We start from the raw sequence: 144,179 nt of genomic DNA on the forward strand, positions 1-144,179 counted from the left end.
AATCGTTTAGCCCTCACACACACACACATAGTGCACGATTTCTTGAGCTATGGGATTCTTTTATATGGTGGCTATTAGGGTTACACCATGTAACTCATGACTTTACCCATTCCTTATGCTCCATGGATTTTAACCTCCATGGAGCATCCATGGGTCACCCCATGGACTTAGTCCAACATAAGGAATCTGGGATCACAAGCCCACATATATAAGAATGGATGATTTACACAATCAACCCATATATTTAATTAGTCTCCTTTTGATCACTTAATTAATTCCAAATTAATTCTTTATCAATACTAATTAAATAACCTTATTAATATATTAGAACTTATAATATATTAATAAATCTTAAGTGTTATTTCTCTTATTTTAGTCTATCCAAATGCATGATGCCATGCAACCCAAATGGACCATGCCGGGTCAGGTCAAGTCTTACCAATTATAGTTATGGACTTAGATATTATTCCAACAAATCCAACATAAGTTTGGTCTAAAATTTTCAAAACTTTTTTTTTAAACAGATTTGGCCTAAGTATTTTTCATTTTTCCTTTTTTTAATTACTTTACCAATTTTCTATTATGTTTTTTTTATTATTTTTTGATTACAGAAAAAAAACAAGCCCCCCCCACTCCCTCCGCTCTTTTCTACCTATCTTCATCTGATTTTCACATAGAGATAATGTTACCACCTCCACCATCGGTCGGAGTTAAGAACACCACCATCACCACTTATCAGTACCACCACTTGTGGCTGAAATATTTGACAGAGCACCACCATCCTGCTGCCATTTGTTTTCATATGTAACACATTCTCGTCAGATCTGGAAAGATGAAGAAGAGTTCATAAATAGGAGGTTGGTGACGACAGAGGTCTATCGTCGAGATACGTTCGAAACTCATTGTTGCTATTATCTTTGTTCAACAAACATACACCGGTGTCGCCCACTTCATTGTCGCCGCCACATATAAGAAACTCTAGCTCAAGATTTTGCTTTTTAAAAAACCATAGCTTTGTCTTCTTCTATCATCATATCTATCCTTCTCCAACGGCGGCTACGAGCTATGAGATACTAAAACCCTAATGTTGTTGCTCCAATCGGTCGTTTAGGTTTTCCCTACTTTGTTTAGGTTTGTCGTGGAGTGGAAGGCATCCGTTGTAGGGTTGAGCTTTCCATGCGGACGTTCGACTCTGAAAGGATGCTAGCGGGCGCGAGACATCGTTAGGAAGGCTATGCAGGGAGTAGCTTGGTCTAGTAGCCTTCCTTGAAGCGCCTTTAGCGCGGTTGAGCACAAATCCTAGCCTGTGATAGGAGGTACGTTATCAAGTCCCCCAGTCCAGTAGTTATAGCATTTGTTAGGCTAGCTATAATCTTCTGGACTTAACTGCCTCACGTCAAGATGGGGTTCGAGAGACTTTTCGATTTTTCTGGCGATGTGACTGACCATTATGCTAGCCAGTTATGTCATCTGTCAGAGATATTGATATCCCGCCTTCCCTTATTCCTTATAAACGAAGATCTTTCCCATATTCTACTTATGCTTTTTATCTTGTTCCTTCTTTCTCTTTTCTTTGACCTTCCTCTTCTTCTTTCTCTTTGAACTTTCATGGCGAACCAACCTGGCACCTCCCTATCTCTTGTATAGTTTGAACTCTTGCGAGATACTTATGGCTATTCTCCGGCGGACGGAGTGGAGTTTCCTGTCACCGATTCGATCATCTTGTCACCTCCTCCTGGGAAGGTTGGAATTTATCTAAGAACCTTCAATGTTGGGCTTCGTATTTCCTTAAATGTCTTTTAGGAAAAGTTGCTTCAGAAAAATGGCTGCAACATTCAGATGCCCACTCCGAATGTCGTCAACAAGATGTTGGCATTTGAGATGATTTGTCGGGCTAATAACATTCTTCCCGATTTCTTTGTCTTCAAGTTCTTCTTCCGATTCAGTGCCACTGACGACAAGTTCACATTCTCCGCTCGTCGTGGTGGCCACTTCGTGGTTCCCAATGGTAAAACTCCCAAGAATTCGCAAGAAAAATGGTTATGGATTAATCGGGAACGAGTTGGTCAAGGGCACTATCGGGTGAATAACATCTCAGATGTTATCCCTAAGTTGTTTCCGCATAACCAGGCTATTACTAACTTTCTGAAAACGATCCAGGTCATTCCCGAAGGAAGATGCCAATCTTCAGAGGTCCTCTTGTCAGTGTTAGAATGAGTCATGCCTGGCGTGCACGAAGGAAGATGCCAATCTTCCATACCGTTGTTGACGGTAAGTGCTTTTAATCTTGCTCTCTTCTCCTCCCTCCTTTGTTTTACATACTTATTGACTAGCAAGTACTTTTATTGCTTTGGCAGGTGTCGAGTCTCCAGTGTCAATGGACAATGCTCTACGTCAACAATATCGGGGGAAGTTTGAGCATCGCGACGTTAATCTCCATGATATTCTTCCACGGTCGCAGGGGGTACGTGCCATGAAACTCCTTCATTTCAGGTTGGAATCTTTGCAACGAATCCAGGTTGTGAGTTCGTACCAACGCTTTAGAGTTTGACCGCCATGCTCTTTCATCGACTGTTGTTGCTTATATGGATGTTATGGCTAGTTCTGCCCTGTCTCATAATTACGCATATGAGGATGCTCAAGCCATGTCTTATTTGGTGGTTGGGTCCCGGCGCATACAACGCCTCAGTGATTTGGAGCGAGCTCATGCTGGTTTTGTTGCAAATGAGGTGGAACACAAGCGTCGGATCGCAGAGCTGAAGAAAGAAACCCTTAGCTTTGGCCTGGAGTATGATCTCCTAATGTCGAAGAAAATGGCTATGGAGCAGGTGTGGTCAACATTGGAAGTGAACGTGGATTCTCTCACTAAGTCTAATGAAGGTTTGATGATACATAATGAAAGCTTGAGCACGATGTTGTTGACCGGGATAGGCTTGTTGAAGAGGCCTGGGCTGAAGCTGAGGCATTGCGCCGGGACCATGATTGGCTTCTGCAGGTTGGGGTTGTACGCATTATGGATAAGTTGATTGAGCACCCAAAATTAACTTTTGGGGTTAGCCGGATTCACCATGCCTCTTTTGTAGTTGCGGAGGAGTCCGGTCGCGCAGGACTGAAGGCAGAAATTGACTTTGGGACTTATGACCCTGAAGCAAGTGATTCCCGATCTAGCCATACCATGGGGTGTGATGGTGCACTTCTTAGCTTTGCGGCTCTTAATGATGCTACTCTGCTTGGTTTGGGTCAGCTTGATATGGTTGCGATAAGTCAACTCTGCGTTCTTGAGGATATTGACGAGCCTATAATTGATCCTGTAGGTGGGGATGACGCTGGTGGTAATGGGGCGGGTGCTAGTGGTGGCATTGTGCAGAATATTGAAGAGGGTGTTGGTGGTGGTGTTGGACAGAATGTTGAGGAGGGTGTTGGTGGTGGTGCTGAGGTTGAGGTACTTGTACCGTTGTGCTACCCTTTGGGGTGAAAAAACCTTATGAAGCTGTTTCTTTCTTTTTGTTGTTTTTGAATGTTATGGGCCCTTCGTGGCATGACCTATTTGGGCCCTGTGTGGTCGTAGATGTAATAGTTAGTTGGGTGTATTCCATTTTCAGGATGGATATTAATTCGTCTTTTTGTATCTTATTTGACATGTTTTCTGAATGCATGAATTCCTTTGTTTGTGTATGCATAGTCGTGTGTGTGTGTTTGCTTTATTGACCAACTCTCTTGGCATCTTCCCCTGATTGAATGTGTTCTTCTTGCATGAGGGATGCTAAGTGTCTTGTTGTGGAAAACATCCTAACTTCGTAAAGACCATATCCAACCTTGCAGGGTGCATTTAGCGCTGAGCTTCTATTAGGAGTGTCATAAGCCTTTTTCTACTCACTGGGAGTTGGACGCATTGAGCTTCTATTATGTGTAGAGTGTTTAAATTTGGAGAATGATGCACTAAGCCTTTGTGTGAGATGCACTAAGAGTATTTTAGGCTTTTTGAAGTGGAATGCACTAAGCCTCTTATAATACACCAAAGTGTTTAAATTTATTAAGGAATACTCTGAGCCTTTTAAATTGGAATATACTAAGTATTTAAATATGTAAGGAATACTCTAAGGGGCTGTTTTTTTTTTTTCAGAAGATTTGCGCAACCACTTAACTCTGCACCACGTAGACAACGCAGAGTGTTTGTTTCTCGGAAGTGCGCAGATATAAAAATGTCTGCACGAGGTCTTCTTGGAATAGATTTGGCCCAATGACTTTTAAGATCTGCAAACTCACTTTAACCTAAACAAAAAAAGATGCCTCTTTTTTCTTTTCTATCAATGTCGCCGACATCATTCCACTTCTCCTCGCAATCGACTCTCCTCCACCTTCGATCATCTCCAACCTCGTCTCCTCGTCCTGGTGCCATCGTCCATACTAGATGCACCACCAGACGGTCGTAATTTCCGCTGAAAACGAAAACAGGTTTGCACCTCCTATTTCTATTTTTTTCTTGTTCTAATATGAAATTGAAGGTTACTTTGCTCAAAGAAAATCTCTATTTTACTTAAATTATGCTCTTTAATCTTGCTGAAAATACTTTTTATAGCTCAAATATGTTGAATGTGCTAAAAATCATATTTTGTTTTTGGATGTTGCTGGATATCCGAAAATCTTGCTGAAAATAACCTTACTTGCTTAATTTCTTGTTGAATGTAACTGAAAAATAATATTTATTGATATATGCTACTCGAAATATGAAATAATGTCGTTTATGTGCTATTTTTTTTTTGCTGAAATAATGACGTTTATGTGTTGTTTTTTGCTGAAAATGAGAAATAATTTACGTTTGTGTTTTGTTTTTTTTTTGCTAAAAATGTGATATAATGATGTGTATATATTTTTTTTGCTGAAAATATGAATTCATGGTGTTTATATTGGTGTTTTGGATGCTGAAAGTGTGAAATAATGATGTATATATGTTTTTTTTTGCTGAAATCAAGTTCCTTATTTGCTGAAAATCAATATTTGTTGAAACGCGTGTTCGGTAAAAATAACTGATAGCGGGTAACTAGTACCAAGTAGCAGATAACTTATAGCTGGTAGCGTTTTGTTAAACGCTACATGAAGTAGCATGTTGATTTGGAGCGTTTTGTTTAAACTAAACGTTAGAAGCTTGTAGTGCCAAACAACTCTCTCTCTCTCTCTCTCTCTCTGGAACAAAGCATTTTGTCAAACGCTAGAAGCTCTCAAACGCTTCAGAAATGTGTATATTTGGTCAAATTTTGTAAGGTTATGCCTGCTTTAAAATCTGATTTGTATATTTTTTTGGTTATTAGAAATGTGAGAGAAACAACAATGGACAAAATGACAATCTAAAAGGATTGATTTGGCACAAAGATTCATGGATCAAACTAAAAAGAATTCTTCAGTTTATTTCAGTAGTCTGAAGATGTTAAAAAACAAACAAACTTCTTATTGCAGACTGTAGACGTTTGGTTCACCTCTTCAGTTGTAGAGGCTTGCAGATATGGTTCGCAATCTACAAATGTTTTGGCTTCGAAAAAACAAACAACACCTAAGCCTTTTTAACTTAAATACACTAAGTATTTGAATATTTAAGGAATTCTCTAAGCCTTTTTTACTGAAATACACTAAGTATTTGAATTTATAAGGGATACACTAAGCCTTTTTTTTAACTGAAATACACTAAGTATTTGAATTTGTAAGAAATACATTAAGCCTTTTTAACTGATATACACTAATTATCGTTCATCAGTTCGGCTAGTAAGTCATCACAAGGTCATCGTTGTTCCTCCTGGATTGGGATCTTTCTACGTTCTTCCATTCAAGGTAGGGGCATTTCAAATTGCTTCTTTTGGGTGGGTGCTGGCCCGCAACGATTTCTTCCGGGTGGGGATTCTTAAAAATGGAACTTCTTGAGGTTCCTAGCGTTCCATGATCTTGGAATCGACCTTCCTTCAATTGTATCGAGTGTTTAGGACCCATTTCGGTGTGCTTGGGTTACATTTTATGGTCCTTCCCACGTGGGGCCGAGCTTCCCTCATAGCTGAGCATGACTCGCCTCGTTCTTTCTCAAGACATAGTCTCCCACTTTGAAATCTTTCTCCTTTACTCTCTGATTGTAGTATCCTTCTATGATATTCTTGTAGGCCACTTGAAAGATGTTCGACCTCTCACACCAATCTTCAAAGAGATCTAGTTTCTTTCTTAGACCCTCATCATTGATTTTTTCTTGGAAGTGTATCATGTGCGGTGAGCCGATCATCAACTCCACTGGAAGCATCGCTTTTGTTCCATAGGCCAAACTGAATGACGTCTCTTTCATTCTTGTCCTTGGGGTCGTCATGTATGACCAGAGGACCTAGGGGTGTACTACCAACGTGAATCATTGGTCCATCCCTTGTAACGCCCGCAAATCCGGGCTAGTCAAATTAGAGGCAATAGGAGTCGAAAACGACTTCTCAACAAAAGATTATTTAGAATAAATAATCTTAACCAAGTTGTAGTATATTTCACAAGATTTCCGTACATATAAAGAACGCCGAAATCCGAGTTATAACGAAGAAGTTATGACCCGTCGAAGTTTCGCGACAAAACCGACACGACACCGGGAAGCGTAAATAGTGAATTTACGATAGAGCGAGATTTAGCCTTAGAGATCTAAACAAAAGTCGTAGAATATGTTAAACTAAGAACATCGATAAAAAGAACGCCCAAATCTGACTTCGTATGAACAAGTTATGATTTTTCGAAGTTTCAGACTAGCAATGTACAGCCCGAAATTCGAATATTAGATCAAGCGGTTTTTAGCCGACGCGAACTAAACGAGAATCGAAGATCTCGTTGAAAGTAGCGTAATGAGAAAAAAGATGGGCGAAAACGGATGTCGGATGAAAAAGTTATGAGGATTTAACGGACCAATCGTGTCCCGGCCCGTTAATAATACAAAATTTAAAATCGAGCCAAAATTAGCAGACGAAGTCTAAACGAAAGTTGTAGAGTACGTTCCCACCTTCGCGTGGATATAAAGAACGTTGAAAACGGAGGTCGTACGCGAAAGTTACGAATTTTTAAATTTGAGGGTGCAAATTGCGAAATCTGATGCGAGACTGGTGACGTGGCGCGTTGTGGGCCGTCCGATGAAGGTCTCAGATCTCGCTTCGGATCATGCCACGAAGCCTCGCCCTATGCCCCGCGTACGAGATCCGGAACGCCCCGCATAACCTTGGTCTTATCCGGTCCGAAGTGGCTAACAGCTGGAGTCGGTGTGGCACTCTTATCCGATGACTACGCCCCGCGTAGGTCCGAGGTACGCCCAGCGTACCGAGGCCTCGCAGGGCTATAAAAGGGGGCCGATTATCCTTCATTTTTCACACCTTTCTTCACTCTCTCTCTAACTTCTTTCTCTCTCTAAGTGTTCTAAACACCCCCAAACCCTAGGGAACCTCCCTAGCACCCTAAGGAATCCCCGAGGCTCCCGGAGTCCCGAGAAAAAGAAGTTTTTCGGTTTCGAAACGCTGCTCCAATTAGGTCCCGGTTTTCGATAAAATTCGCTGTAAGTGTGCTACGCTTACGCAATTTTTAATATAGCTTTCATATAATTATAGGAATGTTATTAGGTCCTTAAAATAATTATTTGGGCTATTAAAATGAGTTATATCGAGTATTATTAACACTTAATAATACTCGGAGTAATTAATTTGTCGCGGTTATCGTTAAACTAAACCCTAGTGATATTGGTACTAGGTTTTATCGAAGGAATAACGTTTTGAGAGTATCGAAGCGCTGTCCGAGTACTGAGTCACCACCTAATCAAGTGAGTGCATAGTCCCTTTCATCTTACACATAGATATGAAGTATTTTATATAAACTACGTGCTATGTGTGCATATTATCTGAATACTTGTTGTCTATGCTGGTTGAACGTTTTATACATGTTTTAAAGGACTTAAACTGTATACGTATTTTATATATACGAAAATGTTGGGTATGAGATGGGTAGATGAATGATGAGAGATAGAAGATGACGTGAGTATACCTTGGCAGCTATAGACTTAGTGCCTATGGGACAAACACTGGTAGCTATGGACTTAGTACCTTTTAGACGTTGGTAGCTATGGATTTAGTACCTGTTGGAAATTGGTAGCTATGGACTTAGTACCTATTAGTTAGACGCTGGTAGCTAAGGATTTAGTACCTGTAGGAATTGGTAGTTATGGACTTAGTACCTGTTGAACATTGGTAGCTATGGACTTAGTACCTATTAGATAAAGACCGGTAGCAATGGATTTAGTACCCGATGAATAGACTATAGCAGCTATGGAATTAGTGCTTTATGAACGAACATTGGCAGCTATGGATTTAGTGCCAGTCCTATAACCCTGGAAGTAAGGGACTTCGGAATAAACGAATGCAGGATAGATGACTCTTAGGTTAAATCCTTAAAGAGTAAAGAAGATAATGGGGATGGGTAATTGGGTTGATTGTTTGATTGAACATAATAATTATATTATTGTGGGTTGAAAACCCTATGTACTCACCAGGTTTCCCAACCTGACCCACTCAGTTTATGTATATCACAGGTGACGAAGTGAAGTGACATTACACTGAGAGATTTAAAAGAGATGTAGATCACTAGTGTAAATCATTGTAAGTTCTGTTTATGCTTATGTTTCGGTATTAACAATGACATCCCAAACATTTTAAAATGAAATAAATACGTTTCTTCGAAAATATTTTAATAACGTATTTACCATGTTTTTCTGGGAACAAATTCCGCAACCTTTTTATAAAATGAAGTACTCTGATTTTTATAAAGTATAAACAAAATCGGTCTTTTCTGGCCGTGATTTTGGGGATGTCACATCCCTCATTCTATACACCAACTCTTGAATGGATTTTCTACAAATTGCAATCCATTATCACTAATCATCACTTTGGGTGTTTTGAATCTTGTTATGATTTTCTTCCATAAAAACTTAATCATCTTCCTTCTTGCTATGCACGCTAATGGCTCGGTTTCGACCCACTTGGTGATGTAGTCCACTGCGACCACTAAGAACTTTACCCTTCCGGGGGCCTCTAGGAATGGCCCAACCATGTTTATTCCCCACTAGTAAAAGGGCGAAGGTCTGGTAATGCTTGTTAGCGGTGCCACGAGAACTCCTTGTACTGGTGAGTAGGTTTGGAATTTCACACATGTTTGTTTCAGTGTCGTTGTGTCTCGATGGATATCAGGACACTAAATCCCCATTTAGAGTATCTTTCCTGTGAGAGACCTTGCTCCCTCGTGTGCGTTGGCCGGCCCATCGCGCGTCTCGTGGAGCGCCTTATTACCGATGGCCTCGTCAATGCATCTTAGCCATGGGGTCATGAATACTTTTCGGTACAGGATTCCCCTGACAATCGTATATTGTGGATCTTTTATCCTTATTTTCCTAACTTCCTTTTGATTATCTGGAAAGATGCCATGTTGCAAGTAATTGACAATTGGTATCATCCAGTTGGGTTGTGCCGACGACAGGGTATGTATATGGTGTTCCTTTATGCTTTTTTATTTTAGCACTTTGACCAAGACTTTTTTGGAAATATGGTCAAAGCATGTCGACATGAGTTTGATGAGAGCGTCCACCCTTCTACTCTCACCCCATGGAATTTGTTAGGATTAGACCCGCCTTCACCTTTACAATCCTCAAAAATACTTGAAACCACAAAAAAAAACTATGAACCAAAGCTTATTGAGTTCGCCGAAAGTACCACCATACAAACATATAATTAAGCAGATATCGGGTCTACAACCTCCTGGTTGGATTACCCTTGGCGCACAACCCTACGGTTGGATTGCCCCGACCCTCAAACATACAGTTGGCATGCCTAATAAATAACAGGTCTACAACCTCCTGGTTGGATTACCCCGACCCTCAACCATACGGTTAGGATGCCCAATACATAACGGGTCCACAACCTCCTGGTTGGATTACCCCCAGCCCACAACCTTACAGTGTGCATGCTCAGTCTGTTAACTTACAACACAAAGCAGTACAATCTCAACCCCCACCATACCATGTCGGCATGCACATAAAAAATAACATATATCCAACAACATATAATCATATGAACAATTGACAATGTAGCAGGAAGAACCACAGTCACTATTGCATAGCAAAATCCTAAATACCAAGATACAGATCAAACAGGACAATACATCATAGCAACATACGATAAACCAGGATATTAATCAAATGGGCCAACCTTGGTGCCTTCGACCATAAGTACACTGAGGAAAACTCACCTCATAGCCCGACGAATAGCTAAACAATACACTGATTCGAATACCAGCTCTATAGGTCACCTATTAAATAGATAGAGACCAAGGCTTATATATAGCACAAAACACCCAAAATAAACTTAAGTCAAACTTGGTCAACCCTGGTCAAAGTTAAAGTCAACGGTCAAGGTCCAAAAGTCAATATTTCTTCCCAACGGAGTATGCCCTGCGTACCAAGAGAGTACGCCCAACGTACTCTGACGTTGACCAAAAACGGGGCGTTGACCGTGTATGTGCACCGTACCACCAAGTACGCAGCCCAACCCCAAAACTCCATTAAGAGCTTATTCCATTAAGCCATTACGCCTAAAACTCAGATCCAAGCCCAAAATGATGTCCTAAGTCATAAAGTTTCCAACTTTATGATTTCTCATTGCTATAAAGTGTCCAATACCAAAAAATCTAACTAATTAACCCATTAAGACTTCCTAGTTCATGCATGAAAGGATAATAACGACCAGGAATCCATTTTTATGACTCAAGCTACTCAAAAACCTCTGAAAGGACAACTCATGAAGTCTAGAGTAGACCATACTCAATAACACCAAGCAAAAGGGACCAAAATACATGAAACTTAACCACAACAAGAACTAAGAGCATTATCCATCAACGTCAGAGCTTTTTACCTCCAAATGATGTCTAAGGGGGAGGTACTTCTTGATCTAATCTCCCATTTGAGTCCCCAAGATGATTCCACCACCATCCCTTCCTTCAAGGTCCTCAAAAACACCTACACAAGGTCAAAATTTCTACACAAGAGATTAGGGTTTGCTAAGGTTGAGATGAGTGATGAGGCTGGTTTTAGGAAAGGTTTTGAGGCTATAGAAGGGATTAAATAGTGCACAACTCCAAACATTAGGGTTTTCATCTAAACCGAGTACGCCCAGCATACACTAGGAGTACGTCTAGCGTACTCCAAAACGACGACGTTTTTTTTTTCATGGACCTTACGCCCAGCGTACTCTGAGAGTACGCCCAACATACCCTGAGAGTATGCCCAACGTACTTATGCACGACGTTTTTCCTCCTTAAGTGCCACATGGGACCAATTTGCAAACAAAACTCATTCCAATGATCAGAATGCAAAGAATTCCCATACTAAGGGGCTAAAAGGTAAATAGTTGAAAATCAAGATGTTACAATATACTTTGATGTTCCTTCCAGTCTGTTTTGCGAAGAGCGAGTCGACCAACCTTTGATAGGTTGCTCCTTCATTCTTTAGACCAAACACCATTTTCTGGTAGTAGAAAGTGCCATGGTTCGTGTAGAAGGCAATTTTCTCTTCATCCTCATTGCTCATCAAGATTTTATGGTACCCCTTGTATGCGTCCAAGAAACATTTTAGCCTAAACCCTTGAAAGTACTCCACCTTTTGGTCAATTTCTGGTAGGGGATATCAGTCATTGGGACATATCATGTTTAGATCGGAATAGTCGATGCACATACGCCACGTGCCATCGTGCATATTAACCATAACTAGGTTTGCGATCCATGTTGGAAAGATTGCTTCGCGGAGTATCCCCACCTTGGTTAACTTGGATAATTTAGCATTGATCGTTATGTTTCTGTCCCCTCCTTGGACATGCTTCTTCTTCTTAACCTCACTGGTCCCTGGCTTTATCATTAGCTTGTGCTTTATGACCTTCATGTCTACCCCTACCATATCTGTGGGTGTACAGGCAAATACATGTTTGTATTTCTTTAGGAGTTCAATCAATGTCTGTATTATTTCTGGAGGAATGTTGAATCCTATGCTGAATGGTCGGTATGAGTGTTTTGCATTGATGATCTACTTTCGCAGGACAACTCCGATCACTGCTTCTTGGTCTCTTTTGTGACGTCCTTTGGCTGTGTAATCATGTAGAATCTTAATTCATTTAGTGGAGTGGCCAATATTGTCCTTAGTCCTTCTGTCGTGCCAAATTTCACTACTCCATGTATGGTGGATGGTATTGCTCCGAACCTGAACATAGTTGTTCATCCCAACATGATGTTGTGTTCTACTAGGTGTCGTATTACGACAAAATCGATGAGAACTATCTTTCGCGTCATTTTGTCATGGATGGTTAGTGTGAACGGTAGGTGTACGTACCCAGGAGTCACAGGTTGAGCCTCGTAAATCCTGTTAGCTGCCCCATTGCGGGCTTGAGGCATTCCTTCCATCTGTTCGGAAGGAGGTGAAAACAATGTTCATAGATGATGTCCGTTGATCTGCTAGTTTCTATATATACGCGATGGATGATGATGTCTCTTATGGAGCCTTGGATTATCAACGAGTTGTCCCCCCGCCATCATGCAGGGCGTAGGTCCGTCATCCATAAGGTTAGACCTTGCATGGATCTTGTGATGTTATACATTCTATTGTTGTCTCTTGCCTTCCTCTCGTGGCATGTATGGCCAGGATTTCCTGGGGTCGACCATTCTCTTTCGTGTCGTCTTTGTCATTCTCGGTGTCGAATTTGGTGCGAAGGCTTAGTTCGATCTCTATCAAGTTCCTTTTTAGTTGTTTATCCTCCATTTCCCATTTTAGCACTGAGCAGTTAGTAGTATCATGATTCTTGCTTTTATGGTATTCACAATAGCGTCCTTTCGCCCCCTTCCCCGCTTGTCTGTCGGCGACAACGTAGATGTATGGCCATCGTCCTCTTCTTTCATATCTTGAGAATAGGTTGAAGCACCCTTATGGGCGTCTTCCGTGTCCGAAGTGTCTACTTCCTCCCAGATTCTCTTGGTGGTAGGTAGGCTGGTGATGTAGTTTTTTGGCTGGGGTGGACATGGTGTTGAGGTATGCCTGCTTTGTTGCCTCTCCTTCCTACAGTATCAAGTAGCGTTCTAACTTCTCTTTCAACTCGGATCGCATTTGGGGTTTCTTTCCCATGAGCTTCTGAGATAGGGGTCCGGGAAGAACGCCCCACATGAAGGCTCCCGCTATTAACCCTTCATCGTTCCCTGGAACATCCAGGGTGGCCTTAGTGAATCTGGTGAAGTATTCTCTCACCGTCTATCCCTCCTTTTGTTTGCAACCAATAATGGACTGTGAGTATGCTTTGTACTTTCGCAGTTGCATGAAGTTTTTCAAGAAAAGATACTTCAGCTAGCAAAAGTTATAGATGCTTCCTACACGAAGCGTCTTAAACCACGTTCCTACATTTGTAACACTGTGATTTTTCACCTAATTTAAAAAAAAAATCAAACACTTTTTAATAGATTATGTTGCGGAAGAATTATTATGATTATTTCAAAAACATCACCAATGTTACTTTCATGTCAAATCAAACACTTTTTAATACATATGTTTGTAGTATCATATGTGAGACAACTATCGAGAGTACTTATGTGCGGACGAAAACCATAAATGTTATATCAACCCAACCATTTTCCATTTGCAAGTTCTGTGCCATATGCTGGAGATGGGGTAGATTTGTCTTTTGGTATTTTTTTCATCAATGGAGTCTCCATGAGCTACTACCCTTTTATTGTATATGAGTCTCTTGGTGAATCGGATTCAATGAGTAACAGAAAATTGAAAACATTTTATAGGCGAATAAGTTTGGTGGGATATTTATTTATTTACCCTTATGGTTATTTTTCCTTCTAGATAAATAGGAACATGCTTACAATTATGTATCCATAATAGCACACACACATTACACAGCATACAGACACACATGCACACCAAACATAAGAAAATTAGCAATGTACTTTGGATTATATGCCCATTTATAGCACTCTACTTTCATTTTTCTATATTTGACAAAATAGAAAATGAAAGCATGATGTTATATTTGACAAAAAAATGAGTACATTGCTATGGAAAAACATAAAATGGAAGTAGGTTCCTATATTTGACAAAAAAAAAAAAGTATATTGCTATGAAAATAAAATTCTCTAAAGTACATTACATTTCGATTTTTTGCTTTCAAATCATAAAACTTATGCATAAAAGATAAAACTTCCTAAAAGAAAAAGTAATGGCAGTGATCACAGTGATCAGACTCATACATAATTACATGTAGCTAGATTTGAAAAAAAAAATGAGTACATTGACTCTATGGAAGCCCAATGGTTAAAGCCTTTTTGTAGCAAGGTGGACTACCTCAAGACCTGTTGAATAAGAAGAGTTAAAAAAAATTAGAATGTACATAGGTTAAGAATAAATTAGCACATAAGAAACTAAAAAGAGAGTTAAAAGTTAAATATAAAAGACTAAATTACAACAAATATATGCAAAAAAAAAAAAAAAACAAACAAACAAACAGGGTTTCCACTTTTGTGCAAATTTCTCGGATTTATAATGCTTGACTTGGAAATTACTGAGATTTAAGAAAAGTATTAACCACCATCAAGGCTTTTGTATGTTGTCCAAGTTAGAATCATAAACTATATTCCCTCAATGTAGATTAAACCTCTGTTTGAACCATTAACCAAACAATGATGTAAATGTGACAAAACGAACAGAAACGGAGGTTGGATGCTTTACAAAGAAAATAAAATCCAATGTTATTTTAACATTTAAGCATTTTTCATATTAAAACATTATATTTTTAAAATCAAATTGGTCTTTCCAGAGGATAACTTCAAACAATCCATTGAGAGAGAAAAGAATAGATTAAAATCAAATCTTAATAGTTTTCTTTAATCTTGGTGATTCGAAAACTCAACGTTCAGGGTTAGATTTAAGATTAGTAAAATGAGAAAAAGAACCTGGAGAGTTGAGCAATCTGAGAGTTCTGTTAGACTCAATATTTGTTTGTGATTCCCATTTTCATCAAAGATTCGATTTTTTTTTTCTGGATGTTTCCACCCATGGTTTAAGTTTTAAGATATTATAGCATTAAAAACACAATAATTCCCTTTTCAACTTTTTTTTTCTAAAAGCATGAATCAAGGTGACTTTCAATTCAAGTTGTCACCTACAAATTAAATATTACCAAATGTTAATTATTAATGAACAACAATGCAACCATGAGATTACTACTTTAGAGAAAAAAAAGTGTTTCAACTTGTTTTGTTCTTAAGTTACAGTTTGTTGGCAACACAAAGTTGCACTTCATCTAGAGTAACCTGCATAAATTATAAAATAATTGAGTCAAATGAGACTAAAATACACTTGACATTTACCTATAAAAGATATAGAACAACATGATCAACTCAAGCTTGAAAATATATTCTTATTGTAAATAAATTATAAATACTTGTTTGCCAAAGCATAAAAGTGAGTGCATTCTTTTTTTCTTATTTAAGATTTTTTTCTTACTAAAGCATAATAGTGACTGCAAATGTACTTTATTTTCGTATATAAAAATTTATTTTTTCATACCAAAAAATTTAATTCAAATTTATCTTTCTTATAAACACACATATATACAAATTCAAATTCAATTATAGTTTAGGCATCTGAAAAGTGCAGAGTATATCTCATACCTAGGTTGTTTAAACGTGAAGCACTTATTGAATGAGTTCCACTGGCTAATTCCATTCACCCTTGCATATTAGATAATCATCACAAACACATGATCCTGTGATGGACAAATATCTATAAAATTTAGAAATTTAAGAGAGTTAATCAATTATAACAGTTGTTTGTTTTACTTTTGTGACAAACAGATAAATCATTTTTGTGATGATTTTCCATGGTGGAGGAGTACAGGGGCCAACCAATAGACCTGTAATATCAAAACACACACTCACACACACATGTATATCAGGGGGTTTGTGTGGTAACTTAAAGAGAGATGGACCTGCAAATTAAATCAACTTCTTCTTCAGAAAGAGATACTTGCAAATCGACTTCTTCTTCAAAATCGAACAAATTGGTGAAGAAATTATTTCCCTCCAGTTTCCAATAAATACCAAATTAAAATATAAAATATGAAATTGGTTCTTGATATATGTTTGAGTTTGCAGTGGTTGTGAGAGTATACAAATGAGAGGGGTAGTGGTTGGGTTTTTGCACCATGAAAGCAATATCACGTTCATTAAATAACAATTAAAAAATAATGATGAAAGCAATTGAAAGGTAAGGAAAGAGGTATAAACTTACCTTTACTCCCACTGATTTGCACCAAGAATAGATGAAGTATAATAAACCAACTGAGATTGATAGGTAAGATAGAAAGAAATCATCTACCCATAGCATATATTGGCTTTGAAGAAAGCATGATGTGTCCACATCTGAATATGACTGAAATTAATGATGTGTTACAAGTAAGTTCACAAAACAAATCGTATGTTCGTAACCTTATTTGAATTGGGAATCTATTTCTGCAAAGGGCTCAAATTCTCGTTTATCCTTCTTCATGGAAATAACAACAAAATCCATTCCTAATAAAAAAAATTAAAAAAAAACCATGTGAGGTGCAGTATTTTAACAGGGAACGAAAGAAAACATGTTGTTTAGGACACTCACTGATGGGCTTGGTTATGTACGTCCAAAATTGAAAACATTATCTCCAACTCTAAGTAATCGATTACAAACCCAGATCAATCCCGAGGTGGAGGAAGCACTTCAAACAAAGCGGGGGATGCTTCACCTGAAAATTAAGATTCACGAAAAATTAGGGTTCGAGACGCACAGGTAATCGAACAAAAAAAAACAAATACCTTCAAATCTTCTCAGCATATGTCAACCTAAAGTTTTTAGTTGTTTCTTCCCATATCTTTAAAACAGTCAATAGCATAATCTGGCAGTGGAGAATGCCTTCTTCGGCTATAATAGCAATCTAAACCATCAAAAAAATAACAAAAAAATTAATAAGTAACTTCGCAGAGAGAGAGAGAGAGAGAGAGAGAGACAACAGATCGAACTTTGTGTAAAGATTGACCGATAATCCAGCAAACGAAAACAGCAAAACAGAAAATCCCTAATCATATAGCTTCGATTTGAGGACGAAATCACTCGCCCAAAGTAGTCTTGAGAGAGGTAGCAAAAAAATCGAAGAGAAAGAGAAGAAGGAGAAAGTCTGTATATAATGAAATGAATATAAAAAGATTACCTTTAAAAACACAGCAGGAGGTGGCAACCAGAGCTGTTAATAGAGGGTGACTCGGCAAAGCGTCACGATGAGGTAAGTATGAAGGAAGGTTGAAGTAGACAGGCAGCTTACCAGCAATTAACTCAAGCGTGAGGTCTGTAACGCCCGGGTTTCAGGGCTAAGCATTTTTGTCAATGTAATAGTCTAGGTCAACTCTTGTAACTCTTTTTGAAGTAATAAAGATGAAATATTTGAGTATTATGTGAATTATATGTGTTTATGTGCTTATAATTTAATTATAAATGTATAATTAATAAATAATAATAATAAGCGTCAAAATTAAAGTGTGAGATAAGCCCGATATCTCTACATAAAGTTGTAGAATATGTCTCAAGGTTTCCGTGCATATAAGGAACGCCGAAATCCGAGTTATAACGAAGAAGTTATGACCCGTCGAAGTTTCGCGACAGAACCGACACGATACCGGGAAGCGTGAATAGTGAATTTACGATAGAGCGAGATTTAGCCTTAGCGATCTAAACGAAAGTCGTAGAATATGTTAAACTAAGAACATCGATAAAAAGAACGCCCAAATCTGACTTCGTATGAAGAAGTTATGATTTTTCGAAGTTTCAGAATAGCAGTGTACAGCCCGAAATTCGAATATTAGATCGAGCAGTTTTTAGCCGACACAACCTGAACGAGAATCGAAGATGTCGTTAAGAGTAGCGTAACGAGAAAAAGATGGGCGAAAACGGATGTCGGATGAAGAAGTTATGAGGATTTAACGGACCAATCGTGTCCCGACCCGTTAATAATATAAAATTTAAAATCGAGCCAAAATTAGCCGACGAAGTCTTAACGAAAGTTGTAGAGTACGTTCCCACCTTCGCGTGGATATAAAGAACGTCAAAAACGGAGGTCGTACGCGAAAGTTACGAATTTTTGAAGTTGTAACTCGAAATTGCGAAATCTGATGCTAGAACGATGACGTGGCAAGATCCTGACCGTCGCTTGCTGAACACGGTCCTCGCTTCGGATTGCGACACGCCACCCCTCGCTTACGCCCCGCGTCCGAAGTCTGTACGCCCAGCGTACCTTCGCTCCTATCCTTCTGAGTCTGAGTGCGAGCCAACTGGTGCGAGCTGGCAACCTTATCCGAGCTACGCCCAGCGTAGCGCTGCTGGACGCCCCGCGTAGACCGAGGCTTCGCGCCTATAAAAGGGGTCCGAAGGCAGCACCATTTTTCACACAAAAACTCACTCTCTCTCTAAATTACTTTCTCTCTCTAGCCCATTTAAACCCCCTAAACCCTAGGAAGAACCCCCTAGCACCCTAGGGAAGCCCCGAGGCTCCTGGAGTCCCGAGAAAAATGAGTTTTTCGGTTTCGAAACGCCGCTCCAATTAAGTCCCGGTTCTCGATAAAATTCGTTGTAAGTGTGCTACGCTTACGCAATTTTTAATATAGCTTTCAAATAATTATAGGAATGTTATTAGGTCCTTAAAATAATTATTTTGGCTATTATTACGAGTTATATCGAGTATTATTAACGCTTAATAATATTCGGACTAATTAATTTGTCGCGGTTATCGTTAAACTAAACCCTAGTGGTATCGATACTAGGTTTTATCAAAGGAATATCGGTTTGAGAGTATCGAAGCGTTGTCCGAGTGCTGAGTCACCACCTAATCAGGTGAGTGCATAGTTACTTTCAGCTTACACATAGATATGAAGTATTTTATAAATTACGTGTTATGTGTGCATATTATCTGATTACTTGCTATCTATGCTGGATGAACATTGTTATACATGTTTTCAATGATTTAAACTGTATATGTATTTTATATCTACGAAAATGTTTGGGTAAAACATGGGTAGATGTAATAGGTGATGTGTGATAAAATGATGAGAGGCCTCAATGTTGATGTTGTTGTTTCTGTCATATAGCGGAGTATGGATGACGACCACAGACTCTTCTAGACAGTCCAGTGGAACACTAGCAGGCTCGCAACCTGTAGGTGTTTGTGAACGATGTGTTCACCGGTGTACTCCATCCCCCACATGGTTGCCTTTAGGACATCTATTGCCGAGGAATCCCCTTAGCAGTAGTGTCCGTCCCGATGATGATCCTTAGGCTAGGTCCCTTATGATAGGTGTTTAGGGACGTAAAGTGAGGATAACGGGAACGGGTAATCGGGTTATTGTTGATTGATAAAATTAATAAACTTATTTATTGTGGGTTGAAAACCCTATGTGCTCACCAGGCTCCCAAGCCTGACCCACTCAGTTTTATGTATTACAGGTAGTGGCGCATGAGCATAGGTGTGATGTTTTGGACGAGGGATTACGGATATAAGCTTGTAGATATGAAATAATGTAGTAAGGCTTATATTGTACTGTTTATGCTTTTGATCTGTACGAACATGACATCCCGAGTCTTTTAATGAAATACATTTCTATGGAAATGCTTTTGATAAATCTTTATCATATTTTTGTTTTGGGACAAATTCCACAACACTTTCATTTAAAATGTAACTCTGATTTTTAAACAAAGCATAAACAAACCGGTCTTTTCTGGCCGTGATTTTGGGGATGTCACAGGTCGGTGAGGAAGCGTCGACGTAGACACCCTGGTTATGCAGAAGAGGGTTTCACATATAGGTGCAAATTTGGATCGATAAGGAGATGGGGGCTAAATATTTGGGAATTTTGGGGTTCAGTACGATTTTTGCCGAGATATTTGGATTCTAGAGGATTCAATACGACTCATCTAGGGCTAGGTCAAAAGCTTTAGTGAAATAAGGGAACTTATGCAGTGAGTAGTTGTATTATATGCTTAATCATTTGAACGACTTAAATTATAATATTATTATATTGATGGTAAGTTGTACATAAAGCTTAACAATTTGGACGTCTTAAAAAAATAATATTATTATATTTAAATTATTTTTAGAAATAATAGGATTTCTTTTATAAGATAGTAAATATATATATATATATATTGTTAAACATATTGCCCTCTTTCTTAAAAATTTAAAAGGTACAGTATTAACTCATTTACAATAATCTTAAGCATATAACACTACACGGATCATATACACACGGATCATATACGTATTACACTACGACCTTACCCTAATCTCCTAAACCACAACAGCCTCCATCAAACCTATTCTCATCCGTCTCCATGGCTGCCGACCTCCCCCACCGAAGACGTCCCATCATCAAACCAAAGAAGATCGAAAAATCTTTAAGAGCTGGCCTGAAAGGAAACTCCTACAAATTCCTCTTCGGAGACCTGAAAGAGATGACACAGATGTCTCAGCGCCTATGGGTTTACTTCTCCCTCTATCTCCCTCTCGCCTCTCTTTCTCTCTTTCAGTCGCCATCAGCAGGAAATGGAAGCCCTCTTCTTTCCGTCTCCTTCCTAATCAACTTGACAAGCATTTCTACTCATGCCTTTCTGTTGATCCCATCCATTTCGGGGAGCCGGATTGAGAGGGCTCTACCGAAATCCTAATTTCAAATTATCAGCAATGGCTAAGCGTGAATTGTCAAGCACATTGAAAAACTTGAAGGTAATTATAAGTCGATTCTTGATTTTTTCAATACTTTTCAGTCTTTACTATGCATAACTTTTTTCTCAATCCCCGATTTTTGAGTTAGGGATAATAATCCTGGTAGGCCTATTCCTTCTACCAAGGTAATCATCATTGATTTTCAAACATTTACTTTGTTTCAAGTAATTATTTGGTTTGAGTTATTCTGTTTAGAGAGCGTCACTACAACTCTGGCATTTTTATATTCGGTTATGTTTACATATATGAAGTTATATCTCAAATTCTGTAGTGTTTACCTTACAGGCAATGTCTATGATGGACCTTTATGACACGACTTATTGGTTATCATGGCTTACTCGGCACTCACCATCTCCACAACCTGTGGTCTCCCATCATGGTAGTAAAGTTTACATGTTTCCAATTTTTCGCTTAGGTTATAAGTTTACATCTTTTATGTTTGGCAAAAGGTATACCAAAACACAGGTACAGTATATTTTAAATCTTTCATGACAAAAAATGAAATGTGATATGATATAATGGAAATGGTGTGATGTTGTAGTATGTTGAAGTGGTCCCTGTGTTGACATGTCTTATTGGTCATAATTTCAGGGCATCAGTCGTTTGTGGTGACATGTCTCATCAAGATAGATATTGGGTTCTGAATCAATTCCTTCCAGTAAAGTCACTGTTATTTGTTCCCACAGATGTTGATACACAAGACCTTGACATCAAGGATGTAAGGTTAAGCTTCATGAAAAACAGAAATAAAACAAGAGTTCTGAATATTTATGAATGAGGTGATGATGACATTGTTTCTTTGCAGGGTGGTGAATAATTATGATTTTCTGAATGGTATTGAGGATTATGTCCACCGAATCAGAATAACTAGGAGGCAGGGTATTGGAATAGTTTGGGTTTTGTTGTGAAAAAGTTTGATTTTCAAGGGCATATTTGTCCAAAAATATTAGTATTAGAAATAATAGTAATGATTAATCTGGAGTATGGAAGAGTTTTTTAAATGAAGGGGTATTTTTGGAATAAAATAAAAGTGCAGGAAAAACATGAATACTTTGAGAAAAAATGATTTATTAAAAATTCAATTTTATTCTGCATTATATTATAATTGATTATAAACTTTCATCCCATGGTGGGGATTTTGAATGCATTTGTTAATCCGAGCCAACGATTAATATAAATGATTCAAAAATTAACCATCAGGGCTCAAGTACATTTAAGACATCGAGAAAGTACAATGACAATATATGATATCTTTAAGCCGATAATCCATGGTTCATAATTTAAATTGAGCCAAGTTCTTAATTTTTCATGTATTCAAAATCTAAACCATAAATTTGAAGCGTCGGACATATATTTTTTTATTTTTAATTTCAATATTTAAGTTTTATGAACCTACATCCTACATCCTGAAAATGTAGATATTCTCAATAGGATCTTGTGGGGCCACTCACCCTTTAGTTTATTTTGGTTTTAATTTTGGTATCAAAGCATTAATTTTCATTTTGCCAAGCTTTGATTTTGGTTATGGCTTGTTTTAGTTTTTGGTCTAGACGTAAGTTTGTGTTTTTTCTCTTTTTTAACAAAACCAATAAAATGTTGAAGTTGACCGTTCAGGAACCTCAAAATGAGAATCAATATTGTACAGATTTTTTTGTGATCCATATTTGATAATACATGTTTATTAGCTCTGATTATCTAAGTAATCGTTTCCAACTTTTACAAAATTGAATTAGTTCTATTCAACAAACAAATATACAACACATTTCACACAACAAGTAGTTTATATGTATCAAAGCAATAACTAATTTTAGATTAAAAGATAAAAATTTATAAAAAATAATATTTCTCATAGATTAAAAGAACCATTGCATCAAACAATTTAACAACCGACACACTCTAATTAAAAATGAAATGATGACCGTTAATGCAAAACATTGATGAAATTTTATTTCCAAGCCAGAATAAAGTAATTTTACATTTAACCCAAAACAATATTTTGTACTTAATATAATATTAACCTAAAACAATAACATTTTTTAATTTTCAACCGAAAACATCATATTTTTACTTTTAATAAAGAAAAAACAGTGTAATTTAATTTTTAATCGAAATCAGTAACCAACTTTAAATCATGAACTTTCATTGATTGATTTGGATTAGTGTAGGCTTTCATCGATTTGGATTAATGCACCCGTCGCTTAGCGTGGGTAAACGGCTACTATATATATATATATATATATATATATATATATATATATATATATATATATATATATATATATATAGATAGATGTTGAGTAATGTCCATGACTTTTTGTAAATAAGAAACTTTAGAATCAACACCTATCGGGTACAAACTACAAAATATTATAAATTATAGATTTATGAAAAATAATGTGCTTCGTAGAAATCAAGACCTATTGGTCCGACCACAAAAAAGTATAAATTAAAGATTTATGAAAAATAATGTGTTTCGAAGGAATCAAGAGCTATTGGTCACATTAATGTTCTTTTACTTTGTTAATATTAAATGGTTTTATAAATAATATTCAAGAATTCTATTTTTTAAGAATTTTATTCATTTTTGATGATATTCTATTAGAATATGTATAATTATATTAAAATGTATAAGACTATTAATCTGTAAAAATATGTATGAATTTTTATTTAATTTCGGATATATATTAACAAATAAAATCATAGACCCTCACTCGAACTTGGATGAATGAATAATAATAGAAGTAGAATTCTTAAATCAGATTAATTATCAAAAAAATCGGCATTGGAAATATATTCTGCAAGAATAAAATCGAAAACATTTTACTAGTTTATGGTTGGCATTTTGTCATTCTGACAGAATAAAATCGGACTTTTAAATTTGAATTAATTTAAAATATTTACATTTTTAAAATTAAGCGAATTAATTATCCCTTAAATTCCAAAAATTTCATTTTTTAATATAGGTTAGTTGACTAATATGCTGAAATTTGTGTCATTATATGATATATGTTACTTTATTATGATATTATAGAACTTCAGATCATGACCATTAATTATATTCCATCCGTTGGTCTAGATTTGTGTTTATGAGTACACAATAAATGTTAGGAACAATTGAACATAACCTTTTATATATATATATATATATATATATATATATATATATATATATATATATATATATATATATATATATATATATATATATATATATATATATAAAATGTAGCATCTCTATTATTCTAAGTTCTAACGCACGATGATTGATTGAACCTTATACTATTTAACTTTGCCATTATTAATTCATTGTATGATTTTTTTTGAAGTATCAAGATTTTTTGACTAATGTAGTTTATGTATTTGTATTGTGGATTTTGCTATTTTGGTCACATGACATATACATAAATAATAATATAATTATTTTACACTTATTATTATGGTAATAGAAAAACGAATTTTAGGCAAAAAACGAAGCATAAGGTGGGAACGGTCAACCGTTTGATAGCAGCTTACTTAAATACCGGTGATTGATTCAGAAAGGTTTTAAAAACAATTGAGAAAAGGACAAATAAGGAAATTAAATAAATTATAAATAATCTTAGAGGATTCACAAAAGAAAACAAGCGAACGTTAATTAGGTTTTGTTTTTATAAATCTTTTTACCCAATTAAATAGCGAAACGTATAACATTTATTTCGCATTTAATGATATTTTAGTATAATAACATGACACATGTCATCATTTATTTTGTTTTTAGTAAGTATTGTGTGCCAGAATGCACAGATTTGGACCATCGGATGGAATATAATCAAATGTCATGATCTGAGGGTCTATGATATTAGAATATGATAACATATACCATATAATCACAGAAATTTCAGCATATGGGGATTTTAGTCAATTATCCTATTTTAAAAAAGGAAATTTTCGGATTTTTAGGGATAATTAATTCCTTTATTTTTAAAAATCTAAATATTTTAAATTAATTCAAATTTAAAAATCCGATTTTATTCTGTCAGAATGATAGAATGACAACCATAAACTAGTAAATATATTTTTCGATTTTATTCTGTCAGAATGACAGAATGCCAACCATAAACTAGTAAATACTTTCTGAAAGAATACACAAAATCAATTCTTGAACTAATAATATACCAAATAATTACATATGATTGTGATTCATTGAATAATAACAACATTCTGAAAGAAAGAAAAAACATCAAAATCTAACAAAAACACTAAATTCTAACAGAATACATTACAAAATTCAAGGCCTATGATTGAATCATCAACACATATCTGCATTCATTCCCAGTCATGAATTCAAGAAACAAACACACATGGATTCCCCTATCAAATACTGAAACCCAAACAACCATGAGTTATATCCCATCCATTATCATAATTTTTTTCAGGAAAACCTGAACATCCGAATTTCCATGGATTCAAATCAAAATAAGATGAAGAAGAAGATCATCTGTTGGCCATGGATGCTTTCGTTAACTTCCTCTTCCTTCAATTAGTCAAGAATCGAGACGCTTGTCCCCCTCAAACTTGTTGTTTTGCTGCTTCCTTTCTCCTTTCTGTGTCAATGGCCAAAAACCCCATTTTCATGTTTTTCCTATCCTGACAAACAAAGAAAAACAAACACTTCCCAATTTTAGTCTTTTGTTGCCATTCTCTCCCCCTAGTTGTTGGATTACCAGACCAGAGGAAGAAGAACAGGAGGCTGCCGGAGCTTACCTCCGTCCACATACTTGCAATCGCCGGGAGTGATGCCCTCCTCTGTCTCTTCCCCATCAAAAGACATCGCTAAACACCGGCCATCACAAACACCACCGTATTCCCTCCCTGTTCGCTCCTCGCTTCTTACTCGCGTTCATGGACCCCATAACAGCGTCACTGCTCCTTCGCATCGCCTTCTTCAGCCTCATCGAACTCCAAAGTCCATCATCGATTATGAGACGAGAGTCAGTCCTCCCTTTTGGATCCGTCGACTGTAGAAGAAGAAGCAGAAGCGGTGGATCAGATTTAGGGCTAATGTTCTAAATTTATCATCATCCCTTGCGTGATATCAGGAATATTAATTATCCACCATAATTAATTATACAAAGATTACTATAATACCCTTTTTGATTTAATTAATTATTTCATTATTTGCTAAATTGTGATTGGTGCATTTAGGAACACAATAGTTGCTAGAAATATTTGAACCTAGCTCTCTCTCTCTCTCTCTCTCTCTATATATATATATATATATATATATATATATATATATATATATATATATATATATATGTGTGTGTGTGTGTGTATGTATATATATATATATATATATATATATATATACATTTTTTCAAAGTCGGTAAATTATCTGTTAAACTACAAAAAGTCAACTATCATTATGCACGTCTTGTTCATATTTATCTATGTGCAATGGAGAAAAAATCTATCTTATAATATAAAATCTATCTAATCTCTTCTCTCTATAATAAAATAATAGTTCTTGATGCCACATGTCATTCAGTTGGTGCCACATGTCATTCATTCCACATCCCAAGAAAATGTTTTCCTACTCAATGGTTCATCCTAATATCTATCTCGCGATCCCATAAACTCAGTTAAAATTAAATCTGTTGGGTTTCATTGTGTTGCGTCATTGGGCTCGGTCCTTAGCCCAGTTTTGTCATCCGGTTTAGGCCTGTCCAACCGTGATTGTTTTATTAGGGTTTAGTATTTAAGGTGCATGCATGCATCCTTAGAAGACATCATTTTTATTTATTATTTTGATTATTGTACTACAAACCCTAGCTTGCCTCTACAGTGGAAGTTCTTCATCAAGCTCTGCTGAGGCGTGACTACTTTGAATCATTAAGCATTACTTGATTCTATAATTTGTTTACTGTGTTCATTTGCTTTTGCTGTTTAACCTGTTAAAGATTTAATTGATCTAAGAGTTTTTCAACTCAACAATTGGTATCAGGCCGGAGACTGTGTAATTCATACACATCTCTTCTGTTGAAGAAGATCTTAGGGTTGTTCCGCTTTGATTGATATTGTTAGAGCCGTCATTTGCTGTTGACGCTGCTATTTAATTTTTCAATCTTACCCTAACGTTATTTACAAGTCTGATCTTAAGCAGGTTTTTGAACAAAAATCGTCATGTCAATGGATGATTCTCAGTCAAACCCAATCAATATCTCCAACAACATTGGATCGACGACAAGGATTCCTATTTTGTACACTCAAGATTATGAGGTCTAGAAGCATCACTTTGAAGACTACGTGATTCGTTCAGAAGACAATGGATACTTGATCTGGGAAGTGATAACAGTTGGTCCATTCGCTCATTCAAGCACTTCAAGAATTGTCAAAACTCAGAAGGAGTACAATAAACTCGTTAATGATGTGAAAGACATACCCCAAGATGAGAAAGAGAAGTTTCAGTGCAACATCAAAGCCTTAAGGATGATTAGGTTTGCTTTACAATCAGACGCGTTTCGATTGGTGATTTCATGCACAACAACAAAGGAGATATGGGACAGGTTGAAGGAACTATATTCCACAGATGAAGATCTTGAGCATTCCATCCAAACTTTCTTACTCTCGGAATTTGGTGACTTTAAGCAGAAGCCTGAAGAGAAGCTTATTCAAGCTTTCGATCGCTTTAATCATCTCCTTAGTAAGATGATAAAGCATGGGATAGAAAGGAAAGTCATTGAACAAAAGGTCACATTTATGAATGGCCTCAGAACCGAATGGATGGTTGTGGTGTCCACTGTGACGACACATGAACAATTCAAGGCTTACTCTCTAGCAAAGCTACTGGGAATATTAAGGTCACATGAGAGCGCAGTGTCTAAAGAAACAAACGTGGTTTCTAGCATGGGGTCATTAGCTCTAATCTCCAAAGGAAAGAATGCTGCTGAAGAAGAAGAAGATTTAGATCTTTCTGAGTATGATCTAACAAGTGAAGATTTTGCTTTGATGGTGTCCAATCCCAAGAAGTTCGTCAAAAGAAGATTCCCAACCAACAAGAACCGAAACTGGCAGGGAAGCTACAGTGTTGAGAAGGTAAAGGAGGAACCGAAGAGTGTTCCCCAGTCTGAAGAACCAAAGAAGGAAACAAAACTTGGTGGTGACTCAGGCTTTAACTGTCACTATTATGGAGGCAAAAATCATTTTGCCAAAGATTGTATGTTAAGAAAGCAGTCTGAAAAGAATGACGATGATGACGAGGAAGTGAACCTCTTACGGCGATTGGAGGAAATCAAGAAAAAGAAAGCTAGATTTCATAACACTATGAATGCTTTAATTATGCATGGAAATACTGTTGACGATGAATTTGGCGGTGTTGAAGTTTGGTCGACTGATTCCGAAGTTGAAGAAGTGAGGAAGCCTACTCATGGCAGGGCTTTGTTGGTGAAAGAAGAAAACATTGTTGGAAAGTGTCTGATGGTGACTTCTGAGGTGTCACAAATGAGACGTTATACCACTGATGGGGGACGAGACGAAGCGAAAGAGCGATAAGATAGGTGTTTTGCAGCGAAACCTGTCAGTGTGCAGATCAATGAATGCGATGAGTTGATCAAGAAGGTACAATCTATTCTTGTTTCTTTAAATATCCCAATCACAAACTATGAAAAAGAACTAATTGGATTAAAATCTATATTTTCTAGTATAAGTGGTAGTTTAACTCAAACATGTGTCTCAAACTCTAACCTAACTGATCAAATAAGCAGGGTATCATCGAAAAACGAGGAGAGGCGTATATGGATAGAGCAAAAGGAGAAGGAGTTGATTAGGTCTAGGGATGAAACAATTTATTTGCAACAAGATAATTTAAAGCTTTTGAAGCAACAAAATGTTTTTTGTTTGATTGCTAAAAGATTATATTCCAACATATATTACTCAATTGCATATTAATTGTGATATAGGAAAGAAGATACATCGTATGATTTTACCCTTCCTTGAGTTTAAGGAGGATGAAATCGATGCCGATGCATACAATTGTGAAACCGAAAGGGTGGTTTCGGTCCTAAATCAAATATTAAGAGAAACCAAAGGGAAAGCAGTTTCGACCCTCAACTAAACAAGGGCATTGATCGAAAGCTTAACACTGCACCTAAGTCTCATCTTTTTCCCTCAAAGAATGATCGAAAGGGAAAAGAAAAGCTCTTTCCAGGAGATCAAAAGAAGAAGATGTATGAACCTAAATTGGAGACCCAAAAGATTGCTAATGTCAAAAATCAAAACTGATTCTAAAATACACAAATATGATAAAATCAAAGTTTTCACCATAAAAAGAAAAGATGAAACAACACTAATGAAAAGAACCTTTCTTGTTGATGTTCCTCTTACAATTCCCTGTTATGTAAAAGCTCACAAGGACCCAAGAAACTTTGGGTTCCTAAACATGCTTAATTTTTGTAGGTTATGCGTGACGAGCAGTTTGATGATGAATGGTACATAGATAGTGGTTGCTCGCGTCACATGACAAGAAGGAAGGAGGAGCTGAGGGAATTTCGGTCCCTTCAAAATGGTGGATGTTTCAAGTATGGTAATAATTATTTTGGCACAATCAAAGGCTATGGCATGATTACCAATGGTGATTTCTTAATACAAAAAGTGGCGAATGTTGAAGGTCTACAACAAAACCTCACCAGTGTTTCTCAACCAGTGGTTGGTACCGAGTTAAAGGTTTCATTCGATGATGATGGCTTTGAGATTATTGAAAAGAAGACGAACAATATTTTGCTGAAATCAAAGCGAAAATGAGAGATGTATCCTTTGAATCTCAATCCCATACGAGGAAAACCAACAGTTTGCTTGCTAACAAAGGCTCATTCAGACGAAAGCTTGCTTTGGCACCGAAGACTCTCCCATCTTAATTTTAAAGACATCAACAAACTGGTGCTTGGGGATCATGTTCGAGGTCTTCCTGTTCTGAAGTTTGATAAAGAACACATGTATGCTGCATGTGAAATGGGAAAGCAAAGTTGGCAGAGTCATCCCTCTCGAATCAACACAAAAGTTATTGAACCACTCGAATTACTGCATATTGATTTATGCGGTCCTTCTTCAATCGAAAGCATTGGCGGTAACAAGTACATACTTGTCATTGTGGATGACTTCTCTCGGTTTACTTGGGTGTTCTTTTTAAAGAAGAAATCATAGGCCACTCCCAAACTTAAACTTTTTATCAAACAGATAGAAGTTCTACTACGAAAGGTAGTTCGCAACATAAGAAGCGACAACAAGTTGGAGTTCAAGAACAAAGACTTTGAAGATTTACTTGCAGAGAAGGGAACAACTCACAACTTCTTGGCTCCATATACTCCACAACAGAATGGGATTGTCGAAAGACGAAACCGATGTCTATGTGAAGCAGCCCGAACCATGCTGAGCTTCTCTTCTCTACCTCTATACTTCTGGGCTGACGTCATTGCTACTGCGTGTTTTACACAGAACAGATCTTATCTCAACAAATGTTTCTCAATCACTCCCTATGAGATCTTGAACAACCGAAAGCCCAATGTAAAGGTTTTCCACGTGTTCGGTTCAAGATGCTTTATCTTCAATTCAAAGGAGCACCGAAACAAGTTTGATGTCAAAGCAGACGAATGAATCTTTCTGGGTTATTCCTTAACCTCCAAAGCATATAGAGTTCTCAACAAGCGTTCAAAGAAAATAGAGGAGACCTATTACGTTACCTTCGATGACAACTACGTCAAGAAACTGAAGACAATCGAAGGCTCTTTGGAGGAAATATTTCCTATTTCTGGTCAAGTTACGATACCCATTTCAAATCTATTTGAGCAGTACATGCTATTATTTGATGAACCAGAAAAAGCCATTCACTCTGAATCTGAAGCTACAGATAACAAGGTAGATCACCTGAAGAAGACAATCAATGACGCTGCACAGAAAATGGCAGATGAACAACCACAGGCAACCGAACAGTCTAACTCAAGCGAACCTCCCAGAGATAGTTCTTATATTCAGGGTGAGGGTTCATCTCCTCCAAATAACCAAGATTCATCATTCCAGGGGAGACTCCATCATCATCAACACCAACCAAAAGCCAACTCCAGGGAAAGAATTCTGAACCTGAACTGGAGGAAGTATCTGATGGGTTTTAGCCATATGAACATCCCTATGTGCACATGCAACCCTAATGCTTGGATCTAGGTTTATCTAATTGATCATACATTGAATCCAAGACTTCTAATGGCTAATATACAATAATAACAATATGAAATCAGAGATTAGAAGTTTACCTTGAATCACTTGCTTGATCTTGTTGTCCTTGAGGCTTTAGAGTCACAATTGTTACTCCTCTAAGGGCTTACAAACACCAACTAGCAAGAAGATGATTTAGAAGAGAGGAGAGGGGAGGAAGAATTCGGCCAGGGTTTCCTTAGAGACAAGAATGTTGAATTCCCTCAACCCATAGGGTCTATTTATACTAGTAAGGCTCCTAGGGTTTCACCCTTAAACCCTAATTGGATAACTTAAGCCGTAAGAAATCCAAATCCTTTCCATGATAAGCCTTGGACGATTTTATGGCTATCCTTAGCCCTAGAAATCGTCCACACCTTATCCATAAAGGATATATAGGCCAAAGTGCAACTATCAAACAATTGACAGTTTATACCCCTTTATTTAATTAATCTCTTTAAGTTACCAAATTAATTCCAAATTAATTTATGACTTATATTAGTCAAATAACAATATTATTATTCCTTATATTATTCTTATAATATACTAATAATATTCCTTCTCTCATTATAAATCATCCTGTCAAGTTGATATGGTGAAGGCAACCCAAAAGGACCATGCTCAACCGGGTCAAATACTTGCCTAATATAGTTGTAGCCTTAGACACTATTCCAACAGTATCATCGTCCGAGGGGGAAAATACAAATTCAAACGATGATGATATTCAATCAGAACTCGAAGAAGAAGTGGATGCTGAAGTGGATCCCTCTTATGATCCTAATTACCCACCACCCACCAAATATACCAAAGATCATGCTCAAACACAAATTATTGGTAAACCATCAGAAAAAGTTCTCACACGTTCTCAACTGAAAGCGAAGCAAACTGCACTATTCTCTAAAGTGGAATTTTGCATGTTTAATTCGTTCGTCTCCAAGGTTGGACCGAAGACGATCAACACTTCACTCGATCATTCTGATTGGGTACAAGCCATGCAGGACGAACTCAATGAGTTCGAGCGAAACAAAGTGGGGAGACTGATTCCAACTCCAAAGGATGCTTCTATGGTTGGACTTAAGTGGGTTTTCAGGAACAAGATGGATAAGGAAGGAAACGTAATTCGCAACAAGGCAATATTGGTTGTGAAAGGTTATTGTCAAGAAGAAGGCATTGATTACGAAGAGACCTTCGCTCCCATAGCTAGGCTAGAGTCAGTTCATATTTTTCTTGCCTATGTCGCACACAAGAACTTTGAAGTATACCAAATGGATGTGAAGTGTGCCTTCTTTAATGGAGAACTAGAAGAGACGGTGTATGTAGAGCAACCACCGAGTTTCGTCAACGAGAAGTATCCAGGTCATTGCTACATTCTGGAAAAGGCAGTCTATGGTCTCAAGCAAGCACCAAGGGCATGGTATGAAACTCTAACTATATTTCTTAAAATGTCCAAGTTTAAACAAGGTTCGGTTGACCCAACCTTCTTTCGAAATAAAGAAGGTGACCACCTTATGATAGTTCAAATTTACGTTGATGACATCACCTTCGGCTCCACAAATCCTAGCTTAACAGTTGAATTTAGGAAGTTGATGGAGACTAAATTTGAAATGAGCTCAATGGATCCGATTAACTTTTTCCTTGGCATATTAATCAAGAGGCTTACACGAAGACGTTGCTAGCCAAGTTTGGAATGTTGGGAGATTCAAAAGTCAAGGTTCCTATGGCATTTGGCACAAAGTTAACACCTTCTCTGGACAAACCGGCTGCTGACATGACCCTCTATCATCAAATGATAGGGTCGCTAATGTATCTAACAACCAGTCGACCAGACACAATGTTTTCTGTTTGCTATTGTGCTAGGTTTCAAGCTAATCCACGCGATCCTCACCTGCTAGCTGTGAAGAATATCTTTCGATACCTGAAGCAAACTTCTTCGCTCGGTCTATGGTACCCAGCCAAGCCAGGGTTCTTTGTCCAAGCATTCTTAGATGCTGATCTTGGAGGATGTGGACTAGACCAAAAGAGTACCACAGGAGGATTCCAATTTTTGGATGGAAAACTGGTTAGCTAGCAGTCAAAGAAACAAACATGTGTCTCACTTTTAACTGTCGAAGCAAAATACATAGCTGCAACATCGTGCACCTCTCAAGTCATATGGATACAAAGTCAACTTCGAGACTATGGCCTGAACATGAAGAAAATCCCACTATATTGTGACCCAGAGAGCGCAATTAGGATTTGTCATAACCCAATTCAACACTCAAAGATGAAACACATAGCACTGAGGTATCACTTCATCAAAGATCATGTGGAAGACGGTAATGTGGAAATTCATTTTGTTAGGACCACTGATCAATTGGCAGACATCTTTACTAAAGCCTTTCCTGAAACCAATTTTAATAAAATCCTACAAGGCTTAGGAATGATGGAAGCTGAATCTGTACCAAAGTCACTTTTGCCTTAATAAAAGTTGGAAGCAAAATAGAGCCAACGCTCGGTCCATTTCGGGTTCGGTTCTTTTGGGAACCGAAATGAACCGAACGCTTGGTCCATTTCGGGTTCGGTCTTATTAGACTCGGTTCGTTTCTCTATTTTCAAGTGACGGTTTCAGTTGTATAGTATGTATACACTCTTTTCTTATAATTTATTTTATGTTTTTCCTTTATTCTCATAAAATCCAAAATATTTTTCATTTCTATTTTTATTTCTTTTCAGAAAATGCAAACCATAACTCAAAAATATTTTTCTTTATTTTAAATTATTCAGTTTTTATCATATCAATGTTTAAGGAACATTCCTAATGATGGAGCTAGGACAGGTATGATTCTTTATCTTTATATTAGCTAAGTGTCCCTAGAAGCATGTTGCTGTATGTTGACCCAAGCCTCTAAAGATTTTGAGTGAAGCCTTAATGACTTGATTTACACCAATCATGTCTTCCCAATTAGGCTGACAAATTCACTCTCATCATGAGCTACCTAACTCTACTTTAACATGAGTTAAGAGCTTTTTTGCTTGGTCCAATTTTATAGCAGAGGTACATTCGTTTTTTAACTCACTTAATCTTATTCTCCATTAATCCTTCAATTCATAATTGTAACCCTTGAGACTCTCAACACTACCACTAAGGTTTATGGTTACACAACTTCTGTGTTTATGATCTTAGTTTCATGTCACTACGTGCTAAGTGAAACCCAAAATTCAATACCTATAATGCATTGACGGTGAACAAATAAATGTTCTAGCTTTCACCTTGAATTGATGAAACCACTTTTTTGGATGTATCCTGAAATCTCCTTTTATTTTTAAGAGATCCTTATGAAAATGTCTTTTACCAAGATTTTTCTTCCCAAATGATCCATTTTTTTGAGATTTTCAATTACTACATATCAACAAGTCACTGAATATGTCACTCACTTACTTGTTTAACAGACCAAACCGGTCTCACAAGTACTTTGTTCTATTTTGGTCTTATGTCAAGTATCAAAATCTAGAATTGAAGCGAAAGCCACCCTTAATAGCCTTATATATAAAAGATGCCTTTCAATACTTCTCAACAAGTACTTGATCATAATTCAACAGGAATCCACACAAGCACTTTGAAGTCTCTCTTGATTTTGAAGGAAGTTATTCATGCCCAGGATCCACTGCTTTATGTCTTAAATGAAATCACAAAAACCCACAAATAGTTTGATTTATTTCTTTATCTTTGACACTATCTTGCACGAAAATCTTGTATTTTCCAAAAAGTATTGGTTGGTTATTCACAAGCTATTCATAAATATACAACTTCAGTTGCTAACGATATAATGCAGTTATTTTCAAATGAAGGGTTGTGTCAATATAACACCTTTGGTACTTATGGCGATAAAGATTCCATTAAAGGTTCAAAGGGTGAGTCAGCATGAAGTCTACACGATTGGGGATTTAAAAAGAAGATATGTATGGAAAGGCGTGTGCTTCTGAACCGTTACCCACTCTTGCGTCATCTGCTGCTTTATCGGGGTTGCTAGTTGTCAAATCACGCCTTTTTCGGCGACGTTTCCCAATTTGGTGGAATCATTACTTTAGATTTCTCTCTCCACAAAATTATATATAAGGGTTTTGCTAATTGGGATTTTACTCTTTACACTTCTTTAACTCTCTCAAGCAAAAATACGATCACTGTTCGTCTTCTTCTTCTTCAAGCTCCACCAATGGCAGAATCTTCCTCTGTTCAAGAAACCACTGGACGCCTCACTCTTCTCGCAATCAAGGACAACAAGAACCTGTTGATCGATCTTTCACCGTTCCTCTACGATACTTACATGTATCAAGCGGTGGAATGTCTAAAATATTCCCCACTCTTCAAGGCTCTCTCAACTGTGGAAGTCATACCAATGGCGTGTCTCTCCCAAATTTATTCCACCGCTACGTACGACAAAGGTGCATAGAAGATCTACTTCGACATTCTCAACCAAAAAGCTTCGATCTCCAAGAATCAATTTTGCTCATTGCTAGGGCTTCCTTATGACGAATCCATGGTGAACCCTGATTCCATCTCCATCGGTCAGCTTTTCTCTATGTTCTACAACATGGGGTACATTGCAACCCTAACTACTGTCACCAAGTTCATGAAATCATGCCTTCCTCCTCAATGGAATGGCCTCTTCACCCTTCTTTTTAAAGGGGTTTCTGAACGCAGTGTTGGATCTGATGGTGCTATCAAGTCTTTCATGACTTTACTTTATGGATTGTACACTGGTATCAACCTCGATTATGGTATGGTTCTATGGCTTCAACTTGTCCAGAGTTTGTCATCTGCTTCTCGCCACACCGAAGTTTCCTGTGCCCGCTTTTGGACCATTATCACTCAATGGACTATGGAGCGTTATCATGTTCCTATCATGGCAGACTCACTTCTCTCCTCCATTGCTACCTTTCACACCACTTACATCATTTTCACTCATACGTCGAAGTTTTACTTCGTTGGCTCAATTCCTGAGGCAATGTATGCCTGTGTGTCCCTTGCGAGCAAGATTATTCAGGAGTACAAGAAGCTCCCCTCTTCTGGTCCAAGGGAACTTTCTCCTGAAATGATTAAATCTGGGAAGCAGACAAACCTACTAAGCGGGGGCAAGAAGCGAAAAAGGGGGATAAAGGAGGTCTCATATCAAAGGTTCAGACTCTAAGGAAGAGAAAGTCTGAGAAGGCAACACCTTCCTAGACCAAGCAGAAGAAGACCAAGAAACCTGCTCGGAAGCTTATCCTTCAATCATCAAGCGACTTAGACTCCGAGTACATTCCTACTGGTCATAAACAACCCATTCCTAGTGAATCTAATAGCAAAAGCTCAGATGATGAAGGTTTGGCCCGTGGTGATACCCCACCTCGTTCGTCTACACAAGAGGTACATGTTCTCTCCAAAGCACCTTCTCCTCCACCTGTTTCCATTCCTATTTCCTTACCTCCCATTTTCCCTATCATCACATCACAACCTTCATCTACCATTCCCATTCCTACACCTATTTTCTCTGAAGCTACAACTACAACCACAACTGGAGTTCAAGCCAACGTATCTGATACGAGGGTTCGTTCTTCACCACCTGAAACCCCTGTTACCACCAAACCTATATCACCTACCAAATCAACAGAAACCAATACCGCTCTTGGAGGTGAGGACTTGGAGTTTGATTCTACTTACTTCAGTCCTTATCGTGTCCAAAGCGATGATGATGAAGACGCTCCTCTTACCAAGCGACATCTCAAGGTTGTGACTGATAAGCTTGATCAGTTACTTTCTTCATCCACTGCTGGTACTTATTCAGAAGCTGCTCTCAAAGCTTTGTTCTCTTCTGTAGTCAAAGATCATGATTCCTCCCTCTCCAATGCTGCAAAGGCTATTGATGCTAGGGATGAGATTTAGAACCAGAAAACCGGACCGGAACCGTTAGAACCAGAATATATAGAACTGGTTCCGGTTTCAGGTTTAAAAATTGGTTTTATCTGGGTTTGGTTCCATCGGGTCCGGGTAAACCGAGTCGAAAAACCGGAACCGGAACCACTTTTAGGGCTGGAACCGGTTTTTTTTGAAACGTTTAAAAGATGCATATCTCATTCGTTTCAACTCCGATTGACATGTGTTTTTTTTCCAACATGTAGTTTAGAGTTTATACATGATTTTACACTATAAATTTTCCATTTTTAGTTTTATATTCATTGACTTACAGTCCCCCAAAGTCAAGATATCAAAGCTGGAAGTTTTTAGTTTTTCAGTTTTTTTTTGTATTCGGTGAAAGTTTTAAAACAGGCATATCTAATTCGTTTGAAGTCGGATTGACATGTGGTTTTTTTCCAACTTGTAGCTTACAATTTGTACATGAGTTTAGAGTACAATTTTGTCATTTTTGTTTTAATATTCAATGATTTACAGTCCTCCGAAGTCGGGATATCAAAATTGAAAATTTTCAACTTTTCAGTTATTTGTTTTTGTATTTTGTATTCTGTGACAATCTTAACACATGCATATCTCATTCGTTTAAAGTCGGATTGACATGCGGTTTTTTCCAGAGTGTATTTTAGAATTTTTACATGGTTTTAGACTATCATTTTGTTAATTTTGGTTTCATATTAAATGAGTTACAGTCCCCCAAAGTCGGGATATCAATATGAAAATTTTCAAAGTTCAACCCACTAAGTAGTAATTAATTACCAAAAAATTCCGGTTTTTCCGGGTCTAAACCCACTTTAACCGGTTCCAACATACCCACTTTGATGTTTCCCGGTTTTCTGGTTCTAGACCCACTTTACCCGATACCGTACCCGAAACCGAACCGGAACTGGTTTCTATATACCGGTCCGGTTTCTGATTCTACAAAATTCCGTTAACTGGTTCCGAGTTTTCCGGGTCCAGGACCATCCGGTCCGGGTTTGGACCTACTTTCATCCCTAATTGACGCCTCTACCTCCCAATGCCAGAAGGCTTCGCTTTCTGTTGAAGCCTAGACAAAAGACTGCAAGGAAGCGACCACAAAAGTCGAAAAACTAATATCAGAGGCTCAAATATTTTTGAATTCTTTGCAAGCAGCTGCTCAGAAAAACGCACAAACAGTGAACGCATCTGTTGACACTCTCGCACGTTCACTAGAGGAAGAGATGACACAACTTGAAGTGGCTCGAAAAGCAATTGAAGCTGCTAACGAAGAGCTTCATACTAATGTTGATACTCGCTTAACTCAGCTTGAGGCTGAGCTTGCAGTCGGAAAAAAATAATGGATGAGCTGGACAAGCGAACTTTTCAGCTCAAACTTCAAAATTTAAAGCTCCGGACAACAATTAAAGAGCTTGAAGATTTAAAGTCTGAACGAGAGGTGATTCGAAGCTCCATGGGTGATGTCCATTCCATCTTGTTGCATCTCCTGGACGCCCATGACTCCATTTTGACTATCTCCATTCGACGTCACTTGGCTGAGAAGCTATGTCTTGCTTTGGATATTTTAAGTAGGATTGAGGGTGTTCTAGAGACTGGTGTTCTTCTGAAACAAGGGGGAGAAAAGGTTCCTCAAGGCAAGGCTGAAAAGGCTCAACCTCAACCTCCTCCAGAACCAAAAGCTACTGCTGGATCGAAGGATAATGCAACTTCGGTCAATAAGAGGGAAAAGAAATAGAAGAAGATTGGAGAAGACAATGAAGATGAAGATGATGATATTGAAGACATCATGAAAGGGAGTCCTTTTAAAACTAATAAGAAATTCAAGCCTTCTGATCAAGAGATTCGGGAGAAGATGAATCTTTTGGAGAAAGAGATGAAAGAAAAGGAACTCTTAGAGAAAAAGAAGTCCATGTTTCTGGAATGGACCATTGAATCGCTCTATAGGGAAGTCACTGATGAATCGAGTACTCACTGGCTTGAACCTGTTATGTCGTTTGGTCTTGAGAACTCAAAGGATACTCAATTCGATATGCCAATCAACTGAAAGGCGTTTATCTTCCATTGCTTTGCCTCAACGACTGTTGTTCCCTCTCCAGACCCGAAGGTAGATCGGGACTTATTAGAGTTTTATCTGGAGTTTGCTCAGCCACAATACTTGACATGGAGCCTAAAGAAGAGTACAACGGTAAAGGTATTGAATCCTTCTTCGGTTGGGAGATTTGTTAATGTTAAATTCAAAGTAACCCGAGGCTCAATTAGCTCAGTCCATACTTTTTCCCAGGCTAATCTACCGAGCTTAAACCCGCACAATTGGATACTCCTCAACAATATTTTGTTATCCAACCCTCAGGAGTATCAACCGATTATTGATCACGTCAAGCAAATGCTTGTTTGTTACATTTACGAAGTAGCAAAGATGGATCAAGAAGTCGCATCTGCCATTCACAAGTGAACCACGATGAAACCAATTGGAAGAACTGGCAATGTGAATGCAATGATCAAGGGCAAGATTGATCCTAAGTTTCATACTGTGATGTTCATTAGGGGCAAAGGTCAAAAGTTCCTGTTCGCTCTTATTGATAAGCACTTGTTCTCTACTGATTGCTTGGAGCACATTTTGGAGATCATACATAGATGTAATCAGAACAGTGAAGTTGACAAGAAGTTGTTCACCGATATGCTTCGTTGGTACATGCAGTTTCAGCAGACACTTCTTGCGATTATCCCTCGGCTGTTCAAGGTTGTGAAGCAGGTCAAGGTCACTCAACCGAAGTAGACTCTCACCTTATTTGACGCAAAGGGGGAGATTGTTGGGTCTCATTGTGTTGCGTCATTAGGCTCGGTCCTTAGCCCAATTTTGTCATCCGGTTTGGGCCTGTCCAACCGTGATTGTTTTATTAGGGTTTAGTATTTAAGGTGCATGCATGCATCCTTAGAAGACATCGTTTTTATTTATTATTTTGATTATTGTACTACAAACCCTAGTTCGCCTCTACAGTGGAAGTTCTTCATTGAGCTCTGCTGAGGCGTGACTACTTTGAATCATTAGGCATTACTTGATTCTATATTTTGTTTACTGTGTTCGTTTGCTTTTGCTGTTTAACCTGTTAAAGATCTAATCGATCTTAGAGTTTTTCAACTCAACAAAATCTCTTTCCTCATAAATTGCAACAAATTAGCAACTAAATCATATCTTCCATATTAACTATTACATTTTTCCTTTTCTTCTTCTCTCCATTTCTTCCATTTTTCATTTTTTTCCTTGAACAAGTGCAAATCACAATCATAGTTAACTTAATAAAAAAAATAAGAACGTCATCTTATTCTAAATTTATCTTATACGGTTTTCTGGGCTTATGTATACATGAAATCGAAGTTGGTGTTGTTACGAAGATTTAAAGTGAGGCGATTGGATTTTAGGATTTCAGATCAAGGATTTCATAGTAATAAATAATAAACTGAAATCCTTGATCTGAAATCGTGAAATGCAATCACCTCACTATAAATCTTTGTAGCAACACCAACTTCGTTGAATTAGAATTTGTAATCCATTATATAGTGTAACGAATTTGAATTTGTAATCCATTTTCAATTCCATGTATACATAAGCCCAGAAAATCGTATAACATTAAATTTAGAATAAGATGACATTCTTATTTTTTATGATTAGGTTAACTATAATTGTGATTTGCACTTGTTCAAGGGAAAAAAATGAAAAATGGAAGAATTGGAAAGAAGAAGAAAAGAAAAAAATGTAATAGTTAATATGGAAGATATGATTTACTTGCTATTTTTTTTGCGATTTATAAGGAAAGAGATTTAATTTTAAATGATTTTATGGGATCATGATATAGTTTTTAGGATGAACCATTGAGCAGGAAAACAAATTTTTGGGACGCAGAATGAATGACATGTGGCACCAACTTTACATAATGAATGACATGTGGCATCAATAACTATTCTTTTATTATATTAGAGAGATTACTATGAATTTGTTTTCCATTCCATCTTGGAAAATCAACCATAAGTGTCGTTTTCTCTAAAACCCTATGTTGTGATTTCTTTTCATTCATGATTCTTCTTTTTAATTAATTCAATCACCACCAGTATGACGATGTTGCTTCCAACCCTACTACAATCTATAAGTTTGATTTTTTTTATCTACATGTTTGATTTGATTAATGCACAGTGTAACGTGTCATGAAAGTTTGTTCTCGCCCTGATCTAAACCCTGCTTCAAATAGGGAATTTCTATACGTACCTCCCCCCTCCAAATAAATGCTTGTTGTACCCCCCATGTGAGTTTAATAGTGCTTGTGAACTCCTATGATGTGAAGATTTATGTGAGTGAGGAGGGTACATATAGTAACACCCCTTCAAATGTAGTATCTTCTTAATTTATATTTTTTTTCTTCTTCACTCACCATCTTCCTCTCTCACTTAGTCATCATTACTGATAACATATTGTATATATTTTGTCGAATTTAGCTATAACTTCTACTATTCAAGATGTGGTTTACATATTTCTTCGTTAGAAACCACTCAAGGATCCAATAGAATGATTTGATTAAATATTTACAAATCACGATATATATATATATATATATATATATATATATATCATGTTGATTACTTCATGTAAATTATTAATCTGTTTTTATTTTCTTATGCTTGATTAAGTCTAATTACGTAACACCCCAGTTTTCAAGTAATTTCAAATTCATCCGTTGGTTTTAAAGTATAAGTCAATTTGATTCTTAAGTCCAAGAACTATGCCTTGAAGCCTTAATGACATTTTTGTAATATAAGCTGGAGGAGTACGCTAAGCGTACATGTGTGTACGCTGAGCGTACTAGGGCGCGCCCTAATACGTTGGGCGTACACTTACGTATGCTGGACGTACTCACGCCAGGAGGAAACCCTAAATTTTAGGGTTTGAAGGGTATTGAAGCATCATATTAGCTCATGTGCTTTCCACCTTTCAGCCTCCACTCCGTGAGATTTTTTGCAAACCTTAATCTTTGAGTGTGCATTTTGGATCTCAAGTGTGTGCTTTTTGGTGTGTTAGAGGAAGAAGAAGATTCTTGGAGAAGACTTGGTGAGGGATCAACTTGTGGATATAGGATTCTTACCTTCTTGAGAAGCTCTAGAAGGTATAATCCATCAATCTTGCCTTGTTTTTATTTTAGATCTTTCCATGTGGAAATTATGTGTTCTTAGTCCCTTTTCTTGGTGTTAATGAGTATGTGTTACTCTAAGACCAAAGGATCCATCCTTTGTGAAGAGATAAGGTGCTATAAGTCATAAAAATGATATATTGGCTCTTGTGGTGCATGCATGAGGTCTTTAGTGGTTAAGACAAGCTAGAATCTTGGTGTTGGGCCTTATTAAGACATGCATAACCATAAAGTTGGAAACATTACGGTTTTGAACACCTCTTTGGACCTGGATCTGAAAGGTGGATGTTGGACTGAATGGGATAAGCTCTTAATCAAAGTCTTGCATGGCTACCACGTACTCTGGCATACCAAGACGTACGCTGGGCGTAGGTGGTTAATAACGCGATTCCGGGTCAATGTAGAGTATGCAAGGCACACAGTTGAGTATGCCCCACATACTCAGCCTGTTGGGTTTTCAAGTTTGGGCTTCAAGATTTGGGCCACCTTTTGGGCTTGGACGGTTGGGCCCTTATTGGTCCATCTAATTATGGGTGTTTTTGGGCTAAGTTAAGTGTTGGACCTTGGAGTAAGGCCCAAATAGGAGTTGGGCCTAATTGGGAAGATTAGGCCAAATATGGGCTTTGAGTGATTATTTATTTTTGGGCCTTTTTGGATCAAGATTTGGGCCTGGGTCTTAGCCATCTAGGGAAAAGGTAAAGTGGCCATTTACTCTAAGTATGGATTATTAGTCAAGGATTATAATCCAATTATTAATTGGATGATTATTTTATTGTGCTAGTGTGGGGATTTTAGTGAGCTAGAGGTCGAAGGCTTTCAGTGTGATTCAGCAGTGTGAGGTGAGTCTTCCTCACTGTACTTATAGGTCGAAGGCACCAAGGCCGGCCCTTTGGATTGTTATCGTAGTTATTGTGTGATTGAGTATTGTAGTGATCTGTTAGATATCTATCATAGTAGATATGATGATGTTATGCTTAGTGATCTATAAGATCTGTTTGCTTGTTATTGGTTGGTTAATTGTATGCCTATCTATTATATATATATATATATATATATATATATATATGTGTGTGTGTGTGTGTGTGTGTGTCGACACAATGTATGTGTGGTTAGCTTGAGGCGGTCCTGCTTTGTGCTGAAGGCCAAAAGACCTAGAGTGTCCCGGATAGAATGGAGGCCAGTGGGGCGTACCAGTCAGGATGAAGGCCTAGAGAACGGTCCTGATGGGATGAAGGTCCGATGTGGCGTACCAGTCATGCTAAAGGTTTTGTGAGCGTACCAGGTAAACTATAGGCCGGTGGGTGGTTAGACTCAGACTGAAGGCTCTGTATGCATGCTGTTTATTGTTATTATTCTGGTTTTGCGCTGTTTTGGTATTTTTGGGGAACTCACTAAGCTTTGGACTTATAGTTTTGGGTTATATTTTAGGTACTTCAGATGATCATGGGAGGGCAAATGCGTGATCGTGCACCTCCTCATGTTTTGTTTTATGATTTTGGGAAAACTCTAATAATAAACATATTTTGAAAACTATTTTTGTAAACAATGATGGCTTGTGGAATTGTTTGAAAAGTTAAAAATTTTTCTTGAATTTTATGGATGTTACAAGTTGGTATCAAATCCTTGGTTTGAGTGAATTGGATGAAACACTCGTGTGAGTCCAGTCTCAAACTAAGGAAAGGATTTTTCAAAAGTTTTCAAAATAATCAAGGAGGATGTGATGTGTACGATCAGCCGGAGTCATAAGTCGACCCCAAATTACCACACTGTTATTCAATATTGTGATATGTTAGAACAACATGCTTGTAATAGGCTAGGGATCATTAGGAATTTTCATGATAGAATTGCCTGATTTTATGATGTCTGATAGCCTAGGGTTCTTTTTACATGGAATTAACATCACTACTGTAGTTGCTTAGTGTATGCACCATGGCCATGCATAACTAAGATTCTATAGTCTGAAAATGTTTGATTTGGCCTTATTTTCTGTTCTTGTTTGATAAAGGGCTTAGGGTAGGATCAAATATACGACTGTCTATGGGGTCCAGCGTTATGTATGACTAGCACACACGAGTGTTGCAGGGTTGGTGGAAGTTTCATAGATAGGTTATGTAGGGTCAGCCAGCCACTTCTGAGATGATTAGCCTTTCCTCTTAGGTGTGAGGATCGAGTGTATGTTTATGCTAGTATATATCGTTAGGGTTGTTGTGATGATCCTATGGAAAAAATGCGTATAGGTGTGGAAGGTACAATGGGCTCGTACTACTAGAAGCACGGGACCCGTACGCGTAAAAAGGAAGTCACAACCCATAGGGATTTATTGGAAGTTGGTTCCTTGTCTTGATATATGTGTTATCTAATATTCCCTGGTTTATTTTCATTATGGTGACGACGAGGCGAGTTGAGACTGGGTCCGGATCAGGATCAGGAGCTGGCACTCAGGGTGGGTCAACTACGTTGGATGACAAGATTAGGGAGATTCTCCATGAGGAGGTTGTGGCTATTGTTAGGGATTAGATACCAGAGTTATTTGGGTCATCGTGGATAGATAAACCAAGAGTGCCCACTGATGTGTGTAAAACCAACTAGTTTTAATCCTACTAACTTAGACACAAAATAAACACACGAAAGGCAGTGTACCTATCGATTAGTAATATAGTTCAAGCAAGTAGGGTATCGAACATAGGGAACGGTAAACAATTAAAATAAATGCTAATATTATCTAAATAAAACAAATAACAAAAAGGGGGTTTTCTCTAGTTTTACAAGACTAGAAACTTAATTAGAATAACCAACACACAAATTAACTAACTAGCAACTAAAACAATTAATTACCAACTAAATTCAATAGTAAAGAGGACTTCTGTTTAGGTACGACTCATTTGTTCCCATGGATGATTTTAATGTATCAGATTAATTCTTCATTGGCTACCGATTAAGATAATTAGGTTCATGTTCGCTATTCCTAATTCTTAGAAAACAAATTAAATCAAGCAATGGCCAGTTGTCTAAATTAACGGGTTTCCTAGATTATTAATTCGGGTTAAGTAAGACTTGTAGTGGTTAACTAAATTGGCCCTTCAATTAACCTCTTGTCGATGTTCATCCAATAAGCTTACACATTAACTTACCTATCTTCTAGTTAATTCTAGTTTCACGTTCGTTATTCCTAGACATACAACTATGTGGTCACAATAAATCATATGAAATTAATAACTAAGAGATGTTCATACAACTTAATTACTGATTTATTAACAGAAGAATAGTTATTGTCAACACATAAGGTTCTTTAACAAGCTTAACAAAACATAATTACCAATTAAAATTAATCCTACTCAAATAATCAATCCATGTTCACAAAATTGTCTACCCTAACAGAAGAATAAGTTTTTAGCTCATGATTGCAGTAAACATAAACTCAAAAACGAAATCAAAGTATGTAAACATGATTCAAATCAAAAAGTTACTAAGAATAAACCAAAATTGTCTTGATTCTCTTCACAATTGAATGTAGGGTTGATTCTTCAGTTCCTCACGACCTAGCAGCACTTCCAATCGTTTCTCAGCCTCCTAGGGTTTCTCTCCATGCTAGGGTATCATTCTGAAAGTCCCTTTATATAGATTTTCACAAAACAGAGGCTACTCGGCGAGTCCAGTGACCTACTCGGCGAGTCCGTCACTTAAAACCCGTGTACAGCAAGTCAGTGCGTCCAGAATCGCGAAAGTTTGATACAACTCGCCGAGTAATCTACCCTACTCGCTGAGTACGTTTTGAATCAGCATTTTCTCAAAACACGAAAGTCGTCCGAAATTGTGTCTAATTTTCAGAACATTTTGAATCTTGTCAATCGGAGTTACGGTTCATGAGATATGGCGAAAACACTGACGAGGGGTCAAGCTGTCCAACAACATCCTTCTTTCTTCAAAATCCAAGATCCAAGCCTCCAATCGCTAGTTCCGCTTCCTTTTCCATCCGAGCATGTCTTTGTTACTGAAAATGAAATATTTAAGCTAATTAAGCACCTTTGGTTCATTATTTGAGATAAAATTAACATAAAGTATTAAGATAATGCATGAATTTTATAACTAAATATGCCCATATCACCCACCTCCTGGCGATTCTGTAGAGTTCTTTAGCCGAGAAGTTGGCCGATGTGTATATTCACGAGATCGTTACTCGCAATGCGGTTCCGGTCTCCATTGTTTCAAACTATGATGTTCGATCCCGTTTTTGGTAGAAGTTCCATGAGGAACTGGGCAACGGGTTTTACTTTAACACAACTTATCATCAGCAGACTGACGGCCATAGTGAACAAACGATACACACCCTTGAGGTATAATGCGGGCATGTGTTATCGATTTTGGTGGGATCTGGGACTCTTACCTACCTCTTGCAGAGATCTCCAACAACAATAGTTTTCACTCCAGCATTAGTGCTCTGCCTTTTGAGCTCTTATATGGGCGGAGGTTTCGTACCCCAATTTGCTTGGGTGAGGTTGCCCACATGGTTATGGGGTGGACCGAGGTAGTCCTTCAGACTATGGAGAGGATTCAACAAATCAGGCAAAGATTGTATATTGCTGAGAGTCGGCAGAAAAGCTATGCCGACCAACGCCGATTCGAGTTGGAATTTCAGGTCGGTGACATGGTGTTACTGAAAGTCTCACATTGGAAAGGTGTGATTCTCTTCAGGAATAGGGGGAAATTGGGTCCTCATTATATTTGGCCATTTCAGGTTATTGCTAGGGTTAGCAAGGTTGCTTACAAATTGGATGTTCCTGAGGAGCTCAGTCAGATTCACAACCCTTTCCATGTTTCGCAGCTGCAAAAATGCGTATTGGATGAGGATGCAGTGGTTTCGTTGGATGATATTCAAGTTGATGAGTGCCTGAACAATGTCGAGAGGCCAGTAGCCATTCTGGTAAGAAAGGTAAAAGTTTTGCGTAGCAAGGAAGTACCTTTGGTAAAGATACGATGGAAGCACCAGAGGGGCTTCGAGTGGACCTGAGAGCCAGAGGCTGAGATACAGGAGTATGATCCAGATTTGTTCTCTACAATAGACTTCGAGGAAGAAGTCTAGTTTAAGTGGGGGAGAGTTGTAACACCCCGATTTTCAAATATTTTCAAATTCACCCTTGGTTTTAAATTATAAATCAATTTGATCCCTAAGTCCAAGAATTATGCTTTGAAGCCCTAGTGGAATTTTTATAATATGAGCTGGAGGAGTACGCTAAGCGTACACTCACATACGTTGGGCGTACTCATGTCAGGAGGAAACCCTAAATTTTAGGGTTTGAAGGGCATTTAAGCATCATATTGGCTCATTTCCTTTCCACCTTTCAACCTCCACTCCATTGGGATGTTTTTGTAAACCTTAATCTTTGAGGTGTGCATTTTGGAGCTCAAGTGTCTGCTTTTTGGAGTGTTCTTAGTGTGTTAGAGGAAGAAGAAGATTCTTGGAGAAGCCTTGGTGAAGGAGCAACTTATGGATCTGGGATTCTTACCTTCTTAAGAAGCTCCATAAGGTATAAAGCTTCAATGTTGCCTTGTTTTTCTTTTAGATCTTGCCATGTGGAAATTATGTGTTCTTAGTCCCTTTTCTTGGTGTTAATGAGTATGTGCTACTCTAAGACCAAAGCATCCATCCTTTGTGAAGAAATAAGGTGCTATAAGTCATAAAATTGCTATCTTGGCTCTTGTGGTGCATGAATGAGGTTTTTAGTGGTTTAGACAAGCTAGAATCTTGGTGTTGGGCCTTATTAAGACATGCATAACCATAAAGTTGGAAACTTTATGGTTTGGAACACCTCTTTGGACCTGGATTTGAAAGTTGGACGTTGGACTGAATGGGATAAGCTCTTAATCAAAGTCTTGCAAGGCCATCGCGTACGTTGGGCGTAGGTGGTCAATGACACGATTCCGGGTCAATGTAGAGTACGCTAGGCGTACAATTGAGTACGTCCCGCGTACTCAACCTGTTGGGTTTTCGAGTTTGGGCTTCAAGCTTTGGGCCACCTTTTGGGCTTGGATGGTTGGGCCCTTATTGGTCCATCTAATTATGGGTGTTTTTGGGCTAAGTAAAGTGTTGGACCTTGGAGTAAGGCTTAAATAGGAGTTGGACCCAATTTGGAAAATTGGGCCGATTATGGGCTTTGAGTTATTATTTATTTTTGGGCCTTTTGGATCTAGATTTGGGCCTGGGTCTTAGCCCATCTAGGGAAAGGGTAAAGTGGTCATTTACCCTAAGTATGGCTTATTAGTCAAGGATTGTAATCAAATTATTAATTGGATAATTATTTTATTGTACTAGTGCGGGGATTTTAGTGAGCTAGCAGTCGGAGGCTTTCAGTGTGATTTAACAGTGTGAGGTGAGTTTTCCCCACTGTACTTATGGGTCGAAGGCACCAAGGCCAGCCCTTTGGATTATTATCCTAATTACCGTATGATTGAGTATTGTATTGATCTGTTAGATATGTATCTTGGTAGATAGGATGATACTATGCGTAGTGATTTGTAAGATTTGTCTGCTCATTATTGTCTGGTTAATTGTATGATTATCTATTATATATATATGTGTCGACACATCGTATATGTGGTTAGGTCGAGGCGGTCCTTCTTTGTGTTGAAGGTCAATAGACCTAGAGCGTCCCGAATAGACTGAAGGCCAGTGGGGCGTACCAGTCAGGCTGAAGGCACGGAGAACGATCCAGATGGGCTAAAGGCTCGGTGTGGCGTATCAGTCATGTTGAAGGTTCTATGAGCGTACCAGGTAGACCGTAGGCCAGTGGGGGGTTACAGTCAGATTGAACGATCTATATGCATGCTGTTTATTGTTATTATTCTGGTTTTGTGTTGTGTTGGTATTTTGGGGGAACGCACTAAGCTTTGGACTTAAAGTTTTGGGTTATGTTTCAGGTACTTAAAATGATCGCGGGAAGACAAATGTGTGATCGTGCACATCCTCGTGTTTTGTTTATGTATTTTTTAATATAAGAAATAGTTTTGTTTTTACTAATTTTATATAATTATTAAATTACATTTTAATATATTTAATAAATAAAATAAGAGGTAATAATGGATGATAATCCTCGCCTTTAAAAGCCCTAAAAGAGATGAAGGTGAGTATAAAATGACCATGGTAAAAAAAAAAATAATAAAAAATAAAAAAGTTGGAGGGGATGGGAGGTACCCACGACACGTAATGTTTTAGAGAATCTTCAAAGTGAAATTTTGAGGGTCGAATTATGCAAATATAATATGATTATTTTAACCATTTTCGTGAAGGTTAGTTTAATTGAGTAAAAAGTTAAAACCTTTTAAATACTCCAAACCAAACTTCCCCTCCAAAAGGACTTGGTCGAGTAGTCTTTGAGTTCTGCAGCTAATAATTCATGCACGTGGACCAGTTTTCTACTCCTCTAGCGAGCTGGCTTCTTCCTACCTAAGCCTTGTGGGTCGAATGGGTAAAGCTATTTAGTACTTGGGCTTGGTTTTCCGGATCCAGGATCGTATCAGACTTATTCAAACCATTTAATGCTAAACTACCACTTTAACCAACTTGCCCAACACTTTTCCTAAAAGATGACCTCTTTCTCCAACTTTCTCATGTAATTCTGAAAAAGACTCTAAATAAGACAGAAACAGCTCCTAAGGAGTATTAATCAGCTATACTGAGTGATTTTTTTTTTCTTTGTTATCACTTGTCAATATTTTGTTTCCTTAGAACCATCAAAGAGACGAAAAACATCTGATGATCACATAAAAGAAAACATGTATCAAGCAAAAAGCATTCTACAGTCATTGTTGATGATCCTTTTTTTCCGATTTAGCATTTCTACCGACTCCATCACACTCACTCAGCCTGTTAAAGATGGTGATGTATTAGTCTCCGGTGGAGAAAGTTTTGCGCTTGGATTCTTTAGCCCCAGAAATTCCAGCAACCGGTATGTGGGTATCTGGTATAACAAGGTGTCGGAGCAAACGGTAGTATGGGTTGCCAATAGAGATCATCCGATCACTAACTCAACAGGTATCCTATCACTTGATGAAACAGGAAACCTCGTATTGCGTGAGAGTACTCAACCCTTTGTGTTCTGGTCGACCAACGTTTCTGGAGTGGAGAATAATAATGATGTTTCCGCTCAGTTGTTGGATTCCGGGAACTTAGTGTTGTTTCAAGGTCAAAACAGAGAGGTTTATTCATGGCAAAGCTTTGATCATCCTTCAAATACTATTCTTCCGGGTTTGAAATTCGGGATAGATAAGAAAACGGGTATGAACAGGATGGCTACGTCTTGGGAATCCAGTGGGAACCCTGGAATCGGGGAGTATTCGTTTAAAATAGAAACTAGTGAGTCAACTCAGTTGTTCCTGTACAAAGGTACGACAGCAGTTTGGCGAGGCGGCTCATGGACGGGTCATGGGTGGAGCGGTGTACCGGAGATGACACAGAACTACTTGTTTAACGTCACTTACACAGACAACAACGATGAGGTAGCACTAGTTTACCTTATACGTAACTCATCAATTTTCTCAAGATTAGTCCTTAACGAGTCTGGGAAAGTTGAGAGGTCAACATGGCATGATGCAGATCGTCGGTGGATTGTGTTCTGGTCGGCTCCAAAAGACGAGTGCGATGGATACAACCATTGTGGTCCTTTTGGCCTTTGTGATCCATACAAGTCCGGAACTTTCGAGTGTGATTGTCTTCCAGGGTATGAGCCTCGGTCACCACAGGATTGGTACCTCAGAGATGCGTCCGGAGGATGTAAGAGAAAGGTCGGGACCGAGGTGTGCAAGGAGGGAGAGGGGTTCGTGGAGTTGGCACGTGTGAAGGTACCCGACACGTCGACAGCACGCGTGAACATGAGCTTGGGATTGGAAGCATGTAAAGGGTTGTGCTTGAGGAATTGCACGTGCATGGGGTATGCGGTTGCTGATATTAGCGGAGGAGGGCGAGGCTGCGTCACTTGGTATGGAGAGATGATTGATACAAGAACGTATTCAGATGGGGGCCAATCTTTCTTTATCAGGGTGGATGCAGAAGAATTAGGTACGCCATCAATTCCTTCTCTAATGCTATTTAATATTTAAGTCCTTTTTTTTTTTTTAGCTTTTTCCAAAGATGAAAAAAAAATATCTATTCCCGTAATTGATAGGTGTTGTCGATTTTTTTTTCTGGCCAAACATGATATAAAATCGAAAAATAATTCATCACGTCTAATAAAAAAACGAATTCTTTGTCAAATGAGGAACAACCAAGATATCGAGTATAGTAATATTTTTATGAACCATGAATTCTCCTATATGTGAAACTGACAAATTGTTTCCATTAACAAAAACAACATGTGAATTACCAAAATATGGAGTAGATGAGGTGACATTGTCTGTTGAGGAAGTCATATGGAGTAGATGAGGTGACATTGTCTATTGAGGAAGTCATATATGCAGTTGCTCCCGAGTCCACATACCAATTGGGATTTCCCTAAGTGACATGACACTAGGAATGAAAAGCTTGTGCCAAGTTGGAGTCTTGATGGAGTGAGTTTGAAGCATAAGTGGACAAACTTGGACAAGAGGATGCTTAATGTCCATTGGTGCGACAAAGTTGGCAATGGGGAGGACGACACCCCCCACGGCCTCTACCACCACCAGCAGATCCATGAGAGCCACCACGTGAATAATTATAAGATCGAACCCTGTTGTTAGTGGATCGAGATGCGAGATAAAAGTTGCGGGAGGAGTAGTGGTGTCACGGATGGATTGTAAAGATAACTCATGGCTTTCTGCCTGTGATGTAAGATCACGAAAAGTAGGAGATGGTTTATTGGTGCGTATCGCAATAGAGAATATTTCAAACAAAGGCCCTAATCCACATAAGAACTAGTGGATTTTATCCATATCTTCAATAGGTTGGCCTATGGTAGCCAATTTATCACAAGCAGACTTGAACTTTCTACCGTATTCTGAGATAATAGAGTTACCTTTTGTCATCTAGCGCAAAGAGTCTCGTAAAGAATGAATTATTTCTACCGAAGAACTATTGTAGGCGGATTCTAGTGAAGTCCAGATCAAGTGAGTTGTGGAGAGGCCAAGCACTTCGGCAGCAGCCTCTTCAGTCAACGAAGAATTAAGAAGGATCACAGCCTTCTGATCAAGATCAAACCAAGATGTAAACACTGTATTCGGAACTAGTTTGTTGTCAACTTCGATTGTTTTGGAAGGTGGAATAGAGGTGTCATCAACGTGGGGCAAAAGCTTTTGATAGGAGAGTAAGTGAAGCATCTGATTCTCCCAGAGAAGATTATTGGTGGAACATAACTTGATGGGAATCATATGAAGTTAAGTGTTCGTTGAAAAATTCCCATCTTGAGAAGTCGACATCGTCTAGGGTTTTGAGAAATAGAAGAAGAAAAATAAAAGGAGGGAAGGATCGGATGGGTTAGGCTGATACCATGTAATACTGAGATTAAGTGAACCACATTCATAATCGTGTGTATGATATTGAATATATACTGGGAAGTTACAATAGTGAGATCCTATAATGTAGGATCTAGAATATACAGATATACATAACATAATAAACAATATATACAATATATATTTATCTAATATTCATTACATAAAAAGCTAAAAACATAACAACGATTTATTACAATTTAAATTTGTCTTTTTCGTGTCGACATCTTTTGAAACCACTCCATTACTTTTCATTCTCAACTTTCACAAGTGCTTCGGTCTCAACATAGCAAAACAAAGTGTCGTTCAAAAAGTCATCACCAATTTTGTTGCGTAAGTCGGTGTTCAAGAGCTTCATCTTCGAAATACATCTTTCTACACTTGCGGTTGCTACAGGTAATATCAAAGTTAACTTTAAAAGCTTATAAACCAAAGGATAAGGCTGATGTTTCCCCGTACTAACCATCAAACGAGAAAGATAAGAAATTCCTTTCAAACTGGTGAAACGCTCATCTTTGATGCAAGGGTGATAAAATATGTCAAGTTATCCTTCAAGGTCTATCATATCTAAATCATCAAAGTCATACTTGTACAACTTACCCAACTTCAACAAGTTTGATTTGTCAAATTGTGCATATGAATCACAAGGGCTTAAGCATACATGTATTCTAGTAGTTGGGTGGTTGTTTCACTAAATCGATCCTGATATTTTGTAAGTTGCATATTCACCACCATGTTGAAGATTTCAACCTCGAAATGAAATCTATTAGTCTTTGTGGTCTTACGATTTCTCGCACCAACATACAACTCTTCCATATCCAAAGTATCAATATTGCGTGTTAGACAAAAAGAGGATTCCTTTGGCAGCAAACCTTATGTTTCATAAAGATTTCAATGCCTCCATTGTCACTCTAAGCATCGAATGTGCTTCTAAAATGTATAGATATTTTCTTTGAAGTTACTTTTACAATGTACCTATGAGGTGTAAAATCTCATACATCATACATAAGTAAAACATGAACTCATACGATTTAAAATATGATAAGATTCCGGATGCTTGTTGACGCTTTGCAAATGACCCTTCATCCTCTTTCACAAAATCTAACACTACAAGAACATCCGCAAACAACTTCATCAAACTTGTGAGTGTGTTGAAATGTGAACCCCATCTTGTATCTGCCGCTAGAACTAGTGTAGTCTCTTGATTTAACCATTTTTTCGTTTCAAGTTCACTACTACACAAGCCTTTTGCACCATTTCTCTTGCTTGTTCCCCTAATAAGTCTTTTCTTTTACACAATGCACAAACAACATTAACCACCAACGAAATTTGCTCAAAAAGTCACTAACACCAACATGCTTCTTTGCTATTGCCACAACCACTAACTGCAGTTGGTGTGCAAAGCAATATACATAAAAAGTTGTGTTGTTCTCTTGTAATATCAAAGATTCCAAACCATTGAAGTCCCCTCGCATATTTCTAGCCCCATTGTAACCTTGTCTATCACATGGCTTTTAGCACTTCAATGTAAAGGCCTCTATTTTCCAAGTTAACCGACTTGTCATGACCACGAAACGGTAAACCAGTTTTCAGTGAAAGTCTAACAACAATAATAGAAACATGTAACCGAACTTCATATTTACGGCCATCCGCCTCGGTTTGCCTCCTTAAGAGTACATCAATAGGTTATTTTTCTCCCAATAGAAAATCACATTTTTCTCTTACTTTGTTGTGAAAACTATCAATACTACCCTCATGAGTCTAAAATGCATTTTTTTTATTCCAAGTATCAAAACCTTAGGAAACAAATGCATATCTCCCTCCTTTTTGTCCCATGAGGTCTTCACACACATAACAATATAAATAATATGCTCTATTCTTTTCCACATTAAATTCCAACCAATCAAAATCTTTAAATCATGAAGGAATGAAGCTTCTTAATCTATCACATATTTTCTTTTTTGGAAACTTACGTGACATTATTTGACAAGGCCCTTGAAGCAAATAAGCTCTTCTTAGATCATCTCTTACATGTGATTTATAGCTTGTAATCTTTGGCCTATCTGCCGTGTCCTTTGGAAGATCTTTCAAATCAACACTTTCAATAGATTCATTAAAGCATGGTGTTTGTGGAATTGTATTAACCGAAGGAATTGATTGATTCGTGATTGGTGTTTGGGAAGATCATTCACCACTTTCATTAGGATTCGGTCTTAGTCTTTCTGTAAGGGTAACCTATAATTCAACATTAAGCTAAATAACTACTAATTTCACCAAATCATCCAATAGCTTCAATAAAAGCATACAAAATTGGTCAATAACATCAATAAGTCAATAACATCAATAGAAACATAGAAATTTCAAAAGTTCAAGATAAGTCAATAAATACAATAAGATAGAGAGTTGAGACATAACAATTTATTTCACTAAATCAAGCAATAAGTCAATAACATCAATAGAAACATAACAATTTCAATAATTTAAGATAAAAACATAGCAATTTCGATTTCAACTTAAACAAATTGGTAAAATTTCAACTTGCTTGCTTCATTCTTAGGCTAGGGTTTGGAGATTACTTGGAGTCAAATTGAACAATTGGTAGGAATGAGATTCAATTTTTGCTAGTGAATCAACAAGACAACATTAGGCAGCCATGAAGCTCATGGAACGGAAGCACGAAGCAACGACTGGTGATCTTTTTTCTGTTGAAGTCGAACACAGTGCCTTTCTCAAGTGTCGATAGTTTTTTATTCTGTTCTTGTTCCTTTCGTCCAATTAATTCAAGTGTCCAAGTAGACCAAGTCCAAACTCCCGATTGGACTATTCTACAAATGCCATTAAGCTTTTTTCTTAGGCTTATTTGCTTTTTTTTGGGATAAAATTAATAGGGTTTTTGGACTACTAATTATGAGTTTAAGTTTTAAACTAATTATAACTTTAGGTTGTAAATATATTTTCAGCCTTTGTTGATCCAAGAGAGTGACATTTTTTTATGTAGTTGCTAATTTTTTTTTATGTAGTTGTCGGTTTTTTTACGCAGTGGCATAATAGGTAAAAAAGAAAATTTGAAAAAATTATCACTGCGTATGCAGAACTAGGTGTTCCCGGTGCCACATCGGGCACCTAGTAAAAACCGCCCCTGATGATACGATTTTTGCGGTCAAACGCTCGATTTTAAGTTAAATGAATAATAACAAATGCGTGAATCTCAATGGAAAATGATTGAGGTTATCCATGGAATTTTTGAGAAAAATTATTAGAATTTATTTGATTTACAAAAATAACTAAAGAATTCAATAAAAAAAATAAAGACAAAAAATAAAGTCAAAATTATTGTGGAACAAAGGCATATTAAATTATCTTTAAATTGGTAATCAACTAAAAATAAATTCAAAATAATAAAATCTTATTTCCATATTTAAATCTAACTAAAATAAAACCAGCCAAAATATTGTCGTATAGTTGTTGCATATATACCATGTACTTATGCAAAATAGCACCTTCTAGGTGGGGTTTCTTGTCTAATAAAAGTTTGCCCTTTCGGAAAAAAAATTCTTACATATATATTATATTAACTTACTTTTTATCTTAGTTCTTAGAGCATCCACGATGCATAGTTCAATGAGAGAGTTAAATAAAGTGACATATCTAATTGACATTCAATGGATTAAACACTATCGTTATCGGATGTCATGTTGGCATTCAATAGATATAGAGTTCAATGACCATTAAATTCTTCATTGGCTAAAAGGAAACCTTTTAACTATTTTAAATATATATTTTATTAAACTCTATTGAGTTCAATGCATTGTAGGAAAATTAATATAGAGTTCTATAGCAAGTAAAATGATGATGTGTCAATCTATTAAATTCTAACAAGTTTAATGCATTGTGGATGCCTAAGTTTTCAAAGTAAAATATTATAATTCTTACTGAATCACGACTATTTTTTTTTTATTTCAAATGAAATAATATAATATCAAAGTTTCTTGTAAATTAGAGAATATTATATATATATATATATATATATATATATATATATATATATATATATATATATATATATATATATATATATATATATATATATATATATATATATATATATATATATATATATATATGGAAATGATCAAATGAGAACACCTAAAAGGTTGAGAACGCGAGAACAAGTATATTCATTTGTGATTCCACATATTCATTTGTGGAGAAATGATAAATTTTTACGTACAATCAACATGAATATGTATTTTCTCTTTAATTGAAATTAAAGGCGCAAAAATTTATCTTTTCTCCACAAATGAATACATGGAATCGCAAATGAATATACTTTGTTCTCGTGTTCTCATTTGATCCTACTCCTATATATATATATATATATATATATATATATATATATATATATATATATATATATATATCTTATACTATTTATAAAGCATATTAGTCATATCTTGAATTTTAAGAGGTACAAGATACAAAGTTTTTTATACAAATCAATTATGCATAACAAAACCATTAATACTTGCCAAAATTTTGAAGACTTGAATTAAGGAAAGTTATTAAAAAATTAATTTAGAGCAAAATAACAATTTTAAAATATTAAATCCATCAATATAAGTTAATTTACATTTCTAAACTAGATACCTATAATAATTAATTTACATCAAATGTATAAATATACAATATAAATTATTATAGGTTCTAATTAAAAATATAGAGATAATATTGAAATTTTAAAATGATAACATATCTAACACGGAAAGGAGTATTTATTTGTGATAGCTGATAGGTCTTTTATGATTAAGAAGGGTTTGTCTTATGTTATATAAAAATCTTTCTTGTGGTCTTACGCTAGCTATTGACTCTTCTCACTCCCTTTCACGAACTTATTTTGAACAAAATTATTTTATTTCAATATCAGTTGAGTCGTTTCTTGTTTTTGACTTGGTAACATCATACATTTTTATTGAAGACCAGGAAAGATATAATGAAATAACTAAAGAGGGGCTAGCGAGAGGCTTTCCTTATACAATCATCAATACATGGGCTTCGACACCATATATCCCATCTAACATATTTAACCCTCCTACCGTGATTAGAGAACCAAAAAAGCATGAAGCACAAAATATCATTAAAAGTAGCGATGTTCATTGTGATTGAATAATCTCTGATAGAACTGAGTGTTGTGCTTATTGTCGATAACTTAGTTCAAGATTGCCTTTTGCTTGATATCTAAAAGCTTTTGTTTCTAGAGATCTTGAAATTGAACAAAAAAATCCATGTAATCTTTACTTCCTATGAGCCGAGTTGATTTATTTGCATTAACCAAAAATCACCATTTTTATACCCACTTTTTCAAGTTTCTAAATTTCCTCGATAACACTTCAATCTTAGAGAATACATTTTTGTATTGATCCTCCCAACACTGATTGACAACCTAATCCAGTCATGGGTCCACAAACCACGAGCTAAAAAGTTTAAAGAAAAGGAACTGAAATCTTTGAAATTCACATGAAGATGGGAGTGTAGTCTAGTGTGCTAAGCTTTGTCCCAACTATACTAATATGCGTCAACTTATTCCCGTCAGGTTTTAGAGATCAGCCAGACCAAATAGTTGATGAATTTGTTGAAAATTAATATGTAACACCATTTATACGTTATAGTGGCTAAGTATTCCTATTGAATAATGGTGAAATATATAGAAGAGGAGAAAAGAGAAAAGAAATATAGGGTAGAAGAGAGAGGCGATTGATGGAAGGAAGAGAGAGGCCTAAAATTCATCCTCCCACTTGACTTATACCCTTACTTTTCTGTTATAATAAAAAACTTTGATAATCATTAGTTTAAGTGTCTTAAACCTCAAATTTTACACATATTTTATCTTTATTTTTACATATGCCCTCACTCAAATGACGACAATACCCCTTCTTCTGATTTCATAAATTTACAAAAGAAAACGAAACCGTGTATTAGAAATTTATAATTTGGTTTGTCATATTTTCTTTAAAGTCAGTGACCACTATGGATACTTATATAATAGCATCTTTAATATACTACATTGAAAGATAATAATTTCTAACATAAGATTCAAACTTTTCTATATTTAACCGGTTGTTTTATATTTCAGCCAAGTACTCAACAAATAAACCTAAGAGCTCCCATCAAAACCCATTTGTGATCATTGGGTTGCCAGTGATTGCAGCAGGGCTTATCATTTCTATGTTAATCTGTTGTTACATAAGGAAAAAGAAAGGTATGTCTTTGTTGGTTACACTCGTAGCTAGAAGAACAATAAACTTAAAGGAAATGCATCAATACACTAGTTTTTGCTAACACTTAATTGTTTGTTCTTATTAAAAGCCAATCAAAGTAAACGAGAAATCCGATTAGGTTTTAGTGATAGCTTGAAATCCATGGAAGGTTCTTTCATGGAGAAGGATTTTGGAGAAAACGTTGATTTACATGTGTTCGATCTGAGCACAATAGTTGCAGCAACCGATAATTTTTCTTTTTCAAACAAACTAGGAGAAGGTGGCTTTGGCTCAGTTTATAAGGTAATCTCTTCCTTAGGATCATTAATATCTTCATGTAGCTTATGTAACGTTTTAAGAGTTTTTCAGGGTAAGCTACTTAATGGGCAAGAAATAGCTGTCAAAAGATTATCGCAAGGTTCAGGTCAGGGGATGCATGAATTCACGAATGAAGTGACATTGATAGCAAAACTTCAACATAGGAATCTTGTAAGGCTTTTGGGATATTGTTTTCATAAAGAAGAAAAGATGTTAATCTACGAATACTTACCAAACAAAGGCTTGGACTCTTTCATCTTCGGTTTGTTTTGTGACCTACAACTTTTCCATATCCTCGTACGCTTCTTAAGATTTGTACTTTTTCTAAATTTCTCAACCTAATGGTGTTCTATATAGATCAAGAAAAAGGGTGTCTTTTGGATTGGAAAAAACGGTTTTTGATCATTCGGGGAATCGTTCGTGGATTGCTATATCTTCATCAGGATTCTAGGCTTAGGATCATCCACAGAGATCTGAAAGCAAGCAATGTCTTGCTAGATGCAGATTTAAACCCTAAAATTTCAGATTTTGGGATGGCAAAAATATTTGGAAGTGATCAAGACCAAGCTATAACACGTAGAGTTGTTGGAACATAGTATGTTTCCATTTATATAATTAGCACAAATCAGTTTTGTTCAACTTTTCTATCCATAATCCATCTAACATGGATGCAATATAATTGCAGTGGCTATATGTCTCCGGAGTACGCAATGGAAGGTCTTTTCTCAGTGAAATCTGATGTCTATAGTTTTGGAATTCTAGTTTTGGAGATTATCAGTGGAAGGAAAAACAACAGCTACTATCTAGAGAACTCAGTTAATTTGGTCGGACATGTAAGGAACTGATTTTATATTCTTTGTTGCTTGCTTTTTGACAATTCCCAAATTAAAAGAAAGTTCATCATCATTCACATGGTTTTCAGGTTTGGGATTTATGGAAACAAGATAAAGCATTGACAGTTGTCGATTCATCATTAGGAGATGCATATGATGCTCGTGAAATTCTATTATGTATCCATGTTGGGATCCTATGCGTTCAAGAATCGGCAACTGATCGGCCAACGATGACAGATGTAGCATTTATGTTAAGTAATCGTGAGACACAACTCCCTACTCCTAATCAACCAGCATATATCTTTAGACAATTGAATTATGGTACAGATTCAACAACAGCTTCGGCTAGTTGTGGAGATGGGTCAGTCTATGATAGGAGCATCACTACTGTTTATGCTCGGTGATCTTATAATTCATTGAATCAATTACTTTGAACATGAGCTCGATCATGTCCCTTCCTATAAAGTGTCAAGAATCAAGTTGTGCATTTTGTAAGTAGCATTTGGAGATACTTTCAACATTATGTATATGTAATGGGTTGCAACTTATTATTGAGTGATGCAACACTGTAGCTAAAGTTGTTGCATTATCAACTTGTAGGATACATGTAAATAAGCAACTAGCTACTATTACAATCATGTGGTATGTTTGATGAAAGGGTTAGATTTTGGTGTTTGGTTTTCCTTAGTAGTGTAATAATCATGTGGTATGTTTGATGAAATGGTTAGATTTAGGTTTTTTCTTTTGCTTAATTCTTTCAATTCCAAAGACTTGTTTTCTAATTAATTAAGATTATCGGTAACATCGTACGGCTAGAAGTTAAATCTCTAGGATCATCTTCATCAATATAAGGGGTTGTTTGGTTAGCATAATGTTTTGTAAGTAATCAAATTTAACAATGAAATGTGAATATGATTGAACCGACAGGAATTAATATCACTTTGGATTGCATATATGATAAATGAATTGGATTGGAAATTAGATCTACTTATTACCCTCAATTAGTTTTTCTATAAATTTCTCTTGTTTTATAAAAACTAATAATCTTAACATTTATTGATTTCTTTTATTTGTTAAACTACACATTTATTAACATTTATTTTAATAAAAAAATTACACAACTTCTTGTTACCCAATTCTTTTGGAAACCATTTGCACTACATAAACAAAAACACTACCGGCGACATTATTAACAGCGACACAGGCTTTTAGAGGTGACTCAAGCCAGAGTCGCTGCTAAAAGCCTTTGTCGCCGCTACTAATGTCGTGGTAATGGTCTTGAGGCCGGATCCGCACTAACACCTTCCGGGAAATCTCAACCGTTCGATCGACGATCTAATCCAACGACTGGGGTTCATTTTCGCAGAAAGTCAATATCGGCGACAATTTGTCACCGCAAAATGTCAAAATTGTCGCCGCTAATTGTGGAATAAAAAAAGATTCGGTACCCTTCCCTTCCAGAAATTTGTCGCTGTTTCTGGGTGTTGCCGCTAAAGGCATGCACAGATAAAAAGAAAAAACGACGCAGACTTCACTTTCTGCTTTCTTCCTGGGTTCATCTTGTTGTCTCGTTTATTTTTCTTCTCCCATTTTCTATGTGTTATCATCGATTCTGACAAAGAGACTCCCCAACATTGTGAGATTACCGATCAAATGGGTTTAAGGCTTCAAGTACTCCGACGAAAATGAGTTCAACTCTAACGAAAACAATGCATCTCGGATAAAAGGTAGCTTCAACTTCTGATTTCTCTTTTTCTTTCTCTTATAACATCGATTTCCGGCTCCATTTGATGATTAAATGCAAAATACTTTTCAATTTCAGTTTTTTTGGTCATTTTGTCTTGGTCACCGCTACGGGTTTACTATGACTACTGAGGACCACCACCAACCACTACACCATCTCTTCAGTTCCGACAACCACAGGTTCTTTATACTTTGAATTTCGAGATTTTGTTGCAAAATATGTGTGCTTATATATATATATATTATGTGGAATTTGGCATATGTGTGTAAAAATAGTGTATTTTTTTCATCATTAAGTTTTTTTTTTGTTGTATTTGGTGTATGTATACGAAAATATGTGTATTTTGTGTATCTATGTGTGTATAATATGTATATGAAAACATGTGTATTTTGTGTAACTAGAATGTTATTAGGTATATATGTTAAAGTGTGTATATGTGATATATGTATTTGAAAGTATGTCTATTTGATTATAGTAAAATGTTTTTATGATGTACGCATATGTGTATTTGTATATATTGTGTATTTTTGTATGTGTATATGTATGATATATATATATATATATATATATATGTATATATATATACACACACACAAGGTTCTAAAAGGCGTGAGGCGTGGCGTGGCGGCAAGGCCAAGCCTCAAGCTTAACGAGTTATGGCGAGCCATGTCGTTTTTCAAGGCGTGATGTAAGGCGGCGATTTTGTATTAATTTATAATTATATTACCGTATGAATATAAATTTATATCAAATATACCTAGTTTTTAGAAGTGCTATATCAACAACTAATAATAGAAAGTTAATAAAAAACACAATACTTGTATGTCCGATTAGAAAAGGTATAAAAAAGAGCAAAAAAAATGTGTCTCAAATGAAAAAACACGCGCCATAACACTTCATAACGCGTCATGGCACGTCATATCACGCCTTGGCACGTGCCACGCCTAACAGCAACTTTATGAAGCTTTTCGTAATGGCGATGCCGCGCCTCACGCCGTGGCGCGCCTTTTAGAACATTGTATATATATATATATATATATATATATATATATATATATATATATATATATATATCTTCTATTCTAATAAATGAAATCTAAAATGACACGTGTCAGTTTTTTAGAATATTTTTTTTTGACACGTGACATTTTTCTATGATTTTTATTATTTTCTTTTTTTGGTAACAAATTAAATTCAATTTAAATTTTGAAAATAAAAAAATCATATTCTAATAACATTATTATAATTATTTTGCTTAACAAATTAATTCATAATTACTTACAATCAAAAATATGTTTGTTTTTTTTACATTTATTATTTTTTATCTATATAAAATTTTTAAATATATCAACCGTGGTTTCCACGAGTAATAACCTAGTATATATATATATATATATATATATATATATATATATATATATATATATATAAACAAGAATGTATGTGTGTATAATGGAATATGATCACCATCCTTTTATTCACATGAGATGTATATATATAGATACAAATATTACAGTTTTTGTACCTCAACTATTATAAACATGACAATATATAATTCCTAGTCTAATATACCCCCTCAGTCTAAGGAGGATGTCGAATGTTTAGACTGGATCTAAAATCATTAAATAATACACGTGGTAATCCTTTTGTAAAAATATCAGCAAACTGGTAACGCGATGGGATATGCAAAACCCTTATGTGGCTGCGTTGAACTTTCTCTCTAACAATATGAATGTCGATTTCAATATGTTTAGTGCGTTTAATGGAATATATATATATATATATATATATATATATATTACAGTTTTTGTACCTCAACTATTATAAACATGACAATACATAATTCCTAGTCTAATAGTGTATAATGTTATTATTTAATTAGGCAAGCCTCAAAATTACAATGCTATAATTAAAAAACAAAAAAATAGGATTCTATAACTAATAATTTCATTTAAAAAAAAGTAAGATGCTATTTCATAATGTCATGCAAAGTATAATGTTATACTTGAAAAAGAAAAAAAAAACAATAAGATTATATAATTCACAATGTTATTTAAACTACAATGCTATAATTAAAAAAAGGGGCGTTTATATATGGCATCCTATGTTTTTTTTATTATAACACTGTACTTTAAATGACATTTTGAATTATAGCAACATACTTTTTTTTTTGTTTTTGAATTATAACATTGTACTTTACATGACATTATGAATTATAATTTATAATGTCATTTAATAATCAATGTTATAATAGAAATGTTTATTCTTATGTAATGTGTATTTGTAATAAAAATTGTATCGGTATATCTTATAATTTTTCAGGAAATGATATCGATATTGCTTTTGTTTGTGTACACCATGGATGTTGTAATATGTCATGGACATGGGGTGACAAAGCTGAGGACCCACCTTTTCCCAAGTGGTAGATGTGTCGGTCATCATGGGTAGGACCGTAAGTGTTATTATGAATTTTTATTTATTAATTTTATTCAGTTATTATAAATTAAATACCATTTCTAATAATTTTTAACTATATTTGTAGTTGAGCAACGTAGGAAAGTCCGAGGCAAAGCCAAAAATATTAAGCTTGGAAGAGCTCTCTTACAGAATAAGGGCAAACCGATTAACATGGATTATGATAGGGATATGACATATGATCCCATTGGAGAGCTGAAAGACATGTTTGCATGAGAAGTTGGAAAAATAATGTGACGATGGTCCCTTTTAATAAATGGACTTGGAAAAAAGTTTCCCATGCAATAAAAGATACAATAATACAACATTTAAGGGTAAATTATTTATATAAAGATATTTTATATGGTTAATTATGATTGGTTTTTTTACTTGGTTAACTCCTTTTATTTATTTATTTATTTTTTGTAGATAGAGTTTGATTTGGATCATATGTACTAGGATCCAAACGCTCATTTGTTGCCAGAGAGTTTTCAAACAACTTTTTTAAAAAGTTATCAAGAGCGTAACCCTGATGCAATAGAATATTTTGTGGAAATCAGAGGGTATGAGGATATCCCGAGAGCATTAGCCAACCCTCCGGATGGTATGGATGTTGCTAATTGGAAGAAAACAATTGAGTATTTCCAAACGGACGAACACAAAATTGCTTCAGAAAGGAACAAAAAATTCTGTCAAATGCAAATGACCGTGAATCGTGGGGGTCGATCTCGTATAAGAAGGTAATGTACAATACATGTAATTATTTAATTAACATATAATCTAGTTTTTAATGTTAAACAGAATCTTAGGAGAGTGGAAACGTTTCGCAAGGCTGATCATACCGATAGGGATGATGTATTTGTTACTGTCGAGGCGGAACAACAATACATAAGTATTTAATTATAATTTATCATATAATTAAGTGTTTATTTATACTTAATTGTTACTCACTATTGGGAAATGCAGAATCGGTTAGTGGAAGAGCTCTTAGAACAAACGCAAGGGCCAAAAGGTGAGAGAAAGTTAACACCGGATCAAGAAAAAGTTGCTTTCGAGAAAGTATTAGGAGAACAACATGGCCATATTAGAGGCATCAGTCAGAAACCTTCTGTTACTCACTTTGGTTTTTTGTCTTAGTTTAAAAATAACGATGTACTTTGGCATCAATAAATGCATGTTGATTTGGTAATTGTGATTTTGTCCCAAGTGCAAGATATAATAATGTTGACTTTGAGTGCAAGAAATAGCAATGAACTTTTCTATTTCTTGTATTTAAGTGCAACAAATAGAAATGTAATTTGGTTTTTTTGTCTCTAGTTTAAATATAGCAATGTACTTTGGCATCAAAAAAAGCATGTTGATTTGGTAATTTTGGTTTGTGGTGATTATTTTCTAAAAACTTTGGTAATTGGGTTTTTGTCCCAAGTGCAAGAAATAGCAATGTACTTTTGGTATATCTTGTATTTAAGTGCAAGAAATAGGAATATAGTTTGGTAGTTTTTGGTTATGTTTGATAATTTAACTTATAAGTTTATATATGTTGTTAGTTATTATGTAGTTGGAAAATCTTCGGGCACTGCTCAACGACCCGAGATGTAGGGAGGAGTTTTATGCGTTTTTTCAATCGGGGAATAATCAAGGAGGAAACGATGGAAACAGAGATGGTGGTTTGTCGGATAATTAATTTGTGTGTAGTATGTTACACTTCTCATCTCACTTTGCTACTTGTTAGAATTGTAAAAATTTGTTATTTATTTTTGTATGAAATTAATTATAACAGTATTTGGTATCTAATCGGATGTTATGTAATTTGTTTTTATGTATTTAATGTCGTTATGTATCAGGTTTTTTATACCCAAAATCCTTGATTAGAAAAAAAAAATTAAAAAATGAAAAAATGTTATTACCGACGACTCTATTGCGTGCGACATCATCATTAGAGGCGACATAAGCATTAGCGGCGACACCAAGTATTATCGGTGACAGGAGCATTAGCGGCGACAATTTTCATTAGCAATGACGTTTTGATCAATAGCAACAGAACAGTAGCGACGACTTATTATCGACGACGTGTCGCCGTGATTTCCATTAGTCGTTACTCTTTACCGGCGACTTTTGTAGCCGCTAATTGCCTTTTTTTCTTATAGTGTTAAGCGCACATTGTGACATGTAAATCCATATGCGACCATAAACATCTTCATCACCTTCCTATCAACCATCTTCCTCCATGAACCATAATCACTTTTAACGCTCTTGTATTTCATCCTTCGTTGCTGATTGTTTTGATAAATTTATTTGATGCATGTGACTACTAATCAGGGATACTCGATCATAATCATCCTCGTATTCCCTACACAAACTTATTCTTAAAATACGTTTTAAAGAAGAGCAAGGACAATTTTTTCTTTATCAAAATTTATAGATGAAAATTGATTATTTAAGTTTAGCCGAGAGTGACTAATTCCTTTATATATAGATTTGTTGGTCAAGGATTGACCTGGTAACTAGGAAGAATAAAGCACATGGGGCAGTGATGACCGTTACAATTAGACTGCTCCTATTATTTCTCTTTTCTGTTAAATTTAGTAGTATAAATAGAGTAGTTCAATGATCACAATTCATCAGTCGAAAATTCATTGTATAGCACCTTAATCATTAGGCTGCTAGTATTCTTCAGTCAATAAAGTAATCATTCGGCTGTCATTTCCATTTTTACCCCTGTTACCCCTGTTCTCGTTTACTGTTATATTGCTTGACCACCAACATTTGGTATCAGAGCAAACAGATCCTGATCAATTGTATGCCCAAGTACCCTCGATTCAATAAGATGACAGCCCCATCTTCATCCAATCAGTCCAAGGACAGCCCCTTCACCCTACAGTGCCCAATGTTAACCTCACTAAATTACAACACCTGGTCAATTAAGATGGAAGCCATCATGGATGCCCATGGGTTATGGGATGCCATAGAGCCACCAACCGGAGTGGTTGTGGATGAGAAGAAGAGCAAGCAGGCTCGAGCTTTCATCTTCCAGTCAATACCAGAAGAAATACTTGCACAGGCTGCCAAGAAGAAGACAGCTAAGGAAGTTTGGGACTCTCTAAAGTCACGGTATGTGGGTGCAGAGAGGGTCTAAAAGGCAAGACTGATAATGCCCTTTGAAGAAGCAATTGGGCATTTGAAAGCATATGAAGACAGGCTCCGACTCCGGAAGGCAAGCACACAAGCTGATAATGCCCTGCTACTTGCCAAGGCTGAAGGTTCATCAACCCACCGGAGTCCAAGCAAGCCAAACTCACAAGGTGGTCGAGGAAGAGGAGGAAATAACAACCGGGGAGGAAGAGGCAGTATACGAGGACGAGGTTCGTCTCGTGGGAGAGGTGATCGCTGGGGCGGTGACTCACGACAGGAGACAAACATTGTCAACAAAAAAACCACGAGACAAGAGCAACATTAGATGTTATGAATGCCAAGAGCTTGGTCATTATGCATCGGAGTGCAAGGCAAAGAAGCAACAGGACCAAGAAGTTAACTTGGCTGCTGATGAAGAAGAACCAACTCTATTGTTGACTGTTTGTGGTGAAAAGAATATCGAGGTGGTCCTCTTGAATGAAGAAAAAGTCTATCCGAGTCAACTCAAGGAGAGCAATGAAGAGAACATATGGTATCTAGACAATGGAGCTAGTAACCATATGATTGGATGCATGGGCTTATTTGCAGAACTTAATGAGAAAGTAACGGGGCAGGTTCGATTCGGAGATGGGTCCAGAGTTCCAATCAAAGGAAAAGGTGCTCTCCTATTTGATTGCAAGAATGGTGATCAATTTGACATCCCAGATGTATATTATATTCCTGCTCTACACAGTAATATAATAAGTCTGGGACAAATGACTGAAGAAGGGTATGACATAGGGATGAAGAACGAGTTCTTGAGGATGTATGATGAAGCAGGAATCCTGGTAATGAAGGTGCAAAGATCCAAGAACAGACTTTATAAAATTAAGCTTACACCTGGGAAGCCTGTATGCTTAGCCATGAGTATAGACGATGACTCATGGTTATGGCACGCACGTATGGGACACACTAACTTCAGAACACTCGAGGAGATGACATGTAAGAAGATGGTACTAGGTATGCCCCAGGTGACTCATCCATCATAGGTGTGTGAAGGATGTATGCTGGCCAAGCAATCAAGACAGGCCTTTCCAAAGGAAGCCACGTGGAGAGCTAAAGACCCACTCCAGTTAGTACACACAGACTTATGTGGACCCATCACCCCAGCAACCAAAGGAGGGAATCAATATTTCCTCTTAATCGTGGATGACTACTCACGGTATATGTGGGTATACCTGATCAAAACAAAAGATGAAGCGTTGAGCATGTTTCAGAAGTTCAAATTGCAAGTTGAGAAAGAGTACAGCCACAAAGTCAAGATGATAAGAACTGACCGTGGAGGTGAGTTCAACTCTAATCAATTTCAGTTTTTCTGTGAGCAAGCGGGAATCAAGCGACAATTGACAACACCACACACCCCACAGCAAAACGGGGTTGTGGAACGTCGAAATAGGACGATTCTGGAAATGACTAGGGCACTACTCAAGGATATGGGGATACTGTATCAATTTTGGGGAGAGGCCGTGAGACACTCAATGTATTTACTGAACAGAACAAGCACAAAAGCGCTCAAAGACGTAACCCCATACGAATCACTGAAAGCTTCTAAACCCTCGATCGCACACCTAAAGATCTTTGGTTGCGTGGGATTTGTGAAGAAATTGCGAGGTCAGAACAAACTAACTGATCGAAGCGAGCCTATGGTGTATTTGGGATCCGAGGAAGGAACAAAAGGGTACCGGATGTTCAATCCCAGCAATCGTCGGATAGTGATAGCTCGAGACGTGATCTTTGACGAAGCAAGGCCTTGGGCTTGGAGCAATGAAACAACAGGGGAGCCTCTTACAACCCCTTATTGGACCAATTTTGTGACAAATATGGAACCCCAATCCCAACCAGCCCAAGAAATAGACTCAACAGATAATGTGACTGAAGACCCGTTAACGCCGTCACATGGCGATTCTAACCTAGAACACGAAACTCACACTCCACCATTCGAAGAATCATCGCAGCAAAGCTCGTACAGATTGGAGTCGCGATCAACACCTTCCAGTCGAGCATCGACAATTCAAGAGAGAAGTGGGTCTGTAGCTTCATATGACGACACGCCACCTAGAGGATTCCGCTCAATCAATGAAGTCTATGAAAACACGACAAGATTGGAGGAAGAGGAGATACGAGAATTGTATGAAAGTAATCAAGAGCTGTTGTTGGTTGATGATGAAACCACAACCTACGAAGAAGCATCAAGTGAAGAAGGGTGGAAACGAGCCATGGAAACGGAGGTGAAGTCAATTGAGAAAAACAATACCTGGACTTTAACCAGGCTACCCCCAAATCGCAAGGCGATAGGGGTAAAATGGGTATTTAAGGCGAAAAAGAATGCAGCTGGGGAGGTAATCAAGCACAAGGCTCGTTTGGTCGCCAAGGGTTATGTTCAACAAAGGGGGGTCGACTTTGACGACGCATTTGCACCGGTGGCCAGGTTGGAGACGATAAGACTGATTCTCTCGATAGCGACAAAAGAAAATTGGCTTGTACATCACCTGGATGGTCAAAGGCAAGGAAGGATGGGTGTACCGTCTTCACAAGGCCCTGTATGGGTTACGACAGGCGCCAAGGGCATGGAACATAAAACTTGACCGATCACTCAAGTCAATTGGATTCGCTAGATGTGCTCATGAGCAAGCCGTCTACAAGGTACATAAACCCAATCTGATTCTTATAGTGGTTATATATGTAGATGACCTTATAGTCACTGGGTCAAGTGAGAAAGGAATCCAAGAGTTCAAAAATAGAATGAAGTGTTTGTTTGACATGAGTAACCTGGGATTGTTATCATATTACCTGGGAATTGAAGTAATACAGGGTAAGGATGGTACAATGCTCTCACAGAAGGGGTATGCTGAAAGGATCTTAAAGACTTTAGGTATGGGAGGCTGCAATAGTTCCCATTACCCAATGGAGTCAAAACTCCAGCTAACCAAAGATGAAGATGGTGAACCAGTAAATACAACCATGTACAGGAAGCTTGTTGGGAGTTTGAGGTACCTGGTACACACAAGACCAGACCTCAATTACAGTGTTGGAGTGGTGAGCAAGTTTATGCAAAGTCCTAAACAGAGTCACTATGTTGCTATAAAACATATCTTGAGATATGTGAAGGGAACAACCCAGTATGGGCTAAAGTATCACAGGGGAGGCGATGGAAGACTTGTGGGATACAGTGACAACAGCTACAACAGTGACTGTGAAGATAGAAGGGGAACCACTAGAGTAGCTTTCTACTACTCAGGAAATCTTATAACATGGGCTTCGCAGAAATAGAAAACAGTGGCACTCAGCTCATGTGAAGCCGAGTATATGGCTGCAACAGCAGCAGCATGTCAAGGACCGTGGTTAAGAAATTTGTTCAGTGAGCTGATGGGAAAGAAAGCACAGAAGGTGAAGCTGCTAATCGACAATCAATCCACCATTGCACTCATAAGAAATCCGGTATCTCACGGTAGAAGCAAGCACATAGACACAAGGTTCCACTTCATTCGCATGTGTGTTGAAAGGGAGCAAATTCAAGTGGAACATGTAAATGGAGATCAACAAAAGGCTGATGTTCTAACAAAGGCAATGCCAAGGATAAAGTTTGCAGAGATGAGGGAATTAGTTGGCATTGAGGATCTAAAGAAGAAAGGTCAATCTTGAGGGGGAGAAATGTTGGTCAAGGATGGACCTGGTAACTAGGAAGAATAAAGCACATGGGGCAGTGATGACCGTTACAATTAGACTGCTCATATTATTTCTCTTTTCTGTTAAATTTAGTAGTATAAATAGAGTAATTCAGTGATCACAATTCATCAGTCGAAAATTCATTGTATAGCACCTTAATCATTAGGCTGCTAGTATTCTTCAGTCAATAAAGTAATCATTCGGCTGTCATTTCCATTTTTACCCCTGTTACCCTTGTTCTCGTTTACTGTTATATTGCTTGACCACCAACAAGATTTTGGTGGAACTGAACAAAATTATATGCCTTCAAATTGTCAACCAATCATCACATTCACATACGCCTGACAATTCTCGATACGACCCGCGACACGACACGAAATAAACGGGTTTGGGTTGAGTTTTTGAACCCATCAACCCGTTTATTAAACAGGTTATATGTGGGTTTCTTAAAAAACATACGGGTTGACCCACCAATCCGTTTAGAATTTTAATAAAAAGTTTTATATATTTTTTTAAATGTTTTAAGCATTATATATACTATACAGTGTTGTGTACGAATCACTTTCCATATTTTATACTAGGATAGGATACTCGATATCATTGACCATTTGACATTTGGCGTTTGCCCTAAATAATCTTAGCATCTCACAAACAAAATCGAATAACCCCTCTTTCGCTCTCCCCTCTATGACAAACGACAGAACAAACTCACGAAGAATGGCGACATGCATGATTGAATCATTATCGAATGATGGATGTCTGAACGTGAATGACGGATGCACAACGTAGTTGACAATCGATTTGTTGCGATCGAACCTTTGAACATATGAACCCCAATCTGACCCACGAACCCACCAACCTGTGAACCCGTATAAATAATTGGGTTGACGGGTCATATATGTATTTATGTTTCAAACCCGGTAATCCGTTACATGCATAGTTAAATGGTTCGTGTTCGGGTTGATATATTTTGACCCGCCAACCTACGACCCACCAACGCGAACACGATACAATTGGTAGGCCTAAACTTCCTTAAAAAATTGTAAACCAAACAAAGACATAGATTTCTTTTTTAGATATCAACGTCATCCACCGAAAATAAATAATGTGCCTTATTAGAAACAGGGATGCGCATCGGAACCGGGTACCTGCTTTTGGAACCGGAACTGCCGGTTTTGGAACCTTAAGCGGTTCCGGTTCTGGTTCTCATTTTTTCGGAACCGCTACCCGCTGGGTACCCGCCAGAACCGGTTTATATATATATATATATATATATATATATATATATATATATATATATATATATATATATATGTGTGTGTGTGTGTGTGTGTGTGTGTTACTTCGATCGGTTTAGAATATATTGGTCCGATTTTGTCCGTCTTTGGTCCGAATTAATTTGATTTGGATCGAACTAAATTGCGGTTTTGTAGACAAAAGTTCACAAAATTAATGTGACCGGGTTACCCGCTCCCGGAATCGGAACCGCCGGTTCCGAGACTGGTTCCAAACATTTAAGAACTGTCTAAAGCGGTTCTGGTTTTGGTTCTAACTCTCTAGGAACCGCCGGTTCCGGTTCCGGTTCCGGTTCTGGTTCTCGCCAAATAAGACGGGTACCCGTATATGCTCATCGCTAATTAGAAAGCCTAACTTTATTGAAGTACTCCTTGAAGATCCAATTTTTTCAGAAACGGTCCTCTCTGTGTGGCTTCGAAATGCCCTTAAAAAATCTTTGTGGAAATTCTCGAAAAGCATCTTAGAAAATCATAATACATATCTTTGAAAATATTTGAAGAAAACCCTTCTTCAAAATCTTTTTGCACAAACAGATGTATGTTATTATTTTAAAAATATCAAACCAGATTTATATCTTCGACAATCTAAAACTTGTTAAAATATCATAAACAATTTTCAAAATTCTCTTCTAACTTTAACAAGTTTTTTTTTTTTTTTTTTTTTTTTTTTTTTTTTTTTTTTTTTTGGAAAAGAATCAGGTTGTATGTGGTCGAGAGATTATCAAAACAAAAAAAATGAAACCAATGAATCATATTTCTTGTCTAGGACACGGTACATTTACGCGCTTGGACAGCACATACAACGGGCGGTGGAAGTTAGATCTTGTTGTTGATATTCTCCACTAATTTAGGCCCAAGAACTATTTTTTTTGCAACATATCATTGGAAAGCCCTAAGTAGCACTAGTAGAAAAATGAGGTTTTAATGATAGATGAACATCGACATACACTATTTTATGACCAAAAAAAAAAAAAAACGTTCATAAAACTTATGTCATCTTTCGTAAAAATTTTAAGGATTTACGGCAATCATAAATGTTTGTGCAAAATGTTGTCATCTTTTATTAAAATCCATGACATAAATAAGTATATGTCGTCTTTTAGGATCATAAAATGAAAATAAAAAAACATACGATGCATTTTTCAATTTATCTGTAGTCTTGAAATAATATAAAGTTGCCTTTTATTTCTCCACATCTTATTAGTGTTGTTATTTCTCATTCTCTCTTTCGCGCATCATTGCTTTTAGGGTTTCAAGTTGATAATGGTAACGATAATATATATATATATATATATATATATATATATGTGTGTGTGTGTGTGTGTGTGTGAGTTATTGTGAGAACTTAAAAAAGCATGCAAACTTGTAAATTCATAATCAACTCATCATTTTTCAACACTAAAACATCAATATTCTCCAAATGGTGCTCCTATCAACACTAAAAAAATTGACAATTTTTTTTTTTTATTTTCAAAATTTGCATGTATACACATTCAACAGTTGTACGGACTGTTGATGAGCACAACCAGCAGCCATATGGACTGCTGATGAGCAATCATCAGTCCAGATGACTATTGATTATGCTCATCAGCAGTCCATACGACTGCTGATTGTGCTCATCAGTTGTCATACAAAAATATCAAATATATATCGTCAAATCCTTTGTTGAGCCTAGATATGACTTAGACGCACAATTTGGAGAATATTAGTGTTTTTGGTGCTAAAAAATGATGAGTTGATTATGAGTTCGCAAATTATCACATATCTATTGTTTCTCAAAAGAAGCTAGATTTGTATGCATATATATATATATATATATATATATATATATGTGTGTGTGTGTGTGTGTGTGTGGGGGGGGGGGGGGTAGATTTCCACTGATATATAATTACAAACATAACTAAAAGGACTAATTATGTTTAGACTAGTTATACAATGAGTCATACAAATAATAGATACAAAATGCAAAACAATATACTACATATGAAGTTGATTTTGATAAAGCGTTTGATTCGCTTAATTGGGGTTTCTTAGATTCGATATTGGAGCAACTGAATTTTGGGGGTAAAGGGAGTAAGTGGATGTGTGGTTAATTAAACTCGGGAATAACTTCTGTCATAGTCAAGGTTTTTTCCACTAAAGAACTCAACATAAGACGGGGTGTTAGGCAAGGTGACCCTCTAACTCCTTTTCTCTTTATCCTTGTGATGGAAATTAACTATTTCTCTAAAGGAAGCTTGTGATCAACATTTTTATCACGGTATAAATCTTCCAAATAATGGCCCCATGTTGTCTCATTTTATATACGCGGATGATGTTACCGTTATTGGAGAATGGTATGAGATGGATTTAATTAATCTAAATAGAATCCTTCGTTGTTTTTACATCGCATCCGGTTTAAAGTTTAATCTTCACAACAGCAACATCTTTGGTGTTGGAGTGGAAGATCTTGAACTTGAAAGACTGATTAGTATTCTTTGTTGTGAACCTGCGAATTTCCCCATTATATATATATATATATATATATATATATATATATATATATATATCGAGCTTCGTATTGGGGCCAATATGAGGCTTGCTAAGAACTGGCGACCAATTATGGATAAATTCAATCTCTAAGTTGTCTAGTTGGAAAGCGGATAACCTTTCGTTTGTCGGGCGTCTTACACTTTTCAAATCCGTTTTAGGAAGTCTCCCACTTTATTTCTTCTCATTATTTAAGGCTCCCAGCAAGATTATTGATGTTCTAGAGGGTATTAGAAAGAGATTTATTTGAGGGTGGAAAAGAAAATAAAAAAAAATACATTGGATTTCTAGGAGCACAATGGTTAAACATAAAAGTAAAGGGGGTTTTGGTATTGGTTGTCTCTAGTCTTTAAATTTAGCTCTCTTGGCTAAATGGTGGTGGCGCCTAAAAAGTGAAGAGAACAATTTTTGGTCCGCTTGCATCATTGCTTTGCATAAAATCTCTAGAATAGATACTAAGCCAATGGCTAAATGCAGTATCCCTGGGGTATGGTTGACGATTTCCAGAATTAATATGGAGTTTGCTAATTGTAATATTTCTTTGGACTAGTTATTTGAGAGACGTTTAGGTGCTGCAAATACAACTCACTTTTGGAAAGACAAATGACATGGAAACTTGGTTCTGAAAGATGCGTTTCTAGAACTTTATGTTATTAAGTCTAATAAAAATTGCAGGGTGGCAGATAGGATTAGAGATCTAGAAGTGGTTGCTACTCAGTGGGAGTGGAGAAGACAGCCATGAAGAGGAAAGGAATCGACTGCCTTGGATAGCTTGTGTGATATTGTTGTTAATGTAAAGCTGTCTGTAGTTCCTAACAAATGGGTTTGGAAACCAAATGCTTCATGGTGATTTCCTGTTAGTTCCTTGTGTAACAACCAATTATTTAAAGTTAATAAAAATAAAAGAAAGTCACTAAAAGTCAAAGCTAGTCAACTATGTTAAACAAAAGTCAAATAAATAAAATTATTTGATTTAATAGTTCAATTTTATATTACTTTATGCGTTTTTGGTAGTAGGAATCAAAATACAAAAAAAAAGAGCTAACCGAAATCTTCTCTTTGTGCACCGAGAACCCCTACCGAGAACAAACCTTTAAACCGAAAACCATTGCCATTGCGAGACCGAGAACATGGACAAAAATCAGGGAATTTCGGTGGAGTTTAAACCAAAAACTCCCCTTCTCTGTTGGACTTTTAGACCGTAAACAATGATTTCGGTTAGGATAGGCCGAAATCTCAAAACTTTTAGACGGTGACATACATTCCAATTAGAAAAATTACACTTCCCTATGCACATGTCAAATCATTTTATCCTCATATATATATATATATATATATATATATATATATATATATATATATATATATATATATATATATATATATATATATATATAGGGTTAGGATTAAATGCGAATTGTAATTATAGTGTGATTGTATGAATAAATTGTGTCTATTAGATTAAATATAATTGAGGGTTAGTGTGACATCCCCAAAATCTCGGCCAAAAAAGACCGATTTTCATTTATGCTTTTAAAATATTTTTAGAGTAAATCCTTTTGATTTGAAAGAGTTGCGGAATTTGTTCCCAAAAACAAAACATGATAAAACAATGTTTACCAAATATAAACATATACAGACATGTAAACAAAACAACTTAATGGTTCATCCATCTTATGCCCTCGCGCCACTTTCTGTAATACAAATAAAACTGAGTGGGTCAGGCTTGGGAGCCTGGTGAGCATATAGGGTTTTCAACCCACAATAAATAATCATATTTAATTTCCACCAACCAACAATAACCAAATTACCCATTCCCGTTATTCTCACTTTATGTCCCTAAGACAACTAACATAAGGGACCTAGTCTAAGAATATTTCATCGGGGCGACAACACTTGCTTCGGGGGTACCTCAGCAATATAAGTCAAATAAGGCAACCATGAGGGGGATGGAGTACAGCGAATGAACACCCAAGTTCATTAACACCTACAGGTGGCGAACCTGCTAATGTTCCACAAGACTATCTAGAAAAGTATGTGGTCGTCATCTAAACTCCGCTAGATGACTAAATCAAACAACAACGAGACCTCTCATCTGTTTATTACACACCAACTATCTACCCATGTTCTACCCAACATATTAGTAGATAAAAATATACATTTTATACATAGATAAAAACCTGTATAGCATACTTTGATCAATACATATTCCACATAACAGATGAGGCACACACACACATAACACATATCTCATAGAGAATAAATCATATCTATGAGTTAGAAGAAAGTGAATACACATTCACACATATAAACAACAATATACTTAATACACTCAAACCATACTTGTATTATTATCGTGTTTATGAAAGGTAGTATACACTCACTTGATCAGAAGATGATCAGACAGCACTACGACTTGCAGAAGTAGTAATCCTCGGCAGATCTGGAAGATCTTCACAAAAATCGAACTTCTCGCGGGCAGAGCTTCGGCTCGGGAACCGCACTTCTCGGGATCTTCGGGATCTTGGGACTTGCCTCGGGGCTCGAGTATGATACCGTGGCTTTGGGGTATTTCTGGCACACAAAACGATGCAAAACGGGAGAGAGAAGAGAGAAAATGAACAAAAGAACCGGCTGCCCTCGCATCCTATTTATAGGAGGCTGGAGCCTCGGAGCCACTTGCTGCGAGTGTCGACACCTTCGGTGTACGCGGGGCGTACTTCGGATCGGATTGCTGACTCCCCTTCGGATAATGCCGGATTTTCCAATTAAAATTAAATACAAAATATTTAATAAACTTCGGAAATTCATATCTTCTTCATACGAACTCCGTTTTCGACGTTTTTTATATCCACGCGAAGGTGAGACTACGCTCTACAACTTTCGTTTAGACTCCGTCGGCTAATTTTAACTTTATTTTGATTATTTATTTTTAATGGGCCGAGACAGAAAAACTTCGTTATAAATTCATAACTTCTTCGTTTGACGTCCGTTCTCGCCTAACTTTTTATCGCTTCGATACCAACAATGAGACCTTCGATCCTCGTTTAGATTACTTCGGCTAAAAACCGCTCGATCTCAAATCGAGTATTTCAGGCTGCATACCGCTAAGCCGAAACTTCGATAAATCATAACTTCCTCATACGAAGTCAGATTTGGGCGTTCTATATATATATATTCGGAAACCTTGTTTCAACTACTACAACATTAACCAAAGATATCAAGTTTATTTTACACTATATTTTGACGCTTATTTTTATTCTTAATTAATCAAACCACATAATTAAGCAATTAAGCACAAAACACACAATACTTAAATCATACAATCTTTATTATTTCAAAACAGGTTACAGAGGTTAACCTAGACCATTACATTGCTAAAAATGGAAAGCCCGGAAACACAGGCGTTACAATTCTCTCCACCTTAGAATGATTTCGTCCCCGGAATCACACATCATCAAACAAATGCGGATAGCGACTCAACATGTCACTCTCCGTCTCCCAGGTGAGATTCGGCCCATTCGTGTGTTTCCATCGGACAAGCACTAACCCAACCATTTTGTGTCGCAACTTCTTAGTCTTTCGGTCAACAATTGCCTCTGGTTCTTCAATCAACCTTTTGTTCTCATCAATTCTAAATTCAGAAATGTGAATTATATCGGGAACTTCTCCCGTGAACTTCCTCAAATAACACACATGAAAAGTGTTGTGAATTCCATTCAGTTCTTCGGGTAATTCGAGCTTGTAAGCTTGGTTCCTAACCCTCTGAAGAACTTTAAACGGTCCAATAAACCTTGGACTCAACTTTCCCCTTTTTCTAAATCTTATAAGTCCCTTCCACGGCGAGACTTTAAGCAAAACCGAATCTCCAACCTCAAAAGTCATCGGTCTTCGCTTCTTGTCAGTATAGCTCTTTTGACGATCCTGAGCTGCTAACATTCTTTCCCTAATTATTTTCAACTTTTCAGCAGTTTGATGAACCATCTCCGGTCCCATAAACCGCTTTTCCCCAGCCTCAAGCCAACAAGACGGCATACGACACTTTTGTCCATACAAAGCTTGATAAGGTGCCATCTTAATGCTCGAGTGGAAACTATTGTTATAGGAAAATTCTACCAATGGTAAATGTTCATCCCAATTACCTAGGAATTCCAAGGTACATGCTCTCAGCATATCTTCAAGTGTTTGAATCGTTCTTTCACTCTGACCATCAGTCTGCGGATGGTAAGCTGTACTTAAACATAACTTGGTACCCATTTCCTCTTGTAGACTTTTCCAAAACCTTGAGGTGAAACGGCTATCACGATCCGATACAATCGTTAACGGAACACCGTGAAGCCTCACAATTTCCTTCACGTAAGAATTCGCAAGCTTTTCCATAGACCATTTCTCCTTGGCTGCTATGAAATGCGCACTCTTAGTGAATCGATCAACGACCACCCAAATCATGTCGTGACCATTCTTTGTTCTGGGCAGTTTAGTGACAAAGTCCATAGCAATGTCTTCCCACTTACCCATAGGCACAGGCAATGGTTCTAAACTCCCGTAAGGTTTCTGATGTTGTGTCTTGACTCTCGCACAAGTCACACACTCAGCCACATACTTTGCAACATCAAGCTTCATCGTCGGCCACCAGTAGTAGGGTTTCAGGTCCCTATACATTTTAGTGCTACCAGGATGAATTGAGTACATGGTTTTGTGAGCTTCTTCCATCAGAAGGTCCCTAATTCCTCCTGACTTAGGTACCCAAATACGATCTTGGAATACCTTTAGTCCATGACCGTTTGTACCAAACACCAACGTTTTACCCAAACGTTCCTCCTTTCGGTCATTTTTCTCAGAACCTTCCTCTTGAGCTTTCTTTATACTTTCCACAATGGTCGAGACAACTTCAATTCTCAACGCCCTTGGCCTTTTCCTTTCAAGATTGACTTTCCGACTGAGAGCATCAGCAACAACATTAGCTTTACCGGGGTGGTAAAGTATCTCGCAGTCGTAGTCTTTAAGTAATTCTAGCCAACGTCGTTGCCTCATATTCAATTCCTTCTGATTAAAGAGATATTGGAGACTCTTATGATCAGTGAAAAGTTTGCACTTCGTGCCATAGAGGTAATGCCTCCATATTTTCAGAGCGAAAACTACCGCTGCCAACTCCAAATCATGAGTCGGGTAATTCTTTTGATGCTCTTTCAACTGTCGAGACGCATATGCTATCACCTTTTCTATTTGGGTCAAAACACAACCCAATCCAACCCCAGACGCATCGCTATAAACAGCGAAGTCTTCAACTCCATCGGGTAAAGAAAGTATCGGTGCCTCGCATAGCTTCTTCTTTAGCTTCTCGAATGCTTCTTTATGCTTATCACTCCAAGCATAAGTAGCTCCTTTGTGGGTCAAAGCTGTCAATGGAGTAGCAATCGAAGAAAAGCATTGGATAAACCTGCGGTAATATCCGGCTAATCCTAAAAAGCTTCAAATCTCCGTGGGACTTTTCGGTTGTTCCCACTTCATCACAGCTTCAATCTTTGCTGGATCAACCATTATCCCTTCTTGGTTGACCACGTGACCTAAGAATTGGACTTCACGAATCCAAAAATCACATTTGGAGAACTTTGCATACAGCTTCTCCTTCTTCAGAACTTCCAACACTTCTCGCAAGTGTCTGCCATGCTCCTCCTGGCTTTTCGAGTAAATCAGAATGTCGTCTATGAACACTATCACGGATTTATCAAGGAAAGGATTACAAACCCTATTCATCAAATCCATGAATGTTGCCGAAGCATTGGTTAGTCCAAACGACATAACCAAGAACTCGTAGTGTCCATATCTAGTTCTGAATGCAGTCTTCTCGATATCTTGATCTCTTACTTTTAGCTGATGATATCCTGACCTTAGATCGATCTTCGAGAAATAGCTCGAACCTTGCAATTGATCAAACATATCATCAATCCTTGGCAACGGATATCTATTCTTTATTGTTGTCTTGTTCAGCTCTCTGTAATCGATGCACATTCTCATACTTCCATCTTTCTTCTTTACGAATAACACCGGAGCTCCCCAGGGCGATGAACTAGGTCTAATGAAACCTTTTTCCAATAACTCCTGAAGTTGCATCATCAGCTCCTTCATCTCCGTCGGTGCTAATCGATAAGGTGCTTTTGCTATTGGCATGGTTCCTGGTAACAAGTCTATTCTGAACTCCACTTGTCTATCAGGTGGTAATCTAGGAAGATCTTCGGGAAATACTTCCGGATAATCACACACCACTGGAATGCTCTGCATCACCTTCTTCTCTTTCTTAGCATCAATCACGAATGCTAAATATGATGTACATCCCTTGGTCAAACACTTTCTGGCTTTCATTAGGGAAATGATTCCAGAATTCACTCTGCGTTTGTCTCCATACACCATAAACGAATCTTTCCCAGGCGGGTTTACTTTAACTATCTTCTTCTTGCACAAAATTTCGGCATCATTGGCGCTAAGCCAATCCATTCCCAACACGATGTCGAAACCATTTAGTTCGATAGGCAATAATTTCTCGTGAAACTTATTCCCATTAAGGTCACTTAAGATGTCTTTCATACGATGGCTAACAGGTACAAACTTGCCACTAGCTACTTCGACTAATAAAGCATTATCTAGTCTATCAACAGGCAAAGCTAGCTTTCTACCAAACTCATGCGAAATAAAGGAGTAGTTGACTCCAGAATCAAACAAAATTTGAGCAGGTAATTCGTTTACGAGGAAGGTACATGAAGTGACATCAGCTTCATCTTTCGCGGCCTCAAGTGTCATTTGGAAGGCTCTCGCCTTCGGCTTTGGTGGAATGTTGGGCCTAGCTGCCTCCTTCTTCTTCAGACAGTCTTTCAAAATATGCCCCTCTTCATTACAACCAAAACACATCCTTTTGTTGTTCGGACATTCATTGGCAAAATGTCCGACCTTTCCACACTTGTAGCAGGTCACATCCTCGCTACATTTCCCAAAGTGCTTTTTCTTACACTTATCACACCACTTCGCTTCGCCTCCCTTTCCTCCAAACTTTTTCGAATCAGATTTCGAAAATTTGCCTTTCTTACCGGAACCAGATGTTCCCTCAAACTTTATTTTCTCACCAACCTCAACCTTGTCGGTGGTTCTTCCCTTAATCATGTTCTCAACAGACTTGGCAGCCCAGATAGCTGCCTCTAGAGTAAGTGCCTGACGTACTGGCACCTCGTACTCCCATGGGAGTCCCTTTACATACCGGTCCACCTTTGTCAGCTCGTCTAGGATGATACGCAAGGCAAACTCCATCTTATCGGTGAAGTTATTGGTGTATTCATCAACTGACATGCTGCCTTTCGTCAATGCTAAAAACTTGTTCTCCAACTCCAACAGATTTTGAGTCGAGCAGAACTTCCGCTTGAACTGCACCAAGAACTCTGCCCATGACAATTGCAGTGGCTCATTAGGGCTCAAAGTCTTCCCTAGAGTGTTCCACCAACGAACGGCTCCACCTTGGAATTGACGCACTGCATAGATAGTCTGCAACTTACCTCTGCAGCCACAAGTCATGAAGGCTAGCTCCATTTCAGAGATCCAATCCATAACCCCAATCGGATCCTCCTTTCCATTGAAGGTCGATGGTTTGCAAGTTTGAAAGTCCTTATACTTGCATCCCATTCCATCATTCCTTCCATCATGGTTGTGTTGCCTAACTATCGGTGGGTTGGCTTGACCAACAGACCCACTGAAGTTTCCACCCTCCGAGTTCCCTTCATTTAATTCGGGCTCTTCCACACGAATTGACAGTTCTTCACGATTCTGTTGAAGCAACCATCTAGTTTCATCCATCTGACGATCCAACATCGTCTGAATCATCATTTGCACACCAGCCATGGCTATTGGCTCAGGTGCTGCTGCTACGACATGTATTTGTTCAATCACTGGTGGTTGATTCCTGTTTTCGTCAGCATTTCCAACTCCACTTCTTGTTCTCACCATTTTGATCTACACACCGAATAAGGTGAATTTAGACCCTCAATCACGATAGATATTCAAATCATCCTTATCACTCCGAAACGTTTACATGCTAGTTCTAATATCGTAGACGTACGCTTAGAATCCTACACACATAAGGTTTCTAGATCCGGTCGGCAACAGACCATAGATCCGAACAAATAATATCATATATGGCAACATATAACATTTAGCACATAAAGCATTTTAGGCAACTTTCCTAAAATAAACTAGTGCTCGTGTCTAAAACATAACAGACACACATCTCAAAACTTCACTTAGCATTCTAAGTTTAAGTCTAGAAATCCTACAAATTCCTAGTTCGCTTAAACTAATGCTCTGATACCAACTGTGACATCCCCAAAATCTCGGCCAGAAAAGACCGATTTTCATTTATGCTTTTAAAATATTTTCAGAGTAAATCCTTTTGATTTGAAAGAGTTGCGGAATTTGTTCCCAAAAACAAAACATGATAAAACAATGTTTACCAAAGCATTTCATAAAAGAAATGTATTTTCATTATAATCAAAACTCAGGGTGTCATGTTCCGATACATACCAATAAGCATAAACGATAACATTACAAGTCATTCAACAAATATAAACATATACAGACTTGTAAACAAAACAACTTGATGGTTCATCCATCTTATGCCCTCGCACCACTTCCTGTAATACAAATAAAACTGAGTGGGTCAGGCTTGGGAGCCTGGTGAGCATATAGGGTTTTCAACCCACAATAAATAATCATATTTAATTTCCACCAACCAACAATAACCCAATTACCCATTCCCGTTATTCTCACTTTATGTCCCTAAGACAACTAACATAAGGGACCTAGTCTAAGAATATTTCATCGGGGCGACAACACATGCTTTGGGGGTACCTCAGCAATATAAGTCAAATAAGGCAACCATGAGGGGGATGGAGTACAGCGAATGAACACCCAAGTTCATTAACACCTACAAGTGGCGAACCTGCTAATGTTCCACAAGACAATCTAGAAAAGTATGTGGTCGTCATCTAAACTCCGCTAGATGACTAAATCAAACAACAACGAGGCCTCTCATCTGTTTATTACACACCAACTATCTACCCATGTTCTACCCAACATATTAGTAGATAAAAATATACATTTTATACATAGATAAAAACCTGTATAGCATACTTTGATCAATACATATTCCACATAACAGATGAGGCACACACACACATAACACATATCTCATAGAGAATAAATCATATCTATGAGTTAGAAGAAAGTGAATACACATTCACACATATAAACAACAATATACTTAATACACTCAAACCATACTTGTATTATTATCGTGTTTATGAAAGGTAGTATACACTCACTTGATCAGAAGATGATCGGACAGCACTACGACTTGCAGAAGTAGTAATCCTCGGCAGATCTGGAAGATCTTCACAAAAATCGAACTTCTCGCGGGCAGAGCTTCGGCTCGGGAACCGCACTTCTCGGGATCTTCGGGATCTCGGGACTTGCCTCGGGGCTCGAGTATGATACCGTGGCTTCGGGGTATTTCTGGCACACAAAACGATGCAAAATGGGAGAGAGAAGAGAGAAAATGAACAAAAGAACCGGCTGCCCTCACATCCTATTTATAGGAGGCTGGAGCCTCGGAGTACGCGGGGCGTACAGGCGTACGCGGGGCGTACAGGCGTACGCGGGGCGTACTGGTCCGAATCCGTCACTGCGTTCGTCATCCGAAGCCACTTGCTGCGAGTGTCGACACCTTCGGTGTACGCGGGGCGTACTTCGGATCAGATTGCTGACTCCCAAATCGAGTATTTCAGGCTAAAAACCGCTCGATCTCAAATCGAGTATTTTAGGCTGCATACTGCTAAGCCGAAACTTCGATAAATCATAACTTCCTCATACGAAGTCAGATTTGGGTGTTCTATATATATTCGGAAACCTCGTTTCAACTACTACAACATTAACCAAAGATATCAAGTTTATTTTACACTATAATTTTGACACTTATATTTATTCTTAATTAATCAAACCACATAATTAAGCAATTAAGCACAAAACACACAATACTTAAATCATATAATCTTTATTATTTCAAAACAGGTTGCAGAGGTTAACCTAGACCATTACATTGCTAAAAATGGCAAGCCCGGAAACATAGGCGTTACAGTTAGGATCAATAATGGCATAATGGTAATTAAGTGTAAAAAATTAATTTCTATCAATATTGCGAGCTCCAGAAGAGTAAATTTGACGTTATGGTTTTAAACAAATTAGGAATGGCAAATTTGAAGGGTATATGTTATGTTTTAATTTGATTTTAATTTATTTCAATTGTGCCTAACATTTTTAAAGAATATAGTATTTTAAATGAATCTACAACAGTCAATTTTAATATGATTTCAATTGATTTCAATTGCACGGAGTATTGATTTCGCATATAATTCTTTAAGAATGCATATATATATATTATAACACATTTTTAAAGAATTTGAACCATTCTTTTACACGGTACTCACAAAATATATATCAAATTCATATTTTACATTCTTTGGGAATAAAATAAATAACTTGTATAAGAAATTTCAGCCGATGATAATTTTCAATTATTTAGAATACAAGCATTCTTGAAGAAGGATTTAAGAAAAAATGATATAAAGGTCCGAAGAATTTAAGAATTCAAGTATTATTGAAGAATTGAATAATAAAAATAGATTTGCAGGTTTGTAGCACCACAACCTTTATATACAACCAAGAAAATCATGTAGAATTCAAGCATTCTTCAAGAATGTTTGAAGAATACAATTCTTGAAAAAATTAATCTCTTTGAAGATACTTATGCGCTTCTTCCCTGTATCTTTATAGTACTTTTTTGTACAATATACAACATTCTTGAAGAATAAATTAATTGTTTTGAAAATTAACTTTTCAACTCAATTTTCTTGGAGATTGGTTTACCCGTTTTCCAAGTCTCAATTAAATTTTCATTCTTGAAGAATAATTGTTCTCACATTGTCTCTCTTTTTTGACCTGCAAATTTTGCTCTCGAAAATTTTGGTTTGTGTTGAACTTCTGGAATCAAAATCATTTAATTCATAATGTCATCGCTCTTTCCTAACATAAAAAATTATAATCAACAAAATTCAACTTCCAGGCTTGACAACGTGAAGTGGTGAATATGATTTAAGATCACAAATATAGTTTAAAAAGGGGATAAATTTATATAAAATTTGTAATTGAAACCATGATTTAAGGAAAATATATGACTTCATTTTTTGGTTAGTAAAATAATTATATGTAAACTTCCAAAATTAACTTTTATTTTTTTTTATTAATCAATTATTGTTTTCTTAATTCCCATTGGTTCACACATTCACACAATAATTAAGGTTTATACATGAACCTAACTATATATATATATATATATATATATATATATATATATATATATAGGCCGAAATCACACCCGTTTATCCCATTTCATTTTCGCAATCAGTTACAAATCCTCTCAAAATTTATAAGACAATCTTTATATCTTCAAACCTTCATCCAGTATCTTCAAATCTTTATGGGAACATCTTTAAACATTCATCCAAAATCCCCAGAAAGCTTGTAAGTTCCTTTAAATTAATCTAGTGATTTAAAAACACTTCACATATTAATTTAACTAACATATACACAATATTATGTGTTAAATACTGTTAGGATTACGACTATACACAATATTATGTGTTAAATACTATTAGGACTACGGGACTGACAATCCAACACCTAAACTGTTAGATACAGTTAGGCTGGCAGGCCTGGGGTGCCAAATGTCGTACCAATTCTGACGCCTAAATAGCGTCGTATCAGACCATCTTAGGTCATCAAGCATAGTTATAATAACTCACAGTTTGGTATTGAACAATATGATGAGTGTACGAATACATACATAACTTCAAATAGTTTTATTTAATAATAAAACTATAATACAATACAATACTTTACAGTATAGCTGGTAGTTCCAAGCACATACATTCAAAAGGATTTCATACATGTACAATTACAGAACACTATTTTCCAGTACAACGAAACTTACATTTCAGGGAAACTTTCATTTTCATATGCTTTTAGTCAATATTAAAACTACATTATACTATTTCAGAGTACAACAATACTTACACATTTTGGTCTTAAGGTACTAAGAGTACAATTCATTTACAATAGAAAATATAAGATTTTCTGGAAAAACACATTTATATTTTCAAGGAACAAATGACAGACTTCTAATACAAAAATACTTATGAACGCACCAACTTAATTGTTGACACTCTTTTCAAAACCACTTGTATTCTCAGGGAATCAATAGACGAGTATCCACGTAGGTTTTGGAGAAGACGAAGTATCATAGACCCACGTCTTTTAGTTTTTGCTATACATTTTTGGATGCAAGTATACAATGATTTGAACACAGATGTAAAAGCTATACATTATCAATATGATTTTTGTTGTACTTTGATTACTATTAATCTCTTGTTGTGAACTGTACATGACTTCATCTGCCCCCGAACGTTTCTGCCGTTCTGGTTTGGGGGTGTGACAGATTGGTATCAGAGCATTGTTTATAGTGAACTAAGTATATCAAACCACACAAGATATACAACTATAAATACAATGGGGTTGAAACACTCTGACTAAAAGTATACTTTTAGAATATAAGTATTTTATAAGAATTATACGAACATGCATACATACCGGAAACAATATCACATTAAGAACTACATAAAAGTATTTAGATAAGTTGGACGCTGCGATTAAGCCTGGATAGTTATGTAATCATATGTATAATAAATATGGTGCCACACCCCAAGCCGGAACGGCGGAAATGTGAAGGGGCGGAGGATGTCATGTACAGTATCATAACAATTGCATAATAGTAAAACAAGCAACAACAATACATTGCACTTAAAATAGTTAATACATGTGTGTTCTGTGTATTGTTTATAAGACACCAAAAATGTATAGCAAAGTAAAAGTAGAGTCTTGAATAAGGTCCATCTTCTCAAAAACCTGGATGCGTGTATCAAACTACTAGTTTCCTGATAATACAAGTTATTTTGAAAAGAGAGTATCAACATTTAAGTTTGTGAGTTCATAAGATTTTAGTATTTGAAGATGCATTTGTTCCCTGAAAATGTTAGTATGTTCTCCAGAAAATCCAATTTTTTCTCTATTTAAATGAAAAGCAGTCTTAGACCTTAAGACCAAAATGTTTGTATGTTATCGTACTTTGAAATAGTAAAAGTGTATGTTTTCCATAAATGTATGTTTTCTTTGATAGAAAATAGTTTACTGCACTTGTATGAACTCTATAGTGTAATAGTTCTGGAAAATAATGATAGGTAGTCCTATTACTTAAAATAAAACCACTGAAGTAATGTTTGTTTTGTAAACCGAAATGTTTAGTTAATTCTTAATGTGAATGAGATTATAATCATGCTAAACTAACTAGTATCCTACACGACGTTCTTCAGGCTTCGAAAATTTATGACATTTGTCACTTGTAGACCTGCCGGTCCAACTGTAGCTAACAGACGAGGTGCGGGATTGTCACTCTTGTATAGATCTATACACAAATTCACGCTCTCCCTCAAGGAGACTCTGGTTATAAAACTGGACTTAGTAAGAACCTTACTAAGTACCCTGAAGTGGTGTCTCACATTCTAGTATTAACTTGTTTACGTATAGTGTGTATCTGTTTTCTTGTTCTTGGAAATGAATAATGTACTTGTAATGAAAAGAAATTTGTACTTATGCATTGATTCATGTAATTTATTATTGAACTAGATAATAGTGTGAATGGATCTCAAAACTATACCTATTATAGTTTCCAAATGTAATGTTTGTACTGGAATGATTGACAATGTTATTGAAATAAGTTTAATACCCATATATATATATACTTGGTATGTATAATTAAGGTTTGACTGACAGTCGGACAAGTGATCCTACCCTAAGCCACAACCAAATAAGGAACATGAATAAAGACAAAAGCAATAGTCCTAAGTCTGTTAAATCCTAATTATACATATAGATATATATGAATATACTTTGATAAAAACAACAATTTAAGAGTTTGAAAAACATTTTAAAAATAGTTTAATTAGTTTATAAAAGCATTAATATCTTAAAAATGGTTTGTAATAGCATGTAAGTCTTAGCACAACTATTTTGTGTTTTGCTTGTACTCTCCCCCTAAAAGCATTTAAAAATGGTAAAACATGTTGGATTAGGTGTCTAAGCCCATAACTATTTTGGTATGTACTTCACCCGATTATGAGCATGGTCCTTTTGGGTTGCCTTCATCATAGCAACTGATAGGATGAATCATGGAGAGAGAATAGAATTTATTATATGAATAATAAATTGGTACTCGAAAATGGTTTTATTAATATATTACAAGTTTAATATATAATTTGGAAATCATATTATTTAATTAGTATTGATCAGAAATTAATTTGGTATTAATTTGGTGATCAAAAGAGACTAATTAAATAAAGGAGACTGATATTGTAATTAACGTTTAATTGCTAGTGGGTTGATGGACTCCATAGAGTGGAGTGGACGAAATTCATGGTGAAGCCCATAAGATTTCGTCCAAGGGCTCTAAGGAAGGAATCCATGGACTACTTAGGCCTTAAGCAGGAACTAGGATTTTCTCAGAAACCCTAGCAACCCACACACCTATATAAGGAACCCTTTACATAGGATTTTCAGCGCTTATGAGTTTTATGAGAAACCCTAGCCGAAATCCTTCCCACCCTAAGTCATATTATTGCTAGTGGTGTTTGTGACTCCATTAGAGGTGAAACATTTAAGGTACTAAGATTTCAAAGGTCAAGGATATTCAAGGAGAACTTGTTGTTACTACATAACAAGAAAGGTAAGATCTAAACCCTAGTTTATATGTCAATTAGATTGTTGTATGCTAGTTCTTTGGATCATTTCTTTGGTATTCAATGTTGTTGTGTTCATAGTAGAAAAACTTAGATCAAAGAAATTAGGGTTGCATAAACACCATAGGAATGATGTCATGCTCATAACCCATCAAAACATAGGGGTACTAACTCACCTTATGTGAGTGCTCGAGTGAAGATATAGTGTAATAGAGTAAATTCCACAAGTTAAATCCTGTAACAAAACCGAGACATAATAACATTTCACGCAATATACATGTATATAGTGAGTGAAAATAGTGGTAAATATGATATGGAATAGCCTAAAAAGTAAGAATCACTTACAGTTAGGAGTATTAGAATGGTACCAAGACGGCGATAGGTGATTTCAGTCACCTTTGGATTTTCGCTCACTTGATGATTCGAGTGATGTTCTTGGTGTTATTGGTGAAATCAAGAGGATCAAGGTGTTTTCGGTTGGGTTTTAAGGAGATGGAATGATGATTGCTTGATGGTATAAAGAACACTAGATGAATTTGGTATGATCCTATGAAGATTCAAGCATATTTCGCATGATACTTGCGAGAGAAGTAAGGTTCTCGGCAAGTGTTCTTGAGAGAAAAATGGGCGTTTTTGGCTGGAAGGTGTAAGAATGAAGGGATGATTTTGGTCCCCCATATATATAAGGCAGAAAATCATGATGGGACATCTTGGTTGGGAATAGATGCAAAAGTGAATTGCCAAAGTTCAAGAAAACTGAATTTTTTGCCTTCTGACTGGCAGACTCGACTAGTAGGTCCTACTTGACAAGTTCCACAGTGGACTCAACGAGTCCAAGGATCTGGTGCCGGGATTTTCGATTTTCTGGCCAAATTTTGTTAAGGATGATTACCAAAACTCACTTTTATCGCCTAAAATCAACTTTTATGTTTGGAATGATTATTGTAACACCGTGAAAATTTACAATAAATTTAAACTTTTCAAAATCAACCCATATTCATAAAATCATTACAAAAAGGTTTTCATTTCATTTGTTATCAGAGTATCCCAGAACATCAACATAAAATTTGAGCAGCGGTACGATCACGCCCTTGCCTTGCCACGATCTCCTGAGTTACCTGAAACATTACACTGAAACTGTAAGCTCGAAAGCTTAGTGAATTACCCCCAAAATACCACATGCAACACATACGCCTTTCCAGGCCATAACTCTATAGAATCTTCCGATCCGAATGTCTCAGGGGACTTCCGTCCCAAACCTGCTAGGCCTTCCGGTCTTACACATAATGACCTTCTGGTCCATACTCTATTGACCTTCCGATCCATAACATACAGTTCATACATACATACAGTTAATACATGACGTATACAGATCACATATCATAAGACAACCTATATCGCATACTCTTCGTAACTCATAAGACCTCCCTGTCATACATATATCTCATACTCATATCGCAATCCTACTCATACGAATCACATAACATCTATCAATTTAGCTAATACTTTTCATGGTAACTAAGACCTTCTGGTCGCACATATAACTCATACTCATATCGCATCCCTACTCATACGGATCACATATCATATAATTACTTATCCATAGCACATAAGACCTTCCGGTCACACGTATATCTCATGCTCATATCATAACATAACTCTATAATAAAGTAATCAACAACTATCCAGCTTTCCATCCGGTAAAGGGGCCGGCTTTGGAACCTTAGACCCCATCGATATAGTGAGGATAACCCACCTGCAACTGCCGACTTGAAGGATTAAGACCATGCTGCTCCGACCTCCCGCACGAACTCCACCACTGATCATTACCAAATAACCAAACCAATAAATACCAATAATTACCAAAATATCCCTGGAAGTCAAGCTGGTCAACCCTTGGTCAAAGTCAAAGTCCTCAGTCAAAGTCAACCTTCCTGACTGACTCTACTCGCCGAGTCAACCCGCTGACTCGTTGAGTCCGTATGCTTTGAGAAACCCCATATCACGACTCAACCCGCCGAGTCAACCCGATGACTCGTCGAGTTCCTATGATCTGAAAACTCTCATGCCTAGACTCTACTCGTCGAGTCACCCTGAGACTCGTCGTCCAAGAATCCTCGAGTCCCATCCTAGTCAACACACTGAGTCGTCCCTCGACTCACCAATTCACGACTTAACCAGAAAAGTTAGGGTCCCACGACCAGACTCGCCGAGTCCAAGAACAGACTCGCTGAGTCCAAGGCAATCTTCAACAGACTCGTCGATTTGTTCTTCCAACTCGTCGAGTTCCTTCCTATCTTCATCCAATTCGCCGAGTACACCCATGTGACTCGCCGACTACCTCTAGCTCTTATTCCATACAGTGGCTTTCTAAGCCATGTAGGGACTCCCAACCATAGATCTACTCTCCTACAACCCATCCATCACATAAAGTGGCAAACTTTACGTGAATCTAAAGAGATCTAAGCATAAAACACTCTTGGGCTAGGGTTTGGGACAAGAAGGCTTCACTAACAACTCAACGACAGGGGCTTTATGCACTTCTGAATCATCTCAATCCCAGATCTGAGGTAGCAACCTCAGATCCTTCCTCCAAACCCAACATAACACTAGATATGCTCCCAAAACTTACACAAATGATAGATCTAGATGCACAAAAGCTCAAGCAACAAATTATTACCTCAAAAGAAAGCTCCAACAGAAGAATAATCCCAATCTCTGCAAAGTCCCTTTCTCCAATCCTCTACATCTTCAAAATCTCTTCACCAATCACTTCTCAAAGCTCCATTTTGCTCTCCAATGCTCTCACCAACGGATATAGGGCTTTCTTGACTTCAAAGGGGGATAAAGGGAATGAAAGGAGGACATTAAGTCCTTTAAATAGGGTGAAATCCCAAAGATTAGGGTATTTCTCTCTTCAGCACTAACTCGCCGAGTTGGCCACTTAACACGCGACCAGAATCGCGACTCAACTCGCCGAGTCTACCCATGGACTCGCCGAGTTGACCATCATTATTTACACTTTGAACCCTGAACTTGCACTTCTGAACTTGGGATGTTACAATTCTCCCCCGCTTAGATTAGGCTTCGTCCTCGAAGCCTGCGGAAACACAATTCCAAAAACTACTCCCGCAAAGCATCTCCTGGCATTAACTGATCCAGGTTCCTCAAAACAACACCACAGAAACCCAAAACCCAACTCTTCCCTCTGCGGTGTCCTGACAACCGCCTCAAGCCGGCCACCGAGTCCTTTCTCTAACAACCACACTTATCAACCAAATACCACCCAATGACACTTCAATCATTCTTAACCACCACGATCACTTGCCTCTTATCAACTAGATATCTCCACGAACCACCAGGTCTCGACCTAGTATCCCACTGCTATCCCTTTCTTGTCTGACATTACTTTTACCGAATCCAGTGTTGAGACTTATCCCGCTCCCTTTCTGAATCCAACACTTTTTCCTTCCGTGCTGACAGGATGACACTTCCTTCAGCTCCTGAGCAACTCCCATGAGTTCTCTTCCGTAATCACATACACATGCTGAACTTGCTCCAGCACCCTCGGGTTGGGAAAACCCGACACACTGAAGACACCCTCAGACATCCCCCATGATGAATTACCACTACATACATAATCTCCTAACCACAACCACCCTGAGAATCCAAGATTCTATCCTTACATGCCTTCCGAACTCATGTGGTTCTACATTACCAGAAATCCTTCCAGTAATTGTGTCTCAGCGGGACCCTCCGGTCCCCTAACTCTGGTAAACCTTCCGGCCGTACCCTGACTTGCCTTCCGGCCTTAGTAGATATCCAACTCAAATGTACTTCCATACCACTGGCACAATCACAATGCCCAAACACCATATTGACATACTTTCAATCCTTCATTCTCGCTACTGTTTTCACCTCCGTGATCCAACACTCCCCCCCCCTCGGAGCCACATACCTTTCCTTTTCCTTATCTAAGGTAGTCCATCAGTCAACTTCGCAACTTCAACCAAGTGCCACAGCACTCCTATCCTACTCTACACCATCACTCGCAAATTAACAACTACCCTATTCATCACACATGCTCTGAATCTGATTGCAAGGACTCTCGGGCCCATGTGCTGCCTTCCACTAACACAATTAATACCCGGGGCCAGACCTACTGATTTCTATAGCATCGTGGCATACACAATCCATCTCCTCATATAGATCTAACAACATATTCAGAATTTTCAGCATGACTGAACCGCCTTTCCAGGCCGGCAGCCACCCTGAAACATTCTCAGAACTTTCAGTATGGCTGAACTACCCTCCAGGGCCTTCAGCCTGACTGATACGCCTTCCGGGCTTCGGTCTAACTGATATTCCTTCTGGCCTTCAGTCTATTCGGACCGCTCAAACTAGCATACATCATCACAAACGATCCTCCCTGGGAATCTATCCGGCATATACTATTCTAGCCCTCTTGGGGTTTCGAACTCTAACTCCGTTCCATATTCTCAGATTCCGGCCTAACCTTAGACCTCACACCATCCGATCGTCTTCCTCCGAAAACCTTGGTCTGCACCCCGCCCCATCTATCTGACACTTACATATACCAGCCCATACTCTTGGCTAACTGAAGCCCAACTAAATCCCAAACAGCTAATCAACCTCTAATGCTCGCCGATTCTTCTGAGAATTTTCCAATTATCCCCACTTAGAGAATTGGCTTCCACTTACTGGCAACCCAACCGACATCATTTAATCAACCCTACTCAAGATACACTACTAGAAAAACAGCCTTTTACGACGCGCAAAACACGACGCTCTTTGATTTATGTTACGCATTAGAGAGTGACATTAAAAAAGTATCATCTCTTCAAAAATTTTAAGGATTTATGTCGTGCATTACTGAGTGCCTTTAAATTAGTGTCTCATGTAAAAATATTAAAAACACGGAAGGCACTTGTGCGTCATCTGTGAATGTCGTTTTATATTTTTTTTAAGAAACGCGCGTGTCCGAGGGAAAATGAAATCCCCCAAAATTTTGAACACCCGCCATCCTCTTCCTGTGTACTCTCTACACCCGCCAAATCGATTTCATTCTCTCCCTTCCTTCTCTCTGCAACCCCTTCCTCTGCGATCGACTTTCACTTCCTTCTCTGTGTAAACCCTAATCAAACATAACGCATTTGCAATGGTAATGTCTTCTTTCACAAAATAGACGATTGAGCGAAGAACTAGGGCTTCTGATGAATCGAACATCACCAACAATGATAGCTACCCATCATAATTTGTTTTTTCTCTCGGACTCCACCATTCCAACATCGCACCACAACAGCGCTTGCATCTGCTGCATCTTCTCCATCATTGGATTCTGGTTCTGGAAAGCTCTCTCTTTTTGAAGCAGAAGGCATAATCTCAGCTTCTTGGAATTGTTTGTTCTATTTGCTGAAGAAAGCAGAACAGAATCAAGTAACATTCCGAGCTGCAAATGCTGTAACTACTGCTCTACCATTTTTGGTCTCCGGTATCCATCGTCCATGTGAACTTCTCCTAAATCCAACTTTACTCCGCTCTCTGAGTTTGTTTTCTCCGTAATCGATGCATCCACCTTCTCGTCTCTCCCCCTCCACCGTGTTTTCTCTCATCTCTCTCCTCCATAGATGGAGATTGTCGGAGACATGAAGGGAGTAACCGAAGGAAACCCTAAAACTACTCTGATTGCATAAACACTTCTTCTCCTGCGACTTTAGGTAAGTCTCCCCTCCATAGAGTATAATTTCTGCTTTCATGTTTTTTCATCTTTAATCTTTCAAACCCCTTTCTTGTTCTTCTTTCAGTGTTAGAATTTATCTGGATTTAGCTCTTTGATTTTATAAGATCTTCATAAATTGTTCGGGTTTCTTGATTTTTGGAACCTGCATGTTTATTTTCCTTCCCAATCTGGGCATTTTTATCTGTGATTAGTAAACAAATTAGGGTTATGATTCTTAAACATCCAATCCTTTTGCCTTTGTTCTTGTTCTTAATGTTTTTCTTTTTTAGAAAATTCCATCGTCTTTAGTTCTTGATCTTGACTTTGAAGACACCCATGTGTTGTTTAGTTGAAATTCAGTTTCAAGATCATGATTCTTCATTAACTAAATCAACTTGTCAATCTTACCCTGAAGTTGCTAGTGCTGGAGAAAATTACCATTTAGCGTTTGAGAGTTGGAATTGAAGATATGGAATGGAATTGAAGCTCATTTAGTTGCAATAATGGTCACATCTGTGATCTGTTATTGCTAGGCAAAATGGGTCCCAATCATCAATTACAACAGCAAGGGTAGTGCCCTATGCTTCTTCAGTTCCAATTGAAGGTTTAGTAAATTAAAGCTTTAACCAAGGTAATCATCTGGGGTATCAAAGTTACTGGGATGCAACATATGCACATGAATTGACAAATTTTCGTGAACATGGGGATGCTGGTGAAGTTTGGTATGCATATCTAATTGACTATGACATATACCTTCTTTGATAAGATGCTTTTTTGTATGACTTTTTAAATTCTTTCTAAAGGTTTGGGGCAGATGTCATGGAAATGGTTGCTTCATGGAAAAAAGGACTATGTGCTGACATTTCACAAAGACATTTACAAATTCAACATAAAATTGATGACTCTGAGTCTGTTAGTCAAGAGGATAAAGATTTAGCAAGATGGAGTGTTCTTGATGTTGGAACAGGCAATGGGCTACTTCTTCAAGAGCTTGCTAAACAGGGGTATAGTATTATACATAATAACACTTATTCCTCCTTTTGGTACGATGATAATTGATAAATCATTCTTTATTACTTTTGATGTTAGTATAAATAGGTTCTCTGATCTCACTGGAATAGATTATAGTGAATGAGCAATTAGCCTTGCTAGAAGCCTTGCTAATCGTGATGAATTTATTGGTATCAAACTATTGGTTGATGATGTTCTTGATTTTTGATTTACTCATATTTAATGTCTATTGGTAAGTTACAATTTGCATTTACTCATATTTAATGTTTTTTATTTTTGATTTTACAGCTCCTGATATACATCGATCCAACAGCACAAAGTTCCAGGGATATGCTTGGTATTGACACTCGAGGTTGAAAACTTCAACGTCATGTCAGGGATAAATATAAATTTATTTCAAGTTTGGTCCATTATACCCTTGGTTGACATTTATAAAAAACTTCCTGGAAGTTACTAAAGAAACAGTCGTTGCCACCTTTGTGCTATTCATCAGGTGTTAAATGGCTTCTACCAACCTTGGACATGGCGGAGTTGGCAGTTCCAGAGTTGTTACCGGCTTGAATTATTCATCTAGTTCAGTTGACTGGCTCGGGAGAGAGATGCTTGAGATGCGACAAGGTAGAACATGATGATGAAAGAGTGAGTGCAAGTTCCTTTTCCCTTATCATAACTTTTCTTATATATCATTCATAAAATTCTTATATATCATCAGTTGTTATTGATAATCTGTTCATGTTGGATTTATATTGCAGGAAAGTGAACCAGAGATAGTACATGGTGTGGGTTCTGAAGCAAGGCATGTTATAAGAACAACAACACACCCGGTCTTCTTTCTGACTCTGTCATGCAGAAATCGATTGCATCACTTATTCCCTTATTCTCTTGTGAGTATAAAAAATTAGCTACATCATTAACCTAATTTGTGAATTATTGATTTTATTAATTGTTGGAACAGGGGAAACTTGGGGAAACTTGTGATTTCTTTCTTAGGTATCTAATTGCTAATTTTATAGCTACATCATTAACCTGCTACGGTTGCTATTTGAACTTTGAAGTGTTTTCTGCCTTTTTGACCATTTTACCCCTGCTCTGTGTTTTGCTTAGTTGTTGTGTTTGTTGGTCTCAAATTTTTTCCCATGCTTTTGGAGCTGTGTGGAGCTTGCTGCCACCTTTTGGAGTTGTGTGGAGCATTCTAGGTGGTTGTAATGATCAGTCTAAACAGGTTTGGAGTAATGAATTTTCAAGAATTAGCATTTTTCATGGGTTTCAACTACAATCTGTTATTTAATTTTTATATGATATAAAGGCTTAACATGGGTTTCAATGTTTCATGCAATTTAAAAAGCAAATTAAAACAGAGCTTTGAGAATTTAATATATGTACATATGGTGGTCAAATGAAGTTGTGTACAAAATGTTATATGAAATGGATGTGGGAGTATTATGTGGATGCTACAACAGGTAGGTAAGCTTCAATTTCTACCTTTTAATTTCTCTCATAAGTTGAAAATTTGATTTCTAGTTTCCATGGATCCAACCTTAATGTTTTTCATCCTCAAAGGTAATACATGTTTGCTGAAGTACCAGACGACTACGAATAGATATAGACTCTACAAATGTTCAGGTGGGTATTTTTTTTCTGAAATTCACATAACTATATCTTTGATAGTCATGTTTGTTTGTTCGGTTGTGCAAGGACAATTAGATGGAGTTTGACAGCACATGCAGCTAGGGAAGTGGATTGGAGTGGGATAGAAAATAGAACAAATGTAGCTAGGGTAATTGTTTTCTGAATTTGGTGTAACTATATCTTTGATTTTGTTTTTCATCTTACCTTTTATGATTTGAGTATGAAATTTTATTTTATATTATGCAATGGATTGTATTTTTTGTATATGCTATTTTATTTCTATTATGAGAAATTAAATGCAAATTTAATTTGAAAATTAATAAATATATAAATTTATTTTTTTTAAACATTTAAATTTACGATACGCAAAAATGTGTGTCATCTTCATTTATGACATGGCCTTTCTTGACAGGGGCTTTCTTGATACGCATTGCGTGTCATTAACACGCGCGTCGTAAGGTTACGACACGCGAATGCGTGTCATCTTCCTTTATGACAGGGCCTTCCTTGATACGCATTGCATGTCGTAAACGCGCGTCGTAATTGCGCGTCGTAAATGAGCGTCGTAAATGCGCGTCGTCTCTCTTTATGACAGGGCCTTCCTTGACACGCATTTGCGCGTCGTCTGAGCCTTTTACGACGCGCAATGAGCGTCGTAAAAGGCTGTTTTTCTAGTAGTGATATTTCCTTTTTATCCATGCACCGATTCCTTTAAAACGAGCAACCTTCACGAGTTCACATCCCGACATTGCACATATCGAACTCTAAAAGAGTTTGACCCTCAACCGAACATTCCTCATCTTGCCAATGCTATTCCCGGCATCCAGACAGAGAAACCTAGTTTCCTCACCATCAATCCTTCTGAATGTTAACCAACTACGACTCCAAATACCAAAACCCTCGATCATTCGATAAACCAGGCAAAAAGGACTAACAAATACAATACTATAACTCGCGCAAACAAGACTACCTGATATACATACTCCAACAGATGACAAGATGACAAGATAAAAACATACCCGCAACTGTATCTGGTTCTGACCTAACCTCCTCTGCGACAAGTTGAAAAGCTCAACCCCGTGCCCTTGGAAGCTCCACTCCACGCTGACCCCTGCCAATAATCCTCAAGGTGGCCGGTGCTGGAACCCGCACCGGTCTAGCAACAAGATGAGGACAGCTGGCCCTCAAGTGACCAACCTGATGGCAATGATAACAAATCCTCATATCCTGAACCGGGGCTGACTGCCGACAAACCCTCACATAATGCCCCTCTTTTCCGTACTTGCGGCACGCACCACCGGACCTACAACCTCCGGTATGACCCTTCCCACACTTTTCACAAGTGTGACTACTCTGACCTCCCAACCTGAAATCAATGGTCTTGGACCGTTTCGGTGCCAGCTACGATTGCACCGGGGCCTGCCTCTGCTCTCGCAACTGTAACTCAACCTCCAACTCACACCGCCGAGCGGCCTCCTGCAACTCTAGCATGGTCTCACACCTCTGCGTAGCCACAAACTGTTGGATATCCCCTTTGAGCGTACTCATATATCGAAGCATCTGAGCCTGCTCTGATGCAAATTCAGGGAAAAACATCGCCCTCTCATTGAACATTCTAGTGATCTCCGTCACCGACTCCGAATTCTGCTCCAGTTCCAAGAACTCCCGAGCCAACCTCTCCATCTCCACTCGTGGCACATAACGGGCACAAAACATCTCCTGAAACTGCTCCTAAGAAACCGCAGCCCGCTTCCGAATAAGCTCCCATGTTCAACCTCCACCAATCCTTCGCCCCGAACCTTAATAGGTTCAGAGCACACTGCACCCTCTTATCCGCAGGGCATGAACATGTGAAGAAACAATCCTCCACATCTGACAACCATCTCATAGCACTGATTGGATCCTAAACTCCATGAAAAGTAGGGGGCTTCGCATTATCGAAGTCCCGATACTGAAAACCTTGTCTGACTCCTCCACCTGCCTCTGCTATAGCCGCTACAACCGTCTCTGCAAGAGCTGCATACCGCTCATCGAAATACTCTGTCATCACGGTCTTGATCGACCCAAACATCGCCGACATCTCGGCTCAGAACATAGTAGCAATCTCATCATGCAGGACCCCACGAATCCTGGCATCTAACTCATCCGTACTCATCTGACCGATGACCTCGGGTGGCACCGATCCACCCTGACCGCCTCCTCCTGAATCTGATCCCGATCTGGATCCATTACCTGACATGCCTCGTAACCGCCATACTAAAAACACCATAAAACCTTAGGTACTTCCCACTAACCTGGGAACCAACTCCCAACCAAACCCTAGGGGTTGTGACTTCCTTGATACGCGTATGGGTCCTGTTCTTTCAGTAGTACGGGCCCATACTACCTTCCACATCTACCCATAGTTATATCAAGTATCACCACAACACCCTAGTGCTGAACATACATAACAAGAAATCAACCCTCACCCCTAGAGGAACACTGAAAATCTCATACAGAAGGAATCCTAGGCTAGCAGGCATCGTAAATCATGCAACTCTATCATGCAATTCCTGAAGATCCCAAGCCTAGTACTAGCATGTTGTTTTAACATATCACATAATCAAATAACTTGCATGGTATCTTGGGGTCTACTTACTGGCTCTGGCTGATCGTACCTCCGCATCCTCCATTACTTATTTTGAAAACCATTTTAAATTTCTTTTTTAAAACTTTCCTTGATTTGAGACTGGATTCACACAAATGTTCCTCCAATTCACTCAAACCAAGGCTCTAATACCAACTGTAACACCGTGAAAATTTACAATAAATTTAAACTTTTCAAAATCAACCCATATTCATAAAATCATTACAAAAAGGTTTTCATTTCGTTTATTATCAGAGTATCCTAGAACATCAACATAAAATTTGAGGAGCGGTACGATCACGCCTTTGCCTTGCCACGATTTCCTAAGTTACCTGAAACATTACACTGAAACTGTCAGCTCGAAAGCTTAGTGAATTACCCCCAAAATACGACATGCAACACATACGCCTTTCTAGGCGATAACTCTATGGGATCTTCCTATTCGAATGTCTCAGGGGACTTCTTTCCCAAACCTGGTAGGCCTTCCGGTCTTACCCATAATGACCTTCTGGTCCATACTCTATTGACCTTCCGGTCCATGCTCCATTGACCATCTGGTCCATAACATACAGTTCATACATACATACAGTTCATATATGACGTATACAGATCACATATCATAAGACAACCTATATCGCATCCTCTTCGTAACTCATAAGACCTCCCCGTCATACATATATCTCATACTCATATCGCAATCCTACCCATACGAATCATATAACATCTATCAATTTAGCTAATACTTCTCATGGTAACTAAGACCTTCCGGTCGCACATATAAGTCATACTCATATCGAATCCCTAGTCATATGGATCAGATATCATATAATTACTTATCCATAGCACATAAGACCTTCCGGTCACACGTATATCTCATGCTCATATCGTAACATAACTCTACAATAAAGTAACCAACAACAATCCGACTTTCCATCTGGTAAAGGGGCCATCCTTGGTGCCTTAGACCCCATCGATATAGTGAGGATAACTCACCTGCAACTGCCGACTTGAAGGATTAAGACCACGCTGCTCCGACCACCAGCACGAACTCCACCACTGATCATTACCAAATAACCAAACCAATAAATACCAATAATTACCAAAATATCCCTGGAAGTCAAGCTGGTCAACCCTTGGTCAAAGTCAAAGTCCTCAGTCAAAGTCAACCTTCCTGACTGACTCTACTCGCCGAGTCAACCCGCTGACTCGCCGAGTCCCTATACTCTGAGAAACCCCATATCACGACTCAACTCGCCGAGTCAACCCGATGACTCGTCGAGTTCCTATGCTCTGAAAACTCCCATGCCTCGACTCTACTCGCCGAGTCACCGCGAGACTCGCCGTCCAAGAATCCTCGAGTCCCATCCTGTTCAATACACTGATTCGTCCCTCGACTCACCGATTCACGACTTAACCAGAAAAGTTAGGGTCCCACAACTAGACTCGCCGAGTCCAAGAACAGACTCGTCGAGTTGTTCTTCCAACTCGTCGAGTTCCTGCCTATCTTCATCCAACTCGCCGAGTACACTCATGTGACTCGTCGAGTACCTCTAGTTCTTAATCCATACAGTGGCTTTCTAAGCCATGCAGAGACTCCCAACCATAGATCTACTCTTCTACAACCCATCCATCACATAAAGTGGCAAACTTTACTTGAATCCAAAGAGATCTAAGCATAAAACACTCTTGGGCTAGGGTTTGGGATAAGAAGGATTCACTAACAACTCAAAGACAGGTGCTTTATGCACTTCTGAATCATCTCAATCCCATATCTGAGGTAGCAACCTCAAATCCATCCTCCAAACCCAACATAACACTAGATATGCTCCCAAAACTTCGACAAATGATAGATCTAGATGCACAAAAGCTCAAGCAACGTATTATTACCTCAAAAGAAAGCTCCAACAGAAGAATAATCCCAATCTCTACAAAGCCCCTTGCTCCAATCCTTTAAATCTTCAAAATCTCTTCACCAATCACTTCTCAAAGCTCCAATTTGCTCTCCAATGCTCTCACCAACGGATCTAGGGTTTTCTGGACATCAAAGGGGGCTAAGGGGACTGAAAGGAGGACATTAAGTCCTTTAAATAGGGAAAAATCCCGAATATTAGGGTTTTTCTCTCTTCAGCACTAACTCGCTGAATCCAGCCGCCGACTCGCCGAGTTGGCCACTTAACACACGACCATAATCGCGACTCAACTCGCCGAGTCTACCCATGGACTCGCAGAGTAGACGATCCTTATTTACACTTTGAACCCTGAACTTGCACTTCTGAACTTGGGATGTTACAATTATCCTTATCAAAATTAATAAATTTGGTTAAATATGGATAATATAGGATTATTATATGTCAAATATTTGACCTAGTAATTTAGAAAAAGGTTCAAATTACACCCTCAAGGTTTTATAGTTTAAATTTGAACATAAAAGTTTAGTTTTTGAAATTTAAATAGTTAAACCTTAATGTTTTGAAAGGTTTCAAAACTTGTCCATTATTTTTGGAATTTAAAATTTAATTAAAAGGTATTAATTCTAAAATATTAAATTCTAAAACCCTAGTATTTTGAAAAGTTCAAATTACACTCTTATGGTTTTATTTAATTAATTAAGTATATAAATAAAAGAGAGTTAATAAATCCATAATGATATGGTTTAAGTTTGATTAAATTAAAAGTATAATTTATTAAATTAGACCACCTAGTATTTTAAAGGTATAAAATACATCCTTATACTATATATAAAATTAAAAGTCTAATATTATATATGTATGAGTAAAGTGTCAGTCTTACTATTAGTATGCGTCATTCAAGAAGTTGGTCTATAAGGGGTGTTTAATGAAATTGCCTATAAAATGACGATTGAATGGATATCCACTCTTACCCACGTCACTCTTGACTAGTGGAGGGTCGTTAGCTGAACGGGTAGGATAGGACACAACCTTCCATGTAATACAAGTAACTAAACCTTTTATAAATTCCCAAATCTTAGTTACTTTAGGAAAAATGTGGAATTGGTGTTAATCAAGGAAATTGCACATTGCACCTTGTTGATCGTTAGTGGAGCGTGTGTGGTTAACCGACACACTAATATGGTACCAACGAAGGATGGAAATGGGTAGCTCGTAGATTATCATAGATCAATGGAGCATGTGTAGTTAACCGGCACATTGATTAAGTGATAGACATCTTCTAAAGTACCAAGCTAATTTGCATGGTTATCCACACCTTGTTTGTGATCCTCGGCATCCCAGTCACAAACTTGAAGGGCATAATCGAGATTTAAACATGCCATTGAAAAGTTCAATGAATTTCAAAAGATCTAGGAGTATCAATTCATTTAAAACCTAATTCTCATTTTCGTTTTTCATGGTGGAAATTGATAAATCATCATTTACCAACATTCAAATATTCTGCAGCTGGATTATGGCATCCCTCTTCCGAGTTGTAGAATATTGTGTTGGATCCTAGCCTTGACATTTCATTTGGGTGTTATATCAAGGATTCTTATCAACTAACTTGAATTTCTCCTTTTTTGTAGATGTCAAAAATCTAACAACTATGGTCTTCCCAAATCCTTTGGAAAAAGTTATCCACATGAAGATGACGTTCCATGATTGGATTATGGAAATGAAAATCATGCTTCACTTCCTCCACCTCCTCCAGTTATTCTCCCTGGCCCACAAGTTCGAAGACCTGAAAAGTTCAAGATCACTCATGCCCTATTGGCAAAAAGACATGAAAATGGAAAGTCTGTGTGTGCACACGTCTTAGAGATGAAGTCACACATTGACAGGTGGAGGATGTTGGGTGTCGATGTCTCAAGGAAGTTGGCTGTTGACTAGGTTCTTCAATCACTTCCTGACTCATATAGTGAGTTCATTAGAGAGTACTATATGATGGACGGCGACGTGACCCTCATTGATCTTACCTATTTCCTTATTGTTGCTGAATCAACAATGATTTGGTGGACTGGTCAACCAAATTTGTCTGGTAAATCAACCAACCTTCTATGGACAATGGCAACATTGGAAGTCCATAAAAGTTTTCTCTACACAAGAGAAAGGATAAGTCTAAGATAGTCCTGTGTACCATTCTAGAAGAGTCCATATGCTTCTACTGCCAAGAAAAGGGACATTGGATGCGAAGTTGCCAAATTTACATGAGAAATCGCGAAGATGGGAGAGTCAAGATGTATGACTCTGCTTCAGGTAAAATTCACTATCAAACGCTATTAAGTTTTCTTTTTTAGATTTTTAATACATGATGTGATAAGATTGCATTTTGATGTGTTGTAGGATCGAAGAAAAGAAAGGAAGCTTAAAGGAAGAAGTGAGTTGAGTCTGATCGAAAAGAAATGGATTTCAATCACATGATTCGATGATCGGATTTTTGAACTGCTGCTTAGAGTTATGATTGATTGCTTAGGAATATGTAGTAGCACAATTTTCATTTGAATTTGCGTTGTAAGGACAAGTTTTATGCACCTTTTTATAAATAAAATAAATTTCGAGTTTTGTCTTATTTATATCTCCTTGTAATGTCATTTGTGAAAATTGATGCTTGTGTGCTTCTATTATAAGCAATATTGAGTGGATGTGATTCTTAGTTATGTTATTTATGGTAATGTCGTAATTTTCTAAGTAAGCCAAGATTCTCATCGCCCAAGTTTCAATTGGACAGAAGCTTGGAATCATATGATTTGAGTCATGTGATGTATGGAAATCTTGATACTTAGGAAACTAAGACTAATTCCTTATTCACACAAGTATGTGAGTCAAGTGAAGGACTGAAGGATCTAGTACACAATGTTGTGCACTGGTCAAGTCCACCACAAATAACAATAAGATTATTCGTCATGATTTACTAAAAGTCAAGTAAATGTGGTTATGCTTACAAGATTAAGTGTAATTCTGAATCATTGAAAAGTTTCAATGAATGACAGAACGAGTAAGAAGAATCAATTGGGCCGAAAGATAAAAGTTTCTCCAATGTGAAAAGATAAGAGAGTACTTTATTATCATGTTTTATGATAGTCTCATTGATTATGAAACCGTATCACAATTGACCCTCTAAGGACACCTTAGTGCATAAGTAAGGCTAAGAAGAGGAATCTAGAATTGTTGTAATGGTTAAATCAAAAGGATGAGTCATACTTTGTTCCAAAATCAAGTCCTGGAATCGTACTCTAAGATTGTGATATTGAGTGACACGTCTTCAGTAAGTTTAAAAGACTCATCAAGTGTGAAGTAGGAAAGATTTTCTTATTTCTGTATATTTGAAATTGGTACGTTGTGATGTCTTGGATAAGACAGAAACCAGCTAAGACCAATTGTGTGAAGTGTTTGTCTTGATAAGAATCCACACTAACTCTTGAATATTTGTTTTTCAAGTAATGTTCATCGACAAGAGAATCTTATATGTCAAGAGGTCACTGAGAGTCTAAATGATCTTGAAAATTTTCAAGAACTAATCAAGAATAGTTAATCACTAGTACACAACTTGTGGTTTATAACCTATCGTGTTGACATAATTTTGTTTCTATGCCATTCCAGTTTAAGTCAACTATGCATGAGAGTTCTATGAGTTCTCAATTAATTGCATAGAGGCAAGGTACCTTGATCAATGGAAAGTACATTGATTGGTAGGGGTGAGCTGCTCAACAACTTGGAAGCTATGGTGGGACCCTTGATGGCAAGAAATTAAGAATGAACAAGTTCAGTCCATATGAGTTTGGATTTGTCACCAACATTGTTTTATGATTATGGTTATGACAAATTCACATGGATAGGAACACATACACCATAAAATCTAAGTGTCATAAGGTTTCCCTCCGTTTCATGAAAATGATTGTGAGGAAACGCTTTCACTAAGAGAGATTTTAAGGAGATAGCAATTGTGATATTTGCATTCTCAAATTCGATTATGATTACGGCATCCCTCTTCATAGTTTGAATTGTGAGATTTGGCAATTCGTTTGAACATTTAAGACTTATTGCTATAATTTCTAAAATAGTTTAGACACACATATAAGCTTTCTAAGGAAAGTTTTATGAGTTTGAGAAGCTTGATAAAAGTTTATCGAAGCATCTCGTATTAGAAATATGAACTTTGGGAAGAAAGTCAATAAGTATTGATTTCTAGAAGCCCAGCTAATTTATAAATACATGTCAAAGCTAGTGGGAGCATAAGTGTTATGCTGATAAGGATATAATCGTCATGTTAGTGGGAGCATGATTATTATATGTTGCAAGTTAGCAATATTAATTATAGAAAACAAAAGTTTCACTTTGCAAAGTTGCAAGGGTTGAAAAGTTGTTTTGGTATAATTAAAGGAGAGAATATTATACTTCATTTCAAATCTAAAAGCTTAGATTGAGAAATTTTAATCAAATTTAGTCAAAGGACATATATAAATATTATGTTGAAAAGATTCAATATAAGGGAATTTTATATATGACAATATTATAGCAAGAAACTGGTAAAGTATCACGTTTTTCATGAGTCGTGTCCCATACGCTTATGGTATAGGATCGATTGCATATGCTGTAATATTCGACCGTTTTAAACTTTCCAAATGCCCAGGGTATTAAGAGAGAAAAAGGACTAGAACTAGAAATGACTAAAATAATTAAATAGTTATCGAGGACAGTCTAAGGTTCGCTAAGGGTTGGTCCTTGTGGGCAGTTGGAAGTATAGTAATGGATGGACCATATTGACATAATTATGATTAGATATGATTCTATTAATAATGAGTTGTCATATGGAAAATATGGAAATGTTTCCATATTGGGAGTTGGATATCGAGAATCTATGTCTAGATTAGAAACTTTTATGCAAGAAGGATGTTCAAAGGAATGTACTTTGAATGTAAGACTTCATAGAGTACTTTGTAATTTAGCAAAGTCTTGGTGCCTTTGGTGCTATGAGATTACAAAATTATCATTGCATAAAATGTTAGAATATAACTCATTCTAATAGTGGCAAGAATTTGATATTCTTACACCTGTGATAAGGATTGGGAATTGAGAAATGAGCATCATTGGAAATGTGTTCAATTGATCTATTTCACAAAGTATTGACCATAGGTAAACATAGTGTGCATGCTTGGAGCATGGGACATCTGTTGTTATAATTCAAGTGATAAGTTGATTATCAAGTCTTGGTGACTTTGGTGCTATGAGATTACAAAAGGATCATCTAATAAAATGTTAGAATATAACCCATTCTAATAGTGGCAAGAATTTGATATTCTTACACCTGTGATAAGGATTGGGAATTGTGAAATGAGTATTGTTGGAAATGTGTTCAATTGATTTCTTTCACAAAGTAAGGACCATATGTAAACATAGTGTGCATGCTTGGAGTGTGGGACAAATGTTGTTATAATTCAAGTAATAAGTTGATTATCCAAAACATTATACAATGAATAATGTGTAATCAATATGGTGACTAAATAAAAGGAGTTTTATTTATACTCAAAAGTTTGGGGCCATATTGGATTCGATTATTCTTGTGTTTCACTTCGCATGTTTCGACATCCTGAATAATAAGATTATTCAAACCATCCAAAGTCGATAAATACTTTGGAAGTAGGTATTGAAGCTACACTGTCATGAATCCGACTGTAGATTGTCTAAAACATTTTATACATAGCAAAAGTCTGTTGCAGTGTTCATGAGTGCTCTTGAAATAAGATTTGACTATTGGATTAAACCTACGCTCACTTGAATCACTTCATGGATTATATTACGGGTGATTAGTGAGACGATAATATCTTATATTCTTGAAACTGATACATGTGAGTTGTAATTTACAAGTCGGTTGCACATTGATAATATGTAAATGCACCAGTAACTTGGTGTTATAAAACATATTGTTGTGTGTGATTTGATAAGTAGATACATGCGATCATTTAAGTCGAAGTTTATTCGTTCCTTTTACCCAAAGTGGGATAAAAGTGATATATGTGGGCCCCTCGATGATTTAGTGATGACACCCTAGGTGGTTGGCCAAGCCTGGACTAAGTTGATGTGTTCAATTGTAGTCGGTTGTCAGTCGTCATAAATTGGAAATCGGGAAACAACACATGAACAGAGAGTATGATTAAAATCCATGTCTTAGTTCATACGATATATAGAATGTAGGAATATATGATCCCTTATCTAAAGGACGCGTTACTGATAAGATCAGAGTTGACAATGGATTTTGAAAGCTACGATTGCTAATCTGGTTTTGAAGTCGTACTTGCAAAATAGTTATTAGACTTATCCAAGTGGGAGACTGTTGGATTAGGTGTCTAACCCCATAACTATTTTGGTATGTACTTGACCTGATTATAAGCATGGTCCTTTTGAGTTGCCTTCACCATAGCAACTGATAGGATGAATTATGGAGAGAGAGTAGAATTTATTATATGAATAATAAATTGGTACTCGAAAATGGTTTTATTAATATACTACAAGTTTAATATATTATTTGGAAATCATATTATTTAATTATTATTGATTAGAAATTAATTTGGTATTAATTAGGTGATCAAAAGAGACTGATTAAATAAAAGGGATGATATTGCAATTAACGTTTAATTGCTAGTGAACTGATGGACTCCATAGAGTGGAGTGGACGAAATTTATGGTGAAGCCCATAAGATTTCATCCAAGGGCTCTAAGGAAGGAATCCATAGGCTTCTTAGGCCATAAGCAGGAATTAGGGTTTCCTTCAGAAACCCTAGCAGCCCACACAGCTATATAAGGAACCATTTACATAGGATTTCCAGTGCCTATAAGTTTTATGAGAAACCTTAGCCGAAAGCCTTCCCTCCCTAAGTCATCTTGTTGTTAGTGGTGTTTGTGACTCCATTAGAGGTGCAGCATTTGAGGCACTAAGCTTTCAAAGGTTAAGGATATTCAAGGAGAACTTTTTATTACTACAAAACAAGAAAGGTAAGATCTAAACCTTAGTTTATATGTCAATTAGATTGTTGTATGCTAGTTCTTAGGATCATTTCTTTGGTATTCAATGTTATTGTGTTCATAGTAGAAAAACCTAGATCAAAGAAATTAGGGTTGCATGAACACCATAGGAATGATGTTATGCTCATAACCCATCAAAACATAGGGGTATGAACTCACCTTATGTGAGTGTTTGAGTGAAGATACGGTGTAATAGAGTAAATTCCACAAGTTAAATCTCGTAACAAAACCGAGACCTAATATCATTTCATGCAATATACATGTATATAGTTAGTGAAAATAGTGGTAAATATGATATGGAATAGCCTAAAAAGTAAGAATCACTTACAATTAGCAGTATTAGAATGGAACCGAGAGGGTGATAGGTGATTTCGGTCACCTTTGGGTTTTCGGTCACTTGGTGATTCGAGTGATGTTCTTGGTGTTGTTGGTGAAATCAAGAGGATCAAGGTGTTTTCGGTTGGGTTTTAAGGAGACGGAATGATCCTATGAAGATTCAAGCATATCTCGCATGATACTTGAGAGAGAAGAAAGGTTCTTGGCTTGTGTTCTTGAGAGAAAAAGGGTGTTTTCGGCTGGAAGGTGTAAGAATGAAGGGATGATTTCAGTCCCCTTACATATAAGGCAGAAAATCATGATGGGACACCTTGGTTGGGATATGGGAAAATGATTTGAATCTCGTGAAGTGGATGTAATTTAGAGGTTCTTGGTCAGGAACTCTATCCAAGAAGTAGTTTTCGGACGAGAACGAGTACCATGTGAGGTTTGCGGTTCGAAGAAGTAGTCTCCCAGGTTTGCGGTCGGAAATGGTTTTTGGTGCGAGGGAAGGGGGCCAATCCGAGGGTTTTTGGTGGGAAGGCCCCTAAGCGACACTTCTCATTTTGAGTGTTTTTAAATTCCAATTTTTACAATACTTTAAATAAAAAGGTTTATGCATAACTAGATTATTAATTTAACTTAAATAAATTAACAAAAGAACAAATTTGACTTTTATTTGACATGTTTGACTTAAAAATAACGGGTTGTCACATCATCCCCTAGTTAAAAAGAATTTCGTCCCGAAATTATGTCTAAAGCAAAACACATGGACTTGGGAAAAAGAAGTGGGTACTTTTGTTTCATTTGATCTTCCCGCTCCCATGTGAATTCAAGTCCCCGTTTGGCATTCCAGCGAAGCTTTAGTATGAGTATACAACTTTGTTTGGTTTGTTTGACTTCCCTATCCATGATTTCTACTGGTTCTTCCACGAAGTTGAGGCTCTCATTGATCTCGATTTCATCGAGTGGAATCACAAGAGTCTCATCAGATAGACACTTCTTTAGGTTAGATACGTGGAAGGTAGGGTGTATGTTGCTAAGTTCTTGGGGTAGTTTGAGTTTGTAAGCTACTGCGCCGATTCTAACGATAATCTCGAAAGGTCCAATGTACCTTGGATTCAGTTTGCCACACCTTCCGAAGCATATCGTTCTCTTCCAGGGTAAGGACTTCAACAGAACGCGATCACCAACCTAGAATTCCAAGGGGTTTCTTCTTTTGTCTGCGTAGCTCTTCTGTATGTCCCTAGAATCTTTCAATTGCTCACAAATTTGTAAAATCTTTTCTGTCGTTTCTTTGATGATCTCCGGGCCAGTGAGAGTGTTGTCAGGGACTAGCCCTTTAGCTAGTTGCGTATCACCCACTTTAGCCCAACAAAGAGGTGACCTGCACTTTCGGCCTTAAAGGGCTTCGAATGGAGCAACTTTGATACTGGTATTATAGCTATTGTTATATGAAAACTCGACCAATGGAAAATGGATATCCCACACTTTACCAAATTCGATCACACAATCTCTCCACATGTCTTTTAACGTTTGAATCATTCTCTCACTCTGCCCATCAGTTTGTGGGTGGTAGGCTATACTCATGTCCAGCCCAGTTCCCAAGGATTTTTATAGTGATTGCCAGAACCTTGAGGTGAATTTACTGTCTCTATTAGAGATAATAGATACGGGCACACAATGTAGTCGTACAATCTCTCTAATGTATGTTCTGGTCAGTTTCTCCATTTTGTCAGTCTCTTTAATTGGCATGAAGTGCACGGACTTGGTTAACCTGTCAACGATAACCCAAATGGTATCAAGGCCACCCATTGTCTTGGGTAACTTGGTTATGAAATCCATTGTAATCCGCTCACACTTTCACTCAGGTATCTCTGGTTGTTGTAGTAAACCTGAGTGCTTTTGGTATTCTACCTTAACCTTGGCGCAAGTAAGACACCTTTCCACGAAGGTAGCAATTTCTGCTTTCATGTTTGGCCACCAATATAACTTCTTGAGGTCCAGATACATCTTGTCCGAACCTGGATGAACGGAGTATCGAGTATTGTGGGCTTCGTTCATGACAACATGTCTGAACCCACCGAACTTCGGTGTCCAGATCTGATTCATGAGATAACGGACTCCGTAACCCTTGACTTCTAAGCTCTTATACATCCCTCTTAAGGCTTCACCTACCACATTCTCTGATTTCAAGGCTTCCTGTTGACCCTCTTTCATTTGTGTGGACAGATGTGAATGGATTGTCATAGTCAATGCTTTGACTCTGTGACCTGAGTACTCCTTCCGACTAAGGGCATCAGCTAATGCATTGGCTTTACTGGGATGATAATGAATTTCACATTCGTAATCATTTAGTAGCTCGACCCACCGTCGATGTCTCATGTTGAGCTCCTTCTGGTCAAATATATGTTGATAACTTTTGTGGTCTGTAAAGATAGTGCTCTTCGTACCATACATGTAGTGTATCTAGACCTTCAGAAAAAATACTACTAGTCCTAGCTCAAGATCAATAATATTGTAGTTGATTTCGTGAGTCTTAAGCTGTCTTGAGGCATACGCGATGACCTTTCCCCTTTGCATAAGAACACAACCCAGTCCTTGGTTGGATGCATCGCAGTATACTACAGAATCTTCTATCCCTTCTGGAAGGGATAATATCGGTGCGCTGCATAGGGCTTGCTTTAGCGTTTGGAACGCATTTTATTGTTTCTCTTCCCAGTCGAAGTTTACGCCTTTCTGGGTCAAGGTGGTAAGGTGTTTCACGATCTTTGAGAAGTTCTGTATGAACCTGCAATGGTAGCCAGCGAGGACTAGAAATTGACGAATTTTCGTAGGCATTCTTGCTGCTAACCAGTTCTCAATTGCCTTAATTTTGGAAGGGTCCACGTGAATTCCCTCTTCGCTGACCACGTGACCCATGAATTCGACTCTCCGAATCTAAAATTCACACTTTGAGAACTTCGCATAAAGGCATCACTACAAACTCGTAGTGACCATAACGAGTTCAGAAGGCTGTTTTGGGAACTTCTTCCTCTAAAACTCGTAACTGGATACCCGAATCTTAAGTCAATTTTTGAAAAGTAGTTCGCTCCTTGAAGTTGTTCGTATAAGTCGTCTATCTGTGGTAGAAGGTATCGATTCTTAATGGTCAAGTTTGTTTAGCTCACGGTAATCGATGCGCATACGGAACGATGCATCCTTCTTCTTCACGAATAAGACCGGTGCTCCACAGGGTGAGAAGCTCGGTCTGATGAATCCCTTGCTGAGCAGTTCGTTCAGTTGACTGGATAGTTCTTGCATCTCTATTGGTGTTAGACGGTAAGGCGATTTGGCTACAGGGGTAGCTCCAGGAATCAAGTCGATTCTGAAATCGACTTGGCGTTCTGGTGATACTCCAGGAAGATCGTCGGGAAAGATGTCGGGAAAATCACGGACCTTAGGCATGGTCTTTATGTCTTTCACTTCCTGAGTCCTATCAACCACGTGAGCTAAGATCACATGGTATTCCTTTCATAAGTACTTCCGGGATTAGATACACGATATGAATCGAACGTTCGTGCCTGGTTTGTCACCATACACGACTAAGGTTTCACCACTCGGCAAGCTAAGGCTAACGGATTTCTCATAACATAGGATGTATGCATGATGGGGACTCAACAAATCCATGCCAATGATGATGTCGAAACTTTTTATTGAGACCGACATAAGGTCGATTTGGAAGGAATAGCTATCTAGAGTGTGGGTGCATCCTATATATTTATTGTTAGTGCTCCCTGTCTTGTCGTTAGCCATTTCTATGACAAATGTTTTTGTTAGTGCTTGAGGTTGTTGTTTGAGTAAGTGTTTAAATTTGTGGCTCACGAAACTCCTCTCCGTTCCACTATCAAATAGTATGCATGCATAAGGATCTGACACAACTTCCTCATGACCTATTGTCAGGATTCTCCCCACTCCACCAACATTTCCTGCCTTTGGGTAGTTCCTCTTGAAGTGCCCAATTTCACCGCACCCGTAGCAGGCCTGGCTTACTCTAATACCAGGGACCTGGGTGATCGGTTTTGCCGGTGCTTTACAGAAACGGGTAGTGTGCCCCTTCCTGTTGCGGGTAAAACAATGTATCTCCCAGCAAGGCCCGTGACGATGGAAATTTTACTTGTTGCACTTCGGCAGATTCCCAACATACTGCTTTGTTGGTGTAGGGGCAGCAGGGGTTATTGCATCATGAACACCCACAATCTGCTGTTTCTTAGCATATTCATGTGCCGGTTGTTTCTTCTTTTTTGTCCCAAAAATTCCTTTTGTTGTCGTTCACTTTGGCTTGTTCGGGGACAGGGGTTGCTACTTGTGGACGGACTCCATGGTCAATCTTCTTACTTTCAGTGGGGACCATCCCTGGGCATAGAGCCGCTAGATCACTAAACCTATTAGTGTAGGCTACTATGTCAGAGCCCCCCATGGTAGGGATCCAAAGTTCATGCTCTAATTTCTGTACCTCGCCTCTTGGGCAGTACTCCCCCAACATCAGATGAAACATCCCTGAAATACAACCCAAAATTTTTGTTTTTAAAACATTATTAAAACCATCATAAGTAAACTCATAATCATGTATTATAAAACATCATAGTATCTATCTCAAATCAAAATCTCATATCAAATCATCAGAGTGAACTCCCAGGCTGTGACTGTGGTTTGTGCCATGCGATCAACCCGAGCCCTTCCTTTTACTAGTGGAAGTACCTATAACCAAAACTATAAACTATAAACACAAAGCTTAGTGAGCTCCCCCAAACTACCACATACCATACACATATAACATGTAACTAGGAGATACGGGCCCCGCCCACACTCATGGAGATATGTGCCCCGCCCACACTCCGCTAACTAGGAGATATAGGCCCCGCCCACACTTTGCTATTTTTGAGATACAGGACCCGCCCACACTCAACTGTTCGAGATACAGGCCCCGCCCATACTCAGCTACTGTGAGATACGAGCCCCGCCCACACTCAGCTACTATACCAACATACAAGTATCACACAGATTCAAGTATACTAATTCTATCATTCAATCATGAATCATATCGCAAACATACTACTAGGAGATACGGGCCCTGCCCACACTCAAATAATAAGCTCATACTGCGGGCCGGCCTTGGTGCCTTAGACCCGTTCTTACTGAAGGGACACTCACCTCGCGTGTCTGACTACTGAAACCCTGAGTGAGAAATATATGGCTACTGCTCCGGTGGCTCTATAACTATAATTCCCACAATGACACTTAGTCAAATAGCTGCTAAATACTCTTAGGGTAAAATGACCATTTTACCCCTGGTTAAAGTTAACATCATGGTCAAAGTCAACTTCCCAGTTGATCGGATTCACCGAGTTGGCCCGTCAAATCGCCGAGTCCCAATCTTCTCAATTACCCCCAACCCGACTCTACTCGTTGAGTTTAGCAAGAACTCGACGAGTTCACCTTCAATCATTACATCGAGACAATCTTCATCTGACTCGTCGAGTTCTTCCTGAACTCGTCGAGTTTATATTCATAATAAGAACGTGTCCAGTCTATGACTCGCCGAGTTATATGAACAACTCGTCGAGTCCATCTTCATGAGTTGGGAGATGGCCTTGGACTGACCGAGTACGTTCCTGCACTCGCCGAGTCCCATGGTTTCCAGATCCATGGCTTTTTCCATTTCCTTGAGTCCCCTCCCTGGAATCATCCAAATCCCTTCTGTACTAAAAAGGGTTCCTCAGACCATAACAGTTTTTGGGAATCAACTCACGACTTACTGAGTCCATGCATTTCCAAGTCAAATAATTCGATTTCTGATGGGCAAACCTCATTCAGAAGGTACATCTGGGCTCCCTAAGTAGATATAACACGTAAATTCATGAACTTTACGTACATGCATGGGACTTCTATGCTCAAAGGACCAAAAATAGGGTTTATTTCATACATTGGGTTCTCATGGCCATGAAGATGGCACCTTTATGCCATGAGGGCCCTCTAAGGTTTCAGATCTGAAGTTATATTAACTTGGGACGTTGAATACCCAAAGATCAAGCTTCTTGGATCCAAAACTTCATAAAAATGACCACAAGGAGATCTAAGAAACTACAAGTCAAGTATAAAGCTTGATTACCAGAAAGTGAGGAGAAACTGTTGTTGTTCTTGGATCTACAAACTTCTCTTGAAGTCCACCTTCTTCCTTTTCTTCACACTTGCTTCAAACCACACAAGTTTACTAAAAAATGGCACTCAAACACTCACAAGGCTTAAGGTGGCGAGTTAGGGTTTTCTGGATGTTGAGGGAGTGATAAGGAAGGTCATAGGGGCGTTATGTTCTTTAAATACGGGGACAAACCCTTGAAATTAGGGTTTTCATCAAACTGCGCCGACTCACCGAGTCGGTCTTCCAACTCGTCGAGTAGACTACTTAGTTCCCGCCCCGGATTCGATCTTACTCGACGAGTTGGGCCATCAACTCATCGAATCCAAGGGTAAAAATTGTAAAATTGAATTGATTAAATGCATACCTGGAACCGGGTGTTACATCAGATCTTTTAATTTTTCCCAACCCATTGAGCTAGCCACTATGTGTGTAAGTGACTTGACATGGCTATTCCACCATGTGAGGGCTCTATCAGAGAAGGTGCAGGCATCAAATTTCACTTTGCTTCCTTCAAGGCAGGAACAGATCTTGAAGATCGACTCTGTTTTCTCGAACCATTATGACAGAGCAATGATCCCTCCACTCCCATTAAAGGTCCTGGGTTTGCAGTTGGTGAAATCTTTATATGAACACTCCCTAGGTTGTCCATGGCTATCCCCATGATGTGAATTGGTACCAGTTCTAGCCCCACTGGTTCTACTAGCATTGATTTGGGTCAGGGCTGCTGTCACAGCCACGAATACTTCAGCTTGGTAACTACAAGATCAAATTGTGGTGGTGTTGAAGTTATTGGTGTAAGGTCGACCCGTCCTCTAGATCTACGGGGAGGCATCTTTCAGCTATAGAATTTTTAAAAGATAAGATGATGGTAAGAGTTCAATAGTGTTACTAAATCAGGAGACTTTGAACCAAATACACACTGGTTCAATACGTATTCTACAAAGAGTTTGAAATAGAGTCTAACATAAGTAGTAATCTGTAAAGTAACCTCAAGAATTTAATAGTGATCTTTCCAAATAAAAGCGATTGCATGTCAATTTCATTGGTATATTTAGATGTATAGAGTTCGGAAAATTTGACCATGAAGTAGGTCTACAACATACCAACTTAAGGAGAAAACCTTGACAACATATGGACCTATTGAAAATGAAATTTTGAGGTATAACCATAGACATACAACATAACACTAGATTCTATAAGTAGACTTAAGTTATACCCAAAAGAGTGAGTAGGATATGCCCTACTCGCAAAGAGTGTTTTTCCTGCTTTGTACTAGCTTCAGCCTTGGATTCAGCTAACTGGTGTTATGTTTCCAACACACGCCTCTCCAGTGCTGCTTGGCGCTGCCGAAGTTCTCTAACCTCGGATTGGTTGGCAGCCAGTTCCCTCTGCAGTGCATCAGTGTTAGTCCTAGTTAACTCTTGGTCTTCACTCAGGTGGCAGAGGCGAACCGTGTTGACTACCATGGTAGCACCAACTTCCACAACTTGGTGGATGACTGCTCTTGCTTGCTCATCGTTACAAGAAACTCGACGTACTAATGCAGGGAGGACTCTATCTGTTGAGCCTCCCTCATTAAGGTTGCAGAAGCTTCGGTCCCCTTGATAGGGAAGTTGCTGACCCTCTTCACGACTCAATCCCTCTAAGATTACTACCCACAAAGGTGTCGGACCTTGGAAGTTCTGTCGGGGATTGGGATTTTTAGCAACTTGAGGTGGATCATAGACTTCTGGTTCCGAGTCAAAGTCTTCTTGAATATCCTCTTCATCCTCTTCCTCTGAGTCTTCTTCTATTGGAGCCATAAGGTCGCCCTCTGGTTCCTCTTCGATCCATCCTCCATTCCCTTGATTGGGAAAGTAAGGATCTCCCAGCAGATGAAATCCAACCATTATGTCTACGCGAGAATAGGGGTGCAAGAGATATTAATAAATCTATAGATAGTATTATCATGCTATAAACACTCTTATAGTATTTAAATTTATGTTAAGCTCTAGTGCTCCTTTGTTGTGAGAGTTGGTAAGTTTTTAGACTTGTTACAACACCACGACCATTCCTAGGCATATGCCTATCACCTCTAGAATAGATATAGTTGATCAAGCTATATCAATCCCATACCTAATTATTTATATCCCAAGTTCTACTCGTGCTGTTCAACAATCATAATACTTTTGTTTTGTTCTAGCTATAATACTGATCTAGTATATATGCATGTATGTTAGTATACTTTTTATAAAAATACTTAGATTTTAAAACTATACTTTTAGTTAGAGCGCTTCAGCCCCATAGCATTTATAGTTGTATATCTTTTTATGGTTTGATATACTTAGTTCACTATAAACAATGCTCTAATACTAATCTGTCACACCCCCAAACTGGAACGACGGAAACGTTCAGGGGTGGAGGACGTCATGTACATTATCATAACAATTGCATAATAGTAAAACAAGCAACAACATCCATTGCATTTAACATATGTAATACGTGTGTATTGTTTATAAGACACCAAAAATGTATGGCAAAGTAAAAACAAAGTCTTGAATAAGCTCCATCTTCTCAAAAACTTGGATGCGTGTACCTGACTACTGGTTTCCTAAGAATACAAGTTATTTTGAAAAGAGAGTATCAACATTTAACCGGAGCCCGGAGCAAACCCTGGTCCCATCCCTGCGTACTCATCCTTATTCTGCAAAGCAGCTATTCCCACGATCAAGGAATAACCAGTAATTCTCCTTCCTGTAAGCTTCTCAGATTCTCCAAGACTCTCACCAATTTGAGTATGGATCATGTGCTTTCAGTAGTACGAGCCCAATACTACCTTATACACCTATCCTTACTTTCCTCAGCAATCCTCCCGAATCCTCTAAGTTACTTACTTCACCGGTGTACTAAATGTTTGCTAAACAACAAGACGATCTCCACCGTAGCATCTCCTAGGCTCCCCCTAGGTTCCTAACTTCACCAAATCGCCCCACTAAACTCACTGGAGCATATCCAAGGCTTTCTTAGGTTCCCAACCTCACCCAGTCCTCAGCTGCTGAAAGATTCCTAGTAATGTCAATTAGCTACCTTATGAATATAGCCACATGCAACAGAGCTTAGATAATCCTTCGAGTAACACTCATAATCATAGAACGGTTAGACTCAAACGAGAGTTGCTCAATAGGGCAAACTCTATCACTCTGAGATTATCCGGCATGTGCCATATGTGACCTAGCATATTCACTTAGTAGCTAGCTCACATTGCTAGAAGTTCCACAAAGCACAAAGCAAGCAGCATTCAGACAACGGAAAACTAACCAACGTATGCCAGTCAAACAATTCTATCTATACATCCAACTTACAATCAAGTGTCTCATGTCACTAATCTCATCCTGGGCTTACCCTAGGGTGATCTGCGACCCACAAACTATCATAAAACATTCGACCCATATACCACAACCCATGTTGTCCACATCCACTCTCGTTGTCGGCTGCCTTATGCATGCAAATTATACACAGAACATGATCTAATAGATTGTCGAATAATAGACTCTACCCTAAGACCACAGGAAATAAGGTCAAATAAGCTATTCTAAGGCTATAAGATCCTAACCATATCCAATTTTCAAAAAATACACATTGCAATTACAAATACCAATTATCATTCTCATTCCAACATGACATCCAATATCCTCATAGCCACAAGCACCACATATCAGGCCAACCTATTGCTGACTACTCAGCACTAGCATGCAAGTCTACCAGCTCATACAACATATATAGGAATCTCCCCTAGCCCTAACTAGCATGCGATTCATAGATTCATAATCAAATCATAACAGATAACAAATGTGGGTATTTTGGGGAAACTTACTTGAGCTCGGTTGATTGCATGCACCCACCCGTTCTTGTCTTAGAAATTCTTTACTTAAAATATTTTTCTTTTGAAAGCTTTACTGATCCTTAGTCTGAGTTCAAACACACCTGAAAGTATGCTTGAATCCCTCAAACCAAAGCTCTGATACCAACTTGTAAAGACCCAAAAATCGAGGGTAAAAATTTCATCTTTAATATAACTAAAACATTGATACCATTTAATTCAACATTCCAAATCATCGTTAAGTAAATTCAGAAGCAGCAGTTCCAGTTTTCAGTCTTTTGGTGATATTTGGAGCAACTTGTAGCAGCCCCATTCGATCTCGCCACAACTACCCAGGGGAGTCTGTTCCTTTTTCTCTCTTTTTTATGTTTTTAATTTGTTTTAGCATACAATGAGGGCATTGTATGAAATAAGTGTGGGGTAGGGGGTCAGTAAAAATAAATTAAAATTAAAAGAATAAATGAAATTGCTAGAATTTGGAAAACTTAATAATTTAAAAAACTTGAAATAATAGTTTAATTTAAAAAATCTAGTGATAATTTAAATTTTGCTAATATTGTATGAAATGATCCGATGAGAACTCAAATGTTTAGTTGAGGCAATATACGTTATAGTGCATTTGTGGCCTCCCTTATTTTAGTGAAATCATGGAACAAAAACATAACCCCACTTGGTTTGAGGGATGCAATATGTTTAGCAGCCTAAACCTGAAATGTATCCAGCAAAATTATTATCGTTAACCAATAAAGGTTGAGGTTGAGCGCCTCTGCTTAAGCATGTAGGATTTTGAGTGAAAAAAGTGAGGTACATGTAAAAAGAGAGAGAGAGAGAGAGAGAGAGAGAGAGAGAGAGAGAGAGAGAGAGAATTACAAGAGAAATTATATGAATTTTGGAGCAATTAAAGTGAAGATCAAAAGATCAAAGTTCTAAAGAAATTCAAAAGTTGAAGATACCAGAAATCAATTCAATAAAGGTGGTGAATTCAAAGAAATCAAAGACCAAATGTCAAAGAATTGAAGAATTCCAAAAGGGCTCCATAGTGGTATCATAAATTGTAATTCTAGATTATGTATGCTTAGGTTGCTCAACTAAAAATACCTTGAGGTTAGGAGGTTTTCTGCGGATGGATTCGGAGGGTTGCATAAAATGAGCATTGTTCGGAAAAAGTGGGCGAGTGTTTATGAAGATTGTGAGTATTTAAAACATAGGGGGGTACTTTAGGAAAATTTTAGACACAAATGTATGCGTTGAGGTCTTGGCATAATGGCTGAGTTTTAAATGGATTGTTTAGTGCGATATTGGTAAAATAAAATTAAATTTGCTTGGGGGCAAGCAAAGGCTAAGTGTGGGGTATTTTGATATGTGTATTTTTATATATATTTTTATGCACTTTATCTTAATATTTTGGCCTTATTTATTCTATTTTAGAACTAAAAAGTACTCATAATACTTTGAATTATGTTTTGCAGCTATTCGTTGTCAATAAAGCACAAAAGAAAAGACTGAAGCGGAAACTGGACTTAGGAGCAAAAAGAAATTAAATATGCTGAAGAAGTGGATTACGCCCCGCGTAAAGCCGCAGTACGCCCAGCGTAGAGCCCAAAAGCGACGTACGCCCCGCGTAATTAAAGGGTACGCGCCGCGTATTGGGTGGCCTCAGATAACTTCAATCGCGTAGTAAGATTATAAAAGTCGATTTTCAGCTAACCAGGAGGGGGGATTCGACTTCCAACTTAGTTTAGTCGATATTAAACTTCTGTAAAGCCGTTTTGAGAGTTTAGAAGGCCGTTAAGCTAACGGGAGTAGAGATCGGAAGGGTTGGAGAGCGGATACATGTGGGTAATCATATGGATTGCTAACGTGACCATGTTTAGCATTCTTTTGTGGTACTTTTCTGTATTTAGTTTCTGATTTGGGTGTAAAAACCTTTTACTTTGTGTTTATGATTGAATGAAGCTTTGATTATTAGACTAATTCCTATATTAAATAGTTTATTTGTGTTTAATTTATCTTTCCAAGCTTGTTAAAAGATCCTCATGTGTTAATGATGATTATTTTCTGTTAATTGTTAAGTGAATTAAGTTGTATGAACATCTGCTTGATTTGCTTGTCTCTTATGATTTTTGATGACCATCGAGATTATAAGACTAGAAATAACGAATGTGAAACTAGGATTAATTTGAGAATAAGTAAGTTAATGTGTGAGCCTTGTTTGATGACCATCAACAAGAGGTTAATTAAATGTCTAAATTGATTAACTATATTTACAAGTCTTGCTCGATACAAACTAAACACTAGGAAGCATGTTAGTTTAATCAATTGATCACTGTTTAAATTGACTTGTTTGCTAAAGGATTAGTTATAGTGAACGTGAATCTAATCATTTTAGGAATCGGTGAACATGAATAAATGAATTTGTGTATGCAATTGTCTATGTTTTTAAGGTGTAATTTGTCTAAACCAAAGTACCTGAAGAGATTTGCTTTCCTGTTAGTTTATCGAGAGTAATTAATTAATTGTTAGTTTGATATTTATTTCTTTATTCTTTTCGTGTAACCTGTAACCTATAATCAAATATATTAAATTAATCCACCATTCCCTATGATCGACACCCGACTTACCTAAGCTATACTGTAATCTGACTAGGTACACTGCCTATAAGTGCATAGTTAGTCTAAGTTTGTTAGGTTATAAATATCAAAATTAGTGGGTACTTTTGTGCACATCACCCACTAAAGCCCAAAGACCCAATGTCCATTGCTTGGCCCAACCCGATGCCCAAAACACACCCAGCCCATAACTGATGAGTATGCGGAGCGTACTCTTTTGTATGCTAAGCGTACTGGCTGAATGGAGTGTACGTTGCGCGTACCTGCATGTACGCCCAACATACCCCTCTGTTAAGCCACCTTTCCATTAAGTGCTTAATACTCTACTTCAGAAGCTATAATTATAGATCCAAGTCCTCTTCAACGTCTTAAACCATAAAGATGCTTACTTAATGGTTTTGCATGACCCACATAAGCTCAAACACCAAAAATGATAATGTACTTCCATGGAAATGGTCTTAACTCATGCATGAATTCATTAAGACCTCCAAGATGTCAACTTTCTACCTTAGGGACTCATTTAATACTGAGAGTGGCAACTCTAAGCCTAAGGATTAGATTTCACCCATAAAGTTCCATCCTTGGGACCAAAATGAACTAAAACTCACAATGGTAGATCTAAGAGATGAATGATCAAGATCAAAGATTTATACCTTTATCAAGCTGAGAATGAGTCACAAATGCCAGATCCACAAGCTCCTCCTTGATTCTCATCTTTGCAACAAGTTCCAACTTCTTGAAATGCACCAAAAACCACCTAAAATGCACCCACCAAGCTCACAACATTCTTGGATGAAGCTACCACTCAAAATTAGGGTTTAAGGCTTTGAGAATGAAAGGGAGGCACACCCCCCTCAGACTTAAGGTGCTTTAAATAGTGAGCTAACCCTAAGAATTAAGGTTTTGGAGATCCTAGACGTACGTTGGGCGTACGTCTTTAGCACCCGCGATTCCTTATCCAACACTACGTTGGGCGTACTCACCTGGCTGCCACCTTACATGCATGGGTTTAAAATGCAAACTTTTTCATTCAGGGACCAAATCTGCCAACGACTTCGAAGTACTATAAGTTCGTCGTTCTAAGACTTTTTCCGACGAACTTTAGATCCAAGAAAAGGTAGCATGAATCCCTACGCTCCTAGCTACACCCCAAGCCTTAAAACTTTTCGAATAAAACCCGAGACCCATAAAAGACCGAATCGTCAGATTACGCTTATACCCTTGGCCTCCAAAGGCACAATCGAACACTTTCAAGATCGGGTGTTACATTAACCTTTTAAGCCTAGGATTTGGGTTTTGAGCCCACTTTGTTGGTCCTTAGGGGTAAAGTTGGAAACTTTATCCTTCTAGACGCTATTTCAGTTAAGATTTGAGTGGGGAAGTTGCAAGTTTCATTTATGTTGACTTAATGGGTTAAGATGTTTGGTTCCTGATGAACTCGACGAGTTTTTGGGTGAACTCAGCGAGTTGGATCAATTCTTCTCGATTTTTGCAGTCTGATAAAGGAAACTCGATGTGTTGAAGGGCAACTCAACAAGTTGGGTCAACTTGGCCTGTTGACTTTGACTTTTGACTTATGTCTTTGACCTAGTTTGTCCCAAGGGATGTTTGTGGTAATCTGATTTGTATTTAAGGAAAATAATGGCTTAGGATAAGGCCCATATGGGATTGGCCCTAATTTGGAAAATTGGGCCATTAGTGGGCCTTTATGGATCCTTTGGTTTTGGGCTTGAGAGTTTGATTTATTAATAGGCCATCTGAACACAAAGTGTTGGGCTAGAAGGAAAGGTTGGGCCTTAACGCAATGCCATGTAAGGGGTTGGGGCCTAATTTGGAAAATTGGGCCAATGGTTGATTTGTGGGCCTTTGGGCCTTTCAGAGTGTAGTTGGGTTATAAATTTGGACAAGGTTAGGTAGGCGTAAAATGGTCCTTTTACCCCAGGCATTGAGTTATGATTTGGATTGGAAATCAACTGTTAATTGGGTGTCATTTTGTTATTAATAGTTCGGGGATCAGTCAGCCTGCAACCAAGAGTTCTCTGTAAGATTCAACAGTACAAGGTGAGTCTTCTCACTATATACATGGGTCGAAGGCACCAATGCCGACCCATTACGTGTTATATGGTATGCTAGTTGTCTTTGTCATACTTGCATGGAAGACCCCAAGGGGAGCCCGAGGCAATTGGATGTCAGACCATAAGGGGAAAACCCATGGCATTCCAGGTAAAGACTATGGGGGGAGCCCATGGCATAATAGATAAATACCATGGGGGAGCCCATGTCACCTATATGTATGTGTGTGATAGTCTGTGATTATATGTGGTATGGTATTTTTGGGAACTCACTAAGCTATGTGTTTACGGTTTTCAATTTATGTTTTAGGTACTCCGATTTCAAATGAAAGAGCCCGGGATGATTGCAGAGGACACACCACATGTTTCCACATATTGTGAATTACTCTGGTTAATTGATGTTTTGCTAAATATTGGTTACCCTGGTTTTATGAAAACAATTTGTATTAGTAATTTATTTATTTAAAAACAAATTTTTTTTTGTGTCGTGATTTTGGGTCGTTACACATAGAATGCTTTATTTCATGATAGTTATTCTTATAGAATGCATGAATGACACATGATGATCAAGGGCATGAAGGTTAGATGATGATGTGTGGGATGGAGACGAATAATGGTCACCGATGAAAGCACTATGCAACGTTATATTATGATAGAGTAATTTACAATAAAATGATATAACAATATGTAATACTAGTATATTTTGTTAGAATATTCAGGCAGGATAATCAATAAATTGTGTTTATTTGTTGATAGTGAGTGTTTCGTTATTATAGAATAGTATATAATTTTTTTTAAGAATGTGATGAAATTTTTTAACTTGTATCCAAAAAATAATTGTTATTCTTCAAGATGTTCATTCAATAAAAATGTTGTTATTTTGTTTGAAGAATGATATTATCATTCTAACAGAATGTCATTCTGTTAGAATAAAATCTGTATGATTAAAAATCACATAAGGATTAAAATTGAAGGTGATTAATTAATCCCAAAAATTTGAAAGATTCTTTTTTTAAATTTATCTCAATTGACTAAATACCCTCATAGTAAAATTAAATGATATTTTTCATGTATTTTTAATTCAATAATATTCATTAATCACTTTCTTAAAATAACTAAAATGATTGGTCCACAATCAACCCTATATCCACACAATAAATATTTAGTATACAATAGCTTAACCCTATATATATATATATATATATATATATATATATATATATATATATATATATACACACACACACACATCAAAGCAATGACAGCAGCCAACTACTAGTTCAAATAATAAAGTGTTGTTTGTTTTTTTGAATTACGACATCTTTATTAGTATCGTGCTCACAGCATGTAAGCACCTCCTCCCTATATATATATATATATATATATATATATATATATATATATATATATACACACACACACATCAAAGCAATGACAGCAGCCAACTACTAGTTCAAATAATAAAGTGTTGTTTGTTTTTTTGAATTACGACATCTTTATTAGTATCGTGCTCACAGCATGTAAGCACCTCCTCCCGCAGACTATTTATTTTTTAGAAGAGCGTGGATCTAAAAAGTTTTGTGTGTCCTTTTACTTGGAGCAGATATAGACTCATTTTTTTATGTCAGACGTCTTCCTGATAAAATAAAAAATACAAAATTTCATTTATAACATAATAAACTTTAGATATTACTTTTATTTCTTTACAAAATTTACAACTACATGTACATCCACCTAAAATTATAAATTCACATCTATGTTTAAATCAATATTTTTGTAAAGATTAAACCAATTTAAGATTGAAAAAGTTATCTAAAATCCAAAATAGCGTATGATATTACCAAACTACACTTCTCAAATTAAAAATTATAATTAAATCAATTTAATTAGAATTAAACCCATTTTCATCTTTTTAAGTTTCAAGCCTTCAACATCACTTTTTAAATTTTTCAGTGAACACATTCTAATTGTAAAAACATGAAATAAATCGATAAAATTCATAAAACTACATTATTTAATATAAACACTAACGTAAAATAAATCTAGAAAAAGCAAAATTTGTGTGTTGTCAATGTCGTTTAATTTGTTTGATGCTATTAACTTCATTAATCAAACAATGACATAATGTTATTCAACCAACTCAATATCCATTTTTATAATCGATAAACCATTTTTAACTACGTACACAATGAATTAGATGATTTCATGCATATAGTTTTTTTTCAATTAATTATTTTTAATGATTTTGCTATAAATGATTTCATGATTTTTCTCATACAAAGCATTTTTGTAACTTTTTTTTCTAGAACGTCTTCAGTCAATTGATTGATTCTGTGTATGCATGAATAATATTTTGTATTTACAGTTTAATTTTTTTTCAGTAAATTATAGATAACTATTAATAATAAAGCAATTGAGGAAAAAACTACTTTAAGTTTAAAAAAAAACAGTTTAGTTAAATTTCAGTTTATTTTAAAAGTCTACAGACATTAAAAACAACAGTCTTTTTAGTGTAGAATACAGACATTTTATCTATTTTTTTTTCTGCATATATGATCCGCAAATTATAAATCTTTTATCTCTTAAAAACAAACCACATCTAACTATTATTATTGGCATGTCTTTCTATTAGATAACTAACCCAAAAGTATAGATTACGTGGATTTTAACATTATGAACTATAATTACAATGAGTTCCTTTTATTATTTTTTAATTTTTCTTTATATCACATGTACATTTTCGGTATAAAAAACTGAAATCGATTTTAAAACTTGTATTATCCAAAAATAATTTAGTTAAATAAAGTTTAGAATATTAGATATGATTGTAATTGATGAGGAGTCATGTTCACTTTATCATCATCACCAATGATAGCTTGCATGCTTTTTCGTTAAAGTATTCTTTATGTTTAATCTTGTTTTTCTTTTTGTTTTTGTTTTCATTTTAATCACCTTCTAAATGTAAAAGTAGTGATCACTAATTGCTGAGAAAAGAAATTATAGGCACAAAACTTAGCTATGACGTATATAAAAGAATCATCCTATCTTTTATTTTTATCCATCTATATATCAACCAGATTTGACTTGGAAAACAGTCTATTGTTGTTTTAACTCCCTCTACAAGAACAAAGGGGTCTCTCAATGCTTTGAAAAAAAATTCAAAAGAATCAAAATTGCACACATAAGCATTCATGATAAAAATATTTACTGATTATATTTTTTATATTTTAATGTTTAATTTTTTTTTAAATTAACCCGTATAATATACGAATTATTGATAAACCAAATTAACAAAAATACAACAAATGTGGAAAAGCAAATTATTGGAAATTTGAACATAAATCCTACGAATTATTAAGGTTAATTAACATAAAATTAAAGTTAAAAATACAACCCTAACAAAACATTTTTTTTTCAAATTAAACGTAATCGTTTACTTGCCTACATCAGTCTATTTGTGCCCCTTTCTTGAAGGGTCAACGGTCACTAATTTGTAGCTTTACTTCCATTCCCCCTCTCATTACATATTCATCTTTAATTCCCATTCTCTAATCATCGTCGATATATAACTTTTAATAAATGAAATACAAGTATTTATAGCAACAATGTTAGGGATTTTTTAAACTAATAATGTTACATGAAAAATGTAATCGTTTATCATTTTCGACCTCCTCTAACTCCTTCAACTTATTACAATTGCTTCTCTTCACAACTTTAAGCTTTTTTATTATTTTGAATAATCAATTTCACTCAAAATACTCAAAAAGCTCAAGAGATCCAACTTGTCTTTGGTTTATATATAAACATGGGAACAAAAAACCAGTGAGAGAGTCATTCTTTTTTATTCAAAATTCTGCTTATATGTGTTGAGATTCTAGTTTTGCTTGTCTTCTCTACCTAAATGAACCTTCGTAACTTGGTGTCCAGAAACCAGTCGCTGTCCCATTTGCAACTGGAAACGTACTCGAAACTGGCACCAGGCAAAGTCCTAGGCTCCTTAGATCTTGTTTGTGTACTTCCGCGTTTTTCACCTTTTGATCGTGATCAATCTATGAAGGAAAAATAAGAGTGTGAATGTAACTCCAAAGAAATTTAAGCATTTTATGAAGTAAAATTAGAAAAAGAAGTCAATATTAATTACATCTATATATGATTTTTTTGAATCTTAAAAAAGTGTATGTTTAAGAAGAATATAACATCGTACCTGTTGCAGTTGCTTTGTAGCTCCATTCTTTATGTAGGGTGCACTTAGAATCTGAAAATTAACACCAAGAAGATTAAATTACACAACATGAGTTGAGACAATATAATCATGAGTCAACTTTTTTATTCTAATCGTTAATTTTCAGCTATGATATTATAGAATATCGATTAGAACTTACGTTGACTTGATCATGCAGAAGCTTGATGTAGTCAATGGCTTCATGGAGCACAGATGCAGTATCCGTCTGTACATTACGATTAGTTTGAATAAATTCTTGAACAAAAGTTGGAATCTTTTTTAATAGAAAGTAATAAACTACAACCAAAAAAGAGTGAAAAGATTACAAGAATACCTTTCCAAAAGGTGAAACTAATTGCTGAAGGGCTGTGATTCGATCTCCTAGTTTCTCTTTTCGAACCTGACAGCCATTCAAATTTATAAATTAAGGTTCTTGCTAAAACGTATTGAGTTAAATTTAGGATCATGAACTGAGTTGTTAATGTATAATACTACATAGTTACTAATTAATTTCTGTGAAATATATAGTATAAAGAAAAAGTAACAGTAGTATACCTTAAAGGTTGGCAAGGGTGATGGTGTTTCAAGGCGAGGTCGCTTTAATGGAAGCTCACCTGAACATTTTTTTGCTGACGAACCCATGTCCCGGATTTCTTGATGATTACGCTGAAATTTAAAGAAAATTATAAAGATCATTATTTAGTTCTGCCAGAAACCCTAATTTTTCAAGATATAAAAACACCCAAGAAATATACATGATTTTTTGTACCCAAAAATCCTTTTCTTACTTTACCTTTATAATGAGATTAGGGCGACTTTCTTTTTCTTTATATGACGATGGGAGAAATTGAGACGACAGTGAAGAGAAATAACTTGAAATATTATCGTCTAAAGTGGACCCCGAAGGATTCCAGAAAGCAGGAACATGTTGTTTTGGAATGAAGTTCAAATCGTTTGAATTCGGTTGAAAAGTATACGGCGGTTGTTGGTGTAGTTGTTGCAGTGGCGGCGGCGGTGGTGGTGGTGGGGAGTTATTATCCAAGAAAGATTGTAGCAAAGTTGAAGGGTAAGCTTCATACGAAGTTGAACTAACGGGGAAGGTGGTGGTGGAGTTAAATGATTGTTGTTGGTCCATGCTGAAATCTTGATGTCGATCAGCTTCTGTCACCGCCGTTGAATCGTCATGATCACCGCTGGTTGGAAAGGTGTTCAGCTCTTCTTGTACCTTCCTGCAACATGACAAGAAGAAGATTTAAAATTTGACAGAATATGATGATATAAAATATATAATATATATATGGAACATGATTGATCAAAATCTGGATCTTCTTTTTTCATGTGATTACAAAGAAATAAGCACCAAAAAACAAACTTGTGTAGTATGTATGGACCATTTGATTGAGTGGGAGTTAAGGTCGAATCAATAGGTGTAAAAGGGAAAAATAGAAAGAAAAAAAATGATTTATTTCTTTTTTTTTTGTATAAAGTTATGATCAAGTTACACAAAAAGGGACCAAGTGAAGCCACAAATCTTACAACAACAAATTCTGATTCCAATGATCAGTGGTTGTGGCTGGCGGAGAACTAGAAAAGGTGGTGGCCATAAACTGGAGAGCAGAATCCGGCGACATGATGCCACTGGGTTTTTGAATATCATGGAAGATCATCGAGCCATCTGAAGACTTATTGTCACTTGATTTTGATTTCATATCCATGATCAGATCTCTTGACATGAAGGGTCCGAAGTTATCCATGTCTGATAAAACCGATGAACACCATGAGCGGCTGAAGTTAGATCTTGGTGACATCCACCAGCTTCCACTGCATACGGTTGCCTGAAAATCTTCTGCCATGTGTGACTTTAAAATTGTTACTTAAACTTAAACTTTTACAATAAGAGCATAGACTTGTGTTATATATATAGTCATATAGTGGTATATATGCAAAAACACAAAGATTGATGACCTAAATCTTGTGGATTGAAATATATGGGGTTGACATTTTCTGAAGACAATATTTTCCACATTAGTCAAACGAGTAGGGCATTTTTTGGGATTATTATATTCCTTAACTTTTTCCTAATTAAACAAGATTTTAATGTAATTTAGTTTTAGACCCTTTAATAGTTTATTTATTTATTTATTTATTTATTTATTTATTATTATTGTTTTTAAATATAATTTAGTTTTAGACACTTTAATAATATATTTATGTAAATTATTATTATTATTATTATTATTATTATTATTATTATTATACAATAATAATAAGTTTACATAAATAAACTGTTACCCGTCTAAAACTAAATTACATTTATAGTTTAAACAAATTTCAGTGTGATGATTTATGTTAATTTTAACATGAGGAAGGTATCTCTAATTAATATTTTGATTCACTTCAAGATAAAAATAAAAGTCATTTTAAATTGAAATATAATTAATTTTTTATTCATCTTTTGTTTAACTTTTAATATATATTTAAAATGTATAATCGTCGTTTACCGAATTACACATATTGGTGCTTAGTTTTTTTAAATAATAATAAAAAAAATTATATATAAAAAAAAAACAGTACTTTGAATTCATCTTGTAACTTATTCTTTTTTATTTTCATCATTTACTTATGTCTTTTAGAAAGAAACATTTTTTAACGGCGAAAACATTTTATTTAGTAAGCGAATATAAATATAAATTGTTTAATCTAAATGCATACGTCACAATGTTTTTTAAAAGAAAGAATAATTGACCTTTTGTATTTGGTTAATCCTACGGCTCATAGCTGCCAAGATTTAACGGAATTTCAGGGGTCTTGTGGGTTCCACCTTCAAGGTAGTTACGGTTCTGGAGCGGATAAGATTTAGAGTAAACTACACAAATAATACATTTATATTTTTTTAAGTCTTAAATTTTTTTTATAACTCGGATTTTCAGTAGGTTGGACTCGACAGTGTACCATAAACCGCAAATGGGAGTGCCGAACCCGAAACCGCATTCAGGAACATCAAAAACATCAGATCCTGGTTACGATTTAGGATGAAAGGTTATGAGGTGTTGTAGCCCTTCCGTTATTATTTTTTTTTCTTGTTGTGATTGGCTAGCATATAAAAATGTAATTCATATTTTATTTTTATTTTTTTTTATTTTAAACGATAAAAAAGAAAAGAATTAATTTTTTTTTTGAAAAAAACAGTAACTAATGGTTATATTATTTAAATTTTAATTTTTTTTTACATATTTATAACCTTATAAATATTTTTTTCTATTCCACAATCAAAATCAAACATTCTTTTATTTTTTCCTCTTTATTTCTAACAAAAGTTAATCCCAAGAATCCAACCATAAAATCTCATAGAAGATGTGTTTCTAGTTCAATCATGCCAACTAGAAATATTTTTGTTTTCGATCCATCTCTCTCGGTTTATTGTTCTCAACTTGACACTCATATTCAATCTCCTCCACAATTTCAATATCAAAATGTTTGGCAATACTACCACATGCAAGTGCCAAATATTAGAGGTAAACATGAGTTGGGTTGGGTCGGTTTTGTGGTAAAACCGAACCCAACCGATGTATTTCAGTTTCTGGGTTTTAAAATCCGTCGGGTCCGGTTTTTGGTCGGTTTCGGTTTTTGGGTTCTTGGGTCGGGTTCATCGGTTTTTGGGTTCAACCCATGGGTTGATGGGTTTTGGGCTAAACCCGCGGATTTTGGATTGTAACCCATTTTTCAGCAAATATTTATAACTTAAAAATAAAACAAATTTAGCAACCTAGATTAAAGAAACTAAAAAAAACCATTTCACCACCAACACAACATCAAAAGTATGTTGCTAAAAGTTTACAACAACCAAGTTTAACAAGTTTTAAAAAACAAAAACAAGTAGCAAACAACTAGGTAATAATCTATGTTTCACTAAAACAACACAAAAAGCCATATATTTGGTTGGGTCGGTTTCAAACCCAATGGGTTGGGATGGTTTCAAACCCAACGGGTTGCTTTTGTTTGAGGTACTAAAACCAAACCCTAAACCCATTTTTCGATTTTTAAAAATTTAAACCCAAAGACAACAAGCACACACAAGCATATCAGCAAGTGTCACAAATATAAATATCATCCTATGAACATAATCCAGTGGGTCGGCATTGGTGTCTTCGACCTACAAGTACAGTAAAGAGACTCACCTGAACTATTCAACAGAAGCCCAATAGCTACCTCAGCAACAGAAAAGCCAACCCAAGCTTCCGAAACCAATCCTTAGTCAAATTCTCAATTCGACCCAAGTCTGACTAAAAGTCAAACTGATCAAAAAGTCAATGGTCAAAGCTAATGTCAAATTTTCCAACTACAGTCTGCCATGTCGTGGCCTTCCTTGGCCACGTCATTCTAAACTTCCCAGAACCGGGGAACCCATTAGTCTAAACTTTAGAAATAATACCCTAAGACTGATGATCATCCATTTGTCGTAACTACCCCTAGCTCCCTAAATAAGAACACCACCAAACCCTGCAGAAAGAAGATTGAAAACATTCCTATCACGAATTTGACCTAATCCCAAATCCAGAAATTGTGCCCAAAACCTTAATACACACTTAACTTCCTGACAAGTCATCACCAACCCACTACTCCCATGAGCATAATGATGGTCGAACCAAGAATCTCACATTGCATCCAAATCCTTCATCGACTCATGTGTACATCCACCTGACAAATCACTCAAAACATTTACAATGAACCCTGTGACTCGAGATTTCAGAACCAATACCCAACACTGGTAACCAACTCTTAATAAACAACCCACAAACAAACAGGGATCATAATGCAAACATTCAGCAAGAGACTCTGATGCACAATTAATATTCCCGACAACCACTTATTGTCCACATGATCCAAACCAAATGGTCACTGAGTCTCCCGACTCCCAATAATACACTAACACCCAAACATGCTAATAACACTAATGATCCAACACCTAAGAGTCTCAATCAAATAACTATTAGGTTCCACTCACATGAATCATAAAACCATTGATCTGCGATACATCGCGACACCCTTTATCCGATAGAAATATAAGCTTACGGTATCACGCTGATCTTGCTATCATTCCAACACTGTCCTAAAAGCTCACGAACAGCAACACAGGGGCCTATAGATACTCAACCATCAACCCACCAACTTGCAGTATCCCAATCAATATCCCTCTCAACACAACACGAGCCATATCTTCTATAATGCATAATTCTTTTCACAGTTTCGACTATACCAACATAAAATCAGACAAAAACATGGTCGCACACAACCAGAGAATGAGATATGCGGTCGTATTCTTGTTCCAATTCAAATGTTATAACCCAAATAAGAACCATGCCAATAATTCGAACAAAGTGTTCTCATGTTATCTTACTCAGTCCACATACACCTCCCTCATGATTGTATTTGATGACCTACCACAACATACACCCCAAAGGGAAACACATAACCAACCCTAGATCTACTGCATTCCTTTTTCCTTACAACCTTACCTAATGGGTGAGGTACCAATATATCTAATCGAAATAACGAGCCTCAACCGCTAACAGAAATATCCTCAAGAATGGTCGAAAACAAAGAACCTACGCCTTGATTGAAACTGAATAGATCCTACCAATACATACCTAGCTCGTTAAATCTTCCAAGGTTATCTAGAAATGATGCTAAACCCTAGTCGGGTCAATCCAAAAACCAACCCTACTGACATGACATGTCGAAATTGGATGTTGCGAATATCCATGGCCACACCTGCAAAACTAAACAACACCGCTCTGACATCCAAACTCCCAATAACCAAGAACATCTACCAAACCCGAGCCTGCTATGAACAATACTTCCATAACCAACAATCGAGAATACATTGAAAACTAGTCCAATAACCTAATACACTACTAAACATAACCCATGTGGAACTAAACATACCATACTATGAACCTGATTTACCGATCAACAACTACCCAACTTAGACTATAGATAGCAATCTACACAACGAGTTGAAAAATCCCTCAATAACTGATACTCAAACTGAGCGACCCAACGCCTCTTTATCTATTCATCACAATTCCTGAAAGGAACCATTGGCTACAACAAGATCCTTGTCTAATAGCTTCATGCCGCAAAGACAACCCATGAATTCTTGAGCACATACATCTAATGGCAACTTGCTCTGCACCCCCGTATTGATCAAATCTTGAACCAAAGTATCGCATACCTGAACCGAAAATCCTTGTGACCTATTCTTATGGAACCATAAACTCAACAGATCGATGATCCTCTAAGCATAATACATAGTTCTCCCCTACTTAGGGTTTGAACTACCACCAATTCGCGTTGCAAATAGACCAAATCTCTAACCGGCTCAACCAGATACATAGCATCCCTAACCCTTGAAATGTATAACACAATGTAAGATGATCTTCCAAATAAAGACCAAGCAAACTCAAAGAGATCCTGAATCTCAAATGGAGACCTTAGAAACTTCCCAACCATAACTTCCTCTAACATCAAAAATCTCATGCCGATATAGAAGCAATAATTCTAACATACCATTCATAGCACTGGTTCTCTATCTATAAACAAATGGACTACCATACACCTCATCTATAAATCCCCAACCATCAATTTATAGCGATGATCATCCATAAATGCAAGAGGCATCGTCCGCATAGTCGGGATGCATCAGAGACAACAAAAGTTGTCGTTCTCGATTCACTTCCCTGATCACCAGAACAATCAACTAGCACTTGACCTGCCTATATTCAAAGAAAGCAGACCCTTATCTCATCTCAAGGCAACCACACCACAAGAATCCTCTTGTGCATTCTCACACTGCCATACTTCCAAAAACCGCAACAATCTAGCCGCATGTTGGGTCTACATCCCAACTCTACAAATTACGTGTTTACTATCTCTTTCCTTCGAACATGGAAAGCTAGAAGAACATAACCCCCATCATATATAGTGACATCCCAATCCATCTGCCAATCACTCAGCCTCCGACTACAATCCTCGAGCCGATCATAACAATCACTTCCTTCTTTAGTCTCGCGGCTCAACTAGCATTACCTCGAGTAAGGCCCTTGAGACCTTAAAATCAACTAACTCACCTAGGTTTGCACCATTCAAACCCAAACTGACATGGTCACTAATGCCCAAACAATCACCAGACCCATCCTCAGCGTGAACAACCATAATCAATAAAGTGAATAAGATGGAAACGCATTGCAATGAATCATGGTGTCAAGGCATATAATCTACCCTCAAGCAACTCCTTAGAATACCCAAAATTTTCCTCGATTTGAGAACAGATCCTATGCTTTCGGTAGCACAGGCCCAATTCTACCTTCCACACCTATTCGTACTTTCCTGAAGAATCATTTTGGATCCACTAAGTAATTACTCATGTCCACTACAGTCCGATCCAATCATATATACCCGCTCTCAAATGAATATACACCGCTAAACAATGCACTCATTCCTCTAAGGAACTTCATAGGCTGTCCTAGGATTCCTACCTCACCCTACCATCAGCTGGTGAAGAACCCCTACTAATATCAGTTACCTACTTCATGAATACAATTACATGCAACAAAACTTAAATAATCTTTCAAATAAGAGACCTAACCCTAAAACGGTTGGACTCAGACAAGAGTTGTGCCATAGGGAAAAATCAATCATTCTAGAATTATTTAACCTTTGAAACCTAACACTTAACGCATTCATTTACTAGTTAGGTCACATGAATATGGGTCCCACAAAGCACAAAGCAGCCAGCATTCGGTCAGTATCATTCCATAGGCCAAAAAAACATAAAAAAAATCCTCCAACTAACTTGCTTCTACAATGCTAGGAACTTCTAAGGGAACTAATAATATTCCTAGATTCTCCTTCTAGGATCTCTATTTTGAAGATGCTCACACAAGCACATTATGACATTCTTCTTAGGCTTTCCTAGGGTTCCCTTCATACCACTCTCCGCCATCAGCTGCAGAAGAGACTCCCTCTAATACCTTGTAACTAACCCACGAATATAGTTACATGCCACATATATTGGATAATTCTTTGACTGTAAGGTCTCACACTATAATGGTAGGACTCAAATAAGAGTTGAGCAATAGAGCTAAACCTAACCTTATAAAATTATCTAATACCTGCAACATGTAACCTAACATAATCACTTAATAGTTAGTCAATATTATTGGAGGTCCCCAAAAGCACAAAGTAAGCAACATTCGAGCATCGAGTAATCTAAACCAGTGCCTCACTTAATCAGGCCATTCTGTCTAATAATATGAAATCTATACTAGCAAGCAGTTCCAAAAACTCAATCAACGGGAATATAAAGGCATCTATCCAAGCATTCTATCATGCAAATCCTGAGCAAATCCTTAGCCCTAATCAAGCATAGAATTCTCATATACTCATACCCAAATAAATAGCATAACACATGTATGGTTATTTTAGGAAATACTTACTTGAGCTCGGTTGATTGCATGTATCGTACCCTTTTTCTTAAAAACCTTTTTGGAAAACTCATTTTCTTTTAAAAGATTTTGTTTACTCCTCAGTTTGAGTTCAAACACGCCCGATAGTGTACCTAAACCCCTCAAACCAAGGCTCTAATACCAACTTGTAACGTCCTAAAAATAATGAGTAAAAAGTTCATTTTTAAATAAGTCAAAACCATTCATTTACTATTCCAAAAGACGATAAGAGTCAAAGTATTTTCAGTACATCAAAGTAATATCATAAACAGTTAATGCGGAATAAATCTCCAGGTGATGCAGTGTGATCAAGCCGAACCCTTCCTTTTAAAACCAGAAGTACATGAAAACATTTTAAACATAAACCTAAGCACAAAGCTTAGTGAGTTCCCCAAAATACCCCATACTAACATATATAATAGCACTAAGCTAATATGGGTCTATTTCACCCCCTAAATTTATTTCAACTCCTTCGGTATCATTCAAACGATACTGGGTCTATTTCACCCCATGTGTGTATTTGAACTCCTTTGGTATCTTTCAATCGATATTGGGTCTATTTCACCCCTAAGTTGCTTTCAACTCCTTCAGTATCTTTCAACCAGTATTGGGTCTATTTCACCCCCTAAGTATATTTCAACTCCTTTGGTATCTTTCAACCGGTACGGGTCTATTTTACCCCCATATAGCTAAGCATAAATTCATATAATCAAGATTCACAAATACAAAAAGCTCAAACAGGAATCTCAACAATTGCCACAATTATAACTATCATCATACGAACATAATCCAGTTGGCCGGCAATTTTGCCTTTAAACCATGTGTATAGTGAAGTGACTCACCTAAACTATTCAACAGAAGCCCAACAGCTACCTCAGAAATTGGACAATCAACCCAAGCTTCCTAAAGCCAAACTAAAACAAATTGTTAGTCAAATGCTCAATTCTACCAAAGTTTGCCCAAATGTCAAACTGGTCAAAAAGTCATCGGTTAAAGCTAAGGTTAAAATTTCCAACTATAGTCCTCCATGTCGTGGCCTTCCTTGGCCATGTCGTGGGTATAAAATGCCAGAACAGCTGCTGACTCCCCATTCGCCACGTCATGGCAGTCTAAGGCCACGTCGTGGGGACTGGTCTGAATAACTCAAACGAGCTTAATCCATTTTCTTCCAATTTCAAGAGCTCCAATGCTCAGATCTGATCATATATAAGGTATTAATGGATAAAGTTTCTAACTTTATCCATTATGAAGGTCCAAACCACCAAGGTCTAGGCTTTAAGTCTCAAAGGGAACAAAAAATGTATCTTTCTTAACTTAATCCAATAAGTCCAAGTCTCTAACTTTCATACATGAATCAACAAGATGACTAAATAGATAAAGTTTCCAACTTTATCCATTATAATGTCACAATCTTTCAAGATCTAAACTTTAATACACCAAAATGGCCTAAAGGACCAAGATAACTTGCATGGCAAAAACGAAAGGCAAAAGATCATAACTTTCCTGGTCCATGAGGTCCATGAAGCATTCTAAACTGATCAAAAGATGTTGGAGTCCACTCAACTCCAATATCACCCATAAAATGGACCAAAAGTGCCAAAAAACCCAAATGACAAGATCTAAAGAACAAGATAGCGAGATTGGAATTTATACTTATAGTCCATAAATGTAGTGTCTTTGATGGATCTAAACTTGTAGCATTATTACTTGCAACCAAAAAAGACTTATTGATCTTAAGTTCATTAAAATATGATAATAAGCACCCAAAAGAGGAGAGAGGAGATAGGAGAAGCTCAAGTCTTGAAGGTGGAGGCTAGGGTTTCTCCCAAGGGGTCCTAGAGGTGGTGGAGGCAGCTAAAATGCCCAAAATGCAGAACATTATGCTTGGATATATTGAAAACCCAGAAATCATTGGCTTGGGCCTGACAAATTGATGTGTCGTAGGCTCTCATCCCCACTCCCATACGATGGTTTTCTCCCAAATCCACCTCAACTTCGAACAACCATAACTTCTATGTTTCAACTCTGTTTTCGACTATCTTTATATCCACGAAAAGGTATTGAAGAACCCCACACCTCTATCTAGTTAATTTTTGCTTAACACATGACGAACTAAAAACCATAATCGATGAAAAAAGTCTGAAACATCACTTTTCCCATTCTATTATTTGACTCCAAAATGCAAACCAAGGTCTTAAATCACATAACCAATATTATTAACATCTGATAGGTTCTAAGGTCTGCCTTTACTTGATCCATTTATTTTCCACAATCCTGAAATAAGAAACTTCTCGAAATAGGATGTTACACACTCCATACCATTAGGCCAAAGGCCCATTGGTTCTGAATGATTTCATTGATCTCAAACTATCTCTAACAAAAAAAATGTTAAGTTACAATCAAGCTTGAATATATACATGTTCCATCCCCTATTTTTACAGTCATTTTTAAAAAAATTATTTATGCTTATTTTAAAACAGATTATTTCTTTTGTTGCGGAATTGGTCCCAAAAATATTATTTCGATGTGAGATAATATTAACATTAAACATTTTCGAAGAAACGTTCGATATTGATATTGTTTTAGAACATGGGATGTCATAACTAATACAAAACATAAGCATAAACAGACCTTACATTAGTTTACACAAATTATCTACATCTCCTTAAATCTCTCAGTGCAATGTATCCTCACATCAACTCCTGTGATATAGTTTAACTGAGTGGGTCATGTTGGGAAACCTGATGAGTACATAGGATTTTCAAGCCACAATAATATAGCTAATATTTTTAGTTATCAACAATTAACCCAATTACCCATCCCCATTTTATTATTTATTCTTCCCTAAGGATTTATCCTAAGGGTCGCCTCCTACATCACATTTATCTATCTTCGCCTACATCGCATTTCATTATATGTTTGTTGCTAAGGTTTTTTCCTAAGGGTCATCGCTTGCATCGTATATACAATACTGTTTTGGGGATTACTCCCCCAATATGTGTCCAATATGGGTTAGAGTATCATTGTGTGAATACGTAGTTACTACATTGCCTGTTCTTGTAATTCATCACCTACAGATTATAAACCTGTCAGTGTTTCCACATGACTCGTTTTGGTTAGTCAGTGGTTACCATCTACACTATGGTAGATGAATTCATTAGAACATCGTAATTCAAGGTCATGGCATTTGCTAGTCATCTCTTATTTATCATCACATATCTACCATCACCTATTTATCATCTCCTATCTACCATCCCCTATCACTACCTAACATATATTTATTAGTTTATGATACTTATATGATTAAATCAATTTATATGCCATCTCATATTATTTTAACTAACACATAACACTTTTGGCATAGATAATAAGCACATAAAGCATGTAATTATCTAGATACTTCTTATCTATGTGAAAGATGAAGGTAACTATGCACTCACCGGATAAAAATGGATGACCGACGATTTCAGCAGCGCTTTGCTTCGTACTTTGAAAAGGCCTAGACGCATAAAGTACTAAGCCTTAATCTAGTTTCGTAATCCTAGTGACTAATAATTATAGTCAAGAATCCTCACTAATCCCAACGTCCACATCAAGATCTATCAAGTAAGGAACAACCATGTAGGATCATATCGGAGGTAGGGTCTGTTTGGTATACAAAGTATACTGTTTGTAAATCTCACTTTAAACACCTCACTAAATCCAAATTAAAAATCATCCCCGTAAGTAGATCAATCGGTATAATAACTTGGAATCATTGATAAATCTTATTTATAGGTTCATAATAATGAATTATGATGATAAGTATAAGTTACACTGAAAGAGATAGAGTGTAGCATAACTTATAGAGTAGTTTGATGAATATCAAGAACTATGTGGGCATAATTCTGACCTGAGAAGCTTCTACTAAATAGCTACTACTAGCCGGGTACTTCGAGTATCGCAAGGCTTTGCTGGTATACTAAGAGCTAAGGAAAATAGGGCTAAGGAAGAGCAAAAGTCGAGAGAATGACTTGTAGGGGGTATGAGGAATGATTTGTATACAGAGTGGTATTTATAGGGATGAAAAACCAAATATGCGTCGCGCCCAGACCAGATGTGCGCCGCGCACTGGCCTTGTCAGTCCTCTCTGCAGCTGACACGTGTCCATTATTGGCTGTAGCCACATTGGCTAGTTTTGACTTTATTCATTTCACACATGCTTAGACTGTTAAAGCCCATATAAAATGTAACGTCCGTAGATCCAAGCTAGTCAATTTCGAGATAATAGGGGTCGAAAACGACTTTTCGACAAAAGATTATTTAGAATAAATAATCTTAGCCAAGTTGTAGAATATGTCTCAAGATTTCCATACATATAAAGAACGCCGAAATCCAAGTTATAACGAAGAAGTTATGACCCGTCGAAGTTTCGCGACGGAACCAGCACGGCACCGGGAAGCGTAAATAGTGAAATTTACGATGAAGCGATATTCCGCCTTAGTGATCTAAACGAAAGTCGTAGAATTCGTTAAACCGAGAGCGTCCAAATCTGACTTCGTATGAGGAAGTTATGATTTTTCAAAGTTTCGGCTTAGCAGTGTACAACCTGAAATTCGAATATTATATCGAGCAGTTTTTAGTCGACATAACCTAAACCAGAATCGAAGATCTCATTAATAGTAGCGTAAAGATAAAAAGTAGACGAAAACGGACGTCAGATAATGAAGTTATGGATTTTTAACAGACCAATCGTGTCCCAGTCTGTTAAATAATATAACTTTTAAAATAATGTCAAAATTAGACAACGGAGTCTAAACGAAAGTTGTAGAGTACGTTCCCGCCTTCACGTGGATATAAAGAACATCGAAAATGGAGATCGTACGCAAAAATTACGAATTTTTAAAGTTTAGACTCGAATTTGCGAAATCTGTTGCTCGACTGATGACGTGGCAAGATCCTAGTCATTGCTTGCTGATCACGCCTTGCTTCGGATGAAGGACACGTCGCCCTTCGCTATGCCCAACGTCCGAGCTCGGAACGCGCCGCGTACGCGAGCCCTCCCTCGGTCCAGCTTAAGCCACGTCGCCCCATCCGGAGCTTGCCACCTATTGACCTTATCCGAAGTTACGCCCTGCGTAACCTGCTGAACACCCCACGTAGTGCGAAGCCTCACACCTATAAAAGGGGTGTGAGGTCAGCCGGTTTTTCACACCAAAAATTCACTCTCTCTCTCTCTCTACAATCTTTCTCTCTCTAACCCATTTTAACCCACCAAAACCCTAGGAAACCCCCCTAACACCCGAGGGAAGCCCCGAGGCTCCCGGAGTCCCGATAAAAAGGGTCTTTCGGTTTCGAAACTCTGCTCCAAGTGAAGCCCGGTTTTCTTTAAAATTCGTTGTAACTGAGCTACGCCTACGAAATTTTTAATATAGCTTTCAAATAATTATAGTAATGTTATTAGGTCCTTAAAATAATTATTTGGGCTATTATTATGAGTTATATAGAGTGTTGTTTAACACTTCTATAATAATAATAACAATAATAATAATAATAATAATAATAATAATAATAATAATAATAATAGTTAGACTATTAATTAGTCGCGGTTAACGTTAGACTAAACCCTAGTGGTATTGATACTAGGGTTTGTCGATGGAAATTGTTTTAAGAGTAACGAAGTGTTGTCCGAGTACCGAGTCACCACCGTATCAAGTGAGTACATAGTCCCTTTCATGAACATGATTTTAATACAAGTATTGATTGAATGTATTAAATATATGTTTATGTGCGAATTATTTGATGTTGTCTGAATTACGTGTTAAAGAACATACCTAGTTATTTATAATGATTTAGGTTAATGAGTAAACCTAAAATTTGTTATGAGGGTCATTAGGTAGTATCTCCTTATGAGTACGATTGAGATATATACGGGGAATAGAACCCTTAAACATGTCATTGATCCAGAAGCACGGATTAGACATAGTCATCTGTCCCTAGTCCGAGAGTATGGATTGGACTCAGTCAACTGTCGTTAACCCGGGAGTATGGATTAAGACATAGTCAATTGTCCTTAATCTGGGAGTATGGATTAAGACATAGTCAGTTGTCCTTAGTCCGAGAGTATGGACAGGACATGGTCATCTGTCATTAATCCAGGAGTATGGATTTAGACACAGACCAATTGTCCCTCATCCGAGTGTATGGAATAGGTACAATCAAGGACTCGAGAGCATGGATTAGATCCGGAGTAAGAGGTAAAATTTAAGGTTTGTGAGTATGGATAGTTTCGTTATGAGGACTGACAGGGTGGGGGTAAGAGTTTATTATACATATGGGGAAATCATATATTGTGTGAATTTTTATATATATGTTATAACATTGTGGGATTGAAATCCCTATGTACTCACCAGGTTTCCGAACCTGACCCACTTAGTTTGTTTATATCGCAGGTGTTGATATGAAGTCCCATTACACTGAGAGATTAAGGCGATATAAATCACTAGTGATAACGAGTGTAAGTTCTATTTATGCTTATGTTTTTGTATTGACAATGACATCCCAAATGTTTTAAAATGAATAAAAATACATTTCTTCGGAAACGCCTTGATAAT

General features: G+C 37.2%; 5 protein-coding genes and 1 pseudogene across 8 annotated transcripts; 5 read left to right on the plus strand and 1 right to left on the minus strand.

The window, feature by feature from the left end:
- The first annotated feature begins 20,390 nt into the window (after positions 1–20,390).
- LOC145102116 (ATP-dependent RNA helicase-like protein DB10) lies at positions 20,391–21,878 on the plus strand. 3 transcript variants are annotated; one of them, XM_079039475.1, is made up of 5 exons: positions 20,391–20,873; positions 20,962–20,998; positions 21,159–21,252; positions 21,465–21,596; positions 21,679–21,878. In XM_079039475.1, exons 3-5 carry the CDS (start codon positions 21,203–21,205, stop codon positions 21,779–21,781), a joined length of 285 nt encoding a protein of 94 aa, XP_078895601.1. In that variant the 5' UTR covers positions 20,391–20,873; positions 20,962–20,998; positions 21,159–21,202; the 3' UTR covers positions 21,782–21,878. The 3 variants fall into 3 exon arrangements, 2 of the variants coding, with proteins under 2 accessions (XP_078895601.1, XP_078895602.1); XM_079039476.1 differs by lacking the exon at positions 20,962–20,998; XR_013706033.1 differs by having other exon boundaries at positions 20,392–20,998; positions 21,465–21,591.
- Positions 21,879–46,518: 24,640 nt separating this feature from the next.
- On the plus strand, positions 46,519–47,187 carry LOC145098607 (uncharacterized). Its single transcript, XM_079036234.1, has one exon. It carries the CDS (start codon positions 46,519–46,521, stop codon positions 47,185–47,187), a length of 669 nt encoding a protein of 222 aa, XP_078892360.1.
- A 2,558-nt stretch (positions 47,188–49,745) lies between these two features.
- Positions 49,746–60,725, plus strand: LOC145102117 (G-type lectin S-receptor-like serine/threonine-protein kinase RKS1). 2 transcript variants are annotated; one of them, XM_079039478.1, is made up of 7 exons: positions 49,746–51,231; positions 58,768–58,893; positions 59,001–59,194; positions 59,261–59,471; positions 59,567–59,804; positions 59,895–60,042; positions 60,132–60,725. In XM_079039478.1, the coding sequence occupies exons 1-7, from the start codon at positions 49,950–49,952 to the stop codon at positions 60,444–60,446; spliced, it is 2,514 nt and encodes an 837-aa protein (XP_078895604.1). In that variant the 5' UTR covers positions 49,746–49,949; the 3' UTR covers positions 60,447–60,725. The 2 variants fall into 2 exon arrangements, with proteins under 2 accessions (XP_078895604.1, XP_078895605.1); XM_079039479.1 differs by lacking the exon at positions 58,768–58,893.
- Positions 60,726–70,153: 9,428 nt separating this feature from the next.
- On the plus strand, positions 70,154–70,681 carry LOC145098608 (secreted RxLR effector protein 161-like). Its single transcript, XM_079036235.1, has one exon. It carries the CDS (start codon positions 70,154–70,156, stop codon positions 70,679–70,681), a length of 528 nt encoding a protein of 175 aa, XP_078892361.1.
- A 36-nt stretch (positions 70,682–70,717) lies between these two features.
- Positions 70,718–96,802, plus strand: LOC145098609 (uncharacterized; annotated as a pseudogene).
- A 31,648-nt stretch (positions 96,803–128,450) lies between these two features.
- On the minus strand, positions 128,451–131,036 carry LOC145102118 (transcription factor bHLH112-like). The gene is made up of 7 exons (XM_079039480.1): positions 130,616–131,036; positions 129,873–130,308; positions 129,635–129,745; positions 129,414–129,479; positions 129,240–129,305; positions 129,062–129,112; positions 128,451–128,906 (listed from the first exon to the last, which is right to left on the minus strand). The coding sequence occupies exons 1-7, from the start codon at positions 130,930–130,932 to the stop codon at positions 128,751–128,753; spliced, it is 1,203 nt and encodes a 400-aa protein (XP_078895606.1). The 5' UTR covers positions 130,933–131,036; the 3' UTR covers positions 128,451–128,750.
- Positions 131,037–144,179: the final 13,143 nt, after the last annotated feature.

This window comes from Lactuca serriola, chromosome 4 (assembly GCF_051521515.1).
Source record: "Lactuca serriola cultivar US96UC23 chromosome 4, Lser_US96UC23_V15, whole genome shotgun sequence".
Lineage (NCBI taxonomy): Eukaryota > Viridiplantae > Streptophyta > Magnoliopsida > Asterales > Asteraceae > Lactuca > Lactuca serriola.

What these genes read in the sequence shown, in the direction of transcription:
- LOC145102116 (XM_079039475.1), top strand. Translation starts at nt 21,203, where the DNA reads ATGGCTTACTCGGCACTCACCATCTCCACAACCTGTGGTCTCCCATCA. An exon ending in ACCTGTGGTCTCCCATCATG is followed by an intron (nt 21,253 to 21,464) that starts GTAGTAAAGTTT and finishes TCATAATTTCAG; the next exon opens with GGCATCAGTCGTTTGTGGTG. An exon ending in CTTGACATCAAGGATGTAAG is followed by an intron (nt 21,597 to 21,678) that starts GTTAAGCTTCAT and finishes GTTTCTTTGCAG; the next exon opens with GGTGGTGAATAATTATGATT.
- LOC145098607 (XM_079036234.1), top strand. Translation starts at nt 46,519, where the DNA reads ATGCGGGCATGTGTTATCGATTTTGGTGGGATCTGGGACTCTTACCTA.
- LOC145102117 (XM_079039478.1), top strand. Translation starts at nt 49,950, where the DNA reads ATGTATCAAGCAAAAAGCATTCTACAGTCATTGTTGATGATCCTTTTT. An exon ending in GCTTTGGCTCAGTTTATAAG is followed by an intron (nt 59,195 to 59,260) that starts GTAATCTCTTCC and finishes AGAGTTTTTCAG; the next exon opens with GGTAAGCTACTTAATGGGCA. An exon ending in CGTAGAGTTGTTGGAACATA is followed by an intron (nt 59,805 to 59,894) that starts GTATGTTTCCAT and finishes ATATAATTGCAG; the next exon opens with TGGCTATATGTCTCCGGAGT.
- LOC145098608 (XM_079036235.1), top strand. Translation starts at nt 70,154, where the DNA reads ATGAAGTGTTTGTTTGACATGAGTAACCTGGGATTGTTATCATATTAC.
- LOC145102118 (XM_079039480.1), bottom strand. Translation starts at nt 130,932, where the DNA reads ATGGCAGAAGATTTTCAGGCAACCGTATGCAGTGGAAGCTGGTGGATG. An exon ending in CACCCTTGCCAACCTTTAAG is followed by an intron (nt 129,480 to 129,634) that starts GTATACTACTGT and finishes AATGGCTGTCAG; the next exon opens with GTTCGAAAAGAGAAACTAGG. An exon ending in CTACAAAGCAACTGCAACAG is followed by an intron (nt 128,907 to 129,061) that starts GTACGATGTTAT and finishes TTTCCTTCATAG; the next exon opens with ATTGATCACGATCAAAAGGT.